The 144179-nt window shown below is 45.3% G+C and overlaps 1 protein-coding gene, 1 long non-coding RNA gene and 1 other non-coding gene across 4 annotated transcripts; 1 reads left to right on the top strand and 2 right to left on the bottom strand.

The window, feature by feature from the left end:
- Nucleotides 1-40605: 40605 nt before the first annotated feature.
- On the bottom strand, nucleotides 40606-40712 carry LOC139077548 (U6 spliceosomal RNA). Its single transcript, XR_011530171.1, has one exon. It is a non-coding gene; the product is annotated as a U6 spliceosomal RNA (small nuclear RNA).
- A 519-nt stretch (nucleotides 40713-41231) lies between these two features.
- On the bottom strand, nucleotides 41232-44737 carry LOC103565972 (uncharacterized). Its single transcript, XR_548403.2, has 3 exons — nucleotides 44608-44737; nucleotides 43865-44212; nucleotides 41232-42853 (listed from the first exon to the last, which is right to left on the bottom strand). It is a non-coding gene; the product is annotated as an uncharacterized lncRNA (long non-coding RNA).
- On the top strand, nucleotides 43079-143555 carry CLIC5 (chloride intracellular channel 5). 2 transcript variants are annotated; one of them, XM_008542165.2, is made up of 6 exons: nucleotides 43079-43837; nucleotides 95773-95882; nucleotides 99964-100089; nucleotides 107520-107626; nucleotides 132568-132752; nucleotides 138784-143555. In XM_008542165.2, exons 1-6 carry the CDS (start codon nucleotides 43775-43777, stop codon nucleotides 138949-138951), a joined length of 759 nt encoding a protein of 252 aa, XP_008540387.1. In that variant the 5' UTR covers nucleotides 43079-43774; the 3' UTR covers nucleotides 138952-143555. The 2 variants fall into 2 exon arrangements, with proteins under 2 accessions (XP_008540387.1, XP_008540395.1); XM_008542173.2 differs by lacking the exon at nucleotides 43079-43837 and adding an exon at nucleotides 59851-60026.
- The last annotated feature ends 624 nt before the right edge of the window (nucleotides 143556-144179 follow it).

The following is a 144179-nucleotide window of genomic DNA, read 5'->3' as shown; positions in this document are numbered from 1 at the left end:
ATGATTTTTCTTTTTCAGTCTGTTAATGTGAAATAAAAACACTGATTTTCGAGTGTTAAACCAACCTTACATTTCTGGGATAAATTTCACTTAGTGGTGATTTATTATTATTTTTATGGATTGCTAGATTTGATTTGCTACAATTTAGTTAAAGTTTTTGCATATGTGTTCATGAGGAATATTAGTCTGTAGTTTTCTTTTAATTTCTTTGTCTGGTTTTGGTGTCAGAATAATGCTGGCCTCATAGAATGAGTTGGGAATGTTTTTCCTCTTCTTCTGTTTTCTGGAAGAGTTTTGATAGAAGTGGTACTATTTCTTCTTTAATAGCTTAGTAGAATTCTTCATTGAAGTCATCTTCTCTAGAGGTTTCCTGGTGGGAAGGTTTTTACCCCCTTGCAAATTCAGATATAGGGATATTCAGGTTATCTCTTTCTTTGGGAGTGAATTTGGTAATTCATGTCCCTCAAGTTATTTGTTAATTTAAACTAAGTTGTTGAATGTATTTCCAATTCTCTCTTTATTGTGTTCATGTTTTCTCCTACATTCTTAAACCCATGGAGCCTATTAGTAATGACGATTTTAATGTCCTTGCATACTAATTTTATCATCTTAGCCCTACACAAGTTTATTTTCATTGATTGACTTTTTCTTTCATTATGAGTTGCATTTTCTTAGTTATTCGCATGATCTGGTAATATATTTTGGCTGCCAGACATAGCGAATATTATATTGTTGCATACTAGATTTTGATGTATTTCATCAAATAGTATTAGGCCTCATTCTGGGATGCAGTTGTTACGTCGAATAAATTTGATCCTTCTGAGGTTTTGCTTGTAAGCTTTGTAAGGGTGGGTCCAGAAAACCCCTGGTGTAGAGCTCATTTGGCTTCACTACCAAAATAGTATCATTCTGAGGACTTTACCTAATGATTTGTGGACTAGGAGGTTCTTTCCACTCTGGCTGATGGGAAACGAACTGTTAACAGTCCTACCTGAGATCCTGGGATTGTTTCTCCTACTCATTTCCAGTTCTTTCCCCACACTTGCTAGTTTCTTTCTCTCTCTCTCTCTCTCCCTCTTTTCTCTCTCTTTCTCTGCAGCTTCATCTTCTCTGGCATTTAGATCTGAAAATTCTAGCTGCCTTGACCTTCTCAAACTCCATACTCTGTTGTCTCCTCAACTCAGAGAGACTGCCAGGCCCTAGCTGTGTCCTCTGCTGCCTGTCCCCAATGTCTGAAAACCATCATTTCATGGAATTTGTCTGCTTCATTAGTTGTTTAAGGTAATGTTCTAGTTGTTAAGGGCAAATATGGTGTCTTTTACTTCGTCCTGGCCAGAAGTGGAGGTAGTCCTAATCGACTTTAAGACCTCCATTTCTCTTGAGTTGCTTCTCCTTTCTTTCTGAATTTTGGCCCCATAAAATTCAAGGTTGAATTGCAGTTTGGCGTATAGTCATGAAGCTCAACTAGACTAAAATCTAATGATAATAACATTAACATGATTTTGTGAGAAACAGCTATAGAAAATATTTTGGCCTTCAGGCAAAGGTTGCCTGCTGATCCATCTTCTTTCCACTCTCTTTTAAGAGTATGTTGTACTTTGCAAAGTCTTTATTGCATGCCTTAAGTTCTCAGCAATGAGGAGACAGGAAGACAGATGTCCTAGCTAATCATTCACCAACAAAAGCCAAAATGCAATGCCATCTTCTCATCTTCTAACCTCTGACCATTCAAGCCTCTGGTGATTCCATAAATTCCCTTAGAAAATATTAGGAAAAGTGGACTTCACTACTACCAAAAAGGAATCCTATTTTCAAGCTACCTTCTGATACCCAGACCCAAACTGTGCAGAATGAATTTGTGTATAAATTGCATTGTCTACATAAGAAAATACTTTAACTGGTAACTCTGCTCCCAGATGATACTCCCTTAAAAATATGAGATGACTCTCCTTGTGAGCAGAGCATTTATTTTAGCCCTGAAGCCAAGGGTTTTGTGCAATCTTGGGAGGACAAAGACTAGACACCTGAGCTCTAAGCCGTGTGCCATTTTCATGCTTTATAAGTAGAGCTTTCTTCATCCTTCGTGAGCATGTGGGTCAGCAGAAGTGCCAGGCCTGTCAGAAGCCGTCAGCCTCCCATTATTGCCAGCACTTGGTGCACAACAGTAACATGGCAACAGCCGAAATAAATAAGAGAATGTACTGTTTAGGAAACCACTAATGTTCTGAGGTTTCAATGATAACAATTGCACGGTAAATATGGAAAGTGGTAATGAATAACTGACATGAGTGTCTTTTGTTATTTGGACTACAAGTTCACGTTCTTTTATCCCCCCTACAGAAATATTTTTGTCCTGTTCTTCCATGGAGGCAAGAAAGGACAGAATTTGCTGAATAGTTTTTTATATTTATAATAGCAACCCTCTGTAAATTGGCTTGGTTCTTCTAGAAATGTGCTATTTAAAATGATGGCCATTAGCCCCATGTGGCTATTTAAATTTATATTAATTTAAATGAAAAAATATTGAAAATTCAGTTCCTCAGTCATGCTGGTCACATTTCAAGTGCTCAACAGCCACATGGGGCTAATGGCTGCTATATTGTAAGTATAAGTATAAGTATAAGTATAAGTAATATATAAGTATAAGTATAAGTATAAGTGCAGATATGGAACATTTCTATCATCACAGAAAGTTCTATAGGACAGTGCTAATGTAGGATGACCTGGGTTCAGATCTGGCATGAAGACTAAATAGCTCTGTGGTCACAGACTCCTCTCTGGGCCTTTATTCCCTTATCTAAAAAATAAGAGGTTGAGTGACTGGGTTTAGTGACACAGAAGAGTGTTCATGCCCGCAAAATAAAGAAATCGCCAGTAAAAATTATTCTCATTGGTCAACAATATCTGTGGTACAAGCTCATATGAATCAATTGGTTCAAATGGTAACTGTTTAGGCAAAGCTCTACAGCTAATAATCAGCCTTGTGAATGTCTGTAAAGCTGTCACTATCTGTTGGCCATGCCCAGCCTCATTGAGAGTCTCTCTGTGGCAAGCGTTGTCCATCAAAGCTGCAGTAACTTTGAGGACTGAAGATGCTGCCCTACCAGCCACAAGGGCCAAATGTAGCGTAAAGCCTGGGACCAGACCCAGAGATCAGAGTCCTTGTCCTCAGCCAAAACAAGTTGCCGGGTTAAAGTGGGCAGGGCTATCTAGGGCGAGAGAAGGGGGATGTTTACTGAGAAAATATGAGGGTAAAGGTTCAGTAATTCTCTTGTGAGCATGGTGGGTTCCTATTCCATAATAAAAATTTTACAGCTGCAAGAACAAGCTCAGGTCAATTGCCTGTTCCTTCCTATGGGTCCCTTCAATCCATTTCAAATCAACGGGTCTATGAATCTTTACAGAGCCTGTACTCTGCGCTTCACGTGCAGAAACTGTGAGAGAGAGAAAAGCACTAGGGCTGGACACTCAGCCTTCCACCAGGCCTGCAACCTGAAGAACCAAACACGTCTGCCGCAGTTCTCACCATGAGATCTAATATACCATATACAGCTGCTGCTACATGCTGCTCACTTCCACCAACCCGTTCTCCATAGAATGCATTTGCTTGGTGGAAACTGGGACACCTAGACCCTAACTGCAAGGGAGTCTGGGACATGTATTTTTTTTTCCTGTTTGGTCTCTGTAGTAGAAGCCACGCCAGGAGGGTCTGGAGAGTTTGTGAGTGAGCCCTTCTGCAGTATCTGCCACCGAGCAGAGGTTCCCCTCCACTTTGAGTGACTCGCCTGGTCCCCTCCCACCCAGACTCAGGGACTCCCCCTGGATTGTGCCCATGGCACTTTGTACATATTCCAGATATTGCCCCCATTACATTTAGTCATCATTATTTGTTCCCACAAAGGTTTTCCTCCTTAAACTGATTCAGGGAGTAGTGGAAAAAGGTTTGGAGCTGAAATTGAGTTCAAACCTCAGATTTACCGTTTACTAACTCTTTAACCCTGAAGGAAATTGATCGACATCTCTGATCCTTAATATCTCTATTTGTAGAACATGGTATGACTCGCACCACAGAGACTTGCCATGAAGAGTGAAGTGCTTAGCTGAATCACTGAACATGACGTGTGCTCAACAGATGGAAGTTTCTTTCTAAATTTTCTAATCATTAAGAGCAGAAATCATTTTATTTTAATTTAAACTTTACGTCTCCAGGTAATTCATATTTAGTATCTGCTATGTGCCAGGTGTTCGTCTAGGTCCTAAAATCATAAAAATAAAGAGTCTTGCAAGCATTCTCAATGTAGGTGGGAAGAGCAACACACACACAAACACACACACACACACACACCATGGTCATCCAAAGTGATAAGGTGTGGAGAAGGAGTGGTTAATCTTTCCAGAGGAGAATTCCAGGAAGATTTCAAAACTCAACACGTGAGTTGGGTTCTAAGGTTCGTGTAGGAACTTGGGTGGAGCAGGGCAGAGGAAAGCAACCGAGATAGCAGCGGCGATGGTCTGAGGGTATTTGGCACCAGCAAGGGTTTCACAGACTGTGTTGGAAGGAGAAGCGCGCAGATGATGATGTTGAAAGTCAGGTTTGAGGCCGTACTGTGGAAGGTTATATGTGCCAAACTAAGGAGGCCGGATTTTACTTTGTAGTTAATGGTGAGTTCAAAAGTTAAGCAGAATAATAACTTGACTACATTTGTACAGGTAGGCAACTCTGATACAGTGAGGAGGATGGAAGCAGGTAGACCAGTTAGCTGGCTGAGATAAACAGTATACAACATAACATCACAGGTGAGAGAGGATGAGAGTCCGAACTAATACAAAGCAATGAAAAAATGCACTCAGCGAACACGCTTTAGGAGACAGAACTTCTAAGAGCTGGTACTCACCTGAATATGGAAGGCCATGTGGATTGTGACACCGTAACTTAGGGAGGAAAAAGTTTGAAGGGGTTGTTTTCAATATTTTAATGTGCGCTTGGACTATATAGGTTGATATGCCTGGTAGGCAGGCAGACGTATGGGCAGGAAAGAGAAGGACAAGATTAGCTATAGAGCTCTCATCAGCATGTGGAGATAATAGCTACAGTAATTGATGGAAACAAGATCACACCAGAAGAGAGTAGAGATCCCAGTGAAGCCAGCGTGTACATTGTGCATGGTGGTGTGCTGGTAAATGGTTAGCAACAGGCTCTTTGGGGAGAAAAGCCTTAATTTTTAGCATTTGCTGATTTCCATAGTGTAAATACTCCCACCACAGGCAATGTCAAGCTGCCAATGTGGCATCACCGAAAGGAAGTTAGGAAGAGATGTGCACAGTTGGCTCTTGTCAGCTGGGACAGCCCATTCCACACAACCATGCGGGCTGTGCCCCACACCAGGGCCCTTGGCTAAGGCAGGTTAGGCTGGCATCCAGCCAGGTCCACCCAGAAGCCAAGTGTCTGCAGGGACGCTTCTGCAGGGGGAGGGCACATTATTCCACTTTGCTGGTCCAGAGAGGCCACCTTTTTCTAATTCTGAACCCCAAATCCAAGAAGGCTAAAGATAGAGTCCTGAGAACCACAACATTTATGCAATGGGGACAGGAGATGCATCAAAATGAAACGAAACAAAGAGTAGGCAGAGAGGGCACCAATCCAAGCACTGCCCCTTTCTGGCTTGATGACCTTGGGCAAGTTACTTTACCTCTCTGGGCCTCAGTTTCACCATTTTTTAAAATTGTAGTAAAATATACGTAACATAAGAGTTAACATCTTAACCATTTTTTTTTTTCCTGAGGAGGATTCACCCTGAGCTAACATCCATGCCAATCTTCCTCTGTTTTTTAGTGTGTGGGCCACCAGCACAGCATGGTGCTAATAGAGTGATGTGGGTCCACACTCAGGAACCAAAGCCGGGCTGCCACACATAGTGCACTGAACTCCACCACTAGGCCACCATTTTTAATTGTACAGTTCAACAGCATTAAATACATTAACATTGTTGTGCTGTACCACCACCAAACTCATCATTTTGCAAAACAGAGGCTCTGTAGCCATTAAACAATAACTCTCCATTCTCCCTCCCTCACAGCCCTTGGCAACCACCATTCTACTTTCTGTCTCTGTGAGTTCGACTATTCTAGATACCTAATACAAGTAGAATTATGCACTAAGTTTCACCATTTTTTTAATGGGGACACTGATGCCTTGGTTGTAAAGTAATTGTGAGGATTCCAAATAAACATAAAAGCATGTCACACATGCATAGAGAAGGTACTCAATAAGGACAGCTGTCATTTTTAACAGGTTAAAGATGCTGTGTTAGTTATGGGAGACACAAAGGTGGGCAAATCACAGTCCCCACCTTGGAGAGTCTTCAGCTCAGTAGGAAAGATTTCATATTTATAAGCAACTATTACTAAATCAAAAAGTGAACATTTTTCAAAAGAGAAGTACTGGCCACATTCTTTGGGAATTTAGAAGAGGAAGGTATTATCAGTGGCTAAGAAGATCAGCTAAAACTTCACAGGAAAGGAAGCATTTCTTTGAAGGATTTTGTCCAATGGAAATAGTGGAAGAGACACTCTGTGAAGAGGGACTGTGAGTGCAAGGAGGTTGTATCAGTCAGCCCGGGCTGCATAACAAAATACCACAGGCCAGCGGGCAGCACAACAGACGTTTGCGTCCTCACAGTTCTAGAGGCTGGAAGTCTAGGGTCAAAGTGCCAGCGCGGTAAGTCTGGAGAGAGCCCTCTTCTTGGCTGGCAGATGGCAGCCTTCTTGCTGTGTGCTCACAGGAAGGTGAGCGAGCTCTCTGGTGTCTCTTCTTATAAGAACACTAATCCTATCTGATCGGGGCCACTTTTGTGGCCTCCTTTAACCTTAATTAATTCCTTAGAAGTCCCATCTCTAAATACAGCCATACTGGGACTTAGGGCTTCAACATACAGATTTTGGGAGGACAAAAACGTTCAGTCCATAAGCAGTGTGGAGATGGAAAAATACCTTTATAGGGAACATTCAGTGACAAAGTTTGGAGGAAGCATAAGGGAGCTGAAGGTGGAGGCATGGGAGAAACAAAATTATACCTGGAGATTGTCCTGGACTCCAGAAGACCTGGCATGGCAGCTGTGACTTTCAGAGTGTATTTCATCTGCAGCGGGGGAGCGCCTGAAGGTTTTAAACTAGGAAGCTGCAAAGTCAGAACTATGCTCTGGGAAGATGATTTTGGCAGTGGTGGGTTGTACCCCGTCTTGCCCTTATTATCTCAGAGCAGAGAAGGAAGTGGAAACACTGACAGATTACACACCCAGCTCAGAATCTCCCAACCAGACCTTTCAAGTTGCTTTCCTCAATGCCAGTTTTGACGGGTAAAGAAGGACCCTGTGGTTTGGGCCACAGACTCTGGGACACCCTAGTGAAAAATCAGCATGAGATGCATCATCCTGGACCAGCCCCAACCATGGCTTTCCAAGCATCAATCAATCCCAGAGTGAAACAGTCCCCTTTATCTTAGCAAAAGGTTTTGAATGGAGCTATTGATCCACTGACCAAAATAACTTCGGGCGTTTTCTTGCTGACTGCTGAGTACACAGCACAGCCACCTGATCTTGCATTTCGTGAAGGGAGTGTCTGGTACTCAGAGGTTGTAAATCATTAAATCTCAATTAGAGAGCTCTTCAGGGCAGGATTACAGAATGGAATGCCTCTCCCTGAGTAAAGTTCTGGTCAGCCTCCTGAGGCAAGAGGTTCCAGCAGCCACTGCGGACAGCAACTAAAAATAGCCACAGTATAAAACCCCAGCTCCCAGGACTGCTGGAGAAAATCGCTCGCTGAGAAAAGAAGCACGGACTGTGATAAAGCGCTGCCTGGTGTTTCCTAACACGTCATCGGACATGCTCTGTTCCCTGAAATCACCAACGCCGACCCCAAGAATTAGAGTGGGTCTACTGGGTGACCCTGAATCACTTTCTGATTATGACTGGCCCCAGAGATTATTTAGAGCTCCTCAGTCCACAAGTGAGAACACTGAGGTCACGTCTTGCTCAGCACCCTATCAGTCTTCCATTTACATACTTCCATTCTTTCATTCATTCAGCAAGTATTGATTGCACGTGGCTCAACCCCTCATTTCATTCACATCTCTGCTCCAACGTCACCTCCTCACCATCCAACAGCAGTCTATCACCTCTCCATTGCTCTGTTTCCTTCTTTTCTTGTTGTCTTTATTCCCTGGCGTTGCACTTGACGTGTTATTGTCTACCTGCTGTCTGGTTATACCTACCAGAACGTTGGCAAGCTCCAGGAGCAGGATTTGGCCCGTGTGGGGTCTGGCACTTGTATGGTTGTACTGAGAGTGTGTTGTGTGTCAGGTGTGGCTCAGCCCTCTATTTTCTCTGTAACTCGTATTGGTTGGATGTTGTCCTTTCTGGCTTTGGCTTCTGCCTGTTATTTCTCTCATGTTATCTGTCTCTATCTCTCTCTTTTTTTCCCTCTATGTTCTGAAAGATTTTCATATTCCAGCTCTTCTATTAAATTTTTCATTTTTGACAGTGGCACTTTTAACTCCTAATAATTGATTTAATTCTCTAATTGTTCCTTTTGCAAAGCTTCTCGTGCTACCCTATGAGGGCAGAGAGACAGAAGCCAAATCAACCATCCTCAGTTCAGGGTGAGCAGGAAGCCAGTGGATCTCCCAGTGCTAGACGAGGAATGCTTTCCAGGCCACCGCCTATCTACACTGGGAGCGGGAGCTCTCCGCCCCAGCTCATCAGATGGCTTCCTGTGGAGAAAAACCTTCCATTTAGAGCCTAGAGGTAAATGCCACAGGTCACAGGAAGGAGCACTTAGAAAAAAGGAAAGAAACCCTAACCATTTATATGGCTTACAGCTAGAGCTAAATCAGGGCTTTATCTTCACTTTACAAGTGGCAGCATTGAGGCAGAGAAACAGAGATCTTTCCATCTGGAGAGGAACATGGATATCATCTGATTCAGCTTGCTTGTTTTAGACACGTAGAAACTATGGCCCAGAGAGGTTACACAATTTGCCTGTTACACATTGAGATAGTGCTAGAGGCAGGGCTAGCAAGCGGGTCTTCAAGTTCAACATAACTCAACCCAACGAACATTCACCAAGCCTCTAGTACGGGTTTGCCACCCCAGGGGCTGGGGGGGATACACAAATGGGAGCACGGTTTCTGCTCTGGAGGAGCGCCCAAGGGCTCAGAGGAGGCAGTACAGCAAACTCCAGAGGAGAGTTGATCCAGACTGTGTTGTTCAGTCAGGGGTTCTAGGAGTTCAGCGAAAGGGCCCTTGTTGATGGCCGAGACAGACAGAAAATATTTTTCTAGTTGGTATTTTCCATTTTCAGAAATTCTACCCCTTTACCTCAAAGATCCCTTAATGAAGAGATTATATATATTATTTATATATGTACACATACATATGTACATATATATGCACCTTTATTCTATATACATATAAAAACATATATACTTTTTATTTTTATATACATATATAATATATTTGATTGTGGAAGGCTGTTAATCTTTTCTTATTTCTTCTTTTGGTTATCTTTAGAATACTTTGAAAGGTATACAGATACAAGTTGAAGAATCTGCTGTAAAGGTCAAGGGCAGTTTCTTGAACTTGAAAACTCCAAGAGATAAGGGGACCTATTAGTGGAGGCCATTCTGCCTGAAACATATTTGTTGCCACCTAAGCTGAAGTGCCTCAGAGCCCTTATTCCTTTTGTGGCACCGAAGTAGAAGGGAAAACACTCATTTCCCTGGCATCAACCTTTATTTAGTATTGAAATACTATCCCCGTGTTTGGAAGGCCGAGGCATCCATTAGTATTTTAATTTCTAAAGTTTATGGAGCAGCAAATTAGTTTGGCATTTGTTAGTGACTCTGCCCTGAGATGGCATGATCCAATCTTGGCAATTAGCGGGCACCGTTTCCCATTAGGAGGAGTAACGAAATGATGTGGTTGAACCTCTCAGGATGCCAAGTTTATTTTGTGTTTGGACCAATGGCATATTGTCTTGGTTTCCATTTCTTAAAAGACCTTTTTAAACAGCCTCCCTTTTTTTATTTATATTGGAAAATTCAATTTAGCCGAAAAACCAGAACCAGAGCACAGGCATTCCACGGCGGGAAGGCTGGGTGTGCCACCCTGCAGTCCTCTGGCCACGATGAGGGGCTGTTACTTTCAGTTGAGCAGATCAGCTTCAGTGGCTCTGCGTAGGGTCACGGCCCCAGGGATCCACAGGGACCCAGAGGAACACAGAGAAGGATCAATGGATGACTAGATAATTAGCCTGCTGACAGTTGTGTGGCTCATAAATGGCCTTCTGTTGAGGACATGCATCGGTAATAGTCGTGGTGCGATTTCCTAAGACCGGTGATTATTTCCGAAGGTGTATCCCACAGAACACAGGTCCCTTATCTATTCCACAAAAAAGGATCCTATGGCTGAAGAAATTTGAGAAACATTACCTACTACTTCCTCCTCTTACAGATTCACAGTGCGCAGTAATCTAAAAGAAGGAGCAGAGAAATTGGTCACGAAAACTTGAACCTTGCTTAATCCAGCATTTCCCAACAGTAACTATAACACCCTGCACATTGGAATTGATGCATCCAAAGCTTTCTGACTGAGGGTATTACACAGCACAGCCAAAAGTAATTGATGACAGAGAAGGGGCAATTTTAGTCTATAGGAAATCTATATTTTTGCCCCTAAGATGATTTAGCCATCCCAATGTTTTGTTGCTTATTGCAGTTAGTTCTGCCTCTTTCTATAGTCAGCTGGATGGCTCTTGCCTGGATCTGGAGGCCCTATTAAAACCAGCACTTACACCTGTGTCTGTTAGTCTCCAAAGTGCATATTTTTAACTATGTGCTATTCTGCTTGATGTGTGAGTGCGTTTAAACTTCTCTCTGAAGACAATTCAAGGATTGGGCACTCTCATTTCTCCTATATTACCCAACTTCCCTGCTAGAAATGGAAGAAAAAAGGAGAGGAAGAGAGGGAGGGAGGAAGGAAGGAATGAAGGAAGGAAAAGAGAAAGGGAGTAAGGAAGGAAAGAAAGGAGGGAGAGAGGAAGGAAGGATTACGTTTTTGTAGAAGCCGGGGTAAGACTTAGCCACAGGAATACTTCTGAGCATTTGTAACGTTTGTTTCTTTCTCATACTTCCTGGCATTTGTAACGTTTGTTTCTTTCTCACACTTCCTGGCAACTAGCACAATTCCCTGAGAGATGTTACGCTTGGACATAGGTTAAAAACATCATAATTTAAAGTATGAAAACCTTCTATCTTCCCAGAAGGCGGAAAGGACAGCAAAGATGATTGTGAGTGAGATGGTCCAGGGTTACTCTGAAAGGTTTGCCTGTGGAGCAGCCCCTAAACCGCTCTTCTCAGCCTTCATTTGCAAAGCAAAATAGTATTAGTATAATCAGCCTCTTATCTTTACCAAATCTACCTTCCCCTAAGAGTTGGAGGGGTTACCAATACAGGAGGCCATTAGGAAAGTGCTTTCCAACAGCAAGCTCCTTTGTTTTCCTCCCTTGCCTCTGGCCACTCTGGTTTTTAAATTCTCAAATTTGAATTCTCGAATTAAATTTTGTATGAACTTTTGCATCATTTGCCAACCAAGAGTCCATTTTCCCTGCTGTTGCCACAGTCTGGACCACGAATTCTGATGGCTAAGCCACCATGGTATGACTGACTGGGCTAACCTTTCAGGCTCTCTGCCCATTATTCCCTCTGGAGACAAGTGGCACCTGATCAAGTTGTCCATTCTCATTGATTAAACTCTTCTAAACTGTCCCCACTGACAGCCTGAAGTCCTCCCCCAGGCAAGGAGGAAGTCCAGGGCCCTGGCTTGGGTTTGGGTTCCAGGAGCTGGACTGGAGGAACAGAACTGGAGGTGAGCATGGGTTGGGGTGACTGCTGGGTGGAGCCAGGCAGGCAGCAGCAAAGGGGAGATTTGGAATAAGGAGGCAAAGAGGCTGGGAAGGGAGATGTAAGCTGGACCAGAGGCCATCGAGCAGGCAGAGTCTTTACAATTGGGAGGATGGAGAAGAGGCAGAGCCTGAAAACATTCCTCTGCCAAGGGCCAGGTTAGGAGCAGGGGCAGATCCAGGTTCTGTGGGGCCTGAAGCTTGTGCAATCAAGCAGCCCTCCTCCACAAGCAGGTGCACAATTATGAATATAAAATTAGGCACAGAAGCGAGTATTTACTTACAATAAGAAAGGAAATCAGACAAATTGCAAACGTTAAAAAAACTGTCAAATATCACAGACACCAAAAAATTCAAAAAAGTAATTAATGTTTTATTAAGTACCTACCACACACGTACCATCCTTTTTTTCCCTGCATTTTTCCTGACTGCAAACTTTGATTGCTTCTTCATTTGGCAATGGTTTTGTAATATCCTTTTTTATGGAAGGAGAGAAAGATAATATAATTCCTCCACTAGCACAATCGATCAATATTTGAATTTTAGTATTAATAGTTAGGATGCAAAAATGAAACTATAGAACTACTACAGGTTTATATGTGACAAATGCAGAAAGTCTATTTTGGGTAGTTCCTCTTAAAAAAGGTATGGTGCATTCACTATTGTATACGGTGCATTACTGAGTATATTCCTGACAGGAGAGAACTTCTGTTTTGACTAGGTGTTGATTGATGAGGATTATTTTAGGCTGGTTACTTTTAAGACTGCAGATGAGAAGGGGCTGGTTACTTTTAATAAAAGCAACTGAGGAGCGGAGTTTGCTTGCCCTTTGTTGGGAAACATTTACATTTGTAAGGGAAATTTCCATCTGTAAAGACGCCTCCCTCTCTGTGCCAGGAAGAAGGGGGATGACCTTATCTCTAGAAACTCTTAATCAATGCCAAAGGCAATAACTTAAGTTGTTTACTGTCTGGCAACCTCATGTAACTGACCCCCCCCAACATCCTCCTTTGTCTTTAGCTGAAGATAATATTTAAGCGGTGACTTCTGCCATTTACTCAATCTGGTTTGATTCTTATCTAAAGTTATAGGACCACCCAATAACCAGAACCTACCGGCACTGATACCGTTTTAACAACTCTTTTTACATATTCTTTCCTTTGTCTTGTAAAGAGATAACTCACATATCTATGCCTTAAATTTAGCCTTACTCTCCACCCATGTTTGCAGCAGCAGCTCTTCCTGCCCATGGGTCCTGTCTCCATGCTATTCCACACTATTCTCTAAATAAAAGAACACTACTGCCAGACCTTGAGAGTCCAAGAAATCTTTCTTTCAACTCCTTGGCTCACCAACCCTGCATCATTGATGAGAACTAAATCCTCTGCCTGCAATTTTACCCGTCTGATGGCTGGGAGAAGTTCCCACCCATTAGCTTCTGGCTCTGTATCTTTCAAACCTTGGTTCTCTTCTATTAACCACATATTTCTGGTGCCTGGTGTCATGGGACACATATATATTGCAATATGACCTCTGACCTTGCACCTTTGGTCATGTCCTGGGGTAAATCAGCACAAAGGGGGTCAAGAGTATTACCAGAAGCCAGTCCTTCATGAGGACAGCTAACAATAACAAAACTGTTACCACAAATGACTTAGAACCACACAAATATATTCCACTAAACTCCAAATGTATCCCCAAATTAACTTCCCACATGGTAAGTCTCCAAAATGCCCATAGCCACTCCGGTATCACCTGGTACTAGAGAAAGTATCACAGAGGTGAAGCTACAGTGGAAAGAGATGCTGGTCTTAACCAATTGTAGCTTGAATATCTTATACTTGCCAATTTTACAAAAACAAATGATCGTGTGAACACTACGGTAGGTCCCTTTCTGGGCCTTGGAGGGACCATTGCAAGGGAGGGCGTCAAGGATTTCCGGTTTTATTAGTGTCACAATAAATCCTGCTTGGGTTAGGTCAGAGGGTTCCAAGCGTCTTCCTATACCAACCGGGTATGTAGACACAGATTGTGTCCATTCTGATCTTTCAACAATCACACACTTGGAGGCTGGGCCATCCTGGACTCCACGCTTCCTCCCAGCACGGGTCAGGACTGGTACCTCCCAGCTGGAATCTAGGGTGTCTGTCAGGAACGAACGGCTCCTGTGTGTTAGACTTCACCGCTACATGTTTCCATTTGAGGAAATCACTGTTACTAACAGAAGGACATTAAAACGACTCTACATGGATTCTGTTTCAAATGGCCTTTATAAAAAATCAGCATGGGCTATACACCCAACTGAAAGTAAAAAACACAGTTTTCAGGTGAGTGATGGGGTCTCTGGTGACCACACTGATGACCATACAGACTTAAGGAAAATGTCTAACCCCAGGACAGGCAGTCCCAGGTGATCGGACATTAAAGAGACTTTGACTTTCTTCCACCATCTTGGCACCATTCATCAATGGTCACAGGTTGTTATGGGGAAGAACGTATTAATCCATCATCATGTTTCTTCTGTTTCCATTGAGGTGGAATTTATGAGCTTGTGTTGCCGATAATTCTACTTCTACCAGGAAGGTCTTTAGGTGAGGCAGATGAGACAGCATCAGAGGCTGTCGGAGGAGAAAGGAGCCTGAGAGATAATCTTCATTGCACAGTGGAGGGAACTAAAGCCCCAATGGGCAAAATTAGACATCAGAGTTAAGGCAATTGGTACACAGAGGTAAGTGAGGCAAGAGTCATCTCGGGAAATCAAGTCCACTTGATGTCTTTACCTTCAATGCAAACTGATGTTTACTTGAAGTCTTTGTAGGGAAGATAGTTCAGGAAGCTAAGGCATAATTCTAGCATCCTCTCCTCAGCCCCCATCCTTCCACTCTGTCTCCCACCTACCTACCCCAAAGTGTCTACACCTGCATGTGCACAGTTAGCGTCATGGTTGAAACTTGCATTTAGAAGGTAATATTACCAAATATTTATATTCTTGTACAATTATCCAGAGCTTCCAATGACTAGGGCGTGGTAGAAATTTTACGGACACTATTTCATAGGAGAGAAGAATAAGATGTGGAAGATAGTGGTACCTTGATAAGTACCAACCGATAATACAGTATAATTTCAATTCTGTAAGAGAGAAAAAATAGAAAACTTTGTGTAGAACACAGACAGCCAGGAGACAGACCAAATTGTTAATAGAGATTATATTTGCATAGTCATCTTACAGGTGCTTGTCATTTTTTTCTTCTTTATATTTCTCTGTATTTTTTACTATTTATGATGCATGGATTACTTACTAAATTTTAAAAAATAGATATGAGTTTTTTTAAAAAGAAAATAAAATTGCCTTGAATTTGAATAATAATCAAATACATTTTTATCTGACTTAGTGCTTTTGATTCAGGGGTCTTGTTTGATAAACAGGGACCTGTAGATCCAACAGCATCAAGCAAATTTCCATGAAAGATGCCCAGATTGAAAGGGAGACTATTTCACTGCTCAGAAGGCCAGTGGTTTCCTGGTGCCCAGCATCATGGAGAATGGGCCCCCTGAGACCCCGACTCCGTGTGCGTTTCATGAAGTCACACTTTCTCTGAGTCAGTCCAGCGTGAGTCATGCTTCCCACATCTGTGAGCGGAAAGAGGGGAAGGAAGCAAGAAAAATAATAATAACTTGATTGTTATTGTATTAAATAAAGTAGATTTCAGTCTGTTGGGCCAGGTAGTAAAATTATAGAAGCCAATCTTTCTGAAACTGTAAAATGCAGTATGTTGGATCAATGGTTTCATTTTGGTTTTTAATTTTTCAAAAATTGTTGTCCAATTTGTTTATTTTCTGACCTCTGGAACTGCCTATTTAAAAGAGGCAGCTGATTCCTCTGGCAAACTTTGTGGAAACTTGACACACAGTCTTGGGAGTGGCATTAAAAATACAAGAGGGCATTTTAGTCTCAGAGGAGAGTGGGGGTGGCGAGGGCGGAGGCAGTGCCACCTCCTCTCTGCCCCAGGTCGGCACACGAAGAATTATTTATTGATGGAAAGTGTGCTAGGTGTCAGCAGGGTTCTAGGGAAGCTGAGAGCCCAAGAATGAAATCCTCAAACCCCGCAGAAGAATCGCCCACAGCCTTGAAGATTTACAAGAGAGTTTTGAATTTGATTTTCATTGTCAGATGATGTTTCAAGATACATTTTGAATTCAAGCTGTTGATCTCTCACTTTCTTTGGCTTCAATAGGATAAAATTTGGATCGTAGCTTTTGTTAATTGTGGTATCATCCTAGGAATCACTAGATACACAATTTTACAACTTCAGTAACTCCAAGGCCCCCAAAAGACAAACTATGTGAGAGAAATCAATGACTGTTTAATGAGAGAATTGAGTTCTCGAAAACATCCTCATCCAGGCTCACCCAAGAAACCTAGAATCTAGTGCTGACAAATAGGTCTGGTCTCCAGATGTGAAGGAAGAGATCATGAGGTCTCCTTCTCCATTTCACCCATGACCTGAAAGTTCATAACAAGAATGGAAACAAAGGAATTCAGAACCATAGCATGAAATTGCCCAGTTTATATAAATCTCTAGAGAGACCTGTTCTTAAGAAAAGTGATGATGTAGGTAAAAATCTGGCCGTGTCCCTGTACCTACTTCCTGCCTCCCCTCCCCTGTCTTGCCCTCTCGGCACACCCTCTTCGAGCATTGCTCTTGGAAAAGGATCTGGCAAGTGCTGTCATGCCAAGGCATAAATATGGTTTGAGGTGGTTATTTTTACCAGAATATTTGCTTTTTCTATTAGTCAAAAAGCCTTCCGCTATAGCAAAGAATCCTTCATGAAACTCAAGTCTCAAAAGTTTTACAAGGAGACAACCCTTGAATTTTGCATTTTCCGAGGAAAGAAGCCCTGAATAATCTTCTAGGGATGATGATGTACTGTGCTTACAACTACTTCTGCACTTGGGCAGCACCCAATGTAGACACTGAGCACTGTTTTGCCCCCAGCATTTCAGCTGGGGATGTCCTTTCTCCCAGCTATAACGGAAGCATATAGATGCAGGGAATGTGCCTTATTTAAATAGCTTTGCCTACCTCACAGCACCCAGCATGGGACACAGCACATAGCAGACTGAGCCGGCACTGGGTGAGTCTCTGAACTGAAGGACGGGGATGCTCCCTTCAAGCATGCAGTGAGACATTACGATGCTCTGTGACAGTTATGTACAGAGAGCTTCTCTACCTTGACTTGGTGCCCTGTGCCACCCTCCCTCATTTTTCACTTTGGAAAATGAAGATACAATAGGTGCGTGAGCTGTCCTCAAGTGAAGGGCTGTTTCTCCCTTCCCCTCTGCACAGCTCAGCTTTTTTTCTGGTGCTGCCTGAGCTGTCCTTGCCGTGGATCCTAACCTTACCCTCTTCTAAGCGCTGCAGTGACCCCTCACTCTGAAGCAACTCTCCCCAACTTGTGTTTTTAAAGAGAACATGAACCTAGCACATTAGGAGTTTGCCTTATTCAATTTGGCAGCACAAAAGATAGAAACTAAGTCTAATCGCTATACCTCCACCACCTCAAGTCTTTCTCTATCTTAAGTCCAGCTCTCTCTCGTTGTCGATATTTTACAGGGAGTTGACAACATGGTGGATCTGCAAATGGAGACACTGATCTGGTTTTGCAGTGGAATTCCCTGCTTACCACATGTGTGATCCAGGGTTAGCTTCTTAAAACTTCTACTTCTCACTTTCCTCATCTGTAAAATGGGGATAAAAATGATACCTGCCTTATAAGGCCATCATAAGGAATAAATGAGCCAGTGCCTATAAAGCACCTAGAACAGTACCTGGCGCACAGAAGGTGCTCAGTAAACCATGTAAATCAGTGTCTATATTGGGTGCTGCCCAAATGCAGAAGTAGTTGTAAGCACTCCCTCATCATCACCATCAATAGTCTCATCAGCACCATCAAGTCCAGCAGCATCAATGGATTCTGTTGGTACTAACGAGGCAACGTTGTTAGGTGTGATTTATGGGTGGGCTAGGTAGAGTCACAAGGTAGAAAATCCTTGTGAATTATACACTTTTAAATATATCCTTGCCTGTCGGTCGGCGACCATGCTCCTTGAAAACAAAGACTAGTAAGCAAGGGAGAATGTGCATCCAGAAGTGTGGTTCAGGCCTTCCGCTTGATGGCTGCAGTGTTTTATCTGCTGAAAGGGGCAGGTGGTGGAGCGGAGAAGGTCTGGCTCTCAGGTCTGGGCTCCAGCTTTGTCTCTGCGACCAGTGAGCAGCAGAGTGACCTTGGCCAAGCGCCTCTCTCTCTGGGCTCCTGCATCCTCACCAAGCAGGTCGGAACTTAGACTCGATGCTGTCGTTCCCGTCCGGCTTGGACAGTCTGTGTTTTGTTTATGTCTCTCCTTTCCTCCTTTTTTTCTTTCCATTTTCCAATTGAGGAGACAAGGCAGAAGGGACCACAGGCAGGGGCACGGCGCCCTCTAGGGTTTTTCAGAGGCATGTCCGTATTAATGATGGAGAGAATGAGAAACCTGCTGGACGGTGGCTCTGTAAGGTCTACAGTTTCCTGCCCAGCTTGTGAAGTGGGCCTTACATCGCTGCCTCTATCTGGGTGGGAATTGAAATGAATTTGTTCTGAAAAACTAAAAAACACGTAAGGAATAAAACCCACCCAAAACATAACACCTAAAGAAAACCTGGAGGTACAGACACCCAAGTCAAGTAGGAAATTATTGAAAAAAAATTATTACGTCCAACTTGGAGAGAGCAGCCATTATTTATTTCAAAGATAAATTTATCATTTAATGAAGAAATCTAGTCTTTTTGGTGTTTCCATTGAGATAGTTAAGGTAATGTTCAGAATATTTAAGCAACGTAAACTTTAATATTTTCTTAAGGCAATCTTTAGTTATTAAAAATAAGAGTTTTTTTGAAAGTCCATTTTAGTTTAAATTTTTTTGTTTATGATTCTCCTTCCTGACATGAGGCAAAAATCAATAAAAGAGAACTCTGTTCTGTCCTAGATAACAGAGTCATAGGATGTCACAAATCGCCTGGTCTAATCCTCCCATTGTACAGATGGAGAAGCTGTAACCTGTGCTTTTGCTTCTAATCTAGAGCGCTTGGTACTTTCTGGAAGCATAGATGCAATAGTAATAGTGATGATAATATTCAATAGCAATAATGATGCCCATTAACTCACACTCTGCCGTGTTTTCCATGGAGCTCCTCATTTAACCCTTGCAGCAGCTCCGTGTTCGGTTCTATTGGTTATTCCCATTTTACAGCTGGCAAAGTGGAGGCACAGAGAAGTCAAGTAACTACCCCCAAATTCACAGCTTATCAATATGGTAGCCTTTTTATATAGCACCACAAACCTAACTCACGCTCACATTAGTAGATATATAATTTATATCTATTATACATATATCAATACAGATATTGATATCGCTAGGTTTTTATGACCTCTGTTTTTCAGTTTTGAAACAAAAAATTGTTTTGTTTTGGAGGGCTCTTCCTGACCTTAGTGAGGATCAGACAGTTGGGACGGAAACTAAAAGATGGGTGATAAATGGATGCCAAGGAAAGGATGGGAGGTGTCCTGTCTCAGAATTGGTCCCTTCGGGGCCACTTCTTTGGACTGAGGTACAGCTTGGGCTTCAGTCGTGACCTTTCGTAAATTAAGGGTCCATTAAGCAATTATTTGTAAAAGGAAAAAGCTTAATTCATATTAAAAATTCATTAAACTCTACGTACACGTATTTATATTTTCTTCTGTTCTTTGGTAAAAGCACACAAATGCACACTTGTTTTGTGTTGTTCTAACACAGTTTTTTTATATGCATATTTCCTCTTGTTTCACTTTAAATAGCTACCTGATATTATTCCATCACCTCCATGGATCATGATTTGCTTAGTCATTTCCCTATTGTTGAGGTTTTGGATTGTTCCCAGTTATAAAAAGCACTGCTATACCATTTCAAGATCATTTTTAATTTGTGGGATTTTTTTTCTGATGTACACTCCTGGGAGGTTGATTTCTGTGTCAAAGTGTAGAATATATCTTTTCTACATACTGCTAGATTGCTTTTTGGAAAGACTGAAAAATAAATTACAAGGCCAATGCCATTGCATTTTGGCATTCCTTTTTTCTGATTTATCCACTGAGACTGGTATTTACCATTTTAACTTTTTTTTTACCACACCACCACCATCATCACTATCCCCAAAGTCACAATTGCTATCATCATCATCACCTTCAACAACTCAACCAAAAACAGCACCATTACTATCATCAGCTACCATCATTAATACAACCACTGCCACCATCACCATCACCTTCACAAATAGCACCGCAACGCCACCATCACCATCATCACAATCACCTTCATCAACAAAACCGCTACCACCATCACCATTATTGGTTACCATCACCACCACTTTTGCCATGACCAGTCCTCATCCACCACCATTATCATCACCTTCACCAACACCGCCAACACCATCACCATGATCAGCTATCATCACCATCATCAACACCACCACCACCACCAAAATCAACACCACCAACACCATTACCTTCACCACCAACACCAACACCACCATCATTGTCATACACTACCATCACCACCATCTTCACCACCACCACCATCACCACATCATCGTCACCTTCACCACCACCAACACCATCACCAATACCGTCATCACTATATTCCACCACCACTACTACTGCCTACCGTTAATGGAAATGCTCAATATGTGCCACATACTTTACACTTATGTTCACTTACATTCATCATTTTGTCCTCAACATAACCCTTCAAGATGTGTAATAGCCTCATGGTACTGCTTAGAAGACTGATGTTGAGAGGTTAGGACCCTTGATCAAATACACAGCTCAAAAGTGGCAAGGCCAGGACCCATGTCTATATCAGCCTGACTCCAAAGCCGGTTCTCTGAACTGCGATGCCTGCGCTTCCTTAATTGATGGGCTGTGGCGTTTCAACGTTCGCTTGATTGCATCTCTTTAGTTGCCACTGAGACTAAGCATTTTTCCATGTGTTGATTGATTGTCTACATTTCCTTGTGTGTAAACTCTCCACTTATTTCCTGTGACCTCATTTTGAATGAAAGCGGAATACTGACCTTAAATAATTAGATCAATTCTCTATTGTCTATGGTAAAGCTTTCTCTTTAACCTTTGTGATATATAACGTTCTCACTTATATTTTACCACTTAAGCGTTTTTGCTTTTTTATATTCTAACATATCTGTTTCTTATCTAAAGACATATTAAGGAATCAGAAATGTTTCTTCCATTTTTAATTGGACAGAATATGCTTATTTTCTTCTAGTTATGCCTTGACCAAAATATATTGTAGTATACGAAATGAAGTATGAATCTAATATATTCTCTGTTCTGTGACTTGATTGTCCCCATGTACTAATTGATGGTTATTTCTTGCATTTGTATATTTTTTTATGTTGTAAATTCTTATAAACTTCAATGTACTTTTGAAATATCTATCTATTTTATCCCAAAACTTTTTATCCTGCTTTTTGCCCAGTATCATATAGTTTTGGTAACTGCCACTTACATTAAAATCTAGAAGATAAATCATCTATCAATCCCTTTGGAAAAGTTTTTTTTTTTTGCTATTTTTTTTCCTGTTTGTTCTTCTAGAGGAATCTTAAAATAAGTGTTTCAGATTTTATAAAATATACTATGGAGACTTTAATTGTTATCATATAAACGGAGTTTTGTTGTCTTAAGAATATTTAGGGGCTGGCCTGGTGGTGTAGTGGTTAAGTTCATGTGTTCCACTTCAGCGGCCCCAGGTTGGCCTGTTCGGATCCTGGGTGCAGACCTACACAAGGCTCATCAAGCCACACTGAGGCAGTGTCCCACATAGAAGAACTAGAAGGACTTACAATTAGGATATACAACTATGTACTGGGGCTTTGTGGAGAAAAAAAAAGGAGGAAGATTCATAACAGATGTTTGCTCAGGGCCAATCTTCCTCACCAAAAAAAGCGTACCTTAAAAAAAAATGAATATGCTGGGACCGACCCGGGTGGCATAGTGGTTGAGTTCTTGCACTCCACTTCAGTGGCCAGGGTTGCAGGTTCTGATCCTGGGTGCAGACCTACACACTGCTCATCAAGCCATGTTGTGGCAGCATCCCACTTACAAAATAGAGGAAGATTGGCACAGATGTCAGCTCAGAGCCAATCTTCCTCAAGCAAAAAGAGGAAGGTTGGCAACAGATGTTAGCTCAGGGCCAATCTTCCTCACCAAAAAAAAAAAAAAAAAGAAAGAAACAGAATATTTGGCTTTCCGTTCATGAATCAGATTATTTATTCAGAGTATTCTTTTTTCTCCTATGAGATGTTTTCCTTTCAAAATAATTTTCTCATTTGGAGCTAAATTATTATCTAAGCATTTATTGATTTTTTAAATCACCAGAGGACATAGATTTTATAGAATTATAAAGTTATTCATCACCTAAGTATCAGGATACAAGTAATTTTAGTGAATTTATCTTTTCCCAACTCATCAGCTTTTGCTGTAACTGCAAAATCTAGGAGGATAAATGGTTCAGATGCTACAACAATTTTCTCTGTCACTTGAAAAACAACATCTAATTAGTAAAAACCAAGACGTCTTCTTTAAAGCTAAAATATTTCAGAAAGGCAGGGCCACAGGTGAATCAATCTTGGGACAGAGAGAGACAGAGAGAGGAAGAGAGAGTCTCCTGGCACATGGATATTCATCAGTGTAAACTAACTTTGGCTGAGCCCACTAGAGCTGAGTTTTTAAAAAACTGATATGCGGTGGGATTTCGATTCTACTAAACTTCCCTTTCTCCATCCTCTCTCCGTTTTCTGTTTTCTGGGGCTCCTTCACGCTGACTTTGTCATAGAGTAATAGTCAAGACTGGGGTGTAAGCTGAAAAAATGATCCCAGAGAGGGGCCTCTGAGAAGTCAACCCAACACAGCCCCTGTTTGCCCCCTTTCTCCCAAAGATGGAGCACTGCCTCCAGGTCCTACTGGGATCCTGGAGCAGGAGGACCCACCTGGGTGGGCAGCTCGTCTCTGAAAGGCAGGGTCTTTAAGTTTGGAGACTAGATTTTGCAGTCACAGCAGAAGCAGGTGAGTCCAACATGCATTCATTTATTCAACACATATTATTGAGCCATGCAATCCACTAGCTGTATGGAAACAACATCTGTGTTTCAAGTTTTTCATCTCCAAAAGTGAAAAAGAGGGAAATGAAGGCATTGGACCAAGTGAGCTCCCAGGTGCCTTCCACTTTAGAATTAGTGTATCTGCTGTCACAGAGGAGCTGGGGCAGTGAGCCCTGATAAATAAAAAACTAGTGTTAGTAAGCGAGCCCTGAGAGTAAGTCTTACTGAGACCACTGCCGAGCTCTGACTGAAGGTCAGGTCTCAACCTCTGACTCTGAGGCTCATTGTCCCTGGCTTCATCCTCTCAATACAACTTTCAATCTTCCACCCACTCAGCAATCTGCATTTTGGTGAATTCCTGTCTGTAACTAAACATCAGCACTTCCTGTGATTCTCCGGTTATAAGCCCCGGGATACTTTCAGCCAGCTGGCAATTACCACATCCTAAGTACACACCCAAGATGGGCAGGAACCATTCCATGGGCAAACCAAGGTAGTCCTCTGACGTTGAGTTCTTTAGATGGGCCATTCACTTATGTATTTATTCACTCCTTTGTGCTTTCACTAATTTCTCACTGAGCACGGGCCACGTGCCCACACTCACGCGTCTTTCTGCCCAATAACACAACTGAAGTAATTTGTTCTTTCAAGCTAAGCAAGCATGCCATTCAGTGGATAAACTGTGATCAAAAGATCATATTTTTGAGTTTTGAACCAAACTGAAGTTTGGATGTCCATTTGCAAGAGAACTCCTTAGCATTGTTCAAAGTAGAAGGGGAAATAACTAATAGTCATTCACCAACTAGAATGATAGCAACATCCTTCTTATGGAGGAGGTCCTTGGACACACACGAGGGAAGCAAAAGACACAAAATGTAGCATCTGCAAAACATGTTAGGATCTGAAGTTAAATGAGAGTTGTGAAACTAAGGACGGAAATTTGTTTTTGGTATTTTTTCCTACTTGTTCTGGAGAAGGCTTAAGTTTTTCAGCTTTTATAGAACATACTATGGAGACTTCAACTGTTACCTTGTTTTTAATTTTGGTAAGGGGATGGACAGAGAATTTGGAGGGCAAGGATTCCCAAGAACAAGACTTCTCGTATTATTTTGAAAGCAAGCTATCACAACTCTTATACTGCAAAACACATAAGGTTTACAAACTTTGAACCCTTGGGAATCCACTAATAAAATACTTGATATTCTGCAAGGACACCGAAGTCATTCAACATCCATTCATTCATTGAACAAATCCTTCCTGAGCACGATTCTAGCACTGTGCATGCTCTGCAGGGAAATAAAAAGAAGTGCCAGACATCGTCCCTAATCTCAAAGACATTGCAGTCTAGGTGGAGAGAAAGATTTACAGAGTGAAAGGAAAACTAGTGAGAGAACACAGTTTAGGATTAAACAACGAGGTAAAAATAAATAAACTGCCAAATGATAAATAAGTGCCAAATGAAACAACAGAAGCGACCCTGAGTTTCAAAAAGAGACCACTGTAGGCTGGAGGGCCCGGGACGGCTTCCCGACAAGGGAGGACCTGAGCCCTTGCACATGGAGGACATAGGCGAGGCCGTCTGAGTCGGGAAGAGTTGCTAAAAACCTACTCCGGCTGTGACACAGTCCCTGGGGCGGCTCGTGCCCCAATCAAACAGGCGGCCATTGAGTGACTTGACTGCAAAATGACCAGTGACTTCAGCCCAAATAACTAAAGGGAGAGCCCAGGAGTGGATGGAGACGGTGCACAGACTTGATGTAAGTCAACACTAGTTTTTCAAACACAATTCTGAGAGATTCTGCATCCAGAGGCAAAGAAACCCAAAGAAGAGTCGAGACGGAGGCGCTGATGGGGGAGTTGAGGCAGAGCTATGCCGTTTACAAGGAACTGGAGTGTCGGACAATTGCCAGGTAGTCGTTAAACAGCACATTTGTGGTGTGAACAATGCCTCCTGAGACAAAGGGCTACCCCTGTCTCTTAGTCAAAGTGCCTTTCAACTGAAGGGCAATATTTTCTGCTCCGTTACCTTCTGTTTCTTCTGCTAATGTTAGTCAATAACTTGAAATTCTCGGGGATCTTTTCAGGAAAAGGTCACAGCACAATATAAAATAGGGGAAAAGAAGTGGCTCTCAGGAGCCAAGAGACCTGAGTTCCTGGCCTGGTTTTGCCACGGGTACTCCTTGAAACTTGACACAGGCACTTGAACTTTCTAGATCTGCTTTTTCCACCCTCAAGATGATGGTAACATCGCCTGCCTTCACTATCTTAAGGGGCTATTTGGGTGTGAAGTAAGATGATATGGATGGAACTGTCCTAAGGTGTTGAGCACCTATTTTGAAGCAAGTACTTTCGCCTTCTTTGTGTCATTTAGTGCTGAAGATAGTGGTTCATCTTAAGTATTAGTAGCTATTAGTAGCCCCATTCATGGATAAGGAAACCGCAGTTTCGGGAAGTTAAATGATTTCCCAAGGCCATGCAGCTATTGCAAACCCTCTGTTCTCCAAACCTTAGTGGTCACTCTTCCCTTTAATGCCCAAAAGAACACAGTGTGAGCCTGCGTGCGCCCTGCATGCCTTCTCTGTCCTCCATCAGTCAAGGGCTCCTTTTGCTTCGAGAAGGTCTGAGACAGAAACTTGAAGGAGTGCAGCCCTTGCAGTGGGATGCTATCAGCCTGCGTCAGGCTCACATGGAACTGTCCAGTGAAGCTAAGGCAGAAAACAGGAGCGGGGTGCAGGGATGTGACACAGAGTACCCATGGCGTGGACCACAGCCACCTTTTTACTGGTAAACAAGGTGTTCAATGTCTCTGATCGAAGGATCTGCATTGGAATTATTGCCCAGCTCACAACTACCTGGACGGTAGGCCTTGCCTTCCGTCTGTGGGACTAAAAATGCTCTCTAACTAGCAGCCCTCTCCACTTTGGCTGCAGGTTAGGATCAGCTGGGTAGCTTTAAAAATACTCCCTGCACCCGGGCTACAACCCCAGACCAATGATATCAGAATCTATGGGGTGTGGGGATAGGCGACGGGAAAGGGAATAAATATTTTGATAGCCCCCCAGTGCAGCCAAGTTTGAGAACTATTGATCCCAGAGAACGGAGAAAGCTTCTTCCCCAAGGGCAAATGTGAGCCTCTAGACTCTTAGGTAACAGCGAGAAGCTGCTCTGGCATCATCTCAAATAGCACCTTTTGCTTTTTTTTTGTTCTGTCAGCAAGTGGTGAGTGGGAGTCCCAGATCCTGCTAGAGATTCTTCTTCTCTAAGACGTCATCCTTTAAAAATTAATAACCTCTGGTATTAATAGCATTTTATGGCCATATACTCTGCTTACTCTTAAAGCTTGCTCTCCAGATGTCATTGAAGGATCGAACACTAAGTTTTTAAAAACTTTATTCTTACTAAATGGACATATATATTGACAGTGATCAGTCCTTCTGGTTACAATGACATAGGTCAGCACAGGAAAGACAGTGTGAACAAGACTCTTCCCAGGGGTTGGCCTGGTGGCACAGCGGTTAAGTGTGCACCTTCCGCTTCAGTGGCCTGGGGTTCGCTGGTTCAGATCCGAGGTGTGGACATGGCACTGCTTGTCACACCATGCTGTGGTAGGCATCCCACACATAAAATAGAGGAAGATAGGCATGGATGTTAGCTCAGGGCCAGGCTTCTATAAAATATAAAATAGAGGAAGATGGGCATGGATGTTAGCTCATGGCCAGGCCTCCTCAGCAAATAAAAAGAGGAGGATTGGTGGAAGATGTTAGCTCAGGGCTAATCTTCCTCAAAAAAAAAAAAAAAAAGAAAAGAAAGATTCTCCCCAGCTATAGATAAATCTACAGATAAATTCATTTACGGATAGAAATTTAATTTTACAAAGTGATGCTAGTCTCCCACCCTTGGGCATTTCTTCTCTTTTCTCTATTTGGAGTCTTTTTGGGGCTCTCAGAATCAAGACTGAAAAGCTTCCTGGGCTGATATTGCCAAGGAAAACTGGGTGGGTCTTTCTGTGTGTGCAGAATAAAGGCAGGAAGGCTGTGAAGAGCCACAGGAAAGTGTCCAGCCCCCAACCTCTCCTCTCTTCTCTCCCTTTGCTGCCACGGCTATGGAGCTCCCGTGGGCGTGAGAATCACGGGGGAGCTTATCAAAAATGGAGACTTCCAGGCCCCACCCTGAGATTCGGTGTTCGTGGGAGGGGCTCAGGGAAGTCCTTTTCGGAAGTTCCCTAAGTGATCTGTCCTAGTGACTGTCCTAGGGAACTCTGCTGGCCCCACATCCTTCTGGGAATGCCGGCCCTTGTGTTATTTATTGTCATCAACCTGTGATGTCCTTTTAAAATGCAGATGTGACTGGCCTGAGCAACTCACTCAGTTGTTTCGAAGACATGAGAACAATGGCAGTAGGAGGGTGGCCATATATGTTTACTGAAGGAGCCAGAGGAAAGTGAGGACTCTGAGTAGGAGTGTTGGTGAGGATTCTGAACTCAGGGACAGGGCTCTAGAAGAAGGTATTGGCTTCCCAAAGACAAAGTGATTGACTTCACGTGGGGCAGCCCACGCAGCCCGAGGGAGCTCGGCGATGGCTGGGCACAGTCCAGCCGACGTACCTGCGCCGTTCCCTACAACTTAATTAGAAAAGTAACACTTGCTTCTTGTAAAAGGAAAAAGAAAATTCAGACAACGTACAAAGTGAAAATTGAAAAGTTCTTCCTCCTCAATCCCACTGTTCTGAAATAACCACTATGTGCAATTTAGTGTGTAGCCTTCCAGACAACATGCATAATATAACATTACGCATATTCTACAAAAATGAAATACGTGCATACACTCTCCCACAATTTCTTTTTCATTTAACAATATATCCGGATGTCCTTCCCATCCGTCCTTCTTGGGATATCCTTCTCCATATGGATGCACCAGAATGTGCCCCATCAATTTCCTACTGATGGGCATCTATCTTGTTTGCTTCTAGTTTTTGCTTATTTCAAACAATGATGCAATGAACATCTTGGATCATACATTCTTTGCTCACGTAAGAGTTTCTATCAGAGGACCTGTTGGGTCTTCATAAGACTCAAATTTGTCTTCAAATTTGCTAGATAACAGGCCCACCAAAAAGGTGGTACCAATTTACACTTCCCACCCATATTTCATATTTACCCACAATTTTTTTTGTGAGAATATAAAAAATTTTACCAATTAAATAAGTGAGAAATTCTGTCACTGGTGCAATTTCAGTTTCTTAACTAAGTGGTAGACCTTTCATACATTTATTCGTCCCTGTGTTCCTGTTCCTGGGAACTAAGTCTTCATGTCTTTGACCCAGAGTCGTCTCGCCTTTGTCTTTTCACACATTGTGTTTTTTATTTTCACTATGGTAGCTGTTGGTAAACAACAAATACTTGTGTGCTGACTAGAGCAAATTCCACACACAGGGTGAGGGGTGAGGGAGCTATTTTCCACTTAAGATATCAGAACGAGCAACGTAGTCTTAGAAAGCATGGCTTATATTATTTAGTGTGTAAGACCTTAACTAGAGCAACAGTTTACATTCTGCAAAGCACAGTGATGGGAATAAAATAGGATCTATGTAAGTATTTGTTGAACAAATGAGTAAATGTGGACAGATAGACAGATCCAGACATATACCATGTGTCTGGCTCTGTGCTAAGCACAGGAAAACACAGATAAGAAACACCATCCCTGCTTTCAAAAGCTTGAAGATTTGTTGGGGCTGCAGATGTGTAAAGTGATCATTACAACGTGGGAGGTACTTAATAGAGGGATGAGTAGATGTCTCCTGTACTTGAAGATCTTAGCTGTAGAGGGCAACAGACACATAAACAAATAATTTCAATGTCATAGAACAAGAGTAGAGGTTCACACAGGTGCAATGGAAGCTTGAGTTTTAAGGATGAGGAAAAGTTAGCTGGGTGGGGAAACATGGGGAAAGTGTTTCAAGTAATGGAAGCAAGGACATGGAGGTATGAAACAGCAGGGTGTGTTTCCATATTAGGAAATGAAACCATATTAGGATTCCCAGAATCTTTAGGGCCTGAGGCCAGATGAGCCCGGAGGGCAGACAGGTCACAACCCGTCACATCATGCCAGGCAGCATGGTCCACTCTGAGCCAACCAACGGTTTTGAGCAAGGGCTGATGCGCATTGTAGACGGTTCACTCTGACTACCAGGCAGAGGATGGATTTGAGGAGCAACGTGGGTGGCCAAGAGACAGTGCCATTAGAAATGCTCTGTCTCCATTCAGGCCTGAGGCAATGCAGCTGTGGTGACAGGGTTGAAGAGTGGAGAGATTTGAGAGTGGGGACTTGGTGACTAATTGGATTTGGGATGACGGAGGAATTAAATAAAAATATGGGTTTGGTTTCTGGTTTGGGTGACTGGATAGATGAGGGCATCACTGACAGGGGAAGAAAATACAGGACGAGGAGAGGATTTGGGGAAGAAGATTATTAGTGTGGTATTTTGGAAATGTTGACTTTGAGGAAACTGAGATGCCCAAGGGATATACTCAGCAAATAGTGATATACTAGTTCGAAGCTCTCAGGGAAGAGAAAAAGGCTAAAAGTTAAGATCTGGGAATGAATGAATGAACTCCAAATGACACTGGATTTCAAGGCAGGGACCTTCAAGAGCCTCACCCATAACTCACTCGTAAGCAGGCATAACTCCCAGGATAAGTTCATTGTCCCTTTGAGGCCCCATCACAACTGCAGATCTCGAATGAATTTTGGCCTAGATCCTTGAAGCCTTTGCAATCCCTAACAGGAGCAGAGGAAGCCCAGCAGTGAATTCTTTCCTGTTGAATGAGAGGACTTACTCATTGATGAGTTCTTAGAGTTTCCTTCCCCAGAAATCTATTCTACAGCCCAGCAGGGCTTTGCTGGTGGTGAAAGGAAAATTGGGGTTCATTGACATGGGCTGAACAGTCAAAGCCAAGGGCACTCTTCTTTGTGAGAAGATGGGCTCCCCTGAGTGACAAGATTGGGAGGCGCATGGCTTTTAGCCCTCACCTGTCACTCTATCAGCATGAATTAGTTTCTTGTTTAATATTTGTCACTTTGAATTACCGAGAGCCTGACTTGGGGGAAGACGATGCACGGGATAAAGACGTCGAAGGCCATCAGAGAGTTACAGAGGCTGGTGCTGGCTCTGCCACTTTCCAGCATGGAGAATTTGGATCTGTCATTTTGCCTCTCTGCATCTACGTTTCCTGATCGTGATAAAATGGGGAAAATAAGAAACATATCCGTTTTACTTTTTATAACTGCTGTTATGATAAAACAAGAAATATTTTTGGAAGTCCCATGCAAATATTATCCTGGTTTAAAGATGCTTGCAGACAGCCTGCACTTAGCAGGCCTCAGTCAACTGCTGTCAGATGAACTGTGAGTAAAATGCACTCATTCATTTGCTCATTTATTCAACCCGGTTATTCACCGAAGGCTCATTGAGTGCCTACTCTGTGCATATTTCTAGCTAGGGATAAAAACAGGATGGACACCAGGAAAAGGCGTAGAGGAGCCTCAGTGCATGCTACTTGGTGAAAGAAGTCAGGCTGAAAAGGCTACACACTGTATGACTCCAACTCTGTGACAGCCTGGAAAAGGCAAAACTCTGGAGACAGTAAAAAGATCGTGGTTCCCAGAGGCTGGGGGAAGGGGAAATGACTAGGCAGAGAAGAGAGGATTTTGGGGGCATTGAGACTATTCTGTATGGTACTATAACAGTGGATACACAGCATTATACACTTGTCAAACCCATAGAATGGACAACACCAGGAGTGCACTCTCACATACACTGTGGACTTCGGGTGATAATGACGGTCAGTGTAGCTTCACCAATTGTAACAAAAGCACCTCTCTGGTGCGGGATGTTGACAGTGGGAGAGGTTGTGCATAAGTAGGGCAGCGGTATGTGAAAAATCTCTGTACTTACTGCCCAATTTTTCCATGAACTTAAAAATGCTCTAAAAAATACTCTACTTAAAAAGAGAGAGAGAGAGAGAGAGCGAGAGAGAGAGAGAGGGAATGGATCTCATATGCCTCCTACAGCTTACTGGAGGAGAGAGGAATGTAAACATACCTTCAAATAGCAATAAATGAGAGGTCCAACCATGCATGCACACAGCATGAGCAAGCTCCTTCTCTTTTTATGGCTCCAATGTTTTGTCTTCATTTGTGACAGATGGGTATAGAGAGTCAGTACTGCTCAGGGTTCAGACAGGATCCCCTTACCCTTTATCTCCTGCAGGGTAAGTGGTTACCCAGCGGTGAGCAGCTGCGATCACCTGTGGTTTCCCAGGACAGGGGCAAGGGGTGCCGTCCAGTCAGCAACACACGGGCAGGTGCACAGCATCCCTGTGACCAGAGGGGAGGAGTGGAGGAGTTGGTGTTGACTAGTGAACTGGGCCAGACCACTTTGGCGTGGCTGTTTGCATCCCTCTGCCCTTTAATTTGATGACTCCCCCAGGGAGCTGGTGTGGTGAGTAAGGCAGAGCTTAGATCAGCGGTTTGACCCTTTGGGCCTTGATGTCAGGAGGCTTCAGGGAGCGCATTAAGTCTGGTGTCTGCTGATGCAATTGCCCTGTGCTGTGTTAATGGGAGATAAATGACTGGGTCTGTATTCGGCTTTATTCATCCTGGGACTTAATTTTATGAGAGAGGAAAAAGTGACAATGTTTGAATTTAGAAGATACCGAAAGAGCAAGGTAAAAAAAGAATGAATTTCAATGTAATCTAATTAATTTCAAAGCATTTTTTTAACCATAAAATCACTTAGATAAAATGCTAGCCTTTTGGAATGGGTTTGCCATGCCCCACGTGCCGTCGCCCACTACAGATGCAGCCAATGAGCGGAACCTCGTGTGAAGAACCTTGAGCTGAAGCACGAATGTTGCAAAGGAGTCGTAGACTAATGTCTGTCATTTGCACAGGGGTGCACTGCAAACTTTTCCAAAATGCATTTAACTGAGAAATTATGAATAGTTGCAGAGCGAATCGAAAGTGATTTGCTGCAAACTCAACACACACTCAGTGGCGCCATCGTGAGTTCTTTACATTAGAACTTTTTCCTTAAATGAAAACCTCTGGCAGATTTTCTCCAATGATGCATTGAAATTATAAAGGTTACATAATGTAATTATGTAGGAAAAGGTGAAAATGTAGGTGACCCCACAATGTAGACCCCATAGGGATACCATAGGGGGAATTTAAGCTAGACCTTCATTTCTTCAAGAAGAAACCACTTTGTTCTTCCTCAAGGCCCTCACACATGCTGTTCCCTTCTCTCTTCCCTTCAGTCTTCAAATGACTGGCTCCATTTAATCTTTCAGGTCTGGGCTTAAATTTCATCTCCTCAGAGAGGACTTTCCCATGGGAACAACCTACAAAGGAGGCTCCCTCACCCTCCACTGTGATTCTTCAGCATTATAACCCAGATTTCCAGATAATATTTACCACATTTTGTAATTATACGTCTGTTTACTTCTTTACATATCTGTTCTGTCTTCTACAAAGAAATTGCAAGAACCACTAGGCAAAGGCCATCCACAACTGTTTTATTGCCCAAGAGACATCCAGTATCTGCAAGAGGGTTAGGTGAATAACAGGTGGTCAATAGGTAAAAGCATGGGAAAGTGGTTAACTCTGGACATGGCCATCTCGGGGGAAGAGGACTCAGTTGAGAGCAGCAGGTGGAGACCTAAGTGTTATCCCCTCCTCTGGTTATGAAAACTTAGGCCATGAGATCTTTTCATAATACTGTCACATTTATTTCAATTCTATTTTCCTAAAAACACATTGCATCCACTCAGCTAGAAACGGGGCGAGGAGTGGGAGCCCCCTCACATGTTTGGGGCACTGTGAGCTCCTTGCTGGCAGCGGCTAGGTCTTATTCACAAATGTATCCCCTGCCTGGAGCACAGCGCCTGGCACAGAACAGCCGACTAAGGTATATTTACTGAATTTAACCAAAATGAGATTTTCGAAGTGCTTTCTGCCTTCTCCCTGGAAGAAGAAAGGGAAGCAATTCAAGGTAAGACACTGATTTTCTGTCCACCAAGCTTCGTGGGAGTAGGGTTAATCTTCCTGGCAGATCGTGAAACGTTGCACAGTTGGGGAAAATATACGACAAAAATAGAATCAAATCTATAATCCTCCCTGAATATAGATTAAAGAGAAGCACTTATTAGAGTGCTGCAGAAATAAATTTCTTCTGTGTCTGCCTAGCCGTGACCAGATAATAATGCACAGAAGTGTTTTATTCTATTTCTCTGAGACCCTAAAATGCAGGTACATATATATACATATATGTATATACACAAGAAAGTAGATGGAAAGAAAAGAAAGACTCAAATATGGATATGTTCCTGGAATTCTAGGGCAGGGACGGACTTACAGTGCTATCCTGAGCTTTAGGGTAGATTATTTTTAAAATAATAATAACAATTCGGGTTAGAGCAACTCTGCCCATTTCCAAGAAGGAATTTGTAATTTTCTCAATAATATCCTATGCCTGTCAGCAAATAATTCCTTATATAGCTCAAAGAGCTCACACTGTGGCAGGGAGACAGTCAGATAAAGGATGATGGTCATCTGGTGCGGTCAGGGTTGTGATGGAGTACGTATCCCATTCTTCACCTAGAAGCATCTCTTCTTCGAATGGTCCAGTAGCTGATATTCAGCCTTCACTTCCAGACTAGGCCTTTACTATCTCTATTTATGTATTTTACTTTTCTGTTCATTTGAACACATTAATAACAAAATCCTACTAACTAGCACTCATTTATCGAGGCTGTTATTCAAATCCAAGCTCTAGAGCTTTCTGGTTAGTTACGCTTATTGAGCAGTGTGTGTGTCAGTTCCCTCCTCTGTAAGGTGGAGTAAAGATAGTAGCTGCCTCATACGTCGGGAGCAGTGAGGGATCAGGTGAGAAACTGCCTGTGAGGTGCAGTGCAGCCTTATACACATTTGGGGAAAAATAGCTCTTCTGTTCTTTGTGGGTCGGCACTATATTGGATGCATTATGTGTATTCATAAATAGAATTACTCAAAGTTTACATAAACTTCAGAGAAGGCACACTTATCCCCATTTTACAGATAAAGAAATTGAGACTCACAGGGGTTGGATGACCAGCATACAAGGCTAGAAAGTGGCAGAAGCCAAGTCTTGAATTTGGAACTTCTGGATCGAAGCCCAGTGCTCTTTTCAGTGTACTGGAAGATACTCTCTGTTGAAAAAAAATCAATTCCTGGAGACCCCGTTTCAAGATTTTACCATTTTATTCTGCAGCTATCTATGATCACCTTAAATCTACACATAAGGCCTTTCTCTGTAACTTTGTCTGAATGTATTTTTACTTTCATTTTGTACTTTAGCCTATGGACCTGAAAAGACTATACAGTGTTTTTATGAGGGTCTGTAACTTTAAAAAATAATACTTTTTACTCATCTCAGGATGTGGCCTCCTTTTTAAAGTGCATCACTGTGTTGTTGACTCATGTCCACCTTGCAATAGCCCTAAGATCTTTTTCTATCACGTGGACCATCTCTTGCCCACGGCCCTCTTTATTCTATGCAAGTTCTAATGTTGTGGGTATAAATCTCCAGTTGCAAACATCAGAAAAACCAACTCAAGATGGTCTGAGCCAGAAAGAAATTGTATTGACTATGAGGACAGGGAATTCTCGGGTATCAAGTTTCAGGCACCAAGAAATCCACTCCCTCCAATACAGCAGAGTTTGGGCTTCCTCTCTCCATCTCTTGGCCCAGTCTCCTCTCTGTCGGCTTTACTGGCAGTCAGACTCTATCTTAGTGGTGGCGAGAGAGTGTAAGCAGCTCCAGAATCATATCCTAGTTTCTCCGTAAGTCCAGCAGAAGGAAAAATTGTCCCTTATACACACTTATGACAAGAGTCTCAGAATTAAATCTCATTGGATCCAAGCTGTGTGTCCCTTTTGATCCAATCACTGTGGTCACAGGATTCTGTGCTTCCGTTGGCCAAGATTAGTCACCTGCCCACCCCAGAAGCTCCCCTTGAATGGGCTGTGAATGGAGAAGGTGTAGATCCCCAAGGAAAATTACAGTGTCAGGGAGGCGGCCTTTAACAAAAGGGTGAATGGATTCTAGTTGTCAATCACTGTAACAACACTTCACTTGTCCTTTCAGAACTTCAATCTGTTTGTCATGGATATTTGCCCACTTCCCTCAAAACAGTCTGCATTCTGCTCTCACCTGTATAGATGCTGACTTTCCCCCACAATGTCTCTCATCTTGCTTCTCCCCCAACCCTGGTCCTCTTTAACACCATCCCCTTTTCTGAGTTATTAACGACTATCTCTGGTCAATCGACATGATGAGCCTGTTGGCCAAAAGAAAGTCAGATATGTGGATCAAAACAATATGCGTCAACAGTTTTTCTTTAATCTTGTTACACGGGTTCATCTTGAAGCCCGTCCCAGGTTTTTTTAAATGTATTTGTGTAACAGTTGTATTTTTATGTGATCTTGCTGTGGCTACAGTATGAACTTTGTTGTTAAGTGAGGACGATCACCAGTGAAGTGAACCCTGCCCAAAATTCGTGATGATGCAACAGAACATGACCTCAGGTCGCTTCTCCTGGCTTTTGTTTCCTATGGTTTTCCTTTCTCTGGGGGCTGGGTATTTTGTGTGTGTGTGCTACCTCTTGCTCCCTACTTCCTTTTTCAGCTCATCTCTGGGTACCTCTTAGTTTGAGCAGAGTAAAGGAGGATTCCAGAATCCCCAAATCCAGGCTTTCTTTGGACTAGACCAGTCATTCACTGATTCCACCAATACCGTAAGCAATTTCTAAGTCTCTAGCAGCATCCCGACCTTCCCCAACCGCAGCTCACTTCACATACACAGTAAAGCATGGCGGTTAATAAGATGGGCTTTAACAATGGAGAGAACCGGGTCAAGTACCAACTGTGTTGTTTATAATTATCCATGTGACCCTGGACAAGTTACTTAACCTCTAAGTCTTTGCTTTCTTATTTGTGAAATGGGGCTAACAGCACCTGCCTCACTGGGTTATTATGGAAATGAAACAAGCTATTAAGGGACTCAGAGATCCTGGCACATGGTGAGCTCTTAGAAAATGTTAACTATTATTTTTAGTATATAACTCTTTCCTATGTATTAGTTCAAAATTAGATTCTTTATAAAACTGCACACTGTAATGTCCATTTCACTGATGGCAGCCTTTGAGTGAGGTAAGGGCAGAATCCCCAGTGGAGGGGGTGGCTGTGAATACAAGAGGTGGCAGTTATTCATCAATTGATTCCATCGACAATTATTTATTGAGTGTGTCCCTGTACTGGGAATATTGTTATCAGTCTGTTTACAAGTTTAACAAAGGACTGTCATGTTCTGTGGGTCATGCAGAAAAACACAAAACTGGATTCATCTCCTCAAGGAGCTTTCGCTCTTGTGGGAAAGACATGACTCAACCCAGAAGGAATAATGCAGGATTGAAGACTGCTTATCATCAGGAAGTGATATGCACATGGTGTGCTCTCAGATGATTCTAGAAAGAGCACCAGCAGCAGCTGGTACACAGTAGGCACCCCCCAAAACAGTGGTTGAAGGAATGAGTAATGAGTGAATCAGTGGGATGAGCGATGGTTGTTGACACGGATTTTTGTAGGATTCAGTCCAGCCCATCCCCAGGCCTCTCCCTTTGCTGAGCACAAGCAGGCTGATTGCTGAGGGAACAAAGATGACGGGTAATGTTGGGCACGCCCAAGGGCATGTTAACTTATAAAGGAATAGATAGAACTAGAAACCCAACCCAATCCTCTTCACAGCCCAACCTGTGACCTCATGTAGGTGTGATCCCTCCAGGACTCACCTCCCTTTGTCTACACCCACTTGTCCTCCCACAGAGACCCAATGTATTTGGTACTTCTGCAGCTGTCAACAAAATCTGCCCATCCCCTCAGCTTGAACCCGAAGTCCTTGGGATTGTTCAAGAGATCCTCTTAAAGAATGGAAGAGTGAAACAATATAATTCCCATACAAGTAGCTGCTATTCTGGGTAGAGTGATTAGGTTCAACTAAATATCACTAGGTACATAAAAATTGAAGCTTGTAACTAGCGATATGCTTATACCCTGTACTAGACAAGGTGAACATTTCTGGAAAATCTCTCTATAAGAGTCATCATTATTTCATCATAAATGTCCTTTTATCACATACACACTCTCCCAGTCTAAATATGCTTATTTTGTTTTGTTTTATTTTTTATTTTGGTGAAGGTTTGTCCTCTTTTATTGACGATAATTAGAAGCACTAGATCTCATGGAATAGAGATCTGCCTTATGCTTCTCAAGTCAATGGTAACATGAGATCTGATGCTAAGAATTTGAAGCAAAGAATGTGTGGAAGGGTATGTGGAAATAGAACCTAGTGGCTTTACATTTTTTGAAGTGTTTTAAGCATCTTGATCATTTAAAAAATTTACATACAGAAAATTCGCTTTTTTGGCATACAGTTCTATATGTTTTAACATACACAGAAATATATGTAACCACCACCACAAACAGGATACAGAACAGTTCCATCATCTGAAAAAATTCCCTTATGCTGCCCCTTTGTAGTCAAACTCTCTCATACCCCAATGCCTGGCAGCCACTGATTTGTTCTCCATCCCTATAATTTTGCTTTTCCAGAATGTCATATAAATGGAATCAAACAGTATGTGACCTTTTGAGATTCATTTATGTTTTGCACCTATTAATAGTTCATTCCTTTTTTTTTTTTCCCCAAAGATTGGCACCTGAGCTAACAACTGTTGCCAATCTTTTTTTTTTTTTTCTGCTTTATCTCCCCAACGACCCCGCCCGTGCCCCCGCCCCCGTACATGTTGTATATCTTAGTTGCACGTCCTTCTAGTTGTGGGATGTGGGATGGCGCCTCAACGTGGGCTGACGAGCGGTGCCATGTCCGCGCCCAGGATTCGAACCCTGGGCCGCCGCATCGGAGCGCACGGACTTAACCACTCGGCCACTGAACCGGCCCCTAGTTCATTCCTTTTTATTGCTAAGTGGTACAGCATCATATGAATGATCCACAGTTTGTTTATTCATTTACCCATTGAGGGACATTTGGGTTGTTTCCAGTTTGGATCAATTATGAATTATGTTACTATAATCATTCATGTACAAGTTTTTGGGAGAACCTAAGTCTTCATTTCTCTAGGATAATATCCAAGAGATAGTAAGTGAGTAATATGGTAAGTGTATGCTTTATATGAAGTTATCAAACTGTTTCCCAGAATGACAGTACAAATTGTATTCCTGCCAACAGTGTATGGGAGTTCCAGTTGCTCTGTATTCTTGCTAAAACGTGGGATTATCATGTGTGCCATATGTGTATATTTTAAGAATCCTAATAGTTATATTGTGGTATCTCTCTTTTAGTTTGAATTTTTCTACGGAATGCTGATGTGGATTATCTTTTCAAGGGCTTATTTGCCATTGATACGTCTTCTTCAGTGAACTGTTTGTTCAGATCTTTTGTCTATTTTTTTTAATAGGGTTTCTTGTTTTCTTATTTTTGAGTTTTGAAAATTCTTTACAAATTCTGGATATGAGTCCTTCGTTTCCTCTTCCCTCATTTCTGGGAGATTGTATGGAACTGTTGTTATTTATTTCTTACATTTTTGGTTGAATTCATTAATGAAGACATATGGGTCTTTGGGGGGATTTTCAACTATGAATGCAATATCTTTAATAGATAAAGGACTATTTGTGCTATCTACTTGTTCATGAATGAATTTTGTTAGTTTGTGTCTTTCAAGATTTGGTTCATTTCATCTAAATTTCCAATTTATGTGGAGAGAGTTGCCTGTAGTATTCCCTTATTGCCTTTTAGGTCTGTGGGGTTTGTAGTGACACCCCATTTTTCATACCTGATATTGGTAATATAGATCTTCTCTCTTTTTCTCTTGGTAAATATAGCTAGAAGTTTATTAGTTTTATTGATTTTTTTAAGAGAACCAGCTTCCAGTTTCATTGATTTTCTCCATTATTTTATCTTTTTTCAATTTCATTAATTTCTGTTCTTAAATTTATAGTTTTATTCCTTCTTGCTTTGTGTTAAGCTGGCTATTCTTTTTCTAATTTCTTAAAGTGGGAGCTTAGAGTATTGATTTGAGACCTTTATTCTTTTCTTAAAAGGGCATTTCATGTATAAATTTCTTTCTAGGAACTGCTTTAGCCGCATTCTACAAATTTTGATATGTTGTAGGTTCATTTGCATTCAGTTCAAAATATTTTCTAATTATCTTTGAGGCTTCCTTGTTGACCAATGAATTTTTTAAGGTGTATTGCTTAATTTCCAAATATTCAAAGGTTTTTCATATATCTTTGTTATTGATCTAATTGATTCTACTATGGTCAGAGAACATACTTGGTATGACTTCATTCCTTTAAAAATGATAAGGTTTGTTCTGTGATCCAGAATATGGTCTATTTTGGTGAACGTTCCATCTGTCCTTGAAAATAATGTGCATTCTTTTGTTGTTTGGGTAGGATATTCTATAAATGTTCATTAGGTCATATTGTTTGGTAGTATCGTTTAGGTCTTCTATATTCTTGCTGAATTTTTTGTCTACTTGTGCTATCAATTACTAAGAGAGGAGTGTTGTAGTCTCCAACTGTAACTTTGTATTAGTTTCTTTTTCTTTTTAGTTACATCAACTTTTGTTTTATGTATTTTGAGGCTCTGTTATTAGGTATATACACATTTAGGGTTGTTATATCTTCTTTAGGAGTTGACTCTTTTATCATTAGGAAATATCTCTCTTTATCTCTGATAATTTCCTTGTTCTGGAGTCTGTTTTGTCTGATATTAATATAGCCACTAACTTTCTTTTGCATTTTATTTCTTTTCCTATCTTTTTACCTTTAAATTATCGATATTATGTTTGAAGTGAAATTCTGTAACAACACCTAGTTGGGTCTTAGGGATTTTTTAATTCAATCCAACAATGTCCAGATTTTAATTGATTTGTTTAGACCATTTATATTTAGTATAAGTATTGACATGGTTGAATTCAGGTGTACCATTTTATTATTAGTTTTATTCTTAGTTATATGTTTGTTCTCTTTCCCCCTCTGTCTTGGCTTTTAGATTATTTGAATATTTCTTGCCATTACATTTTAATTTATCTACTGGTTTTTTCACTATATCTCTTTGTATAACTTTTATAGTTGTTGCTTTAGGAGTTGTTACAATATACACGCCTAACTTTTCTCAATTGGTTTAGAGTTCACAGTGTGACACTTCAAGTGAAGGATAAAAACCTCACCACTATATAAATCCCTTTACCTCCTCCTTTTATGTTGCAGCTGTCATATCATCGAATCTGAATCTATTGAAAACTTCATCAGAATCTTATAATTTTTTCCTTCAACAATCATACAAAAAGATATATTTTTACACAGATTTGCATGTCATCCTTCCATCAGGGCCATGCTAATCTTCATTGTATTGTTCCAATTTTAGTATATGTGTTGCCACACTGAGCACTAAATATGTTTTTAAAGTGCTTTCCTGGTAAAGATTCATCCAAAACTTGCACCAAGTTTGTGAAACTATGATTCTCATTAGAAGTAGACTACGATCAGGGAATTGTTTTTCTCTGGACAAAGCTAAAATTGACTCTAATTATGCTTTGACATTAAAGAATACAAAATGAAGTCTTTTTATCTTGAGCTAAAGCAGAATGTGGAATTAAAAACTAGAAATATGCACAGAAATATTTTATAACAAAGCCGACTCTTTTTTTTTTGCAAGATGAAGGCTTATAATATCAAAACTATCAGTTATCTTTAGGGATGTCCAAATGCGAGGTATTATCTAAAAATTAAAAGGGAACTGTTCTGTTTTCCAATAAGTAGCAAATACTTGGAGAAGATAAAATAAAAGCTAACTCTGCTGGGTTTGGGATTAAGGGAAGCAGAGGTCATACCATACACTGCTTAGATCATAACCAAGAAAATGATCACATGTGTAAAGCATCTTTCATTAAAAAAAAAAAACCTCGAGGACATTTTATGCATATAATTTTATTTACCTCTGCCACATTGCATTGCAAATATTGTCCACACTCCAGAGCAGGAAAGTGGTGAGTCTGTGCAGCACGCAGTGAAGGTACCAGTCTCCCTGTGCAACTTTGTCCTTTCCAGAGTATGCAGTCATTGGCTCGAAATGTCCTGCTGTGAAGGTGACTGTTTCTCTAAGGGCTTTGGTGATGTAAGCCAGAAACCAAGGAGGAGGAGACAGCAATTAAACCTCACCTTGATTAAGCTGTAGTGTACCATGAGGACTGCAGGTTGGGCTTGGTGACTGCTTTCTTCAGTAAGAAGGAGTTATTTGCACTTGGAGTTTACAGGGAAACAGCCTGTCATAAAGGGTGGTCAGGATACCTTGCCATCCTCTCTGCCTATCAGATGCCTGCCCATTCAGGAAGGTTCAACTGAAGTGCCTTCCACTCTGTGAGGCCTTTTCCTCTACTCCCTCCAACTGGGGCAAATAATCTCTCTATGTGCGAACTTACGTAGCCCCTCCATTTGCCATATGACTATTATACTGAAATGGATTTCAATCTCCATTAAAACCAGGGCAGTGTCTTTGCTTCCCCAAAGTGACTTACCCAGTGTGCACTAAGTTTGAGAGAGGCAGTGAATTGATCAGTCGACAGCACAGGCTCAGTGTGTGTGGGTTCAAATCCTGACTCCATCATGCCCTAGCTGGATGACCAGAGGCAAGTTACTTAAATACTCTATGCCTCAGTTTACCCACTTGTAAAATTAGAATAATATCACTTTTGTAAAGATTAAACAAGTTAAGATATGTAAAGCACTTAGCATTTTTGCCTGGCATGTAATAAGTACTATTACTTATTTGTATTTTGTTTTTCCTATAAAACTGTGAAGCAAATATATATTTGTAAGTAAGGTAAGACAGGGCACAAAAAAGATTAACTAAAGAGAAGGCAAAGAAAACAAACAGAAGCTGACCAGATTCCAGATGGGAAAGACTTAGTACCTACTTTTAAAAGAAATGAAGGCTGAGAATGTAAATTGGTACAAACACTTTAGAAAATCATCCGGCAGTGTTTATTCAAGAAGAATATTCTCATACTCTATAAGCTAGCAATTGCACTCCTAAGTGTGTACCCAACAGAAAAGTGTCCATGTGCTCACGACAGGATGTTTGATAGCCTGTTCATAGCAGCAGTATCCGTGCAAGTCATTAACCGGGAACTGTGCAAACGTCCATCAACAGAAGAATGGATAAGTAAATTGTGGCAATAAGAATGGATGATTTACGATCACACGGAGCAGAATGGATGAATCTCACACATATAATGGTGAGCAAAAGAAGCCAGGCATCAAGGAGTACACACTGCATTTACTGTAAGATTCCAGGCAAAACCAACCTGCTCTGCTACAAGTCAGGATAATGGTTACCCTGGTGGGGAGAGGGGTGAAGGTGGAGGACAGGTACAGAGGAGAGACTAGGAGGAGCTTCGGGGGGCGGGGTGTAGCTAACATTTTATTTCTTCCTCTGCTGTTGCTTTCTCACGCGTGCGTTCAGACTGTGAGCGTTCGTTGAACTGTACGCTAAGGACATGCGCATTTTTTCCGTATGTCTATCATACGTCGCTAAAAAGCAAACAGAGAAGAACAGAAATGAAATGAGTGGAAAAGAAAGGAAAGAAAAGAGTATAAAGCAAAAGAAAACAAAAAAAAAATGAAAGAAAAGAGAAGAAGAAACAAGCCCAGAAGGTTAGAAGTCAAGGATCCTGGGTTCCACTGTACCTGACCCGGTTGGCTCACCGGCTTCTTACAACTCCCCACCCCCACCCCGCCCTGCCTTGCTCTACCCTATTTGCTCAGCGCAAGGATGGCGAGTGACCTGTTTTCGAGGTCCTTTCCTTCCCTACCCTGCTCCCCACAGCTCCTCCCCACTCAGAGCGTTGCTGAGGCAGGAGGGGGCTGTCCAGGTGGGGTAAGGCTGCTAGTGGAGTAACTTGGAGGAGCTAACGCTTCATCAAAGAAGCATAAGACTGAAGCATCTCTTCTCTTTCTCCTCCTCGCCTCCCCCTCCCTCCGCTCTTTACCTTTCCCAGGTCATCCTCTGTGCCTCGGGGGCGGGGCGGGGGCCAGCCCGGGCGGAGGCCTTGCTCTCGGGGTGCCCCTCCCGCCCCCGCCCGCTGACCCCGCCCCACGGCCGCCGGCTATTTTGGGCGCGCTGGCCGCCACCGCCGGATCGCTGACAGGCGGGGATCCTGTGACACCTCTCTGCAGCCCGGCACTTGTTGCTCACAGGACCTGCGGCCATCCCTGAACCCACCTTTCTAGCCCTTGCCTCCTGTCCCCCACCCTGTGATCAGCGGGACACTGGTCTCTCAGACATCGCTGTCCCCGGCTTAAGAAATAGATTAGAGAAAAAAAAATATTGAACGCGGCTCTGAAGAGGGGCCCCGCCGAGCAGCGGCAGCAGCAGGAGCGCAGAGCGCTGGCCCGGGTGCCGCAGAGGTGGCGTCTCCCCGGCCCGGGACGCTGGCCCCGGGCGCCGACGGCATGACGGACGCGGCGACGGCTAACGGGGACGACAGGGACCCCGAGATCGAACTCTTCGTGAAGGTAGGTCGGCGGCCGGCGCCCGCGCACCTGCTGCGCCTCCAGCCGGGCTCGCCTGGCTCACGTGCCGCGCGCGGACCGCGCTGGGATGCTGGACCTCCCCTGGGAGTGCGGGCAAGCCCTCGCGGTCCCCTGGGTGGCCTTTCTGCAGGCCAGAGAGCCTCGCTTCGGCGCTCCCGGGCCGAATAGAGTCAGGTGCAATCTGGCAGGTGGCTGTCTTCTTGGACAGTTGGCCCGGCAGTTTGTCAAACCCGTTGCAGGACAGGCGATCACCACCATGGGGCCAGAGCCCGGCCCGGCGCGATTTTGGCGGTCCTCAAGAGCATCTCCAGGTGTAGCGAGATGGCAGGAACCTGGCTGGGCCCGTGAACCTTTCTCCTAAAATTCAGGGTGGTGGGGGAGAGGAAAGGGAGAGAAAAGGAAACGTTACTGATACAGTTCTCTCTGGCAAACCAAAATTATCATTTCTTAAAATCTCCTTTCTCTCTTTTACTCAGAGTTACTAAAAGAAAGCAAAAGGGAAACAAAGATGCTGTTTTGCTCTGTGACCTGCAAAGCAGAAAACCCTCTGTTCGCCGACGTTATGATTATTGTCCTAATCATGATTCTGCAGGGTGGTATCGGGAAATGCTACGGGTTTGCCAATAGGGGATAGGGCCCCGTCACCCTAGGGCCGACTGGGCTGACGGGGCACAATGGAAAAACTAATTAAGTCGCCTTGCTCTCTGGGCAGAAAAAGTCTAACGTCAAAGCTACTGCATTTCTTTTGCAACCTGTGGGAGGGAGGCTGCAGGCCGCGGCGGCGTTTCCCGGTTCGCTGGTGTAATAAGAAAGTAACATTTGATCAGTCCTCGGTGCCGACGACGCCGCAGAAGCGGGGAAACCTGAGGCGGCAGGAGAGTTGTTTCCAGGGCGGAGGGCGGTGCAGAAACAGTCGCCAGGAGTTGGGGGAGGGGAGTGGGCAGGCCGCCTGAGCGTCAAAACCTTTCACAAAGGGGAAACAAATCTTAGAATGCAGTTTCCCTAGAAATATGCAGGTAACTGAGAAGGAAAGAGTCCTCAGCGCTGGTCCGGGTTCCTTCTGGCTGAATTTAAGAGGCATATATATTCCCTGGAATAGAGAAGATGTTAGTTTGCTTAATGATTCTTATCTACAAGTTACTTAAACAAATAGAGAGGTTTTTGCAAAAAAAAAAAAGTATTAGATGTACATAAATCTTGATATCAATCTTTTGGTCTTTGGTACCTTTTGGGCCTAAAAAATATAAAATTAGTTGTAACTTATTTTACACTTGGGAGGTGGGCCGTCCCATTTGGCCTAGCCTACTGCAAAGGTTTGTTAAATTTCTTCCGCTGGGTTTTGCATTCTTTGGGTTTCGTTTTTCAAAATTATCTGTAGAAATTACACCAGTCATTTACTGACACTAGCTTTCCTCAGCCTGTTTCTCACCCTTAAAATGTGGCTTCTGTTGTCCTCATTTGGTTGCTGGGAGCCCTCTGGGCAGGATTTCCAGGTCCTCTGGCCCACCCAGGTGATGAAGAAGGCCACATCCCCTCCGAGGCTGGGCAGTGCTGGACCGAGGGCCAGGGGTGCCCTGAATCTCAGCAGCCAGGCCTGCCGTCTCGGGAGTGAATAGAGAGAACTCTAACAAAGCGGCAAGTCTTGCTGCTCTCCGTGAAGAAAGCTATTCTAGGACTTTCTCAGATTCCCTGGGAGCAAGTAGTTTCACAGAGTCAAGTTCCTAAAAGATATTTGAAACACAAATTGACTCTTTAGAGAAGAAGGAGCTCTCGGCCCCAGTGCTGGGCATGGAGAGCGGTCCTGCTGGCACCTTTGGAATTTCATGCGGTCAGCTTTGGAAGTTTTCTCCATTTATCTAAAAAGCTCACTGCACAGGCCCCAGTGCCCCCAAAGAGTTCTAAAATGCCTGTGTTGTCATTTGCTTTTTCCCTAAAGGAAAGCAACCCGTGAGAGCCAGGCAGGCCTTTGCGGTGAGTGCAAAATCCAGACTGATGGGGGAACAAAAAATCAGATAGGAAAGCTCTTTTGATATTTTTTTCCCCCCTTTTTTGAGCATCTGGTTAGTAGTTATCACTTACAGGGATAAGTAAAGGCTGAAAATAGTTGTGAAATAAAGCGCTGGGCAGGCTTTGAATGGTTTCATTTCAGGGAAGCGATGTCCTGAATTACAGAACCAGGCATTTCCAGAGTTTGAAGTTACTCTTAGCTGTATGGTTTTCATAAGAAAAAAGGCCTTCTTGCTGAGGGTGTCAGGCATGTGAGGTGCTTTCTGCAGGGCTGGCAGGTTGGTGACTAGGAAACCTCCCAGGCAGGCCGGGCTCCACCCAGAGAGTTGTGATGTGGTCATCTTTAACACTCGCTTCCCCAACCCTGCCTGTCTACTGGGCGTGTCATTCAAAACCTCCGTCATCCAGGGAGATTCAAGGACATACACTTCTGTCCCACATCAATTGCCTATTGTTATCTGTTACTACTGCTGCTGCGGGTGATAATAATAATAATAAATGGCAGCGTTTTAGGATTTATGAGCACCTTCAAATACCTTACGTCATTGGTTCCCCAGCATCCTTGTTCATGAGCCTTGGTTCACTCATGTGAAAAATGAAGAAAGCAAATAAATGAGACTCACAGGGACCTGGGGAGGCTTGATGCTGTCAGGGCACTGGGTGAGCTGCAGTTTGCTCTCCTGGTGACCTAGGGAAGTAAGAATGACTAGTCCTGTTTTACATTTGAGCGTGTGTGCTTAGAGGGGGGTGTGAAGTGCCCAGAGGGAGACAGCAGATGACGTTCAGATCCAGTCCTCAAATCCAGCAGTTTAGACTCTAAATTTCTTACTCTTCCTTTTCCGAACACCCGTATGTCAGGCCTTGCCCTTTCTTTTGCCAAGTTGGGCTCTCAAGTGCCATCCAGCATGACAGTTATTGATACGTTACTAGCCCATCTCTGCCCTGGGCTCCAAGTCTCGCCCTTCCAGGGAACATTTGAATAGTGACTTTTAAGACACCTTTTCCCCCCATTTTTAGTTTCTTCATCTATATAAGAAAGTGTTGAGTAGATCAGCTCTGATTCTAGTGCTCCATGATACCCATGGATGGGGCAGAGGTTTGAAGACACGGGACATGAGTCCAGGTCTTGTCTCTGCCTATAATTAACTGAGTGACTCTGAACATATGAGCCTCAATAGCCCCCTCTTCGAACAAGAGAGTCATTATAAATAATGTGACCATATAATTTATTGTCCAAACCAAGACACTTGGTTTGAGAGTGAAAGGGGGTGCCACCAATAGTTAGACTGGGGCAGCAGGTGTAACCCGGGATTGTTCAGGGCAAATCAGGATATGTGGCCACCCTGGCTATGAAAATACTGCCACACGCACTTGCTGTGAGGATTCCACAAGAGCAAATAGGCGAAAGCACTTTGTAAATTGAAACTTGCTATGAACACATTGAAACCAAATAATGAGATGAATTCCATGGCAGATAGAACCTTTCTTGACCTGCAGGTCCCAGCTTTGCCTTAGAGAACAAAAGCCTGGCTCCTTCCTCACACACAGGACTATTTTGAGAATAAATGAGATCATATGCAGCTTGGACTTTGATCGTAAAGGGAGGACAACAGGTCAGTTGATAGTGGCAGTGAGTGTAGTTTATTGAAAGAGGGAAGAGCAAGGAAGCAAAAGCAAAATGGAAGGTGATTTGGAAAGACAAACACAGGATGTGCTGAGTCCTGGGATCCGGATGTTCCTCCCATCTGTATTGACTCTTCCACCCAGCCCCGTGCCCGACCCCAGAGGTAGCAAACCACCAAGTGAAGATGATGGTGGACCAGTTTGCAACAAATGTCTCCTGGGGCCAGGAGTGTGAATTTCAACAGAAACCAGTGGTTCTCATCTTTGGCTACATATTCAAATCGTTTGGGGACATTTAAAAACTCCCCGATGCCAGGCTGTTCCCCAGGCAGACTATATCAAAGTCTTTGTGGGTGGGACCCGGAATCGGTATTTTTAACTCCAGCCCCAGGTGACTGCAGCATGGGGCTCTGGTGGAGAGCCACTGAGTCATAATCAGAGGCGGGTCCGATGGCAGGCAGTTTCTGCCACAATTGGACTAGGTGGCCTTGCTAATGAGGATCAATGTCCAGAACGTCTAATGGCCTCAGGGCATCATGATCAGGAGTATTGTTGATAGAGAGCTGGCATCCAATCAGTGTTCAGTTAACAGATGCTGACGGACTGTGAAGCCTTATCCACAGGACTCCAGAACATTCAGTGCATGGGGTCGGTCTAGTCAAATAATCATCATTTCAGTGTGGGGGAAATAGAACAGAGTCCTGCTGATTGTCAGATGGAAATGACTAGTTGTTTCATTTACTGAGTGATCCAGAAGGCTCTGACAGTGGTGCAGGGCACAAGTCAAGTCATGGTGACCCATGGTCTGGTCATCTGACTTCCGGAACAGACAGGATCAAATCTTGCAGCATTCATGCTCAGACCCCAGCTGCCCTCTGGTGCCTGATCATCTTGGGCAGCTCGCTTGCCTAAGCATGAACTCGTTAGGTTTTGACCTTCCCTTTATCACTTCAAGCAACTGTTCTTCTTTCCCATCACCTTCAGGTTTTGATCTGTGGTCAATAATCCAGTACACAAATTCATCTGCCCTGCTATGTCAGTGGGTGCGTCTTTGCCTAGTCACTCATCCATGGGAGTGCTAGTGTCAAAGGTTGACTGATGCACATCTTGGGTGCTATGGCAGGTGGTGGGGTTCGTGAAGACTTGGGGTCTGCAGATGCTGAAGTCCACTGTCAGCAGTGTCAGCTCCTGCCTCCCTGCCAACTTGTGTAGTTTGTCCAGGTGTGGATTGGCTCTCTCCACCCAGGGCCGAGTCCATTGATTTAGACATTCAGGTCAAAAGCTTTCCATTCTTGGTTCCTTTTGAGTTGCTAGATGGTGGGCCCACGTTAGTGGTGACGGAGGAGTAGTGGAAGAGTGCAGCTTGGGTGTCAGGATGTGCTTACCAGCTGTGTGAGCCAGGACAGGCTGCTTGGCCTTTCTGGGTCACAGTTTTCTTACCAATGCAATGCTGATAATGGCACTACATATTCCATGGAGTTGGTGTGAGCATTGACTGAGCTGTGTATGAATCTGGGGTATAAGTAAAGCCTCTTTTGCAGGCCCATTGTCGCCCAAATAGTTAGAAGCCAAGCCCTTCGGCTTCCCTCCCTTGATGTGTACAGGAAGACAGAGACTAAGTCCTGTCTGCTTCTGCTTTGTTGCTAGAGTCAGGACACAGACCACTGGGAGCTGGAGCACAGTACAACCGTCACTGGAATGATTGCCTGTGCTGGGGCTGCTGCTCTGAGAGCTGGAGGCGCCCAGAGGCCATTGTCTGAAGTAGTGTGGTTGGCCTGACCACAGGGTGAGGGCAGACCCCTGACCAACTGTGGGGTTCTTCAAGTTCAAGGGAAGTTGATTCCTCCTGTCAGTTGCTCCCTCATCCAAGGGAGCTCCCACATAGCCCCGGGGTCTGGCCAGGATGCATCAAACCATGGTGGGTGCAGGGTAGGGGCTGGGTGACGGGTGCTGCACTGGCCTCTCCCCCTTCAGCTCCATGGAGATGTTGTTTCAGGGGCTTCGTTCCCTTTCCTGTCACTGGGTTCTGGGCAGAGCCTCCCAGACTCACCTAAAGGGTACCCATAACTCTGACTCTTAGATGAGAAAGAAGGCTCTGGAATCTAGATCCTTTAGTTCCAAAAGGACCCCCAGGGTCTCTGTGCAGACTTTCCCACTCCCTCCGCTGCAGTCTTCCAGCTCTGCAGAGCTATCTTTGTCTCATAAAAAATATGCACACACCTTTACAGCTATTATCTATCTGGACTATATGAAAACACAATAGACTCTCAATATCTGGTATCTTTTAAAACTATGACCCAGGAGACTTCCTCAGTTGTTTTTGTCATCAAAGCTGGGGGACTAGAAATAGTAGAGAAGCAAAGTGGTTACGCGTGGGTTTCCTGAAGATGTGAGTCAGTGGAAGAGCTTTCCCCAGCCAGGGCATCTTAGACCTGACTCTGTTCATATTCTGAGGAGTCAGCTCCAACTATGGGGGAAATTTCTCTGCCAGCTGCCTGAGTGAGAATCTACTTTGCAAACTCATATAATTATTCAAGGAGTATCTTGGTTCTGAGACGTGCAATTTTTTAAGGATAAATAAGATAGATAGTCTACTGTCAGAACTGAAATGAATCCTTTCCGATAAAAAGCAATGGAGTTGTTAACCTCTAGAAGTACCCTCTAGCTCTGCTGGCGTGGGAAGACTCTTTGAATTAGACTGACTGTAGCGCTCATGGTAAATGATGGCTGGGCCAATGGTGCTCAGCCTTCGGGGCATGTAAAAGTCATAGCAAAGCTTCTTCACATGGACTTGCTCAGGCCCTGTCCCCAAAGGTTCAGATTCGGGAGGTCCGGGTGAGGCGTAGACATGTGCATCCTTGAAAAACTACCCGTGGGTAATTCCAGGATTTGTCAAAGCCAGAGAGCCACTGGCCCAGACCCTGCTAAATAGAGCTGAACTGCCCAGTGGGCCATCCAAAGGGCAAGAGGAAATTGAGTCCCCACTTGAAGTGTGCATTTCACAGGATGGAGGAGGCAGAGGCAAATATGCTTATTAGCATGAATGACCCCAAACTGACCATGAATAAACCAGAAAAGGAAGGAAAAGAATGCTTTTGACCTTTCTTTTATAACTTGCTCTTCTTCCTTTGAAATTTTGTTTTTTAATGATGTAAGAGTGACAAGTCATTTTAAAAGCTGAGCATGAACGAGATAAGGAATTTAGGGAGTTAAAGGATTGAAAACAATCAATCAACCAATTAACCAGTTAACAAACATGTTTATGGGGCCACCTACTCTGCAAGCTGAAAGGGGGAGGGGAGATTAAAGAAGATGGGGTCCCAGCAGCCCATGAGTTTGCAGCTGAGGGGGAAAAAGGCAAACCAGCATCCGTGCCACAAGAGTGACAGGAGATGAAATGAGGGGTGCGGATCAACGGACCAGTGTGACCTGGCTGAGGTCTCCAGGTATAGTTTGAGGGGAGGTGAGACTTGAGTTGTGCTTTGAAGACTGTTTATGATTCACAGAGTGGCTAGGAGTGGGCAGTCATGTCAGGTCCCGCAACAGCATGGAGGTGAGGATGTTCAGGGCCCTGTGGGTATACAAGGTGCCTGAAGAGAATGGCATATGGAGGGGCACGGTTAGAAACAAGATAGGAAGAACAGCAATAGCGGGAAGGGGTTTTGAATGGCAATTAAGTGTTTTTTGCTCCCTCGTTAGTGACGGGGAGTGACTGGAAGTTTCTACACAGGGTGGGAGCTTGATTTGGTCCCTCTTTACCTAGAAAGTTCCATGGGCTTTGTTGCATGATGTAGTGGGAAGATTAATGAACTCAAAGTAAGAAGACCTGGGTTCCAAAGCCGACTCTGCTACACACATTGGTTGTGTGACTTTCTTTAAGGCAAAGTTTCCTTTTCTGTAAAATGGGATCAATAATCAGAAAATCATAGAGTTTTTGATTTGGAAAAACCTCTTAGAAGTCACCCAGTCTGACCCCTTTATCAGATAAATTCATACTTTAACATTTTGGGATACATGATAGGGATTTAAGGAAGAGAAGAGAGAGAAATGTGACCTGCTGCCATTGTTCTTGTGCTGAGTTCATGGTGACCAGGTGACCACGTTAGAATGAGGAGAGCCTGAGGGAGAGGCCCATGAGGAGGATTCTCCAGTGTTCCTGTCTGGAGGTGACAATGAGCCCAAACTAGGGCTGAAAGGAAGAGTATGCTGTGGAAGAACCTTGTGGATACAAAATTGGGCACAGGCCTTGGAAGAAAGCTATGCAAATATATGGGGGATACCAAAGCTTAACATTCAGTGGTTTCATGGTCAATTCACCTCTGGAGAGACTGGTTTCCATATTTGGAATGGTGATACCAATGAAGGGCTTGACCATTATTGTCTAAGATGTTGTAAACAGACTGAGTGCAGATAAAGGAATTGAGCTTGAGTGTTAGGGTTCCTTTTAATCCTGAAACTCTGTGAATCTATAATAGAAATAGAGCTGTGAGGAAAGGAGTTGTTAGTAATGAGAATAATCTTCTGGTTTTAGGACTGTTTTGTTTGAAGAGACGGCAGGCCAATTAAGTGCAGCTGTCCGCTCAAGTGCTGGACAATCAGAACTAAGAATGAGAGGAAGGTCAGGGCCGGGGATGTGAATCTTCTGCTTAGGGAAGAATAAGTTGAAGGAATCAGTTCCCTGGAGGAGGGAGCGTAGAGAAGGAGCAAAGACACACGGACTGGGCTTTCGGAAATGCCCGCTGGGGAGGGAGGAATGAGGCACAAGCAGAGTTAGCAAAGGTGATGAAGAAGCAACTCAAGAGGCAGGGAATACATGGAAAGTCCTAGATGAAGGGAATACATGGACGATGGCGCATATCGAGGAGAGACATGTCAGGCTGTGCCCCGGAAGAACTAAGAGTTCTTCTTGGAAGTGGCAAAGAGATAGTGAAGGGATGTTGGGGTGTGGACAGAAATATAAGTTAGGGTTGGATCATGAGGCACCTCTGATGGCAGGTTGAGCAATTTTGGACTTTTATTTATAATGTAGGAGATTGCATGTGCTACCACCTGCTTGTGTGGGGCAATTATATTTTAAAAGAGGAGAAAGTGCTTAATTATCTAAAGGTGGCGTGCCTGAGTCTGTTGCATCCGAGGAGAGGGGTTTTGAAGTGGGAGGTCTTCAGTGTGTCTTGGGTCACCCATGAACTGTGAGTGTAGAAGTTTGATGCTGGTTACCCTACAGCCTATATCAACCTCTATGGACCGGAGGATGATGTTTTCCACTTCTGTTTTTCAGTATTCTATGATAAGGGGGAAAGAAACAAGTATCAGACTGGAGAGATAACACGAAAGGTGAAGGAGAGGAGGGTGTGTAGTGAATGGAGTCCAACTGGGAATATATTACCTAGAATGAAGAGGAAGTGAAAACCGCAGCTGTTAGTATCTCTTAAAAATTCAATTGGGGAGGTTGGCATGGCAACCGGTAAGGGTTTCCTGCTTCAGCCCAAGGCTCCTTGGCCCTCAGGGCACACCCCTGCTTCCTAATGCTGACAGTGAGAGAGGCCCAGGAAACACAGCAGGTGACTGGGTAGGGGCCCTCTCTCCTGCCTTTCATTCAGTTTCACTTTTGGTTCTGCGGGATTTTACAGTCATATCATATAATCTAGGATTCTCAGTGTTTGTGATTTGCCTTAGAAACCAAAGGAGCCATGTGTCCGTGGTCCTTTATCACGAGTGCCTCAGGCTTTTCCTTGAGGATACAGGGTTCTGGGCAGGGCTTGACCACAGGCCTCTGGGAGAAGGATGCCATGTGGGAAAGTTACGTGATCTCTCCTCATTTGGGTACTTCCTGAGTATAATGGAGATCTGGTCTGTCTGGCAGGATTATTATAAGGATCAAATAAGATAAGCAACAGCATCCTCTTTTGTAAACTAGAAGTTTCACTGTTGAAATGGAAGGCAATGTGTTGGTCAGTAGAGGTCCACTGCTGAAACAAGTCTATCACCTTGGTCACACAAGAGCTCAGTGCAGTGTTTGGTGAACGGTCTCCCCTACTAGGGCTCCATCCACTCTGCATCCTGCCACCCGCTGGGGCTGCCCGCTTCCCTGCTGGGCTCTGCATTCAGCCAGCACAAGGGGAAGACCGAAGATAGAGGGTCACACACAAGGTTTGCACAGTCCCTGCCGGGAAGTGGCCAGATCACTTCCACCTGCTTTCCATAGTTCAGAACCCAAATGTCATTGGGTCATGTTCCCAGGAAAAGGGGTAGTAGGTTTGGCAAACCGCAAACCCATAAGAATGATTTCTTTCCTTGTTTTCTTCCGTTGTGTCACCTCATCACCCCCTAGAAGACAGCATCCTGCCTGCAGCCTCTCTTGCCGCCTGTCCACCATGGTTGATACCATTAGCTTAATCTTTCTGGAATACTCTCTTATCATACTCACTCCTCACCCTGCTAGATCAAATGCAGGACACTCCAACTAGACCTGTATTCCCTTTCCCAACCTTATTTCCCATACTCCCTTAAAATGCTTTCTTATGTATCTTTACAGTTTTTGAGGCATTTTTGAGTCTCTTATCTGATTTTATTCTCTCATAGTCCCCTTGAGGAAGGAAGAGCTTTGATCCTCATCACAGACCAGGTGACTCTCTGGGGCCTGCATACTGTGCTCTTCTGCGTGAGCTGAGGGAGAAAGCTGGAGATCCTGACTCCAGACCTGAAGGGTCCCCACCAGAATGGGGTTTTCCAGCCTTGCCCCATCATGAGATCCGCCTGGGACACTTTCCTAGTTTCAGCACAAACTTAGGAATTAGAGTCTTCAGGGGCGGGGGTCCCAGCCATCTCTAATTAACTAGTACCCCAGTGATTCTGATGCACAGGCCACGAGGGGAACACTGCCCATAACTTAACCAGGGCGCCTGTGAATATCCTGAATCCAGAGTAGTGAGTCTAACAGTGGAAATTTGAAGCTCTGTGACATGCAAACGTGGGAGAGAAATTTGAGGGGTAGCGGGTCTTCCAGCTGCTATCAGGCCGCCCCAATGTGCATAGTACTGCAGTCACCTTAAATGATTGGAATGACCCTTGACTTTAGAATCTGCTCCGTGGCCTATGGAACTATAGAAGCGGTCCTAGTCTTGTTTTTGTGCACAGCTGCTGGTCCCCATCCTGGAGTATAATGTGCTTCAGGGGGAAATGTTGGGAACGAGATTGGAGGGATGGCAGGGGAGAAGTGGGATGGGAAAGACAGAGGGCAACTGATTTGACTTACGAAGTAGAAACATCAGTCCTCATACTCTTGTTCTCTTCAGTGCCATGAGTCTCTCTGTATTTTCAGAAATCAGAACATACGTTTGGAAACTGAGTAGTAATAACAGTGGCTATGTGCTGGGCTGAACACCTTACGTTAACTCCTTGAATTCTCTGTGTAGGTCCTGTTATTATTTCCAGTTTACAGATGAGGAAACGGAAGCTCAGAGAGACGGAGTCCCCTGACCAACGCCACAGAGCTGGGACATGGTAGAGTGAGGTAGACCCCGTGCCTGGGCGTCGGGGTCTGTGCTGTCTGTCGCCTCCCTTCTCCCAGAGCCTCCCAGCTGTGTGAAGAGAAAGTGCTTGTGCTGAAGTAAGAGACCTTTCTTGTGTTGGCCAGCTAGAGTAGGATGCCCAGGCTTTGCCTTTCCTTAATTCTCCGTAGGTCACACTGAATAGTCCAAGCTCAAGGCAGATCTCTACACCTGGGCAAACTGGGCACCTGCCAGTTAGGGGGGCTAGAGCCAGTTAAAGACCCACCTGTTCTCAAGTCTCCTTCCTACTTCTTTGCCACAGTGACATCAATTCCCACCCTTTGATCTGTCCCTTTATTTTAAGGCATGTCCCCCAGAGGTCCTTTTTAAACTGTGTTACCCTGAATGGGTTACACATGGGCACTGTAGCCCCCGCTGCCACGTCTGCTAGGATTGCTCTATCAGGTCAGGAGGCAGCAGGAAGAGCATCCGAAGGAGGGGTAGGGAGAGACCAGGAGGGCCGCGTGCCGCTGGGGCACTGCGTGCACTGGGCGAGACATCTGTCAAGGCAGGGAGTAAAAGCAGTACCTGTTGTGTGACGTGGGGGTGGCTGTCAAAGGCAGACTTTGTCCCCTTGCCAATTTGCCCAAGAGCTGGCCATTGGCCAAAGTGGCCCCAGGATCCTAGGGTAAGCTTTGAAACTCATCTTTGCAAGGATGAAGCCCTTGACTTGAGAGAGACCTGTATTTTCCAGTTATTCTGCCCTCACTCCCTTACTAAGAACTAGATTCATTTATAGACATAGGTTAGAGTCCCACAATAAAAATAATTACAGACAATTTTCCAGGACGCTATAAAGATGAAAAACAAGAAATCAAAAGAAAGTTAATAATGTTATTCATGGAATTAAGTGGATTCTATTGAGTCCTCACAGGATTCCAGCAGCTTCCAAGGATCCTGAAGGTATATTTTGCTAACAGGACATTGAGGCCCAGAGAGGTCTGGCTGTTATATTGCCACACAGCAGACTGAAGTCAGGGTGGAGAACAGAGCCGCTGGCTGGGGTTCACTCCACGGGGCTCCAGTCTTGCTGATGCTAGGCCCTTTCTAAATCATTCCAAGATGCAAGACATGGTCAAAGATAGCAACACTGTGGGAGGCATCATAATAAACACAAATTTTGAGTATCTACCATGCACGAGACGTTGTGCTAGACACTCTATTTAAGTCAGTGTCCCTAATGCAGCAATGCCATGGGGTAGGTATATTGTGACTGTTTTACAGATGGGAAATCTGGGGCTTGGAAAGGGCAAGTCTTTACTCGGGGTTCCATGGAAAGTGGTAGAGTTGGGATCCAAACCTAGATCTGACCGATTTCAAAACTACATCTTTTCACTATGTTGATAATTAAAAATAACAAAATTAGAGGCCAGCCCAGTGGTTTGGTGGTGAAGTTCTCACGCTCTGCAGCCTGGGGTTCACAGATTCGGATCCCGGGTACAGACCTAGCACCGCTCATCAAGCCACACTGTGGTGGCATCCCACATAAAATAGAGGAAGATTGCCACAGATGTTAGCACAGCAACAATCTTCCTCAAGCAAAAAGAGGAAGATTGGCAACAGATGTTAGCGGGGCCAGTCTTCCTAAAAAATCAATCAGTCAATAAATAACAAAATTAAAGTCAAATATGCTTGAAATACACTTTTCCATGTGGCGGCTGTTTATTGAGGTCTATCAGGCACTAGGCTCTGAATCTGGTAGGGAATAAGATGCACAAAACAGACACAGTGGGTCTCTGGCAGAGCTTGCAGCCTCGGGAGAGGGGGCAGAGCAGCCAGTGGACATGCAGGAAGACTGTGACCCAAGGGCAAGTACGAGACTATGGGAACTCACAGCCAGGGGACCTAGCATTAGGAAGCAGAGTTTTGCAGCACGGGCAGCGAAGGACTTAGGGTTCAGCTTGGGGGTGGAACATGAGGGGAGAGTCCCAGCAAAGCTGAGGCAGAGAAGGGAGAGGAAGCCATCTACTTCTCCCCACAACAGCCCTGTTGCCAGGGCAGATTCTGGAAGGAGCAGATGATGAAGGGACCCCAGTTTCTGCACCCCTTCCGGACCACAGGAGCTTCTCTTGACCAGGAGACCAAGGGCGCCACTAGAGAGAAGCCATGGACCACGCCTTCTGGCCCCTTTTCCTTGTTAGGTCACCTTAAAGGGCATTTTGAAGCTTATCTAGGCCTGAGGCTCGTCAGAAAACATTTTTCTACCTGTGTGCCAAGAATTGCACTATCACGGGTGAGGCAGCATTCATTCCAGAGTGGGAGATAACCGCCCCGCTGGTTACCACTTTGGTGAGAGGGAGGGAGTACCTCCCAGTGTGCAATCAGACATGAGTCAGGAGGCGAAGGGAGTGCTTAGCAGATGCAGCCAGTTGATGAAGGGTTTGTGACGTGGGGAAGGATGGTCTCCAAGGAGCCAGAAAAAGAGGCTAGGGATGGACGATAGCTGTCACCCGTGCCATCGTTCTGCTCCCTGGGCTTGGTGCTGATCTCCTGTAGTTGGGTTCAAGCAAATACAGCAGGAATCAACTGACGATGCTTACCTTGAAGTCACAGATCAGATGGATCCTATCCTCATGGCTGGCTGGTCCCTACATGGGATGTACACCATCATTTTATTATTGCTTTATATACATACATATTTTATTATGTATATAATATATATTTTACATGTTATATATAAACATACATAAATATATACATATATTATTAATAATATATAACATACATATAAATTAGATAGATAGATATGATATATATATATAAACTTTTCTCTTGAAATTTGAGGTCCAAGGCTGAAATACCTATATCTACATACTGTTTGGCATAAACCATACGCTCAACTTTTGTTGCTATATAGATCCTTTACATTCGTTCCATACGCACCAACTATTTGTTGAGTAACAGAACAATACAACAGAATTCAGGAAACTTTGCTTTTGCTTCTGATCCCTGCCATTCTATTATTTTGTATTGATCACTTGGATTCCCTCATTTCTAAATTAAGGGGATTCAGTGAAATGGTATCTGAAGTCCCTTTCAGCTCTAAACTTTGATCCTTTGACTGAGTCTACTGTGTACTAAGTACCGTTTGCGGCCCTGCGGGAGATTGCAAAAGGACTCTGCTCTCAAGCAGTTTCCTGTGCACTTGGTGGAGGGTCTTGGCGCTCTCATAACCTAGGTCGGGGTTAGCAAACTTTTTCTGTGGGGGGTCACATAGTCAGCATTTTCGGCTTTGCAGTTCATACAGTCTCTGTCACAACTACCCAGCTCTGCTCTTGTAGCAGAAAATCAGCCATAGACAACACATAGAGGATCGGCATGCCTGTGTTCTAATAAAACTTTATTTACACAAATAGGTGGTGGGGTGACCCCAGACCTAGGTGCACGGCTGACAGGGAATTGGAATGAATGTGGTGTGGGCTTGGCCTTTATTATAAATGGTGATGAGTTTGGAGGGGCTGCCTTCAGGGGAGGTGGCCATACTTAGCGGTCACTGTCCGTTCCACTAAGTGTTGAGATCTGGCAACCCCAGGTTGAGCTGTAAGATGAAGCATCCCGAATTTCTTGGAGAACATTCCTGTGTGAATCCAAATTATTAATATTCTTATTCTGCACATAACAAAATATTCATAGCAGCTGAGGCTCTGGACTTTGTTTGCCAGACCCATGAAAAGGTTTCTGTGGTCATGGACTCGAATGGCCTTGTGTGGGAGAGCTGCACGGGGATGGAACTCATTCCCCGCTTCCACCACCACGCTTCTTCTCACAGCGCTTGCACTTCGGGTGTTGTTCTGTCAAATGATCCTCTTGATGTTTACTGCTTGGCCTGACTCCCACCAAGCCATGTGCTGCTGACACATGCTGCTTCTCTGGGCAGTGCCCTGACATCTCTGAGCTGGGACACTGCCACCTGGCAGCACGGAGGTGCAGCAGGGTCTGCCCAGGGACGTCACCAGGTAAAAATACAATGATGACCTCCTTTCCAAACCAACTTTGCACACCCAGTGAGACAGGTAAGCAGTTCACACAGGCAAGCCACTCTGTGAGGCCTCAGACAACTGCTCCAGAAGGTTGATTTCCTCAGAAAGGAGAATGTTGTTTTTTATAAGACAAACATTCCTAAGGGTAAACACTTGGAATGGTTTAAGCCCTTGACTCCCCTCTGCCCTTGACCAAGACACTTGGCCTCTCTGGGGAATTTTTCAACTATGAAATGGATGGAACCACATTCCTGGGCCTGCTCAACCCTGGCCTCAGTTCAAATTGTGTAAATTCATGGAATCCACTTATGGTCTCTGCCCATTGTTGACTTTCACGTTAAGCACTTTCATTGTGTGTGTGTGCACACGCATGCACAGATGCATATGTAGATCATGCATGCTCAAGAGGGGCAATGTCTCCCCAAAGGGGATAAAATTGGTTCTTCTGGGGTGAAAAACCTTACTCCTTTTATATATAAAGCACGAATATACATACAGCACGTAGAGTATATCTGTGGTATTAAATTTTCATGGGAGGTGATGATAGAAAAAAATGTCTGAAAAGGCCCCTTGGAGGAGATGACAATGAAAAAAGAGTTGAAAAACACTGAGAGAGACTTAGATCTACTGATATATAAATACACATGTATTTGTGCATCCACATGTACACCACACATACATATGTGTCTAGTGGACATAAACACATCCTGTAGCAGGTTCACCCGGAAAATTGAATTGGTGGCAGGGGCAGGACTGTGTTCTTTCTGAAACTCTCTGCAACGGAATTTCCCTAAGAAGGATTTGCTTTCACTTTCGTGTTCCCCATTAAACATGTGATTTTTCATGAGCTGGCCTTCTCATGTTAACTTGCAGACACATCAGTTAACATCACACGCTGTCTTCAAACACAGGTCACTCCAAGGCAGAGTCAGAGTTAGAGATGGGACTTACAGGCGCGAGCACCCCTGACATCCTTGAAGGATGGTAGATGACTTGAAGAGCCCGAGACGGGTAAGGGGTTTGCCTCACATCCTCTGAAAGCCATGATCCATTTTTCTCTTTCATCACTACCCTGTGCCAACCTTATTCTGGTGCCCATCTTTCCTCTTGTTAATTATTTTTCCTATGATCACACCTTGTTTTGATTTAGAATGTCCTTAAAATGTTTTTGGAGGTAGATGGTTTATACAAAATCCATAATGTAAGATTAAAATGTAATTTTTTTTTAGATCTTGTTAAAAATTCACCCAGTTTCAACTAATATCTGTGTTTGATCAGGCTGTCAAGAATCAGTGTTGAATTCCTCACACTCCTCGTTAACGTGCTTTGCCATTATACTGACACTGCTCACACACACCCCCCACAGTTACCTTGATGCTGCACTCCCAGCCCTCCTTAGAAAGCACCCAGTGTGTCTCAACAAATGCCAATGCCTGGCCACTCTGGGCCAATTAAATCAGAATCTCTGGGGGTGAAGCCCAAGCTTCGGTATTTCTTCCACACTCCCCTGGGTTATTCTAACATGCAGCCAGAACTGGGCATCACTGGATTAATCCATTAGGTCCTCAAATGACCTCACGTTGGAACCTTCCAGAGAGCTTCTAAAAAAAAATACAAGCCCCTAGGCTCCACCCAGGAACTAGGATTTGGGAACGGAAATCTGTATTTACTGTTGCTTCAATGCCAGACTTTTGAATTACAGCCTCTGGCCTCCAGACCTGCCATTGTGTTTGCTTGAAATGCTTCTCTCCCCTTTACCTTCTTAGAAACCAGCCCAGGATTTTGTTGTTTTAAAGAAACGCCTTTCTGATTGACGCACACGCTCTCCTGCAGCCCGTTGGTTCTTGTACCCTTGTCCCAGTTAAGAGAATATGGATTTGCAATACTAGCTTTACATATGATTAAATAGGTGTGATTTCAGGCACAGAGAAAAACTCCAAGTTTTTCCAAGTGGCGCAGCCACTCCTTGGAGCCGTAAATGGTTATTATACTTTGGTGTGAGTGAAGCATCTGAAGTCAGGTGAAGTCAGGCTGAGGGAGCAGGACTCGCAAAGGTGGGGTGAGGGAAGCACACGAAAAGGTAAAGCTGAACGTGCCTGCGAGCCCTGAGCCCTGTGCCTTTCGCCTTTCGTGAGCATCTACCCTGTGTCTGGCACAGGACAGCAGATAAAGGATACGACTCCTGCCCACACAAGCTTGCTCCCTCTGAGGTACACAGACAATCAGCCATCTCAGGAGCGCCCTCACCACGTGGTTGGGAGGATCACATGAGTCAATGTGTGCAGAGTACTTAAAACAGTGCCTGGCACACAGTGATGATCCACAGATGTCAACTACTATTATTATTTGGTTTTGTGCCTGGCCCTGGGCTGCTCTCTTGTCTCCAAAGCTCTTTGGCACTCCTTGTGTAAAGCTCTGGCCTTTACTCCTTCAACAAACACTTGTCTTGAGATTTTGTCTGATGTCAGCAAAGGTTTACCGAATGCTTTTAATTCCCAAGCTGTGGCCCGGCTGGGCTCAGAAATGACAAAAATGACTCAGGGTGTTTGCCCTTGATCAGACTGGAGGGGGCGATACCACTTCCACCCGTGCCTCACACTGGGAGATGGAGGGAAGCTGGAGCCAGGAGGAAGGCCGGCGAGCCCATTGTGGGCTTTCCGAGGCCGAGCTGCCACTGCAAGCCGAGGGGGTGGAGGAAGCCTTCGTAGATGCCTGGCATTTGGGAACAAGCTTTGAACTATCATGGGACTGGAAATACGAATGGGCCGCACTTTCTCTCTTTGCACCCAGAACTGTGCTCAGGGGTCACCTGCACTGTCATTTAATCCTTGCCTAATGAAGTAGGTCCTCTTAGAATTCCCGCTTTACAGATGAGGTTTAGAGAGGTGGCCACCAACACTCAGTATCTCAGAGCTAGCGGGAATATGGTCAGGCAGACAGTAGTGGGGAGTCAAGAAGACGTTCCAAGCAGAGGGAGCAGTGGAAAATGAGACAGAACATGAAAGTGTAGGGTGTGTGGTGGGAGTAGAGGGTCCAGTGAGAAACCCATGTGGGCTGTGCCCAGGGGAGGAGTAAGAACTACTCTTAGAAAGATTGGTTGCCTAGATAATAATCAAATGATCTAAGGTTTGGCACCGGTACTAGCACTGGGGCAAGGTCTGGAGGCCCCACGCCACGTCTGCCAGTAGTCCCTTAACACTGGATGCTGGGGAAATCCAGGGTCTTGAGGAGGGTGGCCGGGTGGGGGTGAAGTGCTCCAGAACAGCCACTGACCAACCAGTGCAGATATTTCGATCCTTGAACCAGCGGCACAGCCCGAATATCTTCTCTGTTTGTGAGCAAATCATGACAGTTCTTGAATATAATAAGGTAGAGGAGTTTGAAGTTTGTTCTGTAGCTTTCAAATTATTATTTATTATTTGCTGTTAATTATTTTTCTTATGATCATAGCTTGTTTCGATTTTAAGTGCCCTCAAAACTTTTTGCAGAGTTGGTGGAATGTGTAAAATCAATAAGGTGAAATTAAAGACTAATTTTTTCAAATCTCCTGAAAAATTTATAGCTACTATCTCTATTCAGCTTTGAATTACTGAGACCTAAGAACTTTTGAACCTGATTCTCCCCTATGTGAGATTAGTTGCTGTTTCCAGATGGCGTTACAAGCCCTCCCTTTAAGGGACCAGAGATTGTCCCTCCCTGTCTTCAGTAGAAGAGCCACTGTCATTCTTTTTTATTTTAACTTTTAAAAAAGCTGTTTCCACAGTGATAACTTTATGTTATCCTCACAACATCCTTCTGAGCTGAGTAAAGCTGATATAACTGCACCCACTTTGCAGATGTGCAAACTAAGACTCCCCACACACAGCTGAGAATAAAAGATTAGTCAGATTTTACAGGGCAGGTCTGAGAACAAGAGCCAGGTGGCCATCACGCAGCCTCGTGGAGACCTGGGTGTGACCAGAGGGCAGGGGCCAGATGAGGGTCTGGCTACCTGAGAAGTCTTCCCAGTTGCTCACCAGGCACAGTCCTCAGGAGAGGGACCAGATGCGTCTGGGGAAGCTTCCTTTTCTTTCCCTCATCCCTACATCCCGCAGTTCTATAGATGGGATCAAGGTAAACCCTGTCTTCCTTCAATGCAAGCCTGTCTCTAGGAAATGACTTCCAGAAACAGTGGTGTATTAGTTTTCTATTGCTATGCAACAATTTACCACAAATTTAGTGCTTTAAAACCAATACATTTGTTATCTCAGGGTTTCTATGGGTCAGGAGTCTGACAGTAGCTTAGCTGGGTCCTCTTCTCAGTGTCCCCCCTGGAGCTCAGAGTCCTTTTCCAAGCTCTTGTGGTTGTTGGCAGAAGCAGGACTGAGGCCCTCAGCTCCTCGAGGCCCCTCACAGTTCCCCACCACATGGCCCTCAACATAGGTGTTACCAAACCAGGTTCGGTTTTTCCCATCACCCGGAAAGCCAAACACAGAAGCGACGAGATTGCAGCAGAGAGAGAGTTTAATCACAAGGGAGCCAAGTGAGGAAGCGGGAGAACTCATCTCAAATCTACCTCCTCGAAGATGGGGACTCAGGGATATTCATGTTGTAGGGGCAGGATGGTCTGAAATGTGGAGATAGACTATTGGGGGTGAAGAGAAGTGAGGTAATTGATGACCTGTGCAGGCGTAGGCAGACTTCATGGCTCTTCACAGGATGCATGCTCACAAAATGGTGGCATTAGCATGATCTGAGGGTGGAGTTTTTAGCCTCTTGACATCAAAAGGTCACTTATCAGGTATCTGTGCAGGCCCAGTTGATGCGTTGGTGGTCTCAACTGGCCTGGAGTGGACAGGGGGGTCCTAATTCCTAAAAAAAGTTCAAACACCCATTACCATGGCTACCTGGGCTCCAGGGAAATATTATCTGTAGGAACCTAGTGGGAGTCAGATAGCTTATTGCCTGAACAGCACAGTTAACAATGGGTGGGTTAAACAGCTAAAAGCTGTAATCTGTAATTGCAAAAAGGAAAAACAACTTTAGTTCCTAGCTATCTAATCATCAATGGCTAACTCTTTGCTGGTTTCACAGGCAATTCACATTGCAGCTTGCTTGTTCAAGGCCAGCAGGAAGTTCTGTCCTCTACGAGCCTTCTCCTGATTAAGTCAGGCCCACTCAAGATATTCTTATTTTGATTTACTTAAAATCTACTGATTTGGGGCCTTGATTACATCTGCAAAATTCTTTTGCTTCACTGTATACTGTTGCCTAGAAACAAGTCATAGATCCCATCCACACTCAAGGGAGGGGATTATACAAGAGCATAAATGCCAGGTGATGGGGGTCATGGGGGGCTCACTTTAGGGTCTGTCTATCACAGGTGGTTGAGCTAACTTCCCTCTACATATAATACCTTAGCCAAGGGCTTCATTTACGTCATCTTCTCGTATCATCACAACTGCATGAGGAAGGGATTGATATGGGCCCATTTCACAGGAAGGGAAACTAGGTTTAGAGATTCAGTCCCTTTACCAAGGTCATGCAGCTAGTAGGGGTGGAATTCAGGTTTGTCTGACATCAAACCAATCAACCAACAATCTATGTGCCACTTAAGGGAGGTGACAATCTTAAGTACTCAGAGGACACCATTGTACTGGAAACTAACATTTTACTTTGACCTTCCTGGATGCTCACCAGCTTTATTTATATTCGTGAGTTTAGATTAAGAGCACATCCATGACCTTGGACTTGGCATCAATATATTTTCTGAGGGAGGAAGGGCACCCTTACTAAGAGGGGTTTTGCATTATATTCCCCTATAACCACTCTTCAGTGTGAATGTTATTATCAAATTTTGCTACGAGGAAACCCACCTGCAGGCTCAGGGAGGTTATGTGACACTGCACTTATAGTTGTTGGGGGTCAGATGTTAAACCCGCCATCCTTCTGTCACGCTTTCTTCTACTGGGCGCTCATGGGCCAAGTCAAATGGTTTTCTAAAACAGAAAGGAAACAAAAATAAAAGTCTAGATAGAGGTTTCTTTTGTTTGTTTTAGGCAGTTATATTTTTAGCTGCTTCTTTAACTCGCTGACATTTTGCTGGAAAGGAACCTAGTGACTTAAACGTGAATGGAAACCACTTTAAAAAGTAATAGGACAACGCTGGTGCCGCCCGCAGGAGAACAGACAGCGGGGTTGTCAGCGTATGAGGATCTACCTTGTTTGGCTTGAGCTTAATAACACTTTTCGTTGGCAAAACAGACTGCAGTCCATAAAAAAATATTTGCCTAATTATATAATTCAATTGTCCAAACACCTCTGTTTACATGTGCCTACTTTACAGATGCGGGAAAGTCTCAGGGAGAGGCTCTGTGCCTTGCCCAAGGTCCCACAGTGGCTATGAGGGTGAGCTGCACTGGCACGTAGTGCCAAGCTCTCCCTCGACACCCCTCTCTCATGAGCGAGGATGGATACATGGGTGGAGCCGTCACTGAAGAAAGCTTACATATATGAGATGAATCCCATCACAGACCCACAGAAACAACCGAGAGGTGACCCCAGAGTTTGGCCATCGACATCCTGTTGATGAAACTCCTCAAACCACTAGCCCAGGGCTGGTACTTTTGTTACTGTCTCCAATGGATGTGACTTGTCCTGCACTCTCTCCTTTGAGGAATTTTGGTAACTTTAATGAGATGCCTTGTGTATTTTAATATCCCTCATTTACGAAACAGAGCCAGGACAGAGAATCCTTGTAGAAAGCAGGATAGGCCCTTCCATTTTCCCCTTCAGATTGGACTGTACTGCCTGCTTTACATGTTTACTGACATTGTGAATATGGTGTCGTGAAGGCAGCGCCCATGGTACTGGTGGAACAGCGCTATTAGGCACAGAAAAGAAGTCAATCTAGGAAACTTCTTCTGTTGACCTACATCTTAATCTGGGAGTTTTCCTTAATGCTTTTACCAAAATTTCAAAGCAGCCCTAACTTTAGCCAGCCAAAATGATCCCTTCTTTACAGAGGTGGTATCAGGAATGAGGATATTTACAGAACAATACAGCTTCAGCAGGACGCTGGGGGCTACTGGTAGGAGAAGCTGGAAGGGGATCTCTGAGGTCTCCGTGATGACAGTCGGGAGAGGGGACACAGTTTATGCAAAATGACACCTGAAAAGCATCGGGTGGGGACAGGGAGAATATTCAGATTTAAAGCCAATCACGCTGTGTGTTCCCTCCTCCTCCAACATTTTGACAAGAATGAAACTAGTTTAAATGGATGTCAAGTGCAGCCTTTGCTGCTACCTGGGAGGAAGGGGAAAGACTCAGCCCTCAGTACTGACCCTCCATACTCAGAACCAGGGCTTTCCACACCGAGCCTGGCCTTTAGCTTTCTCCCCAGGTCAGCCTCCCCTGGAAGGACTGCAGCTGCACTGGGCCTGCCAGAGGTCAGAGTCTGGGCATGGCTTGCATTTTTCTTGCCCTGGAAAGGCTCTGCTCCACCGTGGACTCCACTGCTAGCTGGACGAGCGCCACCGTGTGCACTGGGAAGAACCTGAGCCTTTGCTCTCAAAATGCTGTACCTTGAGCCCATGCTGTTTCTGATTTTAATCTAAACTTAACTTTAAAATGTAATTTAGTAGAACCCTTCTAAAAACAAGGATAATACTTAAGAGTGGTATGAGCCTCCTTGGGTTTATTGATGATAAATGGCCGCAGAGATTTATGCTTTGGAAAGGGGGCTGTGCCAGAGGATTCCTGAGGCCCCTTGTGATGGTTAATTTTTTGTGTCAACTTGACTGGGCCTTGGGTGGGTGCTCAGGCATTTGGTCAAACATTATCCTGGGTGTGTCTGTAAGGGTGTTTCTGGATGAGGTTAACATTTGAATTGGCAGAGACTGAGTAAAGCAGATCACTCTCCCTGAAGTGGTTGGGCCTCAACCCATCACTTGGAGACTCGAGTAGAATAAAAAGGCTGAGTAGGAGGGAGTTCTTCCTGCCTGACTGCTTGAGCTGGGACATCAGCCTTTTCCTGTAGTTGGACTTGGACTGAAGCATTGTCTCTTCTTGGACTCTGAGCATGCTGGCTTTCAGGCTGGGCCTTAAACCATCAGCTCCTTTGGTTCTCATGCATTTGAGTTGGACCAAACCTACACCACAGCTCTCCTGGGTCTCCGGCTTGCCAGCTGCAGGTCTGGGGACTGCTCAGCTGCCGTAATCACATGTACCAATTTCTTGTAATAAATCTGTTATATATATGGTATACAATATATTATTATGTATTAATACAACTGTACATATATAAACAAATATATATAATAAATCTTATATTATACAACAGGCTGTGGGGTGGGGTTTCCCTGCAGAGCCTTAGGAGGGGGGAGCCTGTCAGAGACTTGGGGATAAGACCCCTGCCCCGCAGAGCCACTGGGGCAGGATTGCTGCCCTCAGTGGGTTTGGAAGGCAGGACCTTGAGCTAAAGAGGATTATTCTTGAGAATTAAATCTGATGGAATTTGCCTTGCTAGGTTTTGAATCTGCTTGGGACCCATCGCCCCCTTTTTTTTTTTTGCTATTTCTCCCTTTTGGAATGAGAATATCTATCCTATGCCTGTCCCACCACTGTATTTTGGAAACACATAACTTGTCTGGTTTCACAGATTCCCAGCTGGAGGGGAATTTTCCTCAGGATGAACCATACCTGAGGATGTGACTGTATCCACATACCTGCAATGTGACTGCACTGGGAGATGGGGCGGTTAGGAGGTAATTAAAATTAAATAAGATTGTAAGGGTGGGGCTCAAATCCAATAGAATTTGTGGCTTTATAAAAAGAGAAAGAGAGAGATCTCTCTCTGTCTCTCTCTCTACCATGTGAGGACCCAGTGAGAAGGCGGCCACCTACAAACCAGGAGGAGAGCCCTCACCAGGAAGTGAATTAGGTGACATCTTGATCTTGGACTCCCTAGCTACCAGACTGTGAGAAATAAATTTCTGTTGTTTAAGCCACCCAGCCTGTGGTGTTTCGTGGGACAGCCCAAGCAAACTAGACATCTCTTTAAGATCTTAGTGTTGTGATTACCAATAAAATCAATCAATCAATCAATCAATACATACATTCTCTCAGGTCAACTTTTACCATCAGCCAATAAATCAATAAACATTTTCTTAGTTTTATCTGCACATAAGTCACTGCAGAGCACAGAAGTGTGTACAACATGTTCCTTCCTCCAGTGGTGGCCACGGTCTAGCAAGAGAGATAAAGCTTGAACGTGCTCCCCAGTGGGGGTTAGCTTCACAGGGCAGCAGAAGATAGTGCTCAATGTTGAGTTTGGAAGGAGGAGCAATGACTTCTGGCAGAGGAGTTGTTAAGAAAGGTTTTACAGAGTGAGAAATGATGATAATAAATGTCTCTAGAAAGCCAACTCTTTGCAGAGCTTGCCACAAACCTGCTAAGGTAATGGGGTCAAATACTTGGGTTAAGTCCACAGTAGCACTCATGCTGCTATTCTCAGCATCTTCCACTGGCTGCCAGTGGAAGGGTATCAGGTCTCCAGTTTCTTGGACAACACAGGAGCCACCCTGACTTTCAAGTGAGACACAACTGCCACTGATACCTAAGAGCAGTTCATGGAAAATGACTCAGGTTAATGCTGTTCTGGAATTGTTCACAAGCAATATGGCTCCAGGTTGTCTGTCTCTGCACGAGCCTGCTTATGTCAAGCAAGGTCACAATTACTGCCCCTTTGTAATCTAAGCAAGTAAGTGATGCCATGAATATTTGAGCGTCTGGCTGCCATACTTGTGGATTGTAGTGGACATTGCATCCTTACCAGGTCCTCTATCCAATGAATGAGCAGAGGGAAAATCTCAGCTTTAAAAATCAGAAAAGACCTCACAGCTTCATCAAACCCAGTAGTTTTCAAGTATTTCCTGGTAAAAGTATTGACTTGTTTTGTAAAATAAATATACCAAAGAGATCAAAGTAGAAAGTAAAACAAAACTATCATTCACCAAGCAGAAGCCATTGTTGTTAGGCAAGAAATCCTCTTCTGGTCAAAATAAATCACATCTGGAACCTCAAAAAAGATAAAAGAGGGGCTGTTCTGGCTCAGCTTTCCCCCACCTCAAGGTGGCCCCAAGGCATCTCCAGAGAACATTGGAGTTCCAGGGACCATGGTCCCAAAACCCCATTTCATGCCTACCCTTTTCATTTGCAGATACCACTGCCCTCTATACGTAGGCAACAAAGTCCTTTCATCCAAATTAATGCCCGGCCAGAGTTTTACTTGACTGAGGTCACACAGCTACTCGTGGGCCAAGATGGGACTGGAACCTGGATTTTCTGACTCCCAGCCAGTGTTCCTCACCCTCTTGGTGGCTTTGTCCAATGACGTTAAGGATTCTGACAACCCTGAATTCCTATTACACCAAAGAACCAGGTGAGACAGGGAAGACAATGATGGTGTATCAGTCAGGAGCTCAGTGGAAACTCCTGACATCTCAAACTGGGCACTTGGAAGAGTTTAGTAAAGAGATTATTTACAGAGGGATGAGCAGGGTTGAGAGGCACCAACAGGAGACAGTGGAGAATTATACCTGGGAGAGCAAAGCAAGGACCCTTTAGCACCCCTAGGCCTGAACCTTCACCCAAACCCCAAGAGAGTCACTGGGAAGAGTATGGCCTTCAGTAGAGGGCTGCAGCCAACTCAGAGTAGCCTGATAGGGATGGGGCCAGGGTAATAAATACCTCAACTTCATGCTCCTTCAGACCTCCTGTCCTCCTGTGGTGCCTCTCTTGTCAACCTCATCCTCGGTAGCCGGAGGACAGGGAGCGCCTTGATACCCTCAGTCTCCCATGGTCCAGGTCGAGTGGAGAGGGTGGAGATGGTTTGGAGGGACAAACAGATCCCCAACATGGCTGGTTAGGACGTAGTCACTGCACGATTGCACTGCCTGATGAAACACTGTTTTGAGGTAAATTTGGTTTTTACGGAAAGGTAACAATGGGAAGAAATTAATGAGGAGATTAAATATGCATATTTCCTGCTCTGCTGTGTGAAATGGTGCAGCGATTTTTAGATTCTTCTCTGCAAATTAACATATGAAATTAAATCCTTAAGCTTCTACTCTAGGTGGAATGACTTGCTTCATGATCTGCTCACTGTCTCTCTGGATCCATCTCTCACCACTCCCTACCTCACTGCCCAGGTGACAACCATCCCGAACAAACAGTTCAGGGTCCTAGAGGGTCAGGCTCTCTTCTCTCCCAGACACTGCATGGGCTTCTCTAACTTGGAGAGTCCTCTTTATCCTTTTTGCCTGGACTTGGCCCTTGAAAGCCTTTTCGGCCCCTCCCTCCCACCCATCCAAGCTGGTTAAGGTCTCTCTCTAGTGTTCCTTCAACACCCTGTGCATGGCTTTGCTACTGCTCTGTCCCATTGCCTCCTAAGAACGTGTGGCATGTTCTGTGTCCATCCTTGAGGCAGTCATGGGTCAAGGACGGCGATTATTGACCTTACTAGTATTAAGATGGTGCCTGACACAGCTGCTCAGTGAATGTTTCTGGAGGGAAAGAATGACTTGTTTGCCCCTGTGTTCTCATCTTTGAAAACAAAGTATCATGGAAAACTCAATGAATTCTTCATGAATGGCTTTGAGAGATTCCTATAAACAAAGGCATTCACCTAATGATTTATTTTTTTCCTTTAAAATCCACTCTGAGGACTCCATTTTGTGAGTAACTGGCCCCATCGAAGGCAACAAGCCCATGAAGGGCTCATGCTACAGTGAGTCACAGGGGAAGGCATCCTGGTGCCTGTTGAATAGTGAACGTTTGCACGTGGTGTCAGGGTTTATGGAGCACAGGCACGACGTTATCTAATATGGACCTCAGAACAAAACTATGGATGCGGGGCAGTTAGTCCAAATGTCATCCTCCCCATTTTACTGATAGAGGACAACTGAAGCTCCCAAAGTCATGTGTCTTGTCCCAAAGTCACACAGGAAGTTACCGGTTGATGTAGGGTTGGGCCTTCTGACCTTCTACCCTCCTGAGTGGGGGTTGGGGTCGGGTAAGTGATGTCAAGACAGGAAGAGGAGTTCTTGAACATCCACACAATGTCGTGGGTAGGTTTCTGCCGGTGTCCTTCCCACTCCAACACAGGGAGTCCAAGGACAGCACGGGCGACGTGAGAGAGCATTGACATCATCTAGCTGAACATGGCAGAATCATAGACCAGCCGATGGGAAAGTATTTCAGGATTAATTCTGCTCAACCCTCTCCTCTTGAACACAAGAAGCCAAGACACTGACAGTTCTTCTGACGTCTTGTTTGTTTTTTGATGCCAAGCACCTTTTTAAATTTGGTGGGGGGGGCAGGGAATGCAATTCAATGTTTGTACTGCTTTTCTCTTTCCTTTACTGTCCCACCAGGTGTTTTTGCCACCCTCTCTTAGAATCTTTCCTCGAAGAACCCAGGTTCTGTTCATCTTTGTGAGTTATTCATTCAAAAAACAGTTTTTTGAGGGCCTCCCCTGTGCTCAGCACTGTCTCAGGTGCTGGAGTACAGCACTGAACAAGTTAGACTGGACCCTGCCCTCATGAAACTTAAATTCTAGTAGATAGACAGGTAAGACATAAAGAAATAAGTGAAGTAATTTCAGACTGTAAGAAGTGCTATCAGGGAAATAAGTCAGGGGCTAATTAGATGGGAGAGGGGAATAAAACATCTATCTGAGAAAGGCACTATATTTTAGCCCAAGTGTCACTAGAAGAAATCATCATACAAAGTTTTCTATTGTATTTGTGATAAAAAAAAAAGTTGATGACATTGTTCATTATATTCCTCAATGTTCCCCACACACACCACATAAAACACCATGTGAGAAATGGCGTGAGAATCCAGTGCCACATATAAAAGGATGCTTAATGTTAGGGGGAAATGTCGGTCATAAATGTTGTCAATAAAGCACCCTGCAAGATATCTAGGCTATATGATCCCGAAATTTCTTTTAAAAAAGAGATGAAAATGCTATCAGAAGTTATCTTTGGATGGTGGATTATGGGTAATATTCTTTACACTTATCTGTTCCGAATTTCCCTATAGAGCACGAATTACCATTAGAAGTAGAGAAAAGTAGCGTTAATTTTCCAAGTAATTCAGTGGCAGGGAATTTTACTTCCTCTAAGAAATTAGATGGTTTCTTCTGCTCTCAGAAAGAAAATTCCATAAGTCCAGGGGCTTACCTGCTGTTGCATTTTCCCTTCTCATGCTCTGAGTCTCCCATAGGACATCAGCACCATAACAAACCAGAGGGGAAGGTGCTGAGTGGAGACTCATTGGGTGGCCCTTGTACCAAGAACAGTACTCAGCACATTGTTGATACCTAATATTTGTCTAGTGAATGAATGAAATGAACTATCCACAAAATAACTCTAATACGAGTGGACAGAAAAGGCTTGCCAGTGATCTGAGTTGGTATTTGAAAATGGAGACATAGGGAAATCGCAGTCCAGAAGAGAGAAAGGGTACAAAGAAAAGTACAAATATAGCAAATCGAATTCCAACAGAGTTGGTGGGCAAGCGGTTTGCCGGGAAGGGTGGGGAGGCCAAGGAAGGGGTTCCAAAGGGGGAGACTGATGAAACTGGGAAGAGAGAGTGGGGGCCCTGAGAGGCAACCCAAGGAGCTGGATTCTATCTTATTATTGGTGAAAGGTCTTTGGAGGGTTCTGCGTATGGGCCCCAGAAGGCCAAAGAAACAATTTAGGATGTTCCAGCGTATCTGCCCAATATTTTAAATTTTACAAATGGCAGAAGAAAGTCGGCTGGACTAAAAATCTGGCGGGGGGGTTGCTGGCCTGGCAACAAGACAATAACCTTTCTCCAAAAGTCACATAGCCATTTGGATCCATTGCAGTTTGCATGCAGTGACAACAATTACAATATGCCCATCACTAAAGCTTGCAGTGGCTTTTGATAAAAATGAGGTTCATGGTTCCCTGTAAGAAGGCTGAAGAGCTCTCACAGCAAAGAGCAATGCAAGACCCAAAAGGCCACGGGGCCAAAAATGAAGAGTGGAGAAGTTGCTATGATCTCTATTATTCAGGGGTAGAACAGAGGCAATTTCCCCATCTATTTACTTAAAATAAATATTTATTACAAATAGTTATTATAAATCATCATATAACTTAAACACAGCTTCTTTGCAAAAAACAAAGCCCTGAGCAGGAGTAATTTCCCCTCTGGATGTGTGGGCAGATCTGGGTCTGTTTGAACTACACTGCCCATTCAGTATTGAAAAGTCAAATGAATATGGCAATACAACACGCACCTTGTGTACACATAGCGCACACGCAACGTCTACCCACAGAGAGAATCGACAATACTCCTTTGTTATGGCTGTTGTTGTCCTGACTAGCTGCCTTTCATCTATTCTAGCTATTTTAGGAAACTCAAGGTCAGAGCCACTGCAATGTCTATCACTCATTTAAGCAGAGTCTGGCATGATTATTAATACCAAGAATCACTAGATTTGATCCAATGAAGGATAACACTGTAGTGTGATGAACCAAAAGTACTAAGAAGGGATTATTTGAAATTTCCAAGCTGCTTTGAAGTGAATGAATTCTGTCCAGGTACAGGCGTGTATGAATGAGTTTATTAAATGTAAGCATCCATGTTTAAGTGTCCCCTCAAATCCTTTTTTGAAAGTAGAAATGTGCATATATATATAGAGAGAGAGTTACCAACTCATCCCAGTTTGCCAGGAACTTATCCAGTTTTAAGCCCCGAAAACTCTGGAATCCTCAGCCCCAGGCCAGCTGGGATGGTGGTCACTCTACACATTCAACAAATAAGCAGACAAAAAATAAATCCAGATAGGAGATGATGAGCATGAAAAGGCACTTTCCCAATTCCCCACCTGGAAGTAAAACCTGCTCCCCTGGGTATGTAGACGACATTGGTAGGACTTCTGTTTACCGTTTATTCCATCCTGCCTTATCTATAATATTATTATATTAATCTTCGTCTTTTTGTAGGTAGCTAGAAGCTGGAGCCACTGCTAGTGGTCAGAGCCCTTCCTACGCACATGGCCTCATTTGACCCTAATTGTCACTCTGAAAGATGGGCAGGGCAGGTGTCAGAGGTCCAGATACGAAAGCAGCCCCCACTGTTTTAGGGGGCATCTGGAACAGAACCTAGGATTTCTGAGGTCCAGTCTGGTGGTTTCTCCATCATTGATCATTTCCATTCCCTTTGTGACATTCAGGCCCTCATCCTTCACCCACATACCACAGAGAAATAGGTCATTTATAACCTACAACATGTATTAATCCAAAGGCTTTTAAGCACTTTTTAGTTTTCTTGCACACCTTCCGGGTGAGGGTGGTGAATGGTGCTGGACCATCGTTTCCTAGTAAGAGAAATGAAGGCTCCAACTGACATGGCTTGGGTCACATGGCACTTACAACAAAGAGACTGACAGTTAAAGTAGTGTCTTGTTCTTTGTGATTTGATAGAACTGGACTCCTGGCACCTTTGAAGATATTTTAAAAATCAACAGCATAACTGTATATATTTTTAAAAGACATGTCTAAATTGATAGGGACCCAGCCAAAAGAAAGAGTTTACCTGCCCCAGTGAGAATCTGAGCCCCTCACTAAACAAGTTCATGGCACACTGGGGACGCCATCAATACATATGTGGGGCGTTCCTTGTTGACCTCACAAAACACGTATTTTAACTTGGACACAAACGCGTTTGTTTCAGTTCTATATTGAGTAGCAGAAGCCACATGGGCTGGTTACTTCTCAGCACCTGAGTTACTTTCTATTTTATTAAATATATATATATATATATATATATATATTTAAGATTTTATGTTTTCCTTTTTCTCCCCAAAGCCCCCCGATACATAGTTGTATATTCTTCGTTGTGGGTCCTTCTAGTTGTGGCATGTGGGACACTGCCTCAGCATGGTTTGATGAACAGTGCCATGTCCACGCCGAGATTTCGAACCAACGAAACACTGGGCCGCCTGCAGCAGAGCGCGCGAACTTAACCACTCGGCCACGGGGCCAGACCCAAAAATATATATTTTTTAATCTTATTTTTGTTCTCCTGTGTCTGCTACACAACAGGCCAGTAGACTTGAATTTGCTAGTATCTCACATCCACAGGTCGGGCCCACTGTCTGCCACGTTCCACCAAACTGCATCCTCCATCACTCTCAAGTTCCGAATCAGGACCCTTTGGAGGCATAAGAGAAGGTACCCAAGGGGACATCAGAGGGATTTTGCCTTCCATTTTTCTTTCTCTTTGTCCCTTCCCTTTCATTTTACTTTATTTGTTTTAAATTTCAAATACATGATCACGGTGACAAGTCAGACCCTAAAGAGTTAAAGACAGATCTGGAATCCTGTATCTGGAATCCTGACATTCAAAACCTCTGAAAACTGAAAGTTCTTTTGAGTTTGTGGCAAATTCATTTGGAGGCACGGTGGAGCTGAGTTTCTAGAGGCTGTTCATAGACTCTGTTTGTCCTGCTCAGTGCTGCAGAAATGTTAATGGACTGGATTGCAGGGTGGTGCCCCAGAGCCCGCTGGGAATGGGGTGAGGTTGCATGTATATGCACACGCATCGTCACCTTCCTACATTCCAAAATATTCGGAATTCTGAAATATGTCTGGCACCAAGTGTTTCAGACACTTCCTTACCTGAAACCACACAAAGAAAATATTAAGAGTCTCCCTCCACACACCCCTGGAATGCCTCCTACTGGAGAAACTAGTGTTATCAGTGTTAAGTCCTGCTCTCAACTCCTTTCTTTTTATTGTTCAAACACCCAATTTTTTATTTTATATATATATATATATATATATACACACACACAAACACACACACACACACACACACAGGGTTTTGTTTGTAAATTGAAAAAAGACGTAATACTATTCACATTACTTTGTGACTTGCCATTTTCTTCTACCATGACACTCCCTCCAGAATAATTCATAAGAATCCAACTTGCTCTTTTTTAAAGCTGTGTACTATTCCATAACATGGCCATATCATATTGTAATAAACCATTCTACTATCGATGGACATGTTTATAGTATTTTGCTTTTGAGGACCCAATATTAGTGATTATGAAAGGACCACTTATCTACAGAGTTTAATCCATTGTATATATATATTGGCATGTTGGTTGGCGAAGAAACCTTTTCTCTCCATTATACAGATAGAAACTCTGAAGCAGAGAATGTTTGTTTGTTTTTTTAAAGAGTTATCTGCAGCATATTGATTTTCTTGTTTTTCTGCAACTTTCTATGCAGGCTTTCTGTACACTGGGGGTTGCAAGCAGGCAGCTGGCCAAGCCACTGCACTGCACAGCAATGGGCGCTGGGCGCTCTCAGCGCAACACCTTTATTTTTATTTTTTTTTGTGAGGAAGATTGGCCCTGACCCAACATCTGTGCCAGTCTTCCTGTGTTTTATGTGGGATGCTGCCACAGCGTGGCTTGACAAGTGGTTCTAGGTCTGCACCTGGGATCCAAACCTGCAAACCCAGGCAGCCAAAGTGGAGCGTGTGAACTTAACCACTATGCCACTGGGCCAGCCCTAGTGCAACACCTTTAGAGAGCCCATTCACTAACCATGGCTCATCAGGTTTCCATAACTTAGCCTCTCATGTGAGGGTCCAACTTCTGACTGGTCCCACAGGCAAGGGGCAGGTGACTTCAGCAGGAAGAGGATGGAGCCTGCGTAGGATGCATGTGTTCAATGATTCTAGGCTCTGCTGGCTCCTAAGCGACAAGCCACATCATGGAATTTCAATAAATAATTTAACCCTGGCTCCGGTTTCAGCTTCAGTGTTCACTTTCAGCACCAGGCTGCCATTGTTATTTGCAAGCTGGCCCCTCCCCTGCACAAAGTATGGAAATTTGGCTGAGATTCACTCATATTTTTAGAATCCAATAGGGCCAGATTACAATGTGCAAGAGTATAGATTTTTTTCTAAAGAGGAGTTATGTGTAATTCAGATGTGCAAATATATACTTTTTAAAATAGAAAAGAAAAGCTCGATATCACTGACCTAGTGCATGGGTTAGGAGGGTCTTTGTATGTTGCTATATAAGGCCTTTGTCTTTCAGAGATTCTGAAGGCCAGCTTTCTCAGGCACTGAAAGGCATAAATCACCTAGAGATCTTGTTAAAAATGTAGATTCTGATTCAGTAGATCTGGGTAGATCTACTGGGTAGGGCCTGAGAACCTACATGTCTACCAGGTTCCTAGAGGATGCCGATGTTGCTGGTCCATGGACCTGACTCTGCGTAGCAAGGCTGTAAACAACCTAGAATTTCCTCCTATCAAAAAAAATTGCTCCTATCAAAAGAAATAACCAAAAATTTTTAGGGCCATTGCTGGGAGTTCTATGGGAGAGATAGAAAGCTCTTAATGGGGCTCACTTGAGGACTGGGTTCCTATTCATTTTCCTAAAGGGACTGTAGAGCTGTGCAATGTTGTATTCGAGCTGTAATTTCAATCCTCTGATACAGAAGGACGGGAGATGGGGCTTGTAGTATACTTATTATGCCTCATCCTTTCAGAGCACTTGCATGGACATTATCTCATTCAATCCCCACAGAGATCTTGTGAACCAGGTGGGCAGCTGTTATTATTTCCAGTGACAGGTGAGGGGAGGAGCTGAGGCCAATTCAAGCCATCTTTTTCTCCCCCCTGGGTGAAAGCATTGAGAGAAGAAATGTCTTGCTCCAAGCTAATTACCTAACTGCAATGCTACAGAGTAGAAGTCCTTGGTAATCACATACTCTCGTTATGTTGAATTTGTTTCTAGGGCCTTGTTTCTCTTCAGCCCCACGGCATGTCTCTGAGGCTGTTGGTCTTTGCATGCAAGCTACGTTTTGAACAACTAGAGTGATTTATCTGGCCTTATACCTCAAGATTGAGAAGAGAAAAATAAAACAGGGGCCATTTTATGACTTAGTGGAAAGAAATCCTGTCAAAGAAAGGTGTGGTAAGAGCCAATTGGGAGAACATGGGGGAAAATTACGCTTCTCATAGTTTTCACTTTGCCCCATTTCTTCTGCCTCTTGAGCAGGCCTCTGCCCTCTCTGTGGAAGTATTTGCAGAATTCTATCTAAGGTTGGCAGTATAAATAAAACATGTAATCACCAGATGACACGGACATTCTTTCCCACTGATCCTAGTTGAGACCTCAGAATTCTCTACATCATGCTTCCAGCAGCCTCTTCTGGTAGTTGAAAGATGAAGCACAAGTTGAAATGTCTTTGTCATTCCTGAGCCTCCATCAGAGGATAATTTGAAGAGGTTGATCCTAAACATTAAGTAGGATCCAGAAGTCTATCTGCTAATAATCCTTGAAGGTCATTGCTTATCATCTTCTAAACATAGCCCAATAAGCACAGGCTTCCTTCCTTAGACAGGGCTTCTAAGTAAAGGGAAACTATTGTGATTGGCTTTTCCTGACTTATGCTGGTAGAAATCATTTGGTGGGGGTTGCGGTGTCAAGGTCATGGCCATAGTACAATTTTTAACAAGCAGGTGCAACTACTCTGTTTGGCATCTTCAAACTAAACAGAGACACAAATGATATGCTCTGGTGACTATCTACAGTTACCTAAACTTCTATTCCGATCCAGTGGATGGAGCAATCTGTGTCACAGATGGAAGCATGTCTTCAAATCTTCTGATATACCAAGTGGGCTGATTTGAGAGGGTCCTCTCTGTGGATCCCAGTATTAGGATGCAGAAGCCAAAACAAGGTTTTTTTGGTGCTTGTGAACTGGAGTACCCCAGGAGCATCATGCCAAATTCTGAGAATTACAGAAAGGATCCAGTAGAGGAGAACAATTCCTGCACCTCACTTATTTTGGAGTCTTGTTATTTTGGAGTTATTTGGGGGTAGTTTTATATGTTTATAATGGACACTTCCAGTTTTTTCTCCTAGGCGTGAAGTGGACAATTTTCATGGCAGCTCTTCCCAGGCAAGGGCCGTTTCTAACTTCTTCGTGCCCAATTAGTACTGCTGAACAACTGTGCGTGCGGAGAAGCAGAGCATTCAGAGGCAGACATTACTCAGTCATCCCTTCATCTCACAGGCAAGGATGCAGAAGGACACACGGAGGCAGTGACTTGCTCAAGGGCACATTTATCTTGCAGAACATCTGGGACCACATGAGGTCTTCTGACGCCCACGGGCCAGACAGAAAGCACGGTGGGCCATCTGTCTTTTGTAGCTGTAGAATCTGTGAAAGAAAATATGGTAGGTCTTGGAAAAATTGCCTTTCTGAAGAGAAACACGGTCTCTGTCTCAAGTTGTGGCTTCCTGGGTGATGGCCCGCACTATTGTGCGTGTGGTATAATTACTGGGATACGTTTATTTTTTTATGGGAGTACAATAAATAGAACACTTCCTGCCTTAGTCTGCCATTTGGAAAAGCTTTTCATTTCCCCTCTGGGCCTAGGGGATTACAAAAGATAGACTCCTTTTCAATTATAGCTTGGCCCAAGCTTGAACATATAACTCAGCCGGGAGCAAGCTCAGATTGAGTCTTTTCAAGGCAGAGAAAATGCAACTGGGTCTCCTAGACACAAAACCTGGCTCAGTTTCTATGTCTATAGCTGTGAGATTGTTTTTAAAAAGCAGAAGATAGAATCATCCAGAACTAGAATCTTCACAGTAAGTTCTGCGGGAGCTCAAGAGAAATGAAGTGGGTGGGCTCATGTGACGGGAGGCAATGGCTAGTAGGACTATTTCCCTATTGCTTGGTGACATGGGAGACTTTCTCCAGACCCGTGGCCTTTAATGTACTGGTTGGAAGTGTGAGAGGGAAAGTGGAGGGACGGGCCCAGAGGGCAGAGTGACAGTGAAGACAGCAGATGTTGAGGGCCAGCTCTCCACCAGGTGCTATGCTCCCATTTCACTTGTTATCTCCCTTAACCCTCCCGATCGCCCTCCGGGCGAAGGAGGAACCTTCGGAGGTGGGATCCAGCTGCCCGCTTCTCTTCTACACTGCCCCCGGGGGCTCAGGAGCTTCAGGGTGGGCCCCGCTTCTTGTCTTTACCCTGAATGAATCCTCCACATTGAAGTAGAATAAATCTGATGAGAATCTGTACTGGACAATAATCTGAATTTTTCTTCCTGTGTCTTCAGCATTCTACTTTTAATTTTAAGAGAGTGAAATGGCAGGTAAGCAAGGGCCAGCAGGAATGTCTCTAAAGATGACTTTGGAAAGGATTCAATTCCCACAGCTTCTGTAGTTATGTCTAAATCGTTTCCATTGATGATTTTGACTGAGATTTCAAACCGTCTCCATTCGATTGTAAACTCCACCCCCACCGATTGCTGGGTCTTGGACTTCATCTAAACTTTGTGGACCTCAGCTGGACTAATCCGAAAAATGAGGGGATTGGATGAGGCTTGAGGGATCTGGGTGGGTGTGGGGAGCCTTCCAAAAGGATGCTTCTTCACTGCTTTGTAGGGCGATGTGCTGAGAATACTATGAGGGACATTAGAGGAGAGCTGCGAGAAGGCACAGCCTTGAAGGAGCCGGAGAAGGTGGTCCCAGGCGTTCCTGCTTTCTGTCTTCATTTCCCCTCCAACCTGCAGTGCTGGTAACTGCCCCACAGGCCCACCTGCCTCCTTTTTAGGGTAGAATGCCAGCCCGCAGCTCCATCCTCCCAGCAAACATTTACTGAGCCTGAGCCACGGGCCAAGCATGGTGCTGGGAGCTGGGAGCTGTGCTAGCTTGTGAAGCTGAATAGATTCAGCCATTGGAATTCGTAGATGCAAATAAGAGATTCAGTGCTATTCACCTTTTCCCAGCCACATTTTAGAAATATTTTAGAGTGTCTTTCGACATCATCTCTTTTAATTTAGCCACTTTATAAATAACAAAACTGAGGCCCAGGGAGGGGGAAATTACTTACCCAAGATCACACAGTTCTTTGTGCTAAACTAGGTCTGGGATGGATGACTCCTAATCTTCTTTTGCTTAAAAGGCTACCCAGGGAACTCAATTCACCCAAACATCCTGCTTCTCGAGACATTCTGGCCGTGGTCTTAACTGCACGCATACAGGAAAACAGTTATCCCAATTCACAGTGCTCATACGAAAGGCAAAGCTAAGGTTCCTGTAGTCTCCCACATCCAAATTAATTAAAAAGGAATGTGTTGTTGTTTTTGTTTCTAAGTCTTGCCCTCCCAAGCAGCCCTGAAGTAATTTTAAATAGAGAATTTTAAATGGAAATTAAAGCAGCTTTGTGAGAAGACATGTGGCTCTGGCCTGGACACCCACTACAGAAGCCCCGTCCTTGTAAGTTGCAGAGGGTAGAATGGAGATAAGAGGGGAAAGCCCACATGTCTTGTTTCAAGACTCCAGGGAGCTGCCGTTGCGCCTCTTCCTCCTTTCCCAGTTCCTCACACACCTGGCAGAGGCCTGAAACTCCACCACTGGTTCATGACCAATGTTAAACAGTTATCCAGAATTCATGCTTGGATGTGAATGCTTTCAGAGTTGGCTTTGAGAAATGGAAGTGAGGAAGAAGGTATGTTGGCCAATAGTGGCCAAGGGGTTGGAGACCAGTGATGGTAGAAATAGCAGACCCAGGGGACAAAGCATGACTAAGATTGGGCTGGCACCTTCAGACTGGAGGAAGAAAGGGAACTGGAGGATTCCTGCGTGGGTTTCCCTCGTACGGCACGAAGGACAAGACCAACTGCTTGCAGTTGCCTACAGACCCCACAGCGTGTAATCAAGTCTCCAGCCCCGCACTTAGGCTGTCGCTTCTGTTCAGATGCCCTTTGCCACTGCTTTGCTTGAATAAACCATCTTACCCTTCAAGTCTCATACTATAGATCATTGCCGCCCCGAAACCTTACTGAAACTCTAGGTGGGCTCCATCCTGCTCCCCCTCCCCAACCCTCTATCACTACTGCACTTCCCTGACAACCTGGACCCCATCTCTGTACCTTTTGCTGCCTCCATGTGGGCCTGCTTCTCAAGGAGATGGAATGAATCTTGCTCAGCACTGACTCCCCGCCTCCCCACCGCACAGGCCCTCAGTGAAGGTGCTTGTCCTGCCACGTCGACCTAGCCTGCCCAAGTGGCCGGATGACTGCATATGGTTGAGGGTGGAGCTAAAACCTCCTATTGCCCCACACAGCCAGGAAAGCCAAACACAGGACTTTATGGGGTCCCACATTGTAGAAAAACCAAAGTTTCTAGCCATTGCAGGCTAGAGGATAGCGCCTGGGGAGGAGGAAGCGTGGTCGAGAACATGTGGCCTGCAGCTGCACTGACCATGTGAGGGCTTGAGCTGAGTGGGTCGGATTTCTGGACTAGTCGCAGTGCTCTCCGTCACCACCAGGGAGGACCCACTTAGAGAGCTCAAGAGCTCTCTGTGGAGGGGCGACTGGAAAGACCTCGATTGGCGAGTGAAGCTCCTGGTATAGTTTCTGGCTACACTGACAAGTCTTTATCCAAAATGTACTCTCCATTTGCTGAGCAACTCAAAATGGTGCACTTCTCTCAGGGCCTACGCAAGGACTGGATGGGGAAGGACCAGCAGGAGAAGTGGAGGGGGAGACAGAAGAGTTTCTGGTCCAGACAGGGAAATATGGACCAGAAAGAGCAGGGAGGACAAGTTGGGTGTCTCTCTGAGACTCCAACTCTGGGGTTTGGAGTAGGCTCAGCAGCTTTTTGTCAGGTTTCTTTTTTAACACAATCCTCAGGCAATTCCGTTGTACACACTCAACTGTGAGCTCCACTAGGTCAGAGGTGACCAGGCCTGGCTGAACATGAGCATCCCCTTGAGAGTTTGGGGCAAAAAAAAAAGCTCATGTCTGAGCCCAACCCCAGATTAATTAAATCAGAACATCTGAGAGTGGGGTCTGGGGGTGGCATTTTTAAATGAGTATTTAGAATAGACTTTTCAAGCTTTATAAACACATTTTGTTGACATATTATAGAATACTGACTTTGCAAAAAATTTTCCAGGGGGTTTAGGATTTAAGTGACCCTATCTAATAAATCTCGTGACTCAGATTTCATTTCAGCGCCATAAGCTTTTCATCTGTTGTATTCAGGAGGTTTGAATAGAGGAGAGCTTACTGAGCTGGAGAGGCAGGATGACAGACTTTCTGATTTCACCAAAGTCTTTTCAGACCAGCTTGTGATATGAAGATGCTATATTCAAAACTCAACATTCAGACAACCAGAGCAGAGGGTAGATGAGTAACAGTTGTGGCATCTCTGCTATCAAAGGAGCCCAAACACCAACCTTGCTGGGAAAAGCAGAATTCAACATCAAGACACCCTGGTTTGGTACGAAGGGTATGGGAATTGTAGGTTCAGTCCGTGAATCTAGGGGAAAAGGATTCGTGATCAAAAGCTGGAACCAATCTCTGTAGGATCTTGAATAACAAATGAAAAAATATGTCAAGGGCGGAGAGGCAAACTTTTGACAGTGGCCTAATTCAGTGGAAGGTGTGTTTCCTCCATTAGGATTGGTCTTCTCCAGGGGAGGCTTAAGTGAGAAGACTGCATCTTCAAATTAAACCCATGTGGGAAGGAGGTCCGTTTATTTGAGGCTGTAGATTTGTATCGCTGTTTAATAAAGATTTGTGACAAAGGTTCCCGGATATTGAGAGAACACAAGGCTTCTTCTGGCCCTTAACAGAAAACTACCAGCAATCTGTCATAGACCTGATCCCTCAGCTTCATCCGTCTATCTTCCTTGAGTTCCAGTCCTTTTCGTCTTTGGGTCCTGAACTACTTGAAAACAGGGTTTGGTTGGAGAATGTTGCTCTGCACAGAAACTCAATGGCTTTGTAGAGAATAGACATGCACATGCCTATCATTGTACCAACAGCTAACCAAATATGAGTCACTTTCCCTGTCCGCCTTCCTGGTCAATGTAAAACTGCCTTGGTTTAGAAACACTCTTCTCCAGCCAATGGACAGTGGCCATAGTTCTTCTTGTGTTTGCTTTCTCTATTGAATGTATTGCTCCACACACAAAACTCTGAACACCGAGGTATTGTTGAATTTTTGTATCGTCAAAGAGTGGTCTACTGAATCTTTGCTAAGGCATAGCAGTTCATAAACAGGGATGTCTAATCAGCTCTTCCTAAATGTTTGTCTTCTGTGGTCGTAATGATGATAGTTCTACATTTATAAAACAAACACCATGTGTTTTATGCATAGTATCATCCAGTCATATTACAACCCTGGCAAGGTAGATATTCCTGCCCCTGATTTGCAGATAGGGAACCTGAGGCTGAGTGTGCATATGAGTTATCGGCTGGGTAATAAAGCATCCCCAAACTGAGTGGCTTTAAACAATGATAACATGTATGTTGCTCATGAACCTGCAGTTTGGCCAGGGCTTGGTGGGATGACTCATTTTACTTCATTAGGTGTCATTTGGGACAGCTCAAAGGCTAGGGGCTGGAATCATCTGAAGCCTCATTCATTCACCTGTCTGGTGGTTGATGCCGCTTGTCAGCTGAGAACTTAGCTGGGACTGTCAGCCGGAACACTACACAATGCCTCTTCATGTGCTCTGGGCTTCTCCACAATGTGGTGGCTGGGTTCCCAGGGTAAGCATCTGAAAGGAAAGAGAGAGAATCAGGCAGAATCTATATCGCCTTTTATGACCTGGTCTCAGAAATCACACATTATGACATTCCTCTATTCACCAAGGCAGCTACAAGGCCTCCCCCAATTTCAAGAAGAAGGGAAATATGAACTCCACCTCTAGAGAGCATATGGGACGGGAAATAGTAGAAAAATAAAATCTGCCACATACAGCTGGTTGGTATGAGGGGTGGAATTTGAACCCAGGTCTGCATGGCTCTACACCATGCCCTTTACCCTGTACCACAAACTCTGTGAAGTCAAGGACAAGCCTGCCTCTAGTGCAATGGGATTTAGTTGTTAAATATTGCACCTGTGGCGAGTGCAGCAGAAAGAGCCAGACTTAGCAGCAGAGGGTGTGGACTTTGAGTCCTCCGAAGGCCTGGCGCCGGTTTGTGATACGATGTGAGGGCTGTTCTGCATTCCACAGCATGATGAGTCACTTGGAGGACATACCACGGCAAGCAAACTTACATTTCCTGAGCACCTACTGGGTTCCTAGGGTTTCGTAAAATAAAAAACCAGAAGAAAACAAATCACCAAGCCACATCCATGCCAATGGAGGGCTTACCAACTAGATTACTGGAAGGACAGATCATTTGATATTAAAAAAAAATAATAATAAGGAATATTGTCTGACTTTTACTAGTAAGAAAACCTCAGGCAGCTAATAACAACTGGAAAGCGATTTAATTGAAATGAGGCAAATTCTAGAATAATCTGTAACATCGGCGTGAGAGAGGATAAGACATGGAACCAACAAGGAAGACTTGACCCAAGCAAGCCCTGCAGCATTCCAGCAGTTTCTCTTCTTTCCCTCTCTTTCCTTTTCCTTTTCCTTTATTTAAGGCTCAGGGTGAATAGCATTTTCATAGGTCTAAAAGCCAGAGTTAATGCTGACTTGGGGAGGAGAATCATGTTCTCAGGAGTAGATGAGTTCTCTAAAGGGCACCAGGCATGGAGGGGGAAGAGCAATTAGCTGAGAGGGCAAAGGTCAGGAAGAGGAGGAGGTCAGCTCAAGGAATGAGAGTCTCCACACAGACCTGGCTGCCTAATTTGTGGGGCCCCCTGCAAAAGGAAAATGAGGGAGCCTTTGTTCAAAAATGATTAAGAATTTTGAGACAGAAAAAACGGAGCCTTAAGCCAAGTGTGAGGCCCGTCCGAGTTCAGGGCCTCATCCAGCTGCACAGATTGCACACCCAGGAAGCCAGCCACAGTCACACGATAGGCACCAGGTGACAAGGCAGGTGCAGAGGGCTGGGTTTTAAGAAGACGGGATAATCAAAAGTTCTAGCTACAAGAGAAAAGTCAGGGAGGAGCAAGTCACAAGGCAAGAATGAAAGACAGGCAGAAAGAAAGAAAGAGGGAGGGAGGGAAAGAGAGAGACAAAAGGAAGAAAAAGAGAGAGAGAGACAGAGGAAGGAAGGAAGGAAGGAAAAGAATTGCTTAGGCCCAGAAAGTGATTGAAATAGGATCATTTTAGAAGAGATGTTAAGTAGAAGCAGGGCTAGCAAGAGGTTTAAAAGAGACGCATTCACTTAGTCAAATAGTTTGGAGGTGAAAGAATCGGGGAACAAAGTCACGTAGGAGTGGAAAGAAAGGGCTGGGAGAAGGGGCATTGCTCTTGAGTGGGAAAGGACAGCTCTTTCTCAAAGAACGTGTGGAAAGACGGGAGGGTGAGTACAGACTCAAGGCAGTTGACATAAAGCTCAAGGCACGCTGAAGGACACGCCCGAGGGCCTCAAGGACAGCAATATTATGTAAGATACAAAGTTGTAGGCAGCCTTGGGCACAAAGCCAACATCAGACCAGGCTGGTCACTCGGGGTCAAAGGTAACATTAGATGCTGCCCTCTTAGGCAGTCACTTAAACTGAGTAACCTTCTATGTATGGAGTCTATAAATTCCTTTGGGAGGGGATATTTACATACCTATATACAGTGGTTTATAAAACCACCTGGTGAGCTAAGGTGTTGATGACAGGTGCTGGATTGATGGGTTACCTGTCTCAGGTACTATTTTTAAATTCACCTGGTGTGATGTTTAATTTTTATGTGTCAAGTTGGCTGGGCCACGGTCCCCAGATATTTGGTCAAAACATTATTCTAGATGATTCTGTGCAGTGTTTTTTGGATGAGATTAACTTTTAAATTATGAGTAAAACAGAGTACCCTCTATAATGTGTGTGGGCCTCACTCAATCAGTTGAAGACCTTAATAGAACAAAGACTAGCCCCCTCTGAGGAAGAGAGGATTCTGCCAACAGGTGACCTTTGGACTTGAATCGCAACTCTTCTCTGAGTCTCCAACCTGATGACCTACCCCATCAGGTTCTGGACTCATCAAGCCTCTACAACTGTGTGAGCCAATTCCCTAAACTACACGTCTATGTCTGTATCTATATCAATATCTACATCTATGTCTATGTCTGTATCTATATCAATATCTATATCTATGTCTCTGTATCTATATCAATATCTACATCTATGTCTATGTTTATGTCTAATCTGTGTCTGTGTCTATGTTTGTATCCACACACATCCCGTTGGTCCTGTTTCTCTGGAGAACCCTGACTAATGACCCTGAATTCTTCCCCTTGCCTTCCCCAGGCAGCTGTCTGTGTAGAGCTGATTCAGCCTTTATAGTCAACTTTAAATAAATGCTGAGAATCTCTGAAGCCCTAAATGTGTGCTTGTTACCTGACTGTTTGTTGAATGAAAAATGACTGAATGACGCTGGTGTGTTACGGCTTTTGTGACTGCTGAGAAAAACAACGTTGTTTCTTCCAGGGTAAAACCCCCTACCTTCCGGTGGACCAAAAACCACCAAGTCCCATCGCTGCCAATGGAAGGATGACCAACCAAAGTATTGGGAGGAGAGGCCATTGGTATTAAAAAAGTAGTCATAATATAGAACGCTATCTGACTTACGACAATAGGAAAAAGTAGACGGCTGCAAATATTCTCATAAAGAAAGATTCTTTCTCTTCCATGTAATATGAATCATTTTAGTGCTATACAAATGAGTCATTTAATATCCAAAGAAAGTCCTCTTCCTGGGGCCTTTGTCACTTTGGTACTCTTTCCTGTAAGAGTACCAGCCTAGCATGGTGGAAAGCTAGGAATCAGGAATCACATCCCTGATTCTGCCATGGGACCGGGCTGTGCAACTGTGGGCAAGTTGTCTAATCTTTCTTGGCCAATTTCCTCACCAGTAAAAAAGAGCGAGCTAGACCATATCATCCCTGAGGTCAGTTCCAGCCCCAGTCAAGTTTACAGAATTTTTATCTGTAAACTTGAAAAAATTATTTAATCATTTGAGTCTTTGGGAACAGGTTTCATGGGCCAAAGCAACAAAAAGTTGAAATGTGTCATAAATGGTGACTTAATGAACTTTCTGAAGAAAATTGAGGTTTCTTTCTTCTAGTACCTAATTTAGGACTTTACCTTGCCAGATTTTTTTTAAATTTTTTTTCCTTTTTCTCCCCAAAGCCCCCCAGTACATAGTTGTATATTCTTCGTTGTGAGTCCTTCTAGTTGTGGCATGTGGGACGCTGCCTCAGCATGGTTTGATGAGCAGTGCCATGTCCGCGCCCAGGATTCGAACCAACGAAACACTGGGCCGCCTGCAGCAGAGTGCACGAACTTGACCACTCAGCCACGGGGCCAGCCCCATACCTTGCCGGATTTTTAAAGGCATCAAACAGAGAGCCTACAAATGTTGTGTTTTGAAATATCAGACATTTAAGCATATATGGTAGTCTGGGTCCAGTCAGGAGAGAGAAATCACATAGTAGTTTAAACAGGAGAAGTTTAACACAAGGAAGTATTAGCTATGATAAGAGAGTAACCATGACATATAAGGAAACTCTATATGGTGTCCTATAGCTGAAGAACAGCCAAGGAAGGACCCGTGTGGAAAGGGTTCAAATCCCACTGGAGAAGCTATGGCCAGCTCAGCAGAAAGCAGAGGCGTTCACCGGTTTGGCTAAGACAGAGCTGATCTGGAGTCGCTGGGCAAGCCAAAGGCCAACCTCCAGAGCAGGCTGGGAGCAGACGATCGGCAGTGGTGGCACAGGCGTGCAGTGGCGTCCAGGTGTCAGCAGGAGCAGGAGGCCCCGTGCCACGCGGGGCTTGCAGAGTCAGTCAGATCTGTGCGGACACCCTGGCCATAGACAGGCTGTGCACAGGGGGCTTTGGCTTCCGTGTCAGAAGGGCTACAGAAAGGTTATCGGCAGGCCACGGCTGAAAGGTACCTGTGGCTGGGACAGGCTCTACTGGAGGGCCTTACACCCGTACCACTGTCCCCCCAGCCCATGCCAGAGACAACAGGAGAGCCTCGTCCTCCTCAGTGCCCTCCAGTGCTCTCTCCTGACAAAGCCTACCTGTATGCTCACTTCCGAAACGCTGAAAGGAACCCCTCCCTCTTCTCACAGAGCATTTAGGGGAGGGTGCATTGGGAGCTGAGACAGTGAACTGATGTGACATGTCTGTCAAGCTGAAATGCCATCCGTTTGTTTCCTGCTATTCCCCCTGGGACCTCCTCTGAATGAACCTTCGCTCTTCTGCACCTGGTACCCTCCAGTGACTGTTGCACAATTAGCAGCTTCCCCCCATTGTCTGGAGCTGAAACACCGTGTACCCGGTCGGTGCATGGGATGTCTTAAACCAGCAGCTCTCAAATGTTGTTTGTGGACTCCTGGATCCCCGAGACCCTTGCAGGAGGCTGAATATAACTATTTTCAAAGTCATGTAATTTCTCCCTGGGGTTGGCATTTCGTGATTAAGGCTGCTGGTGTTTTAGCACAGATCAGGGTGGTGGTGTGAAGGAGGAGCCATGCCTGTGCAGAAAAGAAAGAGCCTGTCTCGTTGATGAATGTTCTTGACAAAGCAGTAAAAATTATCTACCGTGATTAAGTCTCAGCCCTTTGAGTATGTGTCTTTTAAAAGTTCTGGCTGATGAAATGGGAAATGGACACGAAGCTCTTGGGCTGCACCCCAAAGTGCAATGGTTGTCTCCGGAGAAGCACTTGTGCGAGTGACCTGTGAGCTGAACCAGCCCCTTTTCTTGCGGAACACGGTTTTTGCTTGAAAGAGCAACCGGCAGACAAACTGTGGTTTTTCCGACTTGGTACGTGCCAGACACTTCCTGGAAAATCAATGAAATGAGCTTGTCGTTTTAAGGATAACAACTGACAGTATTTATTGCCGATGATAAAATACAAGCTTTCCAGAGAAAGCTAAGAATATTGGAAAACAAGTCTCTGTGCCATCATGAGCTTGGCAGCTTCTCTTTGCTTAAACTTTTCTGATGAGCTTAGGTGGCGATGTTACTGAATGAGACATTGTGATGCTGTGTCGCGAAATGTATCAGCGTTTGGAAAATCTGCACCCCTCAGTCAAAGGCTGTTTTCCAAATGACGGGTTTGTGATGTCACAAAATCATTCATGGGTAAAAGATCCATTCAAAGTGCAGGAAAGGTGAATGGATTTTAGTGGAACAGAAGAACTTCATTGAGAGGGTTTTAAATTCCAGCTATCAACTAACCTTTAAGAAACTACCACTGTTGAGTTTTGGTATTAAAGAAAAATACCCACAATTATCCGAAAAAGTTATTAAATTACTCTTCCATGTTCCAGCTATGTATCTGTGTAAGGCCAGACTTTCTTCATATACTTCAGCCCAATAGCACAAGATTGAACGCAGAAGCTGAATTCTATTAAGCCAGACGTTAAAGATTTTGTAAAAACGTGGAACAATGTGTGCTTACTAAATTTCTTTTTTGAAAAATATATAGTTCCATTATATTAAAATGTTATTTATATTAACATGCAATATGTTTATTATTATATTTAAATAAATAAGGTAATAAGTATTTAAAATATGTTTTAGCTTTAATTTATAATACAGTAAATGTTGATAGCTATAATCCACATAAATAAAAGCTCTTTGAGATCCTTAACAATCTTTAAAGGGATATAAGGAGTCTGTGAGCAGAATGTTTGAGAAATGCTGTCTTAAACAAATCTCCATTAGCCACTTGAATTCACAAAATTGCAGTAAGTTGTAAGTGCAGTGACTGAGGCCAGGAGAGAGAGGCGACATACTCAAGGAACATGGTGAATTAGCGGCAGAGACTGGTCTGGAACCACGCTCTCCCGCTATAATGTGTTATATAAGCCAAGCTTTTTTCTCAGGACACTCTTCAGAGCGCCAGCGTTAGAATTTTGAGATACTCAAGCCACACAAAGGGAGCAGTATCACCCTCCCCTCAACATGCATCATTCTAACCAGCACTGAGTATCAACTAAGTTTCAGGCACCTGTGCTTGTTGTTGCTCAAGACAAAGAAAACCTGGCCTAGGGCTGGCCCGGTGGTGTAGTGGTTAAGTTTGCATGCTCTGCTTTGGTGGCCCAGGGTTCACCGGTTCGGATCGTGGGCAGAGACATACGCATCGCTCATCAAGCCATGCTATGGTGGCATCCCACATAGAAGAACCAAAAGGACTTACAACTAGGATATATAACTATGTACTGGGGTTTTGGGGAGAGAAAAAAAGAAGAGGAAGATTGACAACAGATGTTAGCTCAGGGCCAATCTTCCTCACCAAAAAAAAAGAAAAAAAACCTGGCCCATGTTTTAGGGTAGCCAAGCTCACCATAGAGAGGGAGAGAGTACATGAAAGGCAATATCTCATAGCATATAATATGGCTTACCCAGCATATAACATATAATGTATAATCATACAACCTCTATAATTCCATGATGCTGTTATTATTATCATATGTAATGTTATATACTGTATAATATTTTGTGTTTTATTGTAACTTATAGCGTATAACATAGTATAGCATAGTAAGTAAATGTATTATATCTAGGGAACAGAAAGTACTTTGGGGTTATAGCTGGCTGGCAATCGTGTGTGCACACGAGGCCCATAGCAGAGCAGAACTGTGAACTTGGGAAGTTTGCCATTAGCTGTACATATTTTCCTCTTGATACTCTCCTGCTTGCGTTAGTTTCCTGGGCTCCCTCGACAAATTACCACGAAGTGTGTGGCTGATAACAACAGAAATTTGTTCTCTCCAAGTTCTGAAGGATGGAAGCTTGAAATCAAGGTGTCAGCATGGCCATGTGCCCCCCAAAATCTAGGGAAGCACCCTTCCTTGTCTCTTCTAGCTTCTGGTGTTTGCTGGCAATCCTTGGTGTTCCTTGGTTTGATCACTCCAACCTCTGCCTCTGTCTTCATATGACTTTCTCCCCTGTATGTCTGTGTCCAAATTTCCCTCTTCTTATAAGGACACCAGTCATATTTAGGGCCCACCCTAATCCAATATGACCTCATCTTAACTTGATTTCATCTGCAAAGACCCTATTTCCAAATAAGGTCACGCTCACAGGTTCCAGGTGGACATGAATTTTAGGGGGACATTATTCAACCTAGTCCACCACTTTTGTGCCTATCCACAGACTCCATTTCTTGGAATCCCTTTGAACCAAAGGCCATCTAGAATTTTCCATCATACTTTTCAGGGTCTGGGGTCCCATTGAGCCTCACCTAGTTCTTCTTGGTTGATGTTTCAAGTGGTTGTCACAAGCTCACCACGTTTAACCCATGAGTTTAACAAATGGTTTATGTGGGCCACAGGACTGGTGAGTTGTGAAGGAGGAAAAAAGGAAGCTGAATAAGTCAATAGTAAAAACACAAATAGCCCAATTAAAAAATGGGCTAAAGACTTGAATAGACATTTCTCCAAAAGAGACATACAGTGCTCAACAGGTATATGAAAAAAATTCTCCATGTCACTAATCATCAGGGAACTGCAAATCAAAACCACAATGAGATCTCACATCACACCTGTCAGGACAGCTATTATGGAAGAAACAAATGACAAGTTTTGGCAAAGATGTGGAGCAATTGGAACCCTTGTACACTGTTGATGAAAATACAAAATGGTGCAGCCGCTATGAAAAACAGTATGGAGATTCCTCAAAAAATTAAAAATAGAAGTACTGTAAGATTCATCAATCCTACTTATAGGTATTTATTCAAAATAATTGAAATCAGGATCTCAAAGAGATATTCGCACTCCTTTGTTCACTGTAGCAATATTCACAATAGCTAAGACATGGAAACAGCCTAAATGTCCAACGATAGATGATTGAATAAAGAAACTGTGGTGTATACACACAATGGAACACTATTCAGCCTTTACAGAGAAGGAAAGTCTAAAATATGCGACAACATGGATGGACCTCGAGGATGTTATGTTAAGCGAATTCAGTCAATCACAGAAAGACAAATACTGCATGCTTTCACTTACATGTGGTAGCAGAAATAGTCAAAGTCATAGAATCAAAGAGTGGAATGGTGGTTGCCAAGGGCAGGGGGCAGGGGAAATGAGGAATAAGTTTCAGGGAGGCAGGATAAGTAAGTTTTAGAGATCTGCTGTACAAAATTGTACCTCCAGTCAACAAGAACGTATTGCACGCTTAAAAAGCTCTAACAAGGTAGAGTTCATGTTTCGTGTTCTTACCACAAGAAAAGAAAAGAGGAAGCTGAAAGAAGGATGCAGGGACAGTGAAGATGAATGACAGATCCTCATATGTTATTTGAATCGGTCCTTCGGCAGCTTTTGTTTACTAGGCCTAGAGTCGTAATATACGACAATAATGCAAATGTGGGAGCTATGAAAGGCGCCCTCTCTAGGCCTCCGGCATCGCGGTGTGCTCATGGACTCACAAGTGGGAGGAATGCAGACAATTCCAGCACGAGCACCTGCCAGCTCTGTGACCTCGTGTGAACGAGTTCCCAATCTGGGTCCTCAGGTGGGACGCCGGGCATGGCAGTTAAGAGCTCTGGATCTGGAGCCAGATTGCCTGAGTTCAGTCCTGGGACCCTTAGCCAGGTATTTTCCCTCTCTGTGCCTCAGTTTCCATATCTGTAAAAGGGTGATAAGATCCCACTACACAGGTTTCACTGAGGAATATGTGAGTTAATAGTTTATGTAAAGCACTTAGAACAACGCCTGACAATATAGGTGTTAGTTATCGTTAACATTGCTGTTTGATTTTTTTTATCTAACTAATAAGAATTCCAATATTTCACCAATTCCTCCTTCAGTTCCCTTATCCACTACCCCCGCAGCCACCACCACTAGAGGAAAACAGATGATGGTGTGTGGATGTGGCTTTTGATTTTGCTTGTGTTTCTTTTTAATTCTCCGCTTGTCACTTACGTTATAACTGGCCCTGGGCAAAAGTCCTTCATCAAGATGTCTTAAAGGACCAAGAACCAGGTATCTGTGAAGTGAGCCCTTTTGGGGACGGTCGTGGGGAACTGACATCGCAGACTCAAGTCCAGCATCAATCTATTATTAAATTAATAGTTGCCTGGCTGAGTGTGGCTTTATCAATAACTTCAGCTCTGTGGGCAGGGGTGGCACCCACACAGAGCCCTCCCACCTTTCAGATTTATGTAATGGGGCCCACGGTGTCACAGCTACTCAGGGGTGCTTCTGTTTCCAACACTGAGAAAAAGTGAGACCTGGGTAGGGATGGGTTTCCCGGTGTAGCTAAGAGAGAAGTAAAAGAACTGTAATTTCATAGCAATTACCTACAACCAGCACCGTCGAAGGCACCAGTTTTCCATGATAAACCTGAGCCTCTGCTAGGAGTGAATTGCAAGGTGGAAATAAGCACACAGCTGGGCTCTCGTGTGTGAAAGAAGGGCCCGCTGCCTCTCCACCGAACGCCACAGCAAAACAAACCCCGAGGGGGAAAATAATGTGTTGAGCTTTGGGTGTATTTTTCTCTGTTTCTTAAAAAAAAAATCTTAGCAAGTCCCCCTTCCAGGAGGTTGGTTGGAATATTTGCAGCTTTGCGAGTAAGCCTGGGGGCCTTCCCTTGCAGCCTCCTGGTCCCTGGAGCCTGGTGCTCAGGCCACCCGACAAGAGAGCTCAGTTTTCAGGGGCACCAACAGCAAACTAGAGTGAGGGGTGATTTCTCCCTCTAAGCACCACGTCGGGGCCGGTAGACCCCTCAGTGGAGATAAATTATGCAGAGATCAGTTCCTCATCCTTTCTGTTGTTCGTGTGTTTGCTGAGAATGAATTCTTTATAGAATTCATGCCTGCAGCACACTCAGAAGTACAGGCAGCCTGACCTTTCAGACAATAAAAAATACCAACAGACTGTGCTGGGGAGAGTCCTGAGAAGGGGAGGGGGCTTAGCAGCAGTATATATGCAGCACTCAATCATGCTCTCTGCTCTTGTGCCGTCTGTGTTCCTGTCTCAGCCCCAGGCCACCCCACAGAAGGCCATAACCTCCCGGAGTGAATGCACTTTTCACTCTCCTGTGTAATTTTCTCCAGCGCCCTGCACATAATTGATAGTCAATATGTATTTGTTGAGTAAAAGGATAATTTAACAAATGAAGGGTTTATTGACATTGAAGGTCAAGTACTCATCAGAACTAAGTGAGGTATTGATTATATCTTGAGCCTGCTGACTAGTCTAGATACAGGGAGATGCGATCAAGGTCTGAGGATTTGTACTCATGACGTCCTCATGGAGCAAGGACCAAAGGGTGGAAGAGGGTAAACTACAGAGGAACATATTTTGGCTAGGCCCAGCCAAAGAAAAGCATTTCTAATTGTTAGCACTATCCGCAGAATGGGTTGCTTTGAAAGATATAAATTACCGGTGAGTGGAGACACTCATGCATAGACTAGATGATTACTTGGGGGCATAGAAGTTGGTGGTTCAACACCATTTGTGTTAGACTCTGTGATGGTGAAGGTCTCTTTTTACCCTGAGATGCTGGGGTTCTGTGGTTCAGAATGTTATGACTCTACATAACTGCCATGCTAGAAACTCAGATTTGGTCCAGCATGCATTTGCCTCTCGTTCTGTGCCAGGCATTGCCCTGCAGAGACATTAGGAAGACAACGATGAATAGGGCAACTGCCCTTGGAAGTTAGGCTGGGACGGGATTTAGTCGGTTCTCCTCAGACTCATGTTTGGGTGTTGTAATCCCTTTTTCCTTCTCGCTAATATGCACATGCCAACTCAGGACTCTGGGTCTCTTCCTTCTAGGCTGGAATCGATGGGGAGAGCATCGGCAACTGTCCCTTCTCTCAGCGACTCTTTATGATCCTCTGGCTGAAAGGAGTCGTGTTCAATGTCACCACCGTGGATCTGAAAAGGTAAAGGATGGCGTATTAATGAGGAACGTGTTTAGCTGCAGAAACAGAGAACCTTCCATGAGAGGGGGAGAAAGTCTCCCTGTGGCTCCCGGCAGCCTCCTGCTCATACCTCACTGGCCAGACCCCTGGTTACAAGGGAGGCCGCAGAAGCAAGTGCCTCACTTGGGCCTGAGCGTGTCGCTGTCCTGCGAGGCGAGGTTCAGTTTTCAAGGAAGAAGGGGGAGTGGACAGTGGATCTGCAACTAAGAGTGCCTGGTACAGAGAGGGGCAGGGATGTCTACAAATCCAGGAGTTTGCCATCCTGGTAGCACTAGTGCCTTCATGCTGTGGGACCCGAGTGGGACTTCAGGTGGGAGAGTGAATTTCCACGGAGTTGGGATCCAGACCACTTTCCCTGCTTCGTTCTGTCTTTGGAATTCCTCAGGGCGAGAGCTCTGGACTATCGGCCGGCATGGAGAGTACAGTGCAGCCGCAGTGCCGATAAAAACTCCAGGCCTCCTTCATGTCAGGAGCCCCACTCTTGGCCCTGCATTCTCTCTCTCTCCCGCCTTCCTTTAAGTGAGGACTAGCTCGAGGCTCACGTTCTGAGTGTTTATCATCTGCCTCTACCTTCTTCCCTGGTGAGCTTAGTCTATTCTCCCTGTCACCTTCATGTAAATTTCTCTATACCCAGAACCTGCTATCTTCTAGATACTTCCACTTGCATTTTCTATGATCACTTTAAACGGTCTATGTTGAAAACCGTATCTGTGGTTTTTCCTCTGATTTGGGCTCCCCTCCTGAATCCCTTTGTTCTTCCACTTTCTAGGCACTGAAGTGTTTCCGGCTCCCTTCTCTTGCCACCTCCATTGTCAGTCAGTCGCCAAGTCCAGGGCACTCTCCCACTGCAAGCTCTCTTGTCCATTCTCGAAGGCCACACCTGGATCAGGTTGCACTGCTGCCAGTCAGGCTGTTGCTTTGTTCTTCAAACTGGTCTTCATCCTTCCAGGTCCCTCTCTCTTTCTCTCTGATCCATCCTTTATATTACGGGAAGGTTATTCTTCCTAAAATAATCTTGTGGCTCCCCGTACTCAGCAAACCTTCTCACCCCTCCCTGTGCCTGTGGAGTAAAGACGTCTGAAGCCCTCCTTCGATGCTTTGACACTTTGTCTTTTCCCTGGTTCCTCCCAACATTATCTCCCAGCACTTCTCACCATGACCTACCCACCCCTGGGCTAGGATGCTGCTTCTGTCTCACAGAGGCTCTCCCCGCCTTCCTGAAGGGTGCAGCGCCCAGGTACAGCTCAGCCCCCCTCCCCGGGAAGCATCCCTTCCCCCTGCCCACTCTTAGGAGCATCACATCACTCCAACTTCCCTCCGAACTCAGCCGGCACCTGCTGTCCATGTTGCCTTGTATCATCATTTAGCATTTCACCAGGTTATGGTGGCTACAGTCGCAACACTTTGCAACAAGTGAGGGCTTTCCTGTAAAACATCACATAACGTATAACCCTGTGAAGGAGGTCTTAATTCTTCATTTTACTCAAGGAAACCAAGACAGACACATTTAAATGACTCGCCCAAAGTGCCCAACTACTAAAATCCAGTCCCCTGGGTTCAAGTACCACGCTTTTCAGAACGCATTAGTTATAGAGTTTGTTTTGTCTTTCAGCTGAGACTTAAATCCCTCAAGGATAGGCTGGGATCATGTTTTAACTTTCTTTGTGTCCGCCTTGGCTGCAAACTCATTCAGGCCCCCAGCTAATATCTGTCAAATACAGCAACAGGCACCCGCCAGGCAATCATCGTCTGTGACAGCTCAAGAGAGCGGACTTTCTTACGGTTTGAAGGAATAGCTTCCTTCCGTGGAGAAGAGGAGGCCTTTGGATTATCATCTGTGAAAGTGGGGCTGTGTGTTTGGTTGGAGATCAGAATGGGAGAGGGAGCCAAGCCAGCATTCCTTAGACACTTATGTTGCTCTTTCATATCTGTTATCACATTGATCCTGCCAACAGCCTTTGAGGTGAGCCAGGCAAATCTCACAATTCCAGTTTTATGGATAAGGAAGCTTTCTTACTGAAAATAAAAGAAAAAATATAATATATATATTTAATAAAATATACATATTTTATAAAAAAATATAACATGTATATTACATATATAATAAAGAGGTAAAGATTTTTTTAACATATGATGCAATGAAGTTTAGCGATTTCTAAGAAAATGGATTTCTTGTCCTGGCACCACCGTTCCTCGGCTGAGTGTCCTTGAACAAGTTACTTTACTTTTCTGAGCCTCAGTTTCCTGATCTGCACAGAGGACATGAAAGTAGTGCCTTGTCTGTAGGGTTCTCGTGAGGATTCAGTGGGGCAGGCCCTGTAAAGTATTTGCATTCAGTAGTGCAACTGGCTCGGGGCAAGAACCTCACACACATTGGATATTCTGAGCATCATCCTTCCCCTTGGGGAGCTGGCAGTCCAGTCCGGGAAGGAGGACTGATGTGCATGAAGTAATCCATAAGATAGACTTGGCTATATGTAATTAAATGCTAAGTATGTAATTTCAACCATAAATGGTGCCAAGGGTCAGCCAAGAGTGAGGGCCTCACTGACCAGTATCCCACGGCCAACGTCCTGCTGAGCTTCAGCAGCCATACGCAGTATTTCCCCAGGGGACCACACTCCAGAGGCCTTTCTTCTCTCAAGTCACAGAAAAGCACCTCGTTTCCGAATCTTTAAGCCACATAGAAGTAATTGCTGAAAAATAAAATCAATGTAGCTTTCCCATCCCAGCTGAGAACCCAGGCTTTGCTGCCCTGTGTCAGCTAAAAAAAACAGGAGGAGAAGGTAAAGAATGTCCTCTCCTTGTCTGAAATGAGGGATGCACACAAAGTGAACAAAGGGTTTAAGTTGATGAGATTTTAAAGAATACTTTTGGAGGCCGTGGACGAGTGGTTCGCCCGCTCCGCTTTAGCAACCCAGAGTTTCGTCGGTTCAGATCCTGGCCACGGACATGGCACTGCTCATCAGGCCATGCTGAGGCGGCATCCCACATGGTACAGCCAGAGGCACACACAACTAGAATATACAACTATGTACTGCGGGGCTTTGGGGAAAAGAACGGGGAAAAGAAAAAAAAAAAAAAGATTGGCAACAGTTGTTAGCTCAGGTGCCAATCTTTAAAAAAAAATACTTTTGGTCTCAATCATCTAAGGAGTTCCAAGTGCCACAGAAGGCAGCTGGAGAGTGTGTGTGTTTGGGGCAGGCTATGGGAGTAGCACGTAATTGAAATTCTTCTCTTCCCCTCCCAAACTGATCACGCCAGGAATTTGTTTCATTACAGACTCCTCTTCTCCCATTGTTTACTTTTTTCTCAGTTCCTCCACCTAATGTTTTCCACTCCTGACTCCCACAGGAAGTGTTGCCTTCTCAGAGAAAGCATTCGGGGTGACTCTGAGGTTCCAGCCCTGCCTGCGGATGTCGCCATCATTATTCCTCCTCTTCCTTACTCTTTTTTCAGTGTAAGCTTCTCCCTTCCCATGCCCTCCATCTGCCATCCCTTCTTCCCCTCACGTTGCTCCATCCTGCTCTTGCATTCTGACCCACTGGTGGAAGCACCCTTGGGCATGAAGAGGGCCCCAGCTCAAACACAAGGTCACTTTCCTTCCTCTTATGCAGACCCTTAACAACACAGAAGATATTTCTTAGTATAAAAGCGTGACTGAATTCACTAATCTTTAAAGTTTGCAATTCTGATAGTGTATTTTTGTTACGCTCATTGGTGAAGGCACTTTTGAAATCAAAGCCCAACCTCTGCCCTGGGTCTTGATTTAGACAGTCAACTCTGATTACTTGCCACTTTTTCAATAGTACTCAACTCCTTCATCTTGACTTGCTCCTCTCTCACTGACTTCCACCAGACAGACTTCCGTGTCACATGGCATCCCTTCAGAATCTTCTCCAACCTCCCCTGCCCTACACTCCACATCATGTCTGTTTTTGCTGCCAGGCTTGTTGGGTAGCGCAGGGAGTGTAATTTACGGTAAGTCCCAGGTTTCCCCTAATGGGAAGTGCCCTGGATCTCTGAATCTCTGTCTCCACAGAAAGCCAGCAGACCTGCACAACCTGGCCCCTGGCACCCATCCGCCCTTCCTGACCTTCAACGGGGACGTGAAGACGGACGTCAATAAGATCGAGGAGTTCCTGGAGGAGACTTTGACCCCTGAAAAGTAATGAGCTGCTTATTTCGGGAGCTAATGACAGGAAGGGGTCCCTGTGGGAACTGGAAAAGCGCAGTGTTAACTTTGAGGAGGCAAGTTTTCCCAGGAGCAGAGGACCCTCTTTTCAGAGAGTCTGGACACCCCTCCCCACCTCCAAAGGGCCCAGCGCAAGTTTCAAACTGCTCCACAGAGACCAACTCCAAAGAGTAGACGCCCCATGAAGTGGAGCCATTGCTCCCTCTCAAACAGAGCGCTGTGCAAGTTACCGCCCTCCGACCCCCTAAAGAAGTCCTCCTCCCTCCAGTTCACTTTGCCTAAAAGACCCCCCAAGTGAGGGCAAAGCCTCCTTCATGTCAGAATGACAGCTGAAAGGCTGACAAATTGAAAAGAAGCCAGGAGAGAGGTGACCCCATGACTTAAAACCACACCGAGGATGAGTAAGAGTCATGAATGTGACCAGGTCTGGTCCGAGCCCATAATTAGACACGAAAACACTGAGAGCACCTCCTCCTCTAAACACGCACAGGAAGCGGAGAGACCAGAGGGCTGTGTGTCCCTGTTGGCAGAGAAGATGCTCCTCATGGAAAACAGGAGCAGAGAGAAGAGAGGTGAATTCTAAAGGTTATGGAAGCCAGACGTGGTCATTATACTATATTGTAATCAGGGATTTACACAATCACAAGAATTTTTTTTAATTCTAGAAAAATAATATTACAAGCCACTGAAAAGTTTTAAGCAAAGGTGATGGAGAATCCCTTTTCAGGCTTTCTTCAGCAGGTGGGGGAAGATGAGAAGAGCTGGAGGCAGAGAAATCAATTAGGAGGAGCCACTTGGTGACAGTCCAGGCCAGACAGATGGGCAGGCTAAGCTAAGCCGGGGACAGTGAAATTGGGGTTCCCGACATAGTAGGTAAAACAAGTGGAATTTGACTACTAAAAACCACCATCTTGCATTTACTTTAAAGTTCTATTGATTTATCAGCTCTTACATCGCCCTTACTTTGTGCCCTTGGAGATCAGTGCTGTCATAATCCTCATTTTACAGCTGGGGAAACTGAGTCATGGAGACGTTGAGTAACTTGCATAAGGTCACACATCTAGCCAATCACTGTTAAATTAAAACCCCCAGTTGTACTCTGATTAAGCCCTGAACGTTTATACATTCTTCCCAAAAAGGATTCTTTGTCATCCACATTGAGAGAGTTTATTTTCACACTAAGAGCGGAAAGCCGCCTCAAGCTCGTTGGAAGCAGCTGAGTGTAGACTTTAAATAAATGCATTAATTAAATCATCCAGGCAGCACCGCCCATAACACCCAGTTAAGGCGCACACAGCTCTGAACAGGACAGCAGCCAGCCCCTTTGCTGGAAGGGCCCTGGGGGGGCTCAGGCTCCGTGGCCCTCCCTTGGGACTCGACCTCATTGCTGGTGCTGGTTTGAAGTCCCACAGGACAAAATATATGCTGTTTTCAATATCTAAATAGACATTAGACTGCATCTGGGAGACCCAGAGGAGAAAGTCTGTGGTGAAGTTATTTTCCCTTTTAAAGGTAATTCCCGCACTCAGGAGTGACTGTTTCCATCAAGGCCCTTGGGGAACGGAAAATCGAAGCAGTGAGGAGTAGAGTGGCCCACCCGGTCCTTTGCCAGGCTGGTGGGCGGAGGTGTGCAGGGCTGCGCTGAGCCTGGAGGCCTGAGGTCCACTGCTAGTTCTGACCCCTCGAACCAGTCCCTTCTCTGCCCTCAGCCTCAGTTCCCTCCTCGGTGGAAGGATGGCCCCAGAGCCCTTCCTGCTCTCTGATTCTTCACACCCGCCTTAGCCAGGCCCCCTTCGCCTCCAGTCCAGCTGTGCCTTTCCTGGGCTCTTTCTCTAACTCAGGGTGTCCAAGCCACATCCATAATGGGACCAAAGGGGTCCATGAGACCCCCAAAACTGTCTGCCCCGTGCGTACAGGTACATTCTTCCAGGGGAGGGCCATCATCAGATTCATCGTTTCATCAGATTCTTAAACATGTCCGTGATCCAAAGAGAAGTAAGCAATTGGACACTGACACAGCCTGCTCTTTTCCCTGGCTGCCCACATTACCTGTCCCGAGCTCCGCTTCCTCCAGTCTGGGTCCTTTTCTGGACTACAGTTGTGTGCATTCCTGCCACATCAGTGATGCAATGATCCACTGCGCCCAGGTAGCAGAAACTCAAAACTGTGAAAACGCATGACTCCGGAGGCCACCAAAGTGGGGGCCCTAGTGACGAGACCATCAACCATTCCAGAGACCCCAGGAGTGTCCCTTAGATGCCTTTGTATGGGTGAGACTGGGGCAGATGCCACTCCCGGTATGTGTCCCAAGCCAGTGCCTCAGACCCATAAAAGGGCACCTGCTTTTCTGCCCACAACAAGCTAGTAACCTCAACTGGCTTCCCACTGACTCAAGGAGCTGGGAGTTGGGTGGCCTGTGTCCTGAGGCCCCTGGAGGAGGGCAGCCTGACCTTCCGGTTCTCTAGGGGGCAGCAAACCCCCCATAACTGCTGAGCGCAGCTCAGCCATGTGTTTCTCATCACACTGCTGTTTGTAAAAGCTGCCAGAGAGCCAAGAAATTGTGGGAGCCTTTTCCCCCTTAGCTTTATTTTTTAAAGGAGAAAACCACATACAAACACTCCGACAATTTTTTGAAAACTCACCTTTGATCTCACAAAGCATTTGGTGTCAAAATGAGGAATCCAGGAAGTCTCGAGTAGTTTCTAACTGAGACTAACTACCATCCCTTTCCTCAGACTGACCCAGTTAGTGCTCACCCGGGAAGCGCCAGGATTATCATGGGGATTGCTGTTGAGGCATGCTGCTCCTAACCTTTATCTCCGAGGAATGGCCAGAGTTAATAAGATCCAGAACTGAGTGTCAAGAGACCAAACTCTGGCCACTTGTCAACAGCGTTTGTTGTGTGACCTTGGGCAAAGCTCTCTCCCTCTCACACCCTCCCTATTTCCTCATGTTTAAAATGAGGGGGTGAAACTACATAGTCTCTAAGACGCCTTTCAGCAGAAGTTCTATGATTCCACGAGTTTTTCAAAGTGTTTTCCCAGAGCTGGTGGTTAAAATAATCCTGGTGCATAGATGCTGTGATAAAAATTTGGGAGGATGGTAATCTGTTGAGGTCTAGTTACATGGTATGTCATTTAGTCAGTCAACCAACAAGCAAGTATTGAGTATTAACAGGTTTCAGAACACTGGGAGAATTGGAAGACATTTTGAATTCATTATTTTAAGAAATGTTTATATCTCACAATAGTAAAAGGCAAGAACATTCTTCTAGCCCTCTGAGAGGTGGAGAAACAGCCTCAGTACCAGTAACAGGATGGTGTGGTGGCTGAGAGTATGGGCTTTAGAGTCAGAATGAGTTGGGTTCTTATCTGTACCACTAGGTCGTGCTGCATTGCAGTAACGAATCAGGAACAAAATCTCAGCAGCTTACCAGAATACGGGTTTATTTCTCACTCACGGAAAGTCTGAGCGGGTAGTGTGGTCCTCTTCTATCTCGTAGCTTTTGGAATGCATTTCCTCTAAGACTCCTTCAGCAGGGAAAGAGTGAGAAGAAGGATCACACGGTATGTTTTTAAGGGGCAGGTCTGTGTGTGGTGACATCACTTTTCCTCCCATCCTGTTGGCCAGAATCCAGTCACATGACCCCAACCTGACAGAGAGACGCTGGGAAATGTAGAGAAGCACATGGATCTTTAGTGAGCATGAGTGGTCTCTGATACAGGTAAATTACTTAAAACCTCTCCAATTTTAATTCTCACGTCTACTAAGCGATGACCATAATGTTGAGCTCGAGGGACTATCCTAGAAGGTAGTATTACTTTGCTTAGTCCCTGACGTGGAGTAAGAAGAGATCATTAAATGGCAGCTTGAAGAGTTGGAGAGGTCCGTGCCTCTTTTGTGACTGTCTCCCCGGTGCAATTGTAAAGACGATTGGTGAGTTTAGGTCTTAAATCTACAGATCCCAATGGAAGTCTTTTAATGGATAAACTAGACCCCACCCACCTCCAAGGATCATTTGCTTAAGTAGCAGAGACAAGACAAGGTGAGCACACAATCAAGGGTCAGAAAAGTCAGGAGCGTGAACCTACTTCTTGAGTGAGGGTTGGTGAGGCGAGGAAGCAGGAGTGATGGAGCAGAGACAGAGGGGAAGTCCTTCCGCTTTTCAGCTCATGAGCAAAAGGAGGGTCAACATCCAAGCTCCAGGAGAGCCCCTGCAATCAGCAAAGGTTGCTCCATGTGGACCAGAGGACTGTCTCTGTTTGTCTCCAGTGTATTCCCTATGCCAGGGACAGGGCCCGGCCCCTGGTAGGTATTTACTGCGTGTTGCTTCAGTTGCATGAGGTCTTTTGGTTCAGGGGCTCAGTGGCCTTTGGATAGTCAGTGAGAGCCAGTGAGGGCACTTCCATCTGCAATCATCTTTTTGTTTTGTTCTTTGGCTACTATTCACCCACAAAAATTTTTTTTCATGAGAGGCCAACCATTTTACCTCCCAGAATGAAGCTTAAGTGCATGCCTAAGGTGAATGCATTTGAAAGGAAATATCTTAAAAACAGAGTGGAGAGAAATTCTCATTAGCTAGAGCAGGGGTGCAAACTTTTCTGTCAAGAGCCAGAGAGTAAGCGTTTTTGACTTTGTGGGCCGTAGCATCTCTGTCACAGCTCTGCTCCTGCAGAGTGACGGCAGCCTTAGACAATTTGTAAATGAATGACCTTGGCTGTGTTCCAATAGAATTTTATTTATGAATACTGAAATTTGAATTTCCTGTCATTTTCACACGTCACAAGATAATATCCTTCATTTGATTTTTTTCAATCATTTAAAAATGTAAAAACTATTCTTGGTTCGTGGGAGGTACATAAACAGATGTTGGGCTGACTTTGGCTCACGGGCTGCAGTTTGCTAGCCCCTGAGTTAGAGAAATTCACCATCTCTTTGCTTGTCACCAGACCACGTCACAATCTTATTTCAAAGATGCTTCTGTGAATGAAACACTCTTTGCTAGCCTTTTGGAGAAACAGAATATACTCTGGAGCCCACTCATTGGCATCTTTAAAGTATAGTGTAAATATGGAGCTAAAATAAATGCACTTAACATCCTGTACAGTAGCCTCCCCAAATCTAGTTACCGAAAACTGTGAGATTAATGTTGGAAGACAGACTTCCCACAGGCACAATCTTCAAATGGGACATTATGCTATAGTGAAGTCTCATTGAATCACAGTGCTGGGAAAACAGGATGGCACTCCCGTGGTCTCCCTGGACCCATGGCCCTTTGTCGTCTGACTTAGATTTGGTACCACCTGCTCACGTTTGGCCTACACTGATCGTGAACAAGTGGTCAGACTACTAGAAGTCTGATCAAATGATGGCACAAAGCAAAAAAACCCCAACGAACCCAAATGAAAATGCATTTTCTAGGCCCTTCTTTCTTTACATTATTACCTTATCTAGCAAAAACAAAGAGCACTTGATATATATTAATAATAATGTAAGGCAATCAATTCTAAGAGCATGCCGTGTTCTGTGTGAAAAGGCCAAAATAGGGAAGGATGATCTTAAAGTCCCGTGTCTTGGCAGATTACCTAGCATCTTGTGGGAAACCTTGCTTTGTGCCCCCCGAGTCAGAGAGGACAAATTTGATAACTCCCAGTATATTCACGCAGGCGTCCGTCTGCAGGACCTGTGCAGAGCGCCCCCTCCTGGTGGATGGAGAGAGTTCATCCACGCTGCTCAGCCAAGCTCCAGCGAGGGCTCTGGGGCTTTGAGGGTAAATAAATAGCAGAGTGGAGAGGCCACCGGACATGGAACCTGACAGCTGGTTTCCAAAGTGAGACTGCCTAGGTTGGAATCCTGACTCTGCCACCCAGCTGCATGACCTTAAACAAATTGCTTAACTTCTCTGTGCCTCATTTTTCTCATGCGGGAAATGAGGCTAAGAACAGTACCAATAGAATTGTGAGGAGTAAATGATGATTACAGGGAAAGGGGCTAGAACAGCGCCTGGTACATAGTAGACACTCAATACAGCTTAGCTTTCACTAGGATCAGAGAAGTGGTGTGATGGAGTAGGAAGAACGTTGCTCCGGGGATGGGAAACCAGATTCTCATGGTGCCTGCACTATTGATTTTCCACAGGCCCTTAAATAGTCATCTAACCTCTCCGATCTTCAATTGCTTTCCCTGTAAAATGGTGATGATAATGCCTTCCATGTCTATCTGAGGGCAGAGGTCTGGACCCGGTGACCTTCTCAGGACTCGTCCAGTGGCAGGATCTGAAATTAAACAGCCACCTAACACGGCCCAAGAGTGGGCAGTCCTAACTAATGGGCCAGTTGAGGAGCAGAAAAACGAAGGAACAACAACTAATTTTTAAAGGCTTTCTGGTTCAAATTGTCTAAAACATTAAACAAAAAAAGGTCTTTTGCTTTGTAAACATAAAGGAACCGAACAGCTCACAGTCCACAGCTGTTCACCCAGAGATCACAGAGATCCACGCAATTCATAATAATGATAACCGAGCAACTGTCCCCCATCTCCTCCCACCCTTCTCTGGCCATACACATCAAATATTTGTGAAATAATATTTTTTGAAAATTAGAATTGCTCATTTTGCTAGTGCTCATGGGGTCAAAGCAGTGGATTCCCATACAAGCAAGTTTACCTCATTCAGTCTCAGAAGCAGTAGAAATAGTCCTAACCCCACTCTGTCCCTTATATTCTTCTGGCTTCAAAATGAAAGACTGTGCAAGCGAGAGGGGCTGGATCCTTGCAAATCTATCTCCACGCCTGGAAATAAAACAATTGGAAACACTCGTCCTGCTGAGGGAGCCTGGTAGTTTCCACATGATATTACTGCACACAAATAAGAAGCGTACGAAGCTACTTCAGAAGAGGACCATGGATACGCTTCCTTTCGAGAAATTGTTTCAAGGCCTCGGTGCCATCTCCTTGCTCCCAGAATTAGCTCTGTGCAGCTGGGATTGTGATCACAGACCTGGCCGTGGATAGTTATTTTCGTGTGGGTTACAGAAATGTCAGGAACCCCATTGATAGAGAGGCAAGCTCGTTGAGAATTTTGAGGAGAGACTTTTCACTGGTGCATCACTGTGGGTGGTTCCAGGAAGAGGACACATCCTGGGCCCTCTGAATGGTGTTCTGGTTCCCTGCCCACAGACTGTGTCCCCTAGGCAGCTCTCCTCACCTCACTGGCCTCTGTCTTCCCCTATCAGTGAACTAGGGCTGAGAGTACCCACCCTCCCTATAGGATGGGTGTAAAAACCCAAAAAGACTAGTAGATCCAGCTAGAAACAGGAGTGTTGCTCATGGTGATGAGAGTAGGCTCTCCCTTAAAGGAGCTCCATGTTATCACTGATCCTAGAACATTGTGTATTCCATCCCAGGTACCCCAAACTGGCTGCAAAACATCGGGAGTCCAACACGGCAGGCATCGACATCTTCTCCAAGTTCTCTGCCTACATCAAAAACACAAAGCCTCAAAACAACGCTGGTGAGTGACTCCCGTCCACTGGGAGCCCCTGGCAGCGCTGTCCCCTGCCCGGGGCATCTCAGATACTCAGGTCAGGGAAGCAGCTGGAACCAACGCCGCTTGTTAGTCATCCCACACACCCCGCTTGACATAGGGGACGGGGCTGTAGATCCTGCCTTCTGTCTAGTGCAGGTGAAAAGGCCAATGGGCCTTTGCGCTGCCTTGGAGGGAGGGACGCAGTCTGCATTTCGAGCCTGCCTCATTGCACAGCGTCATGCACTGCACAGCAGGGTCCTGCCTCAGCCGTACTACTGCCCACTTGTCCCAAATTCACAACCTTGCCCACATTCTCAGGAAGTCCTGATTGCAATAACAAATCTCAGCTTCCTTCTGGTCTCTGAAAGACTGCTCAGGTGGCTGTCCAGAGGCCATGGTGGGACAGCACAGTCATCACAGTGGTGACTGCGGAAGGCAGAGCCCCACCCTCTGCATTCTCCCCTCTGTGAGTGCAAAGGATGCTGGGCAGCCACCTCCCAAAGCCCTCCTTCTGGCCTTGGCTACAGAGCTCGGGACTCGGTTCTCCTGTGGTGGCTTCTCAGAGGGGTTTGAGCGCCTTGTTTAAGTTCATAGCTCTTTTGGTTCCTCATTCGGCATCGTCCTTTAAGAATTAGCTAAAGCAATCTGAATAGAACCGTCAAATTGAGCATAACACTTGAAGAAGAGTGTTAGGCCCTGTAAGGACAAGGAAGAAGGATGAGAAAGCTTGCTTGCCCTCCGAATGGGAGAATGAGACAGCATTACAGGCTGGAGCCGGGAGCCCAGCACAGCCAAGCAGAGTAAGGACTTCATGAATCTTTGTGAATGAGCGAGGGAAGGAATGACCATTGCATGAATACACAATGGACCAAAACAGGGTGGCATATGCTAGATGTTCCAGGAACTCCGAGGAGAATGGTAGCTCTTTGGACTGAGGTGACCAGGAAAGGCAGCCGTGCATGAGGTGAAAGAGGAAATTTTGGCGGGAACAGAGTTGGTGCAGTGGGAAATACATAATTCAGTAACAGTTACAGAGGACCTGGATTATGCCAGGCAAAAACTAGATTCTAGGAAAAAAAGAAAACTAGAAAAAGATGCTTTCCCAGGCTTTAAGGCCCGGCTGGTGCAGAAGAAAAGGCTTAAATTCATAAAAAGTCAAATAACAAGACAAGGGAGAAATGATGGCTTAACCAAAGGGAGTCTGAAGAGCTGATTAACTGTATCTGCCAAAGGTGCTCAGAGCAGGAGGAATTTACCTTCAGGGCCTTTGAGGAAGCTTCTGGAAGGGATTTCAACTGGGTCATAAAGGTTAAGGGGGAGTGAGTCGGCTGGGACCATAGGGTGGAGGTCATGTGGAGAATGGGAAAACACCAGCAACAGAGATCGGGAAAAGTGGCCAGAGCCTCTGGTGCCAGCCTGGGAGACTGGATTTTATCCTGGGGGCAACGGCAGCCATTAAAGGTTCATGAAGAGGCTTTATAAGGAGAGTGGCCTTTTAGAGACAAGAGGAAGAAGAATGTGGAAAATATGTTAAATATATTCGGTGCTCGTGCCTCGTTCCTGTTTGGACCCTGTGTTGAACTGAGCAGTGTCCGCCATAAACCCATGTCCAGCTGGGACTTGGGAATGTGGCCTTCTTTGGAAGTAGGGTCTTGCAGATGTAGTTAGGTAAGGGTCTCTAGATGAGATCATCCTGGATTTAGTGTGGTCCCTAAATCCAATGACTGGTGTCCTTACGAGAAGAGGAGGGGACACACAGACACAGGCGAGAAAGCCATGTGAGGACAGACAAAGATTAGAGTGCTCTAGCCACAAGCTGAGGGCCCTTGGGGCCACCAGAAGCTGAAAGAGGCACAGAAGGACCCCCCCCTAGAGGCTTGGGAGGGAGCGTGGCCCTGCTGACACCCGGATGTTGGACTTCTGGCCTCCAGAACTGAGAGGATAGCTTTCCGTTGTTTCAAGCCTCCCGGCTGGTGGTGCTCGGTTGTGGCAGTGCTGGGAAACGAATGCAGCCCCTCACGGCTGTCATGGGAAAGGGCATCACGGCCGCTCACCCAGCTGAGGACGCAGAGACAAATGAGAGGACCAGTGGCTCATCCTTGCCCCCGGGGCAGAGCCGGCTCTCAACTCTATTTTCAGGTTCCTCATCCTGTGCCTTTCCCCTCAGCCGCAAATAGCTTCCTTCATACTTGTCAAAGCACCCTCAGCAAGATGATCTCGTCTGAGCCTTCCAGATTTTTCAAGTTATAAATGATATTTACATATTATCTGTGTTACAGTTCTCTTATCCCCAAGGCCAAAGCAACAGTTTCCGCTGAACATCCCGTATCAATTTCTTATAAACTCAACACTCTCCAATTTTCATTCTTTCTGCGTCTTCTGTTTCATCCTGTTTTTCTCTGCGATGGGTTTTGCCCTTGTGACTCCTCCCCCTGACTCACTGAACATTTCAAAGCTCCAGCATTTCTGCTTTCCCAAAAAGCCCACCCCCCAGGCCACAGTCCTTGGAGCTCTTCTCCTCTCCTGCCTTTTAACAAGACACCACGCGTTCTTCCCTCATTGTAACTATAGCTTGCCCGCTCCCTTCCCTCGCTCTTCTCATTTTCTTCCCCCAACCCCAAAGCCCCCAGTTATGGTCAGCTGGGTCCAAAGGTTCTTAGGCTCAGCAAGCCAGAGGCCAAGGCTCCTGCGGGGCCAGTCCTGAAGAGAGCAGCATCCCTCCGGCGCTGGGATCCAGAGCCACGCCGTGGCCCCGCCCCACACAGTCGCTTGCCCCATGAGACAGTCCACACCCCGCTCTGCTTTGTCTGAGCTCTGTAGGAAGCAGGCTCGCACAGGTCTCCGTGACAACATCAGCATTAGACCCTTTGACATGTCTTCCTACACTACTTTCCCATTTTTCTCTCCGGATCTTCAGTGCTGCATCTGTATCTTCAATGTCCTTTTTTGAGGTTGTCCCTTTGTGTTTTCAATTTTTTTTTTCTCTTGAGCAGAGCCCTCCCTCCCCCCTACCATCTGTCCACCTCGCCCTTCCCAGCCCTCGTCCGTACACTGGCCGTGGTCGTGGTCCTTCCTGACCTCTCAACTTCAAAGCGTAAAAAACATGACACTGTGACATGGTTCTGCGTGGTGGATGATCTCTCCACTCCTGGAGCGGATGTAGGAGCTGCCATTCAAACTTTCCACAAGACCTCGAAAGTTCCCAGTACTGGAATCTAGACCCTATCTGGGGCCCCCATCCACAGCTAACATGCCAGAGAATTGTCTGTTAGTTTGTACATTCAGTCGTTTATTTATTCATTCAACAAACACAGATTGTGTGGAGTGGCTACATTGTTTAGAGGGCATTTCTTGTGTGCCAGGCACTGTGCTGGGTTCTAGAGTTGTCAAGACAAATGAGACCAAGTCACTGCCCTCGATGACCTCACTGGAGGCGGTAAAACGTATAAACAGGGAATTCTGGCCTGGGTCTGAGTTCCAGGTCCGCCTCTTCTGCCTGAAAGACGTACGCTCTCTCCTCCTCTGTTTCTGCATCTGTAGGATACACTTAACAATACTTTCTTCATCTGCCAAATAAGGCAATCAATAACACATCCAAGATGAGTGATGCAGCTTCATTTATTTTATAAGTCAGTACTTGTAAATCCTTTGGCACAGAGCCTGACCCACAGTAAGTGCTCAGAAACTGCTGCATCAGCTCCCACTTTTCCCCACCCAACCTTCCAAATCTCCCGCCCGTTTAGTCTCTTTTCTCCTGGTTTGATTTTGCTTCCCACTCTCTTGGTGCATTTTCCTCCCCTCCGGAGCACACGTCAAAGGGGCCTTGGCCTGGCCGTGACTGTCACACCTGTGGTATTGTTGCCTTGGACCGGAGGTCATGGGCTTGTGCTCTCTTTTGTTGTCTGTCACTGCACTGCCTCCTCCCTCTGCAGTTGCTGGAGCCGGTCCCCTGGGGCTGCTGTGACAGATTCTGCCTCCACGCCCCTCCTTGCCCCCTTTCCAGAATTGCTCACTTCATTTAAAGGTGGCAGCTCATGACAGTCTTAAGACTCCACATTCAGTAAGATGCCACCTGGGCTCACTTTCTTGTCACTTGGGGTCTCCCTCCCCCGGTTTAGGGGGAAGCAAAGACTTTGGTTTTGGCTGTGCTGCATTTCCCACGGCTCTGAGGCAGGCAGTATGGTGGTTCAACCCACAGAGTCTGAGGCCAACGGCCTGGGTGCACACTCCCACTTCACCTCTTGTTGGCCTTGTGACCTCGGGCAAGTTACATCAGCTCCGTGTGCCTCAATGTCTTCACCTGTAAAATGGGAGCAATAACTGTCCATTCCCCACAGATACGCTTGGGACAATGCCCACCGCTGTGTTCAAACGTCGACTGTTTTTCTGAGCTATTATCTCGGGGCAAACAATTGTGCCTCAGCAGAGAGGTCTGGAACAAAAGCGTAGTGTGAGGAGACATATATGTGTGTGTATATATATATGATTAAGTCCATGGGTGAGAAGAGGAGACCATTAGAGACAACACCGAAGGCTCCCCCTCATTTATGGCGGGCAGAGGGAGAGGAGTCAGGGAGGAAGATTAAGGACTAGCCAGTGGGGAACGAGGAAATCCAGGAAGGGTAGAGGGTAGGGGGATCAAGAAGATAAGGAAGGAAAGCTTTTTGTTTTTTTTTAAGAAAAGAGAGTGATCTGCGGTACAAGATGTTCACAGAAGGTCACGGGGACGTTGTCTGTTGTGTCCAGCTCCTTGGAGGTGTCCTTGGGCATTTCTCTCTGACTGCTCCTCTCACCTGCATGCGCCCATCGCTCAGACCCTGCACAACAAGAGCGAGCCCAGGCCAATGGAGGAAGCTCAGACCCTTTTCCCTCGGAAGGGGGAGGTGTAGTGGGAGGCCACAGGGAATGGAATGGAGAACCACTGGAGGGGAACCCGTGGTCCTGAGGAAGGACGTCTTTGACATGGGAGAGAACAGCGCTGCATTTAGATTCGGCTGTAGGAGTCCCTGCCCTGGGCCCCTGCACGTTATGTTTTCAATCTAGCCAGGAAATGTCGTGTCATTTGTTCAGTATTGAAGGCTTATAGAGTTCTGAAGTAGAAGGATTGGAGGGAGGGTATGAGCTTTGCCCATCCCATCTTTGACGCATCTGGTAACACGCCTGGAATTAACCAGCAGTCAGCTCTGTCATCACCCTGGATCCTGCCTCCGCTGGTCCTTCTCTGCCTGCACCAGAGTCCAGTTCCAGTGGTGGCCTGGCCCCGGGCCTTCAACCTGGTGGCCTAGGTCTCTAACACCTCCCATCTCTCTCTTGCAAGTGTCGCTGTTAAAGAGCCTCACCTCCTGGCATTGCTCCTTTCACCTTCCTCTGAGGTGCCGCCGTGACACGCAGACCCCAGGCGACCCGAGCCTGGGCAGCAGGCCCCCAGGCTCCACAGCTCTGGGTCTCCTCGCTCCCGTGCCCCGTGCTTTCTCAGGCACTCTGTCACTGGGCCATCAGTTTGCCTCCTCGGGTCTATCCCTTCCCTTGAGGGGTTTCTTTTACACCCTACTTGAACATGTCACCCCCACTTTGTCGCCTCCTAAGAGGATCTGGGCTCCTCTCTCTGAGTAGCCATCTTACGTCTTGCATTTCTTACCCTCAGACTGCCCTTTGAACAGACTCTACAGATCTCTGCCAAACCCCTTGGCCTTCAAGAACTTCATTTTAGCTACTTACCCTAATCCGGGCATAAAATACTATATTTTACTTTATTTTTCATAATCTTTTCCCTTATGCTTCGATCCTATCAGTTCTACTGATTTATTCAACTTTCTGTACATAGTGCATGTGCCAGGCAATTGACAAATGGATCTGATGTGCGTCTCCAGTTCTCTATTGTTATTCACCATTTTTAAAGTTCCTCTAAAATTTCTTCCAGCCCTATCCCGTTCCCCCAGATACTGTGAATATTCCTGTCCGGTGTTACTGTCTCGTTTTTGGCAAAAGCATTACACTTTTATGTCCTTTTCCCCATTTTCTTTCTGGTTGGAGAGAAAGGAGACGTGTACATGCGTGTCGACTAAGACAAGAATCCAGCATTTCTCCTACGCCTTTCACGTTTATTTTCTATCCTGCATCCCTCTTCCATGGGACTCTCTTTCCCCGACTATGAGGTCTAAAAAGCCCCAGAGGCAATCTTTTATCTAATCAGTATACCATATGCAGCCCTATGGCTTTTCCTAATCATATTTGCATATTCCCTTTTTTTTTTTTTTTTTTTTGAGGAAGATTAGCCCTGAGCTAGCATCTGCTGCCAATCCTCCCTTTTTTGCTGAGGAAGTCTGGCCCTGAGCTAACATCTGTGCCCATCTTCCTCTACTTTATCCATGGGATGCCTACCACAGCATGGCTTTTGCCAAGCTGTGCCATGTCTGCACCCAGGATCCAAACCAGCGAACCCTGGGCCGCTGAGAAGTGGAATGTGCGAACTTAACCGCTGCGCCACGGGGCCGGCCCCTGCATATTCCCTTTTTAATGCATCTAACACACATACATCTCAGGCTGTTGGCACCACATATTTCTGTGCTAAATCACGTTTTCCCAGTTGGGATGATTTGGGTCTTTCAAGACTTCCTTGCAATTCCCTCGTCTCTTCACCTTCAAGTGTAGCTTTCTCTAATATTTCCACCTCTGTTTTCCTCTGTCTTGTGGGCCTTCTTTCTATTTTAAAATTTATACTCCACTTGTTCCAGAAGGACTTTCTAGCTACTCACAAGGATATGCAAAGCACAGCAAAGCAACATGCACTAGAAGGAGGTGAGAAAGAAAAACAAGGGGGGACCGTAAAACGGAGCTCAAGGGGAGCTAAAACAGCGAGAGGAGCTCCCAGAGCCTGGATACTCGACACACATGGCCAACCACAGAGTTGGCTCTCACCCTTCCTAGACAAAGCCAAAAGGGACCCTGGTCAGCTACAGTTAGGTTCTCTCGGAAGATAAAAACAAACCAACTTCCCAGAAGAATAACAAATAATCTTGACTTGGGGGCTGGAGTTGTGGGCAGGGAAGAGCTGTTATTTTCATTTTCTTGGGCCTCTCCCTTCTGTGACTTTCCTTCCTATTGCCTGTAGACTCCAGGCCCGCTGACTTCAGGCTGATGTGACTTCTCTCGTCTTTCCCCGTGACACTGTCTTCACCCCTCCCCACCCTTCTGGTCCTCACCTGTGCCCTCTCTACACCTGAAATCCATTTTCTCCTCTTATCTCTCCATCTTTTCTTGAGGACTCAGGAGAGCTCCATGCAGCCTCAGGCCTGTGTCATCCGCTTTCCTGCTCCTCTCCGTCGTCTCCGAGATTCGGAGCAGCCTGCCTACGCCTGTCTCTTTTCATCAGGACTGACAGGCCCCATGCTGTGTTTGCAGAGATGTGCCCCTTCCGCTTCTGGAAGATGCTATGATGTCATAACACACTTCTCCTAAAATAGTTGTCCTAATAAAATACTTCTAAGGTCCTAAATAAAGTCCTGAACCTTCCCTGGGGCCCCATGACGTGCAGGACCCACTGCTATGCATGTAGAGTACGGGCCACAGTCTCAGGCGGACTCGTCTCTCTGGCTTTTGCCCTTCATTAGTTGTAAGTGTAGTGGTTGTATTTTCCAAACTGAAGATCAGATGTCTAACAAATTGCCTTCATTGAAAATAATCAAATTATAAGAAATCAGTACTGTCCCAGAAAATCCAAGACACATGTCCCCAAATGAAAAGCACCTGGCTGGGGCTCAGCCCTCTGCTTCCCCTCCTCCCCGCTCCAAATCCAAAAGTGGCTGCCGCTGCGAGGGAGGATGAGCACATCACAGCTCCCGCCACCTCCTGGCCCCAGACCCTTTGCCGGAACAAATGAGTCACCATTGGCCACGAAGTCCCCTGAGCAGCCCTGGTTCTGTTTACAGAAAGGGCCAAATTTCCTCCTTCCGAAGGCTCCCACCACAGCCTTCACTTCCTGGGGCCTGGAAGCAAGCAGGGCGTTCCCTGGGTTTATTCTGAAAGAACAGATTGCCACAGCCACATACCACGAAGAAGACTCCAGGGTATTCTGGAAACCTCAGTGAGCTCACCTCATCAATGGGGTGATCATGCCCGCGGATGGAAATGGATTGAAGGATTACGTTGTGGTTATTATTACAATAGCCATTGCTCTCCTCCCGCCCTCCCAGAGCCCACACGAAAGGCAGCGTGGGCAAATGGGTTCCACTGCCTGCCTTGCTCTGTCCTCATCTCTTTCCTCCATCCAGGCCTGAATCCTCAAATTGCTCCTGTCTTCTCTCTGCTAAGAGGTGCCCCCTGCAGTGGGCCGTGCTTCTGGCTGATGCTGATGGAAAGATAATCTGTCTGTAGCACTGGCAGTCTTTCCCTGCCATGTTCTCGGTCCTTTGTGTCCACATGAGTTCATTCCCGTCCTCCCACCTCAAAGCCTGCCTGGCCGACCCGCACCACCAGACCCACCTCTCCTGCAGCCTGCTCTGTGCCTCCCTACCCCGGGGGTCAAACTGCCTTCTTCCCAGCATATACCCCTCCATCCCTTTTAATAAATCCATAAGACCCCTTAAGTAAATATATGAAGCGAGACCATCCCCATTAGATGTCTAGAAAATTGAGGCTCACAGACTTCAGCTCAATATTAAGAGCAAGTTTACAGTGAAATCTGTAGAGGTGAATGTCCCCATCAATGGAAGGGTACAAAAAGAGGCTGGACCGTTGGTGGTAGGAGCTGTGAATCTAAAGCATCATCTGTTGTAAGACGCTATTATTTTCAGCACCATGAAGAAACAAAATCTGCTTTCAAGTAAGCAAAAATGGATTCCCTTAAACTATTACATTTGGATGGTAAGACAGTCTGACTTCAGATGTCAAATGTGAAAAAATGTACACCTTAGTCTCGATGAAATATGGTAGACGATTCCCATAGCCCTTCCCAAATCTAACATTCTGTTACTTCCTGGCGGCTGTGTGTGAAATGTCAACCCCCCTTCTACTTGACCTTAAGCTGCCCTATTGGAAAGAAAGTCAGTCTAGGTCAACACTGCTTCCAGATCCCTCTGGGATAGCTGTCCTAACTCCGTATCCAGGAAAGTGTCAGTGCTGCCCTCTGTCGCTCCTGCCTGGAAACAGATAGCACTTATCTCCTAGGTCAGGCGTTGGCAAACTTTTTCTGTAAAGGTGCAGATAGTCAATATTTTGGACTTTGTGGGCTACTCCAGCTGTCGCAACGGCTCAGCTCTGCTGCTGGAACTATAAAGCAGCCACGGACGATACGTAAACAAGTGAGTGTGGTGTGTTCCAATAAAACTTCATCTATAGACACTGAAATTTGAATTTCGTATCATTTTCAGTTGTCACGAAATATCATTCTCCTTTTGACTTTTTTCCTACCATCCAAAAATGTAAAAACCATTCTTAGCTTGAGGAGAGTGCAACGAGAGGCAGCGGGCTCGATTTGGCCCTTGGACTGTAATTCGCTGCCCTCCGTCTTGGTCCCAGACTGCAGTAGCAGGTTCTCTTCATTTTTGTACCTCTTCACCTCTTGATCTATAATGTGGATATAATGTCTTGCAGCATCGTCATGTTAATTAAATGAATTAATGCATTAAAGCACTTAGGACAGTTTCTGGCACACAGTAAGCACCAATATGTGATCGCTATTGGGGCTACTGGTCTTAATTTCACAAATATTCCCCCAGATTCCCTGGTGTCCACGCTCTGGACCCAGCGGCCCAGCTTTCAGAGTAATGTGGAAGCATGTGCTGCCCTCTTCTGGCAGGTGGAGGAATCAGCACCAGGGATTTGCTGATCATGTTTAGCATAAGGAGGCCTGTGGGTTTCCAAGCGTCTTCTGCATACAGGGACTGAGTTATGCCTCGGCTTTGGCTGAGGGTTCCAGAAAAGGCCAGGTCTCCTTTGGGACTCGAAGCCACCTTCCATTATCTATCCCCTACACCCAGGGTAGGACATGTCCACAGGCCCCATGGGTCCTTCAGAGGTCACTGGCTGCCCAACTGCTTCTTTCTTGCTTTCCTGTCCCCCTTCCACCACCTCCAGCCTTTGCTTTTACGAACTTCCTTGACCTAAAATAGGAAAGTGTTTGAAAGGATTTGAAGCAGCCTGGGAGGGCTGTTAGCCCAGAACTAACAAGCCGCTTCCTATCAGAGGCCCCGTGCTTTCTCCCAAAGCATCATGAAAGCCAACTGCTGTCGGGGGGAGAGGAGGGGAAGGGAGGTGGGCAGGCGAGGTGGAGCGTTTTTCCAGATTCCCCAGGATGTGGTGAGCCATGTTGAAAAGCGAGTGTATGTATTTATTATTCTAAGCCGCTTCAATCACAGGGTGCTTATTTCCTTCTCCTCTTCCTCCCCGCCCAGCCCTCAGCCCCATATCACAGGGGGCCCAGTCTGGAGGCCCGGCCTTTCCAAGGGGATGGGCATGGTCCCCACCTCTTGTTCAGCCTCGTGCTCTGAGGTCAAGCTCAAATATGTAAAAAGTACAGGAACACGAGTTATAATTACCCTGCTCAGAAACAGAAGCCCCATAGTGGCCGTGGGCCTCCGTGTCTCTCCTGTGGGGAACACCGACCCGTTCTTCTGGAAGAGGACAGCTGTGTCCCAACTCGGGACAACTGGTTCCCTGGAAGAAGCCCTCTGCCAAGACTGTTATCATGAGGGAGGCTCCAGGGTGGTCCCCGGACCACCACAGGAGTGAGGATAACGAGGTGACTGTCTTGCCACTTCCTCATAAAGCAGGCATCGCCCATCTGGTTTCAAAAACGCCTCTGGTCATAAAGGAACCCTTCAGGCTGCCTTCCTTGGCCACCCGGCCTGCAAATAGCCAACTCGGGGTATTTTGTTTGTTTGTTTGTTGGGCTCCAGTTTTGCTTTGATTAGCATTCTTACAAAGAAAAACAAATAACCTGGGCTGGGAGACCCACCTCCGAGGTCTGGTGTTTCCTGCAGAGATGCGCATCATCTCACATGTGGAGGGTCCTGGAGGCTGAGACGAGAGGGAGGGAAGGGGTGACTGTTCCCCCTCTGGCACCTCCCAGGAGTGGCCCAGGGGATCCCTCCAGGGAGGGTCTTTGATTTGGTTCATTATTGAGGCGGATGCTGGCAATTTAGAATTTAACAAATTTTGCTCCTGAAATGAATCCTTGGGCGGTCATAAGGAAGGCGGTTGGTGGCGGGGACGTGTGGAAGAGGGCAGGCAGGCCCAGGCAGGGATGGGGGAAGAAGGAGGTGGGAGGGAGGGTCCTGTGTGGGTGGGCGCATTCGTTAGTGGAAGGAGGCCGTGTTAGCTGTGTGGGCTCCCCGGCTAGAGTGGAGCGAGACCACCAACACCATTCCATGTGGTGGAATTTCCCGCCGTCTGACCAGAACGAGTGCTCTGGCCTGGCCTGGCCTCTGCTCAAGGCCTGGGAATAAAGGAACATTAAATGGCTAATTTGAACACGAGTTAAATGCTCTTTCACCTCTGGCTACCGTCACCTCATCCTGTGCAACCGACACCTCTTGACTTTGTGTGGTCTACACGTAGGAGCAAAACGTGTCTCTTTCTACACACATACACACACACACATAGCTTGTGTGGGGTCTGATATTTCTATGCACTAGCAGAGGCCATACATACCGCCTTAAATAAATAGGGTCATATATCAATTAATCTGGGGAAAAAAAATGTGCTTGCATGTAAAGTTGTTTTAGTGATGGGACATGACGTGGGTCTGACAACTTTCCCATGAAGCACAATAGTGTTTAGACCACAGACGTGCAGTAGTGTGTACATGGGTGTGTGTCTACACTCATCGTGTGTATGTAGGTTGGGAGAGTTGTAGTTGGTTTATCCTGTGACTGCGTTCGTAACCCTCGCCTGTGATTGGAACGTAGCTCTGAGGAATGATTCTCCTGCCTCTCTGGTGACTCTCAGTGGAGGATGGCTCTAGGTAGATTCGCATGTGGAATGGGTTTCCCCATTTTTGGTAGAGCTGGGGCTGACAATGACAAGATGTGACATCCAGGTGGCGTGCTGAACCTTCTAGCAAAAACTTCAAACACCCCAATCGTAAACTCTCCTTGTCAAACTCGTCACTGTCTTGTCCAGGGAGATGGGCAATATCCTCTCCATTTCACACAAGAAAAGCTGAAGCATGAAAAATCGTTTGGGAGACATGATGGAGCCAATGATGGGCACAGGACAAACCAGGCCTTCCTCAGCTTTTAAAGTCTTTTGCTACAAATGGATAATACTAAAACACAAGAATTGAAACCAGAGTGGTGTTCCGAATTTATCAGTGGCTTAGAGAGGATAATTTATTGAGAAACAACATTGCAACACAGAACTTTGGCCTCAAAACCCCCAGCCCTCTTTACAAACCTGCTCCAGAGCTGTCTCTCGGGAGCGCATCCCAGCCACTCAAGCCCGTTCACCAGGTTAGCCTGAGTAGCCTCATTAGCTAAGGAGATGCATATGTTTAGGACTTATGTGTCAAGTACCACTTTATTTTGTTTGCCTTGTTATTCAGACCATTTTCCGACTTGAATGACATTTGAATCCCATGGGGTTCTTGTTAAAATGTGGATATTGGATGCAGTGGGTGGGGTGGGGCCTGAGAGCTCCCACAGGATTCTGAGGCTGCTGGTCCAGGAGGGTGCTTGGGAGTAAGGTTCTAGGCAGCAGTCTCCCCAGGGGACACGCTGCGTGTGTCTCATTCATTCATTCATCGTTACTATCCCCAGAGCCCAGCTCAGCATCCCGCCCAGAGCAGGTGCTCAATAGACATTCATAAAATGAACGAACATCCCAAACACTTCCAGACGACCTTCCCCTGTCTGCTCATTTACCCAAGAGATGATGGAGAAGACTGCCCTACCTCATCAGTGTCAGGGGCATTTCCTCCAAGCCACTTCCTGCTCCTGCCTGCCCAGCCCCCACTTTTAAGACTGTCCCATGTTACAGGCCCTTCCATTCTCTGATTACCTTTGAAACTTCCCAGTCTCCATTTAAAGTTTATGATGTTCTATGACGAGAACTATCTCTCAGCTGAGAACATATGGTGCTCATATAACCTGTTATATTAAATCAAGCCTCATGGTGGGGGAAAAAAAAAGAATAACCTCATTTAGAACCAATCAGTAAAAGAGTATAAAATTTGAACAATTCTCCTCGTGAAGATGGTCAGTGTGGGGCGGCGGTGTTTGCTCATGTAGTACTTTTCTTGTCACCCTAATTTTTATAACCACATTCAAGGAACATTATTTCTGGTGTTAAAGGTGGAACTTCACCAAGAGTCAGAAGAGAAAACACAGAAGACTTAGAACTTAGACTTAGAATTTTGTGTTCTTACAGCCAGAAGCCAGAAGTCTAATTATTTTTCTAGGAACCCCCAATCGAAGAAGCCTTTAATGATCTGGATCATAGTAAGAAATATGTTTCCCTGTGCCCATGTCCAGAATCCCTTCCATTCCCGAAAATCCCAAGGAAGGAGGTTGAACCACATGATTTCTCAGGCCGTCCCCATTCAGCTCTAACTCTGGTGCTCACACGCCGGTTGACATTTGCACTGACAGTTACCCATGTTTTGGTTCCTTCGTGGGGACCTCAAAGACAGGTTTTATTCAACACTGTCCCAGGTCTGACCCCGGCCTGTATCACTTGGCAGAGAGGTATAGGTTGGCGGTGGCCTCTGCTCCTTGTTTGCCTCTGATGACCCTGCAGAAGGGTGTGCTAGGCCAGAGGAAAGGAATCCCTTCCTCCGTCCATCCATCCATCCATCCATCCATCCATCATCCATCTATCCATGCATCCCCAAGAGACCAAGCACTACCATTGCCCCATTGTCAGCCCTCTAGTGAGATAAAGCCAGTTGCATAGCATATAGAGACATATAGGGTTCCATTTTAGGGTCCCTCCTCTTTCCTCAAACCCCATAGAATAGCTCATTCTTTCAACAAATCCTTATTCAGGATCAGGCACTGCACAATGTGCGAGAATAATATAGGAATGAAATATTGGCAATATCTACATGCTGTGGCAAAGGTCGTGTTTGGCTGTGTGTAATAGAAACCCGATCATAGAGGCTAAAGCACATACTTATGTCATTTTATTTTACAAAAACCTATATAGCATTTTACTGTGTGCCATGCCCTGCTCTAAGCCCTCTTTATAAATGTTTATTTCTTCATGGGAGTTTGCTTTTCTCCCATAACAAGAAGTCCTGAGAGCAGAGAGTTCCAGGCAGTTGTAGTTGCTTAAAGAAGTCATGGATCCAGCCCCTTAGAGCACTGATTCTCCATCTTTAGTGACTTTCATTCTTATGCCACAACATAGATGCTCCACTTCCAGACATTACATCTGAGTTCCAGGCAGCGCCAGCTGTGTCTGTCTTTTCTTTCCCAGAGACTATCTATAAATTTCCACTTACATCTCCTCGGCCAGAACTCAGTCATTTGGCCTCCTCTAGCTGAAAGTCTGGGACCATAAGTATTTTTTTTGTTTTAAAGATTTTATTTTTCCTTTTTCTCCCCAAAGTCCCCCAGTACATAGGTGTATATTTTAGTTGTGGGTCCTTCTAGTTGTGGCATGTGGGACGCTGCCTCAGCATGGCTTGATGAAGGGTGCCATGTCCGCGCCCAGGATTCGAACTGGGGAAACCCTGGGAAGCCAAAGTGGAATGCGCGAACTTAACCACTTGGCCTTGGGGCCTGCCCCAGATGATAAGTATTTCTGACCAGGCATATTGCTACTCTGAAAAAAATCTGGGTTCTGTTAGTAACAAAGAGGGTAAAGTGAATTCTTGCATATAATTCACTTTCAGCTTAAGGTTTTGTTGGGTTTTTTTTTAAACTATGGTGAAAATATCTGATCTAGCCACGCCAGAAGAAGACACACTATTTCAAATTCTCCTTTGGGGTTGACCACATCTGAATCATTAACCCACCTAGATTTTAAGAAACAGAAGTGGTGTAAAATTGCACACTTCGTCTGCTACACACTTACTTCAAACCTTAGAAGATGCAAAACTCATGTGGTAAAAGCTGTGCAGCCAGAACACCCTGTGGCCAGCTTCTCCCTCAGACTGTCATCTGTGTGGGGCAAGCGGGAGCGCCCAGGGAGCTGCTCTGAGCAAGGGGGCGGCAGGATAATGGCGGGAAATTCCGCAAAAGTATCGGTACCCACCACCCCACCAAACTTACCCCGGGTCCCCATTGCATGACTGTTAGCAAGAAGTCTCGCTCTGGTGGGACTGTGGTTACGGCGACAGAGTCAGAGCGAAAGGACCAGCTGAATATTCAAGAAAGGACTCTGCATAATTCATCTGGGGTGACAAGCACAATATTTATTAAGCAACTTTTTTTCTGCAACTCTAAGAACATACTAGCTTTTTTGTATGCTTTGATTCTTATGCATCGGCACCATCCCACATGGCGCATAAGGACTGCTCACTGCAGGCCAGGCACCATTCTAAGCTCTCCACAGGCATCACTCATGGCAACCCTATAAGATGTGCCATGTTTTGATCTCCATTTTGCAGATGAGGAAATTGAGGCAGAAGAGGTTAAGCAGCCTGTGCAAGCCAGTAGGTGGCAGAGCCAGGATCCCACTCCAGGCAGCTGGTCCCGTGGTCTGTGAGCTTGACCTGTGCACATTACGCATTTAATAAAATGCATTATTTAAAATGCATTTAGTGCTGAGTTTTTAAACAAGAGTAGTAGGTCACTTAGGAAACTGTGATCGAATCAGTTCATAAACCACTGCACAACTACCATGTGTTTTTCCCTAAATAGGCTGAACAGCCCCAGCGTCACTGTTGGCGTCCTGACCCGGCAATCCATGGGGATGAGGGGCGCCGACCCAGCCCACGGTGGGCGCTGGACAGACACCTGTTTAACAAATGAAAAGAACAGGCAACCAGAAGAGAATTTATAGGATAGTCGCAGAATGCCTAAAACCAGCACTTATTTAGATTCAGAGTTGTGGTGGCAGGGTGGCAGTTCTTAGATTCGTTCATGGCTTTTTTATAAGAGATGTAGTCGTTTAAGGACAGAGCAAGACAGAATGTGGTTAAATCACTTCAGCCTGAGTGTTTGGAGGGAGGGAGAGTTGAGAAGGAACGGCTCTAGGTCTAAATGCTGGAACTGATGACCCGCAGTTAGAATCTCCCTTGACCCGCTCATTCCAAGTGTTCGGACATCAGCACTAATCCTAATGTATGGCCTGATACTTAAAAATAACCTGTTTTAAAGTACCCATAAAATGCTCACAGTTTTCAGCCTGATTCAGTCTGCAAAATGAACTACAGCCCGCTCTAATAGCTTCAGTCAGCATTTATGTCGTTCTTTCTATTAGCACAATGGGTTTTACAACCATTTATGAGTTTCTGGAGAGCCTAATAGAAAACACACATACACGTCTGCTGTGGAAGATGCAGAAGAGTTTTCTTTGCTTAAGGAGAGACCAGAAGGGGTCGCCACCACCCTGTCACTAAAGCCTGAGCCGGGCTCCCTAATCGGGAACACGTTCTCTCCGGGTTGCTCCGCCAGTGCTGGCGTGCACCCTCCCTGGTGCGTCTCTGCAGTTTCCTCTTTGGGCTGGCTTCATTCAGAACCAGTCTCTCTTTCTCCTCCTGTTGATAAATAAATATTTAGGGAGCTTACAGGGTACAGACTGTGCACACAAAAAGAAACCTAAGTTTGAAGACCTAAGTGATAATCTTTCTCTTCAAATTTACTGTGGCTTTTAGGAGATTTGGAAAATTATCAGCATCTGGAATTGTCTAGATTATCCATACTTTCCTTCATACTTTAAAAAACATCTTATGAGAATCATGCTGAAGTTGTCCTAAAATTCTCTCCTGTGCTAGTGTTTTCAACACAGCCAAATAATTGCCAAAGATTGTCTTTTTTAAAAAAATTGTTGTTGGGAATAATACTTCTGGACATAGGGTGAATATCAAGTTGGTTTGCACAACTGTATAAAAAAGGTAACTCTTCGCAAGGGTCACCTATAGGGCTTGGAGAAGAAGCGATACAGTGGATCTGTCTGTTCCTCAGGGAAAAGCCCTGAGTCCCTGGGAATAGATCAGAGGGCACCCCCTTCACCGGGTGATTCTCTCCGCCGAAGGTGGGTGGGGGCATCCACCAGTGTCTTAGATCCCAATCCACCATAGTTGTAAGACTAGAATCCTGCCTCGGGAGTAAAGAATCATTTAGTAGCCTCTTACTGAAAAGAACCATGGGAGTTTGTCATTTAATTCACCCTCCCATTCACGGCTGAAATCTTTTCTAGAACTACAAATAATACCCAACGGCAGCAGGAGCTGCAGAGCTTTCTCGAGCCCAGCTGACACGGCCCGAGGGAATAGGAGGGAATCTTGTTGAAGCTGCCACCGTTGCATTTTGCTTTCTCGTAAACCACCGGTTGTCCTTCCACCTTTCCTGTTTTCAGCAGTGCCTAGAAACAGAGGCCTGGAGTTGCTTCCCACGTGTGAGCCCCTGGGTCTTTCAAAGCCAGAGCCAATCTGACAATATCCTCCTCTCTGGCTGTGAGGCCAAGTCCAGTTGGCCTCACTGGTTCTTGGTCTGATGCCAAAGGTGGACATGAATTCTCCAAACCAAGAGAATTTGACACACCCACGTAGCCTGGAGAGAACAATGCCAAACCCAAAGAGACGATTCTAGGCAACTTGGAATCCTGAACATGTCAGGGAATTCAAGAGTGGGTTTCGTTCTGTGATCTCTCCAGGATTCTCCTTGCACCTGGGCAATTCTGGAATTTTCGGATAAGCTTCACTTCAGACACCCAGCTTCTGCCTCGAGTTGCTTTCTTGGCTTAAGCTTTCACTCACTCTCTCCTTCCCTCCCGTCTTCTCATACACTTAAGTTCTGCAGCCGTAATGATTATAGCTATCTTTCATTGAGTCCCACTATGCACCAGAGTCTGTAGAAGATGCTTTAGCAGGACCTGTGAACAACTGTGATCAGTGGCAGGATTCAAATCCAGGTCTCCTGAGTGCCAGAGCAGATGCGCCACTTTGCTACCATGTCTGTTATCACAAGTCCTCTCAGCGAAGCCTGGTCAGGGTTCTCTGACACCCCTGACCCAGGCTTGCTCTGTCCCTTCCCCAATGATATCAGTGACGTGCTAGCATAGCCAGAGGGCCCAGACACAGCAGAGGAGCTCCCACCAAACCTGAGAGAAAGCCCGCCCCATCTTCTACAACCCTGCAGCCATTTCTGCGTCACTGTGGTATGAGGACTGGGCATTGATAATGCTTTAACAGACAAAGGCACCATGGGCATCAGCCACTCCTTGCTTGTCCACAAGGGTCACTGTGGGTCAGGGGGTGTGACCCCCATTTCCATCTGCTTTATAATTTTACCTCTATGTGGTTAGTCCTACTTATGTAACCCAACTATAACTGGGCCGCCTTACTCTCTCTTTAAGGAGTTATGCAACAGAGAAAAGCTACGTGGCTCTAATCCGCGAAACCTGAGAGATAATTGTGGATGTTTATGGAAAGTGTGCTGCTGGGAGGGAATTACACTGCCCATCACAAAGCTGAAAGTCCTAAAAGTCCCCTTCAAACATCTTTGTTCTTCCTTAAGATGGCACTCTTTGCGACAGCACCTGAGTTTCTGCCCACCTGGCCTGCACCTCCTCCTCTCCCGCCCCTTATAATTCTCCTGGGCCTTGCTGCTGCTCCAGCCTCCTCCTCGCTCCTGGATCTTTGGCCCTGGGCATCCTATATAGGGCAGTGTGACCTCACTCCATTTCTAAAGGAAGTCTTCTTCCTCCAAAAGGGAGAAGTGATATTAAATTCTTATTACTTGATTTTTTTGTTCCCATCACATTTTCATTCATGTTCAAGACTATCAAATGTCAACAGGTGTGGCCATCTTCGTATTTTCTCTCCAAGAATATGTGATGGCCAGAGAAATCTCCGTTGTGGTCTCCCTCAAACCATAGCTCGGCTTCCTCTCTTTTTTTTTTTTTTTTTGCATTCTTTAGTTATATTACCATGATCTCAAATGAGAAGAGGAAAAGTAAAAACTTCATTCAACCCTCCAGGTATTTCTTAAAATCTAGAAGTTTCTTTCTTCATAAGCAAAACTCAAATGGATTTCTTACTTTTAGCCCAGATGTTTCACTGTCACATAGGCAATGTGACAGCTTTGGCCTCAAGGACAGGCAGAGCTGGTATCTGTCGCTGAGAAATGATGTGCAGGGTCTCACTAGACCCTCTTGTCAGAGAGAACTCCTTCTAAACCCAATCATAGTCATTGAGACCACCGAGACTTCCAACTAAAGTCAAGCCATTAATAGCAGAACACACATGTGTTATCAAATTAGGTGGAACATAGTGGGTGTGGAGTGATGTTCTGAGAGTCACATGCTTGTCAGCGGAATAAGTGTGTGCAAGAAAGGTCTGCAGCATGAAAGGAAGATGGCGGCTGGGGGGACCCCAAGGAGCAGTGGGCCAGCCCTTGGCACCCAGAGACGGCCTTGTAGACCGGAAGAAGTTTAAGGTTTCGAATCCAACCACCCTCTTTTTAAGACCTGGTTTTGCTCCTAACTCATGTAATAGGGTTACTCCTTTGAAAATATTTTTCTCTTTGCCTTTCTGAGTAAATGATTCTTACTAAGGATATACTTCTAGGCATCCATTGGCTCCAAGAGAGGTGAGGCTTTCTAAGAAAGAATTCTAAGGAAGAAAGAGGAATTCGATATTTAGCTTCTGATATTCAAAATAGCATTTTCAACAAGCCAGTAGCCTTGCAAGCCAAGCTATTGCCTTAAATTTTTCTAAATTCCTTTATCTCTCAATTTTAGCACGTCCAGAACCATCCCTGGAGGCCTCAGCTTACAGACGAGAGAGCCCTCTGCCTGTGCAGCAGCCGGGGAGCTTTGCTGCTCTGTGGTGGAGAGAACATTTGACATAGGAAAGCCCAGCCCTCTGGCCCAGGGGCTTTGGGGATGAAGGAGAAGAGAGAGGCAGAGAGGCCAGGGAACCGGAGATGTGTCATGTGGTGCTTTGCTTGGGTATCCCTCCAGGGCTTTGGAGGGAGGCCAGCAGCCCACCTCTGACCAGCACCCTGGGGTCAACATCCTCGTGGTTACTGTAGAAGGAAGTAGAGGTTCAGCACAACTGGGAAGAGACGCGGGACCTGTGGTAGCTTCCCAAAGCCTTCCGCCCCCTAGATCCCAGGACTCCCGTCTCCCCAGTGCCAGGAGGTCACAGGAGCCTCCTCCCCCTACCGCCCCGTTTACTCAGAGAGAAGAGCAGAGAGCGGGGCTCTCTGAGAAACTGAGTATTTTTATGCAAAGGAGACAGAGAATTCTCTAGAGGAACTATTTACATTATTACATCAGACTAGGTTATAATCCAGAATGGGTTAAAGGTGTTGTTTTCCCATTACCCAGGAGCTGGAGCTTGTAAGGAAGAACACAACAATTAAGAACAAAATAAGGTACATTTTCATTGTACATCCCAGGAGTAGTTTGAATGGTTTATGTGTGTGCTGGCACTGCGTGTGTACCTTGGATGAGTCTAAAACTCAATCTCTTTATCTGTTAAATGGGAATGAATAATACTTGCCATCTCAGTAGCTTCAGTGTGTACATAAATGGTAGGTGGCCTGAACATCCCTGGACCACTTCCGAAATTCAGAAGTGTATTTCTTGCTGGTGCTGGGGAACAGGATTAAAGCCATGAAAGGAACACAGCAGGGCCGAGGGTGCTCTGCCTGGGGCCAGCCCCCAGTAGCCGTGATCTCCTTCTCCATGGAGAGCTGAACAGACCCCCATCCAGGGTGTAGATGTCGGCAGAGGTGGACCCCTAGCTCTTATCTCTCTGCATGTTCACATGGCAGAGAAAAACCACACATGAGGGACTGAGAGGACAGCAACCTGGATCCACAGAGCTGCTCTGGTCCCTTCAAAAACCACCTTTGACACTGTTCCACTTCACGTGAATTTTGAGCCCAAGGGGTCTGCACGGCTGCTTGCTGATCAGCACCCCTGCTGCACAGAGCGTGCCAGCAAAGCAGGGCTGAGCCACGCTTACGAGAGCTGGTTGGAGGCTGAGCTGGAGTCTTGGCTCCCTGGTCCCCATTCAGCCTCCATGCCCTGGTAAGAGTATATTATTTTCTTAGCTCAAATTGCCGTTTCCAAGTCATTATTTCTCTACAACGAGAAAACAATATTGGGTCTTATGTAATATCAACCTCAATGAATCTGGAAGTGATCATGGAATGGGTGGATTTTTTTTTTCCTCCTTAAAAAAGAGAAAAATAAATTTGAGATTGTTTGCATATGGCTGAGAATATTTATGAACTATTCCCCTTGTTTCCTCATCACATATTTTACCCAGTGCATTTGTGTGTGGTACGGAATAAATCTTTATAGGAAGGGTGGAGTGGAGAGGGGAAGAAAGCAGGAAAGGACTGGATATCCATCAAGTGCCTGGAATGTTATAGATCCTAGGTCTCGGGGTCCCCTGAAGTCAGGCTTGCTTGCTGTGATGTGAGGGTTACCCCGTCCTGCTACTCAGAGGAAATATTTGGGAGGGAGGGTTTCAGATGCGAACACCAGAGAAATTAACATCTTCTTGTCCCTCTGGTTTCTTTCACGTCCCCCTCACTCTTACCAGAGCAGAAAGTTTGCCACCAATGGTTTCATGACCTGGGTGCCGTCAGCCAAAAGAGATAATTAAATTCTGTGGATGCCAGATTGAGCCAAGGTCAGAGGAATGAGTTGGCAGGTACAAGGGAAAAGAACTGGCAGAGAAGGATTGGTACTGGTATTTGTTATTCGATAATATGGCAGTGTGTTAGCACACAGGCATGTTGCATCTGCTTCCCTCTGGCTGTGCCTGTCAACACAGCTCGTCACTGAGAAGGATCCCCAGGGAGCATCAGGGATAGGGCTGCGCCTGTACATTAAATCAGGAAGAGAAGCGAAGCTCTGGGCTAATGATTTCCTCCGTTAGAGACTGGACCTCAGAATTGGAGCTCCTTAGACTCTCTCATTCTTTGCCGCACCGTGGATTTTTGAGGACTATACTGAGCAAGGGTACGAGATGAGGGACAGAGAGCAGGATGGCTGCCACATTTGGTAATGCGATAGCAACAGCTCTCACTGATCGATGTCCTAGTGTGGGCCAGGCACTGTAGGAGAAACTGTACCTGCATAATCTGAGTTAATCCTCACAATGGCCTTATGAGGGTTAGGGATCCTTCGTCCTATAGTCAGAGGAGAAAACGGAAGCTCAGTGGAACTGAGGAATTGGCCCAAGGTCTCACTTAGTAACTGCCAGGATCAGGGACATTTCCAGGATTTGTGGGGTCTGAAGCCAATACAACAAATACAAATAAGGAATTTTAAAAACCAAGTTCAAGGCCTTGGAAGGGGCCCGTTTCATTAAGGGGACTTGAAGCTTAAATCTCAGTGGCATTGCAGTACATCCACCCTGAGCAAAGTCAAACTTTAAACAGAGTTAGCTCCAGGCCATGTGGCCCCTTCTCTGCTCCCTTGTCTCCTCTTCTCTCGACTACGCTTATTACCAACTCTGACCTTCACATTCTTTTTTTCCTTTCTTTCTTTTTTTTTTTAAGATTGGCACTTGAGCTAACAATTGTTGCCAATCCTCTTTTTTTCCCCCTGCTTTTTCTCCCCAAATCCCCTCAGCACACAGCCGTATATTTCAGTTGTGGGTCCTTCTAGCTGTGGCATGTGGGACGCCCCCTCAGCATGGCCTAATGAGTGGTGCCATGTCCGCTCCCAGGATCCGAACCAGCGAAACCCTGGGCCGCCAAAGTGGAGCACACGAACTTAACCACTTGGCCGCAGGGCGCCCCCCTACCCCGACCTTCACATTCTTGATCAAAAATACACAGACAGAGTGATGAAACGGACACAGGGAGGACATCCTCAGAACATGCTGACTTGGTCGTCACATGGTGTGACACAGTTACGACATAAGGCAACAACTGTGCCTATTGACAAACTTTACCCTTCATCTCAAGACGTCACTAGAGAGATAGTTGACACTTATCCAGAACTGTCCTCCCAAGGAGCTTCCCTTGCTGGTCTTGGCCTCTTTTACCAAATTTCGTGATAGTTCCCAGACTGGGTAACGGGCACAGACTAGTGCAGCGGCCTGCCCAGCTCTCCAACGGGCGTGTGGAATTAGAACTCGCAGCGTCTTGTTTCCCGTCATATGTCTCTTTCTCTTGGTTGGTGTCAGCTGGTCAGATCTCAACGGGCACTCGTCTTTGATTTCTCCTTTCTCCATTAGAATCACGATTTTGTTGTAATCTCCGTAACTGAAGGGGTAGAGGCATTTGAGGAAGCAAACAAGCTCCATATAAATCACAAGGGCCTTGGTGGGAGTAGGAGCCTAATAAGTATTGTTTCGTACCCACCCTCTACTGTTGCCCTTGAATAGGCTTGCAGTCCCGTCCCGGTCTAGACAATTACTAGGGGAATACAAGCATTTTTCCCAGGCCCTGCTCCGTCTATTCTCCCAAACTGAAAACACAAAGCAGATGATGAAGTCCAAGTTCAAATGCCACACCAGGGAGAAGGAAGTATTGAGAAACTACGTCCAACTTCCAGGCTGTTTCCAAACATTCCAGTAAACGTTCAATTGATTTATCTTGGGCTGGTGTTGTTTCATTGTCTCAAACAAAAGGCCCTCTATGAAAAGACAAATGCGGCGATGTGAGGGGCGGTTAACAGGAGGCACATTGGGGAAAATCTGAACAAGAGTACAGTCCTCTGGTTTCTTTTTCCAGGGGCAGAATCCCCCTTTTTCTGCTGGAATTAACACCAGGACTGATTCCCTTTATCTCAGTGTCATGCCCCAAACCAGAGTCTGGGAAAAACAGCCATTGGGGATGGGGCTGATGACACAGGTGCAGTGGCTAATGACCCGGCCAGCATCTCTTCCACCTCTGTCCTCTGGGCTCAGGAGATGGTTTTTGTGTTAGTGCTCTGTGACTAGAATGGACTGTGAGATTGGAGGTGGAATGACTCTAAGTGACAGTGACTTCAAAGTGGTGGTTCTTTGAGCATTTTGTTCTGCTCTTGTGTCTCAGTGAATTATTGGATAGATCCTTCTTGGGGCAAGACTGGAAAAGTCTTCTGCCACATTATCTTCCCCTGGATCTTTATTCTTGGAGCTGTATCCATGAAGGTTTCCATGGGGCTGAGATTGCACCTTTCTGGGGGACCCCACCACCTGATGCACTGGCCCTTCCATTCGAGAGAGCTCTGATTTTTGGCATAAACTTCCCTAGGTTAAACTCAAGGATGCTTCTCTGATACCCATTGGTTCTCTAAGGGCAATGCCAAACATGGCCGCTCACTTTCCTGTGTCATGTCCTCCTGGAAGTCTTGTCCCCACTGCTTCTTAGATTGGGTTAGTTAATGCTTCCACAGAATCTGGTGCCTATCTCTGTCCTAGGACTTCTATGCAGTTCGTGTTTACTTATTTAATAGCCCTTTTTTTTCTACAAAATTATTATATGGGTTAATTGTGGGATATTGGCAAAATATAGATAAGCAAGAAAGAAAATAAAAGAGGACTGCTATTATTGCATCTGCTGGAGCTAAGCACTATATAAGCTTTGATATATATCTTAATGGTTGCATTGCTGTAGTTATATTTTTTTCAAAAAAAGATTAGCTAGTGTTCATTGTTTGGTTAAGGTCTGCTTTTTAAGGCCATTTAAACTCTTCTACTGCACTGTGTTCATGGCTGCCAGGTCTCCTGATGTGTGTGGGGAGCTGGCGGTGTGATGAGAGGCACAGGGTTTGGGATAAGCTACTTTACTCTGAAGACCCTGTGGCTGTATCCGGTGGCAAGAAGGTTAACTAGAGGTATTTCTTTTGCTCTTCCATGCCAGCCCTTGAGAGAGGCCTGACCAAGGCGCTGAAGAAACTTGATGACTACCTGAACACCCCTCTGCCAGAGGAGATCGATGCCAACACTCGCGGGGATGATGACAAGGGCTCCCGGCGCAAGTTCCTGGATGGGGACGAGCTGACTCTGGCTGACTGCAATCTGTTGCCCAAGCTCCACGTGGTCAAGGTAAGAGACCTCCACCACAGGTGCTGCTCGCCAGACCATCTTAGGCCCTGGTCACCTGTGTGGACGAGTCAAGGACAGTGCCACCTGCTGGTCAATAGCCGTGGCTCTGAAGTCACATGACTAGTGTCCCAGTCAGCCCCCACTGTGTGCTGGCTGTATAGCCTCTCTAAGGTTCAGTTTTCACCTGTAGAATAGCATATATTGCTTACTTTTAGGGTTGCTAGGAGAGTAATATGGCACGAGAGTTCCTGACATACTGTAAGGGCTCAATACGTAATAGTTGCTATTGTCATTATCATATGTAGTTGTAGATAGTCATAGCACTCTAAAGCCCTCTTCTTTGCCTTTTCCTCGTAGGTTCTCACTGGCTATACCCCATCATCTCTATTAAGTGTGCCCACATGTGCATGTTTGCTTTATGCCCAGACCCACCTTCTCATTCCTTCTAGCCACTCCCTAGGGTGGGCAGGCATCACTTTCCTCATCTATCAGTTGAAGAGCCGGAGGCTGTAAGCGGTGATGTCATTTTCTTGCTATCGTTGCACTTACTGACCATTGTCAACATGCAGCTTAATCCTTTCCTATATGAACCTTAGGATCTGAGAGCTGGAAAGAAGGGAATTCCCAGGTCATCAAAACAACCTCCCACCCCTAACTGGGCTGCTTTCTGTGTGTCTGTGACAGGCTTCTGTGCCACTGTGACTGCGTGTTTCTGGTAATGAAGAGCCCCCTGCCTGAAGAGCCAGCCCCACCATTTTGGACAGCTCTGATTATTAAAACATCCTTCCTTATGCCGAGCCCAAATGGGCCTCCATGCTACCCTGCTACCCTTTGTTCTCTGGAGGAACACAGAACACGGCTGCTCTCTTTCATCTCATTTGAAGACAGCAGTTGTGTCTCCCAAACTTCCCTAAACTAACACTTCTCACATCCTTTGCTGACCCTCACCAGCCTACAGGAAAATACAGCGGGGTTGTAGAGTTAGACTGCTCTCTACATTTACACATTTATATCTTCCGTCTCAGTTAGACAATAAGCTCTGCGAGGATAGGGGCTTCTCCAAGCATGATGGTGGGTACATGGTGGCCCTTTAATAAATACTCATTGATTGACCACTTGATCACCTAGCTTGTGTCTTTATAATACCCAGTTTTTTCCTCCCCTTCACTGAGAAGAATAAGATTCAACCATTTATCAGCTGAATATCTGTCTATCTTTTCCAGCTGAAGTTCTGGGCTAGAAATGCAGGCTTCCCTCCAATCAGAGCACACACCAGCTTGAGCTGAAATCTCAGCTGTGCGTGCACTGGGTCGCCCATGGGCCTCGGCCAGAGCTGGAAACTGGGAAGGAGTCATGCAAGCCAGTGCTGACGGGCTGGGCAAATACAACCTATCAATATGAAGACACTTTGGGTCTGGGGGAAGCCAATGGTCACTTGTAGATCCAGCTAAGCTATATCTCTTTGCAGTTATTAATTAGTGCATGCCGACTGCACACCTGAAACATCCTTTCTTCTCTTTTCCTGAGGAACAAGTGGCACCCTTTGAGACGATATGATTCTAGTCCAGTCACGCTGATGTAGTGTCAGAGTGATATAATGGAAAGACTTTCATTCTGGAAGTCAGGAAATCCACGATCTAGTCCTCTGTCTGCCACCAACTAGCAGCGTGAGCTGGGGCTGGTCATTCGCTCTTTTGGGAATTCACTTTTCTTTTGCCTAAAAGATGTGGACTATACACCCTCTCGCTTCTTTATCCTCTCTTCTTTCCCTGCTTCTTGCTTCTCTCTTACTCAAACATGTACTGATGACCCACTCAAAAATCGCTTGTTGAATAAGGAGAACCAAGAGATCTCCCAGGCCCTGTGCTCATCCTATGATTCCTCCAGTTCCTTCCAGTCCTAACCGACTAAGTTACGCACTGTCCTTGGATGAAATTCAGTGAGTTGGTCACTTGGAGAAGCTGAGGATCAGAGGGAGCATGGTCTGCGAGGGGATGAAGGCGGGGCCTCGCCTCCTGTCTCCTTGGATTTCTGCTGATCCAGCTTATCAGATCCCAGAGACCTGGCAAACCTCTGCAGAGCAGAAAGAGCCAAGGGGAAGCCAAGTCAGGCCTCCAGTTTGGCGTCTGACGCCAAAACTTAATCTGGGCTGTGGGAGCTAACTGTTTTCATATGAAAGAATAAATTCAGAACATGAGCATGGAAGTTCCTGCAAACGTCACAGCTCTGTGTACGCATCCTCGCTCGGTCTCTCTCTCTCTTCTGGCTTTCTTTCAGATTCATCTTCACCGTGGAAGCGGAGTTGCTCTGGCCCAGGCACTCATTGAGAGCCTGGTTTGAACTTTCATTGTCTGGCTCCCTTCTAGTTCTCATCTCCCCACATCAAGCCAACTGTGAGCAAACAACAGGCTCTGCCGCCCAGGCTCAGGGAGGCAGATCGGGCAGGGAGGGCTGTGGTGAGCTTTCTAGCTGCCACTGGGACCCTCGCCTAGTGCAGTGACCTGTTCAGCCCCTGAAGCAAACGGGAAGGGAGGTATAAATATAAACACAAACATGTATTCATAAATTGCATTTCTGTTGTTTTAAGGCTCATATTACATCCTTTAAAAACTTGAAAATAAATCCCAGCGTGGAGAGACTTGAGGCTGCTTTATCAGTTTGTAATCCACCGCTGCTGCCTGGATTTGCTCTGTAGCCAAGACGGCCTCTGCTCAAATGCTCTTGGGAAAACTCAGGGGACCCTCATGATACAGCAAACAGAGGAGACCCGGCAGGGTTTGTTGGCCCCAGCACTCGCTTGTGGCGAGTGCTCTGCTTAAGGACTCTTTCCATTCCCTTTGCTTCTTAGCCACATTGAAGGCAGACAGAACATTGTGGGGGTGGCTCCTTTGGTGACCACATCAAACCAGTTATTTTAATGGAGATAACTTAATATAAAGAAGTACTAAGTCCTGAAGAACTAGCAAGGCAGAATGCACCATGAGGTTCCACATTCAGGAGGCAGCTACTACCCCTCGGGCAAGGGAGGCAAAGGGAAGAGGTTGGAATCATCAAAACTTAGAAACACACATGAGGGGTCCCGCAGAGCTGAACTGTGGACTCCTGAGGTGGGGTGCTGCTCAGCTGGCACTGGGGACCATGTTCGCTGGGACCCAGCCTCTGCAGTGGGCTCACTGTTGCGTGCTGGCCTCTCTGAGCCAGGGTGATGACACTGGTTCTTTGAGTCTAGGCAAAACGACAAACTGGATTTAGTTGCTGCTGCTGGAACAAAGGGGACTCTGGCAGGAACAGGAAGTGGACAGGAAGGGGCACGTGCCTCCACCTTCCTCCAGCCCTGCAGGCTCTCTCTAGTGCCCCCTCTTAGCAGAGCCTAATAGGGAGTCGCTGGCAAAGCAGAGGTGTGGTTTGCCCAGTCCCAGTCCAAGCATCACAAAGTAACAAATACAAGGGTAGGTTTGGAGATAAGCAACTGGCACAGGAGGATGCTGAGTAGAGCTCTTCCTTTATCATTTACAGAGGGCTGAGTGGCAAAGTGGAAAGAACTGTGGGTTAGGAAACTGGGGCTGTAATAAATATTAATGATTACTCAGTAGATATTGGTTGAATTTATTATTTTCTGGTGTCACATTGTGTAAGCCACTACAACTCTGTGGCTTCAGTTTGCTCATTGCTAAGGATCTTCAATCTTTAAAATTAAGTGATTTTTTCTTAAAGCCACATAATTTTTAGGTATGCTTTTTTTTTTTTTTTTTTTTTTGGTGAGGAAGATTGGCCCTGAGCTAACGTCTGTTGCCAATTTTCCTCTCTTTTTTTTTTTTCTCTCCAAAGCCCCCAGCACATAGTTGTATATCCTAGTTACATGTCCTTCTAGGTCTTCTATGTGGGTCACCACAGCATGGCTTGATGACTGGTGTGTAGGTCTGCTCCCAGGATCCGAACCAGCGAACCCTGGGCCACCAAAGCAGAGTGTGCAAACTTAACCACTCGGCCACGGGGCCGGCCCCAAGAGATTTAATTACATTTGACACTAGATGCACTTTGTCTGGTGTTAAGATAACTGAAGATGGCAAAGATTAAATACAACTGTTTACTGGATCTCTACTTATTTAACCTCTCTTTGCCTTACTTTTCTCATCTGTAAAATGGCAATATAATTCACTCCTCCTTGTAGAATTATTGAGAAATTTAAGTAGCTTGCACAGTGCTTAAAGCAGTGCTGGAGCAGAGCCCAGAGTCGAGAAACGTTTGCTGTCGTCGTCACCCTTGTCAACAGCATGATTGGGCTGATGGAGGGGTGCGGCAGTGAAGAAGCTGCACTTCCTGTCCTGATGCTGCTCACAAGCTGAGGGAGAGGAGAGGAGACAGGAATAGTGACTGGGATTTGGGATCGCGTGGCTCTTAGTGTTGGGACAGGAGCTCAGGCTGATGGAGGAGAGCGAGGCGGAAATGCATCCTCCCTCCAGTGTGGTCGCATCCGTGAGATGGAGCTTCTCATACAATAGGTCGTGGTCGTCTGTCATTCAGCACCGCTTTCCAGGGAACCCTGCACATCACTGGCCCGAAAACGAAGCTGAAAGCCTAGGGAGGCTGATCTGAGGGCTCCCTGAGTAGGAGGATCCCAGGGCCCGTGATCTGGAGGCCTCTCTACACAGCAAGCAAGTCAGTGCTTTAGGAGAGAGGCTGCTTGTTGCTATCCCCACCCCGACCCCCGGGGGGTTAGAGGCAAGACCCGCTAATGTGCAGGGCCTAGCACGCGGGGAAAAGAAAGGGAGCCTGTGGGACAAAAGCACTCAGTTTCCCGACAGTGATGGCAGAGCGTTAAACCAGCAGCAGGGCCCTTCTGTGTGCGAGGCCCCGTGTGACCGCACAGCTCACACATCTGTGAAACCCTCCCTGGTAAAGAGACCTGATTAAAGAGCCTGCCCCACCCCTACCTGTGAAGGAATGCATGCAAATGGGTGAAAGGGGGGTCGCAATGAATTATAATAATAGGTCATATTTCTTGAGCACTTATTATGAGCCAGCCACGCCTCTAAGTATTTTATGTGTTTTAAATAATTTATTACTCCAAGGTAGGTCTTGTTATTACCTCCGTTTTAGACATAAAGAAATTGGGGCTCCAAGAGGTTAAGTAACTACTCCAAGGTCACACAGCTGTTAAGTAGCAGAGTCAGGACTGCAGACCCAGTCAGCTGGGATGGAAAGCCCATGCTTTCACCCACCACACTACTGTTTCTCTCAACACAAATGCCACTTCCCCTTAACACCCAAGTCCACAGCCCCCAAGTGTGGCAAACTACGGAGAGAAAGAAACCACTATTTGTTTACTCCCACTTCATACCCTGAAGCTGCACATCCACTCCAACATCTAACTTACTTTTTATGCTTTGTATTCCCTTCTCTAAATAAGGATGCTTACGTAAAACAAAGTGGATAAGGGAAAAAAGAAAAAAAATGGTCTGTAAGTCTGTCAGACATAACCACTGGTAAGATATTGGTAATGTACACTTCTAGTCAGCATACCTATTTCTCCAAATGCGTTACACGGAACTTTAAACTTCACGCTCTATCTTGAAGAGTTTTCCAGATCGCAGGCATTTCCTCTGCAGCATCATTTTTAATTGTTCTCCAGCATGTCCTTGTACTGATGTATGGAGAATGTGTTTATCCGTTCACGTGTTGTTGGACATTTGTGTCGTGTATCATTTTTTGCTATTCCGAATAGTCCTGTGATCAGATATGTGTAGTTAAATCTTTGTGTGCGTCCATGACTATTTCCTTAGGAAAAATCCCCCCAGAAGCAGAATCACCAGGTCAAATGGCAAATTATATTTGTTTAAGAAATATGAAATAAAAGAAGATACAAAGAAGGCAGCACTGCCCCCTTGCATTATAGTCATTTTGCTGATGGCCCCTTGAGATGCAGGGAGGGGTTCGCCCTCTGTGCCCACCCTGGGCGGCAACGCTAACACCTTCCCAATGATTGGTTTCATGCCTTCACACCATCTCCGTTCTGCCATCTCTGTTGCAGATTGTGGCCAAGAAATACCGGAACTATGACTTCCCGGCTGAGATGACAGGCCTGTGGCGGTACCTCAAGAATGCCTACGCCCGGGACGAGTTCACCAACACCTGTGCAGCGGACACAGAGATCGAGCTGGCCTACGCAGACGTCGCCAAGCGCCTCAGCCGATCCTGAGCTGGCCATCTTGCCATCACTGCTCCAGAAGGACTCAGCTTCTCCCAAAGGACTCCTCTTCCGCATTGCCTCGGGAAACGTTTTTTCATCAGGTCACATCTTGCTGGCATCATCAAAACTCCAGGCTGCTGTCTTTTATGACTGTCAGCGCCAACCCCACCTGCTCATGTGGGAATCTGCAAGCAGGAATGATAGAAATAGTCAAGCTCTCAGCCTTTGGGCCTGGTCTGGGTTCAGCGTATTTGGGGGCAGTGTTGAAGAATTCAGGTGTGGCATTGTCACTGTCCCCTTCTGCCAATATCAGACTATCTCCTCAGATGTGTTAGGAACATGCAAAGTGTCCTCTTCCTCCTCTTTGTCACTTGAAGGCCAAGGCCAAATGCCATCTTAGTTCTCATTAGACCGAGATTCACCGCTCTTAGGCATGACAGAGAGTGAATGGAGAAGACTGAGCAGGCTGCGGATTGGGCGTCTGGCAGGCACCCCTTCAGCCACTCACTAATTTCTGACACTCTTGTCACCTTGGGCACTGAAGGCCAGATGGGAAAAGCACTTCAGACACAGCCTCGGTTTGCGGCTGTGCTGTGAATGCTTCAAGGCCACGGCACCCCTGGCCCACGCTGACCTCTGCTTTCATGCTGTCCGGGCCTTGCCAGGAAAAGAAGTTGGCATGCACTTCAAACTGGGGTGACTGGGAAGGGAGGGTTGGGGAGCAGTGTCGATGCCAAAAGACCCACAGGGGTCCATCAGCCATGGGGTTTGCTTGCGTAGGGTAGTTGTTTCCTTGGAGATTGCACGCCTGGGTTTGACTGTGTTTATCCGCGAGTGCGTTTGGGTCTGCGAGAAAGCGGATGGGGGCGGTGGAGGAATGAGTGAAGATAAGTTCTTCACATGGCTCAGCGTTCCCTGGAAATCTTTTAGAGAGGTCTTCTCTCTCATGATCTAACTTGAGTCTTCAACTGATGATGCATCTAACTACTAGCCTTAGAGCAAAAATGCAAGAATTGGCCAAAAATGACTTTCCAGTCTCTTCAAGTTGTTTCTGGATCTGGGTCTGCCAGCTGGGTGCTCTCGGGCAGCCGCTCGTGAGTGCGAGATCCATTTAGGAGGTGGCATGATCATGGAACACCTTAGGAAGAAAGTCCATGGGCCTTTCTGACCGGGAAACCATGTGGTTTGAACTCAAAGAAAAATAGATGCCCACCTGGGTTCGTTTTCCTACCATCTGACTCAACTGCCAGATGAAAACAAGGAAACTTTTTTTAACTAATATTTCACTCCTTAGACGTTCTCCTTGAGTTTCACCTCCTTAAACGCTTACCCGACTTGAGCGGGGGGACCTCTGCAGAGGAAACTAAGAAAAATGAACTAATCATTGGCTCCCTCTCCCAGCGAACGCCCTTGAGAAAATCCACCCGCCACAGCCGCAGCCCCTCACCTTCAACATCCTTCCTCTGTGCTGCCCGCTGCTCCAGGGGGAGGCTCCCAAGTGCCCCAAAGCCCCAGGACTTGGCTCATAGCTCAGCGAGGGCAGGACAGCACTGTCCTTTCCATAGAAACATCAATAAATTCTAACCCCAGCCACCCCGAGACCTACCTGCGTCCAGGGATCTCTGAAGAAAAAAAGTGACCCATTGATCAGAGCAGAGGGGAGGAAGCAGGCGTCTCCTGTAGCCCATGGAGGAAGAGGACATTTCCCAGTAGGACACTTTATAAGCCAGCCGGAGAGCTTTGCAAATGCAGAAGGAGTTGATTCATTTCCACTTCTAAAAAAACCTTTCCACAACTCCCTGGAAACTTAGTCCCTGGAGATGTTTAAAAAGGAGAACTGGTGAGGAAACAGTCCTTTTTCTGTAGGGAAAAGCCCCAAGCTGGCCTCCTGGGAGATGAAAACTTGAATGATCCCAAAGGCCTTTTAATTAGTGCGAAATCCTCTTGTCCTCCCAGGAAATCCTGCCCCGGACCTAACGGCACAGGCTCGATGACCTAGGAGGCAGTTGACTTTCCTGAGACCCACAGGGACGCTGTTCTCAAAGCACTTCCGTGTTGCACAGCCCGAACGACAGAGAAAACAGAAGGACGCAGGGGAGAACGGCTTCCCCAGAGAAGTTATGGGACGCTAATGACTCGGATTTGATATTCAGAATTCAGCAGTTGGCAAGTCTTTACCAAGTATTTAAAACCAAACAAGCCAAACCAAATCAATATTGTTGTTTCTAGATATTCCTTCTGTGGTTGAGTTAGTTTTACATCACTAACAATATTCTGGCACTGGCGGAGGCAGTTATGTGATCAGTTGTAAGCATTTAAAGGAGGGCATGGAGCTACAGATAGAAGGCACTTCTGTGGACTTCATTCAGGAATATCTTTTTGTTTCAACAGTAGGTTATCATATAACGCAACGGACTATTGACTTAGAGCTTTAGTGTCTGATGGCCAGATTATCAGAGTACTTTTAAATAACAGTAATATAACCTTCTGATTATTTTTTTTAAAGGAGATTTTCTTCTAGGTCCTTCAGCCTCCCTTGGTTTTGGCCATAACCTTGTCATAAACAGAGCAACTCGTCTCCTGGCAACAGTGTGATGAGGTCCTTAGTTGTCCCCAGAACCCACTCAGGGAGCACTGAGGGTCTGTGGTTTGCACTCCATACCCCAGAGTTAGAAGACAGGGGGTAACTCTTGTCCCTGGTCTTGAGTGAATATTGACGCCTCAAAGAGCATTTCAGTGGCACTGAAAGGGGATTTATTTGGGTTGAGATCCTGTTTTCTTTTGGATTTATTTCTCTCCCTTGACTGTCATGTCACTATTTTTTATGGGGCAGTGTAGCGGGAGGGAGGCGGAGGCAGAGCAACGTCAGGATGACTGTGTTGAATTTACCCGTCTACGCGGTACTGCCTCCCTCTCAGCTCGGCCCACAGAGAAGGTGTGGGATAAGATTTTAACAACTACAGAAGATGAGCTGGAGAAGTAAAATCTTGGCTGTTCCAGAGCATATCCTTCTATTTTGTGCCTCATATCCTGACAGAGGGAGTCAAATGCCTGACAATTCAGAATCACAGGCATGAGGATGACTATCTTATTTTAAACAAAGGGGTATAGCTGCCTGGCACCAAACTAATGAGCTGAAAAGTGAAAAAACACACTCCATCAGTTTATTTGGCCACACAGTCTCAGGCTAGTTTCAGCTTCCCAGGAAATGCCGCTGTCCTCGGTCTTCACTTCTGCTGGTGGAGCCAGCGAGGATCTTGATCTTTTCATCAGAAAAAGGCTCTGTCAAGAGTGAGGTTTCGTGGGCTGCGTTTCCTAGCGTTTGTCAAATGAAACAACAGAAGCTCTTCACGGCACTGTGCCCACTGGCCACTCTACAGACAGACAATACCACGCACCTTAGAACTGTCCCAAAATGGATCACAGCCTGGAATAGACCCCGAAGATCTAGGAGTCCCAGGAATCAGCAAGACCTGGACAAACAGAATTAAAAGGGAGGTAGAGTCAGGAAGGTACAGGTCTCTCTAGTAAGAGTTTTCCATCATGAGAAACCTGTGAGAGCCTGTGTCTAAAATTAAACTGGACTAGTGACAGCAGACCTCCAGTGGGCACTCCATGACTTACCTCTCTTCCCACTAGCCAGGAGCCATTTCAATAGCGGAGTGAATCAAGATGCTGGTGTCTCCCTCCTTGGAAAGATGAAGCATTAGCTCATGGTTAAAGCTGAGTTCATGATTCGCAAGGGATCACTTCCTTATTTTTTTATATGACATTAAAAAGAATCTTAAGCATTAGAGAAAGAAGTGTGCATGTGAAGCATCCTGATTCCGATGTTAGGGAAACAGACAGGGGTCACATCATTGGCCTTGGGGCCCTGTGTGCACACAAGGCTCATTGTCTTTTGTCCAATGCTCTTTAGCATTCAAACCAAACAACAGGGCCCTCCTCCTGATTGCATATTCCTCTCCCTTTGTCAATATTCTTCTCCCAGCTTAGTTTCAGGATATTTTATTTCAGAATTAGGTATGATCCAAAGTGTGTAGAATTTTGTTTAATATTACTTAAAGAAGTAGATCCAATGCTCCCCTCGTCAACCAAAAATAAGATGAAATATTGCCTCATGTAGGGTTTGGCCTAATCTGTGTTTCTATAAAAGCAATCTGTTTTTTGGCATAACATAGTTTCAAGGATCCACTTATCTAAGGTATTCTATGTAGAGTTAGAGATTTCACAAGACTGACTATGCATTTATTTAAAAGATAAAATATCCAGCTGATGTTTGAATTTGTCTTTTACTGACTACCTGGTTGTTCCATTTTATAAGCTGGGAAGTGAACTAATTTAGCAAAAGATGCCTAGCTTTTACAAAAGAACAAACATTTCATTTTATAAAGACACTCCAAATGGTGATTACTTGATTTTCTCAAGACCTTTAACTGTGGTGATAAAATAACAGGACTTGCTTTCAAGCCTTAATAAATGTAAATTGTCTTTTAATGAAGAGAATGCTGAGTGTTTTCACATGAATCTGAACCAGTTATAAATTTGTTTCCCAGTCTTGATTGATATTGACTGATTCAAATAAAGTTGGTTTATTTTCAAATATTACAAAAGTGATCATCAGATTTCTTATTTGACGTGGGGATTTCCTATGCTGTTTTAAATGATGTGTGAAATAGCTCTTTTTTTTCCAAATAAAGGGTATGCTGTTCTCCCATCATAAAAGAAAATACGTTCATCCTTAAAAATTGAAAGCAAAGAAAAAGAAAAAGAGGAAGAAGAAGAGAAGGAAAAGCAAAAACCTTGTGACCCAGCCATCCAAAACTAATTTTTATGTTAGCAAGGCTAAATTCTATCATAGTGCATGAGCTAGGTAAAAAAATATGTCGATGCTCCTTCATGTTCTCATTTCAATTTCCTATCTATATGGCCATTCCTGAGGTAGGCCAACAGTGACATTCCAAGTGTGATTGAAGGAGTACCTTAAAATACTGGTCTACCTACACCCAGTGGTCTCTCTCGGCCCTTGCTCTATCAGCATTCCCTCGCTCAGCACCGCATAATTGACTCTGGATTAAGGTCCTCAGAGTCCTCAGTAAGTTTTACCTGAGGTCAACATAACACCTGACAAGGACCTCTGTGAGCATTCACATTGCTAAAAGGTGCAAAGGTCTTCACGCTTTCCTGTGTCCTCCATGCTCTATCAGAGCATCTTCTCGTTATCTTGGAAGGGATGA

Source organism: Equus przewalskii, chromosome 19 (genome assembly GCF_037783145.1).
Source record: "Equus przewalskii isolate Varuska chromosome 19, EquPr2, whole genome shotgun sequence".
Taxonomy (NCBI): domain Eukaryota; kingdom Metazoa; phylum Chordata; class Mammalia; order Perissodactyla; family Equidae; genus Equus; species Equus przewalskii.
The sequence above is the reverse complement of the archived record's forward strand: the minus strand, read 5'-3'. Positions and strand labels throughout refer to the sequence as shown.

Excerpts from the sequence above, each read along its gene's own strand:
- CLIC5 (XM_008542165.2), top strand. The coding sequence starts at position 43,775 with ATGACGGACGCGGCGACGGCTAACGGGGACGACAGGGACCCCGAGATC. Across the intron at positions 43,838-95,772 it reads AGATCGAACTCTTCGTGAAG|GCTGGAATCGATGGGGAGAG; the intron begins GTAGGTCGGCGG and ends TCTTCCTTCTAG. Across the intron at positions 132,753-138,783 it reads CCAAGCTCCACGTGGTCAAG|ATTGTGGCCAAGAAATACCG; the intron begins GTAAGAGACCTC and ends TCTCTGTTGCAG.